The sequence below is a fragment of the Eptesicus fuscus genome, chromosome 12 (genome assembly GCF_027574615.1).
Source record: "Eptesicus fuscus isolate TK198812 chromosome 12, DD_ASM_mEF_20220401, whole genome shotgun sequence".
NCBI classification, from domain to species: domain Eukaryota; kingdom Metazoa; phylum Chordata; class Mammalia; order Chiroptera; family Vespertilionidae; genus Eptesicus; species Eptesicus fuscus.
In genome coordinates this window covers 41358477-41488811 of record NC_072484.1, presented here as the reverse complement: position 1 = coordinate 41488811, position 130335 = coordinate 41358477, and the positions used below count along the sequence as shown (strand labels likewise).

The 130335-nt window shown below is 43.9% G+C and overlaps 1 protein-coding gene across 1 annotated transcript; it reads right to left on the bottom strand.

The window, feature by feature from the left end:
* Positions 1 to 17167: 17167 nt before the first annotated feature.
* Positions 17168 to 116111, bottom strand: ZNF532 (zinc finger protein 532). The gene is made up of 11 exons (XM_054723919.1): positions 115976 to 116111; positions 114340 to 114421; positions 114135 to 114244; positions 67045 to 69401; positions 56409 to 56590; positions 52009 to 52185; positions 46914 to 47076; positions 43188 to 43469; positions 22362 to 22474; positions 20728 to 20875; positions 17168 to 19141 (listed from the first exon to the last, which is right to left on the bottom strand). Exons 4-11 carry the CDS (start codon positions 69382 to 69384, stop codon positions 18650 to 18652), a joined length of 3897 nt encoding a protein of 1298 aa, XP_054579894.1. The 5' UTR covers positions 69385 to 69401; positions 114135 to 114244; positions 114340 to 114421; positions 115976 to 116111; the 3' UTR covers positions 17168 to 18649.
* Positions 116112 to 130335: the final 14224 nt, after the last annotated feature.

Genomic DNA, 130335 nt, shown 5'->3' with positions numbered 1-130335 from the left:
AACGTCCATGGAATATATACATACTGGTTTCTAAGTAAGTAAGGCTGTGGCGGCACTACACATGAATTAAGCACACTAGGAAAGAGGGAAAGTTGGCTGACTTCTTTGGGGATGGTTTTTCCATAACAGAGTAAGTCCAGGTGAATTTACGGAACGTCAGATGCACCCATATTTAAATAAAAATGTGCTCCAAGGCTTCATGCAGCTGATTATTTGGAGAGCAGCCCCCAGTGTGGGCGTTCGCCCCAGAGTATCCCTCTCCCGTATTAAAAGTTAACCCTCCTACAATTTTTAATAATACTGCCAACTTGTCGTTTCATCCTAGGAGGACACGATAGATTAAGTAAAGATTTTACAAATAAATCAAGCCAATAATTAGAATGCCTGTCCCAATAAAACAAATACCAATTATAAGGAAAGGTTTCTGGGGTGCTTCTGAACATATAACTTGCATGATTGTGTAGGCCTGACCTTTTGCTCTGATAGCAAAACCATTCATCTGCTTTGAAAACAGGATGCGACATTTGTACACACTGGTTAAATCCTGAAGCAACCATCACAGCTCTCAGGGGGACAAATGGAGCTGGGTGACAATCTCCCTATGTCCAATGGTTGACCATTGTAAGACCATTTTATGGTATTAATAGCCGAGACCTTGGATTGCTTACCATTTTATACTGCTGTTATTAGCCAATCAGTAATGTATCTTCTTTTAGCGTTGTGACATGCATAAAGTCTATCTTTGTATTTAATAGGAGGCCACGCTTTTACTAGTCCCTGCCCCCCTCCCTCCCCAGCCCAGCAGTAAAAAAATAACATGCTTAGAAGATAGTGAGCCATGTGACTTCAGTCAACGGATTTAGTGATAAGGTCCTAGAAGTCCCAGCCTATCTGCTAGGATGACCTCAAATTCCTGTGTTGCACTCTGTTTCTGGGACAGGATTATGGGTAATGGGAAGTCCACCCTCCCTCATGTTCCGAACACTGATGGTAAGTCAGGAGTTAATGCTCAGGAGTATTGGCTGGGACTTGACCTTGGATTTCCCACGAAGGTCCTCCAGAGGCCTTGCCTCACATAATACGGTAGGAGGAACATCTGAAGGCCTATGTGGTCTGTGAACAACTGCCTCTTATCATGTCCCACACTCAGAGCATGCAAGCAACTTTCTGCCACTGTTTAAAATTTAGTTTTAATGTTTTGAAAAACATCTTAATAGGTGTTTTGGTTTTTTTACTTAAGCAGACTAATTGGCGGAGTTGTGATGGGTTCCATAGCGTGAGGTTCATTTGTCCTTCAAGAGCATGCGTGCCGTCCCCACGCTCACCTGCAGGATGTGAAGCTTGCAGTACTGACCCTGGAAGCTCCCGGACGGGGCGTGGGTGGAGAGACACTCACTGTAAGATCCCAGTCTATCCACGTTCCCATTGAGAACATTGCTCCCGAGTTTCCCGACGGAGTCATACACTGAATTTCAAAGCAAAAGAAGTGGGCAAAGTTAGCTTCCTTGTGTCACTTTCAAGTGAGTTTATAGGCACTCGGTTCCACCATTTAAATCTATCTAAGTTAAATGCCCAAAACAAGAGACAGGTATATTCAGATGCCACTCCCTGAGCCTGCATTTTGCACCCACGGTCCCTCTCATGGTTGAGGGAGAACAATGGTGCATGCTCTCATGTTGTTCGATGTGTCTCCTCTCATTTGTAGGTGTTGTTCTGCGTAAGTGTATTTTTAACTTCCAGAAATAACTTTGTGCTTCAGATTTCCGGCTTCTACATCTGTCACTCAATGCTACATAGTGCCAAACCCTATGCATAGTACTATGTTTTTTTTCTTCTACATGCATACCTATGATAAAGTTAAATTAGGTACAGCAAGAGATTGAGAACAATAACTCATAATAAAATAGGACAGTTATAACAATATACTGCAATCAAAGCTAAGTGAATGTGGCTTCTCCCTCAAAACATCTCATTGTATACTGTACTCACCTTTTCACTTGAAGGAAGCACTTTACAGCTTCTCTTTTGGCAAATCCGAATTGCCAGCACCATTCCTCTTGTGCTTTGAGTCCATTATTAAGTAAAATAAGGGTGACTTGAACTCAAGCACTGAGATCCCACAACAGCTTATCTGGTAACCTGGTGAACCTACTAAGTGACTAACAGGAGGGAGTGTCTACAGTGTGGAGATGCTGGACAAAGGGATGGATTACGGCCAGGTGGGATGCAGCAGGACCACTCGAGATCTCATCACATTACTCAGAATGGCCCAAAATGGAAAAACCTATGAACTATTTATTTCTGGAGTTTTCCATTTAATATTTTCTAACCAAGGTTGAGCACAGGTAACTGAGACCACAGAAAGCAAAACTGAGGAAAAGGAGAGATTACTGCCATAAACAACAAACCATTGGAGGACAGCCATCTCCCTCCTTTACTCAGGGTCAGTGCTGCTTTCTACAGGCATGCCTCAGAGATGCTGCAACTTGGTTCTCGATCACCGCAGTAAAGCGAGTATCACAATAAAGCGAGTCGTAATCTTTTTGCTGGTGGAAGGTCTTGCCTGCAATTTGTAAAAGTCACAACATCTGTGAGGCACAATAAAGCTAAGTGCAATAAAACCAGGTAGGCCTGTATGGGACTGAGTAGTTTCAACAGAGGTTGTACAGCCCACAAAACCGAAAGTATTTACTATCTGGTCCTTTGAGGAAAACTTTGCGGACCTCTAGAGCTGTGATTCTCTATCCTGGGCAGACATTAGGATCATCTGGGGCATATTTTAAAACTTCTAATGCAGTGGTCGGCAAACTCATTAGTCAACAGGGCCAAATATCAACAGTACAACGATTGAAATTTGTTTTGAGAGCCAAATTTTTTAAACTTAAACTTCTTCTAACGCCACTTCTTCAAAATAGACTCGTCCAGGCCGTGGTATTTTGTGGAAGAGCCACACTCAAGGGGCCAAAGAGCCGCATATGGCTCACGAGCCGCAGTTTGCCGACCACGGTTCTAATGCCCAGGCCCCACGTTCACAAAGGGTGACTTAATTGGTCAGGGTGGGGCTTGGGCATGAATTGCTTTTTCGGAATTTCCCAGGTGATCCCCTGTGCAGCCAGGCTTGGTCGCTGTAATCTTTAGGATTAATTCCAGACTCCTGAGCATGGTTTCAAAGGCCCTTCGTGACCAGACTTGTTTCTCCAGTCTCATCCTCCTACCCCCGTTTCCTCTGCTGTTGTACAGGATGCACCAGGCCCGCACTTGCCTCTCCTTCTGCCTGGAATGTCCCTCCTTCCCACCTGCCTGGAAAATGCTGAGTCATTCTTTAAGTGTTGGCTGAAGGGTACTCCCTCTCCCCCACCCCAGGAAAGATTCCAGACTCTTGCTTAGTGGATCACACCAAAAGGCACATTACCATTTACCTGTCTGTCTCTCATGTGAGAGAGAGGCCGTGTCTTCATTAATGGAGACAAAAGAGGAGCTCAATAAACATTTGCTGAATTGAAATAAACTTTGAAAAAAATTTAGTTCAATACCCCAAATCCAAGTCCACCAATGTATTTTGAGGACTTCCCCATGTCAAGAAAAACAGCAATTTTGAAAGCTGGTTGTAGTTATTATAAATAGACTAAATAGCCCTAGCCAGTTTGGCTCAATGGATAGAGTGTCGGCTTGCGGACTAAAAGGTCCCAGGTTCTATTCTGGCCAAGGGCACATGCCCGGGTTGCGGGCTCAGTCCCCCACAGTATGGGGTGTGCAGGAGGCAGCCAATTGATGATTCTATCTCATCATTGATGTTTCTATCTCTCTATCTCTCTCCCTTCCTCTCTCTCTCTCCCTTCCTCTCTGAAATTATTTAGTGTTCCTCTCTGAAATTATTTAGTCTATTTTATATAAAATAGACTAAATAATTTCCAAATTCCCTTCTCCATCACTATCTGAGTATCCCGAATTCTGTAGCCTTCAGTTCATGGCTGTGGAACTATAAGAGTTGAAGGAGACAGAAACAAGAGAGGTGTCAATACTGAACTTGTCTTCACCATTAGGTAAACACCTGAAGGATGAATACGAATACAGAGGAATAGTCCATTCCTCACTTTAGAAGGTTAAATTCTAGTTTTCTTTCCAGTTGGTGTTTTGCTCTGTGAACTGGTTTTCTTGGATTGGATTTATTATTTTCTAGCTGTGGTTATTTTGTATGCTATGCAACTTTTCAATTGCATTAGCTTCCTTTCTGGTTATAAATGCAAATGGACAGGTTGCCCTTTTCCTGCCTTCTCCTTAATTAGTTTCTGTCTAGGACCTGAGATGCCTGGCCATGGGCACCATCCAAATCAAAATCCATTGTGATCGTCATGGGAGGGAGGAACAGAATAAACTAATGATCAGTCCCACCTGCTACTTCACATCAGATGGCAGTTGGTCCAAGTTTTCATTATGAAAAGATTAAAAAGAACTCATTTCAATTCTGCTGGGCTAATTGGCAGACAAATTTTCTTTCTCACATGATGGCAATGATATATGGGTATTAAAATGCAGAGTTGATTAATTTCTGGGTTTAAGTGGAGGAAAGCAAGACCTCAACCAATGGTCTTAAAATATGGATGCACCTCTACCATGATGTTGAAGGTGGCAGAAGCTTCTAGAATGCTAAGTCACAAACAGAACCTGAAAGCAATGATTATCTTCAGCATTAACAGCAAATATGTATTAAGCATCTATCAGATCACTGTGTTATATTGGAGAATTTTTAAAATGAGAGCTGAATAGTCCTTGCCCTGTAGCTGACAATACAGGGCATATGCAAAAAATGCTAACCATCTGTTGCCAGAGATCTCCTTGTTGGTAAGAAAATGATCTGAATGTGCTAGCAATTTGATTTCCAACTTCCTGAAGCAGGCTCTTTGCAAAAAAACCTGGAATTCCCCCTTGTGTCTGGTCAACTATTAATCTTGGACTTGCACAACAAGTATAACGTGTGTATTGGTTTCCTGTGACTGCTGTAACAAATGTCCACAAACTGGGCGGCTTCAAACCACAGAAATGTATTTTCTCATGGGTTTAGAGGCTGGAAGTCCAAAATCATCATCACCGAAATCAAGGTGTCACCAGGACTGCACTCCTGCAGGCTCCAGGGGAGAATCTGTTCTCTGCCCTTTCCCGCTTCTGGTAGCCGCCGGCATCCTTGGCTCACGGCCACATCACCTTGTCCTATGTGTGTGTGTGTGTGTGTGTGTGTGTGTGTGTATGTGTGTGTGTGAAATCTCCCTCGGCCTCCCTCTTCCAAGGATCTATGTGATTGCACTTAAGGGCCTACCTGAATAATCCAAGACAATCTCCCCATCTCAAATTCTTTAGCTTAAGTACATCTGTGAAGCTTCTGTTTCCATATAAGGCAACATTCGCAGGTCCCAGGAGTTAGAATGTGGTTATCTTGGGAGGGCCATGTTTCATAAATCCAGCTAGCCCAGAAATGTCAGTGGAGCTGCTGTGTCTCCCTTTCTCTAGAACGGGGTTCGCTGGGTGCCAGCCACTTTTCTGTGCCCAGCTCCAGCACCGGAGAGGAGGCTGGCCTTGAGTGAGACGCCCTCCAGACTGACAGCTGGACAGAAAAAGAGGCAACTTCCGAGAATGCAAATCAAGTAGCCGGTCCTCCACTGATGACCAGAGGAGAACAAAGGCCAGCCGAGTGAGTGACCCCCTGTGACCGCCTCCTCTCACAGGACCAGGCTTCCGGGACAGAAGACAAGACGCACAGGAGGCAGGAAATAATCATTCCAGGAGACAAACGAGGAGCCCAGGGGAGCAAGTGATCAGAGTAGGAAGCTCAGCAGCCCAGCCTCCAAAGGGACCTGAGGGACCTGGTACGGGACCAGGGAGAAGGGACCTGAATTGTTAAGAAAGTTTTACAGCAAAAGTAGCTGCTTGGGGAAGATTTCAAGGATGTTAGCAGATGAGAGGAAACAGGAAATGAAGAACCCTGCAGGCTGCTGGGAACCAGAGGTCTCCTCCCCCGCCCCCCCCCCCCCCATCCCTAAGGAATAAAGGGCAGGAAAATGCAGAAATCATGTGAAACCACAGAGGCCTCAGGATGATGAACACAGTTTTCATTCCACATAAACAGCCGCCCGTGCGAGGCCGCTGCCGCAGACAGCGCTCCGAGTGGGTCTGGTTGGGCCGTAAGAGATGGCCAGGGGTGGATCTGGTCCGTCTTAGGAAAAATGAGTTCCAGGACCTGAGAGTGATTTGCTTTTGTCTTCATCTCAGATCACAAATGCATGCTGTTTATTCCAGCGGGTGTGTCCGAGAGGCCACAGTTCTCTGAGTTTGTTTCCTAGGGCTGTCTTAACAAATTTTCACAAACTGGTGGCTGAAAACAACAGAAATCTGTTGTCCCACAGCCCTGGAGACCAGAAGTCTGAAATCAGGATGGTTCCTCCTGGAGGTTCGAAAGGAGAAGCTTCCATGCCCCTCTCCTAACTTCCAGTGGTGGCTGGCAATGCTTGGCTTTCCCTGGCTTACAGACACATCACTGCAATCTCTGCCTCTCATAGAGGGCATCCTTGTGTGTCTCTATTGCCCTCTTATAAGAATACCAGCCATTGGATTGGGGCTACTCCTTAATCCAGTAGGAACTTCTCTTAATTTGACTACTAATATGTCTACAAAGACCCTGTTTCCAAAAAAGGTCACATCAGCAAGTCCTCTGTGTGTGTGTGTCAAATCTCTCTCTGCCTCCCTCTTCCAAAGATCTATGTGACTGCACTGAGGGCCCACCTGGGTAATCCAGGGGTTAGGGTTTCACCGTGTCTATCTAGAGGACAACCTACCACCCTCTCCAAGTGGCTATTCTAAAATGCTACTAGTTAGCTTGAGGCATGGTGGGAGAGGCTCTGGGCCATGGCGAGAAGCTGTGAGCTCGGGGAAGGTGTGACAAGTTTATGGAGAGATGGGATCCCTGGATGGCCGAAGTCAGAGGACATTGGCTCGAGTCCTCTCTGCAAGACCACACGTCTCTGCCTGAATTCCATCCACCCTCTCTCTACACCTCACTCCTCAGAGCCCCGCCCACTATCAGAGATCCCGCTGCTTATCACCTCTACTAGTATGCTTTGCATTGGGATGGAGTTTTAAAACATTATGCAACATTTAACATATTAAAAAGGCATAAGAAAAAATAATGAAACACCTATGTTCCCATCACCCAGCTTAAAAAATAAAACTTGACCCATCGTTTGAAATCTGATGGGTCCCCTGTGGCCTCCCCACCCTAGGCACCCTCCACTCTGAGGCAGCCCCTAGCTGAATGTGGAGATTCCGTTCTCAGGCATTCCTTTCCATCAGCACCCTATGGGTGTCTCCCTGAGCAATGGAGCACCGTCATTTCTAAAAACTTACATATTGTATATATTCTTCCACAACGTTTTCGTTGGTGTTATTTCTGTGTATTCCCTCATTGATACATGTTGCTCTGCCTCATTCCTTTTGCTGCTGTTTTTTTTTTTTTTTTCACCCTTGTTTCTCTTGTTACTTATTTTAGGCAGAGATGGAAAGTATAGGCTTGGGAACAGATGACCTGGACTCAAATCCTCTCTCTGCCATTTACTTCAAGCAAAATACATCTCTGTGGCTCCATTTTCTCATTTATAAAATGTGGATGATAAAAACACACTCCCCATAGTGGGGGTGGGGTACTACATGAGACAACTCCTGCCCCGGGAGCGGTGCCTGCCATGAAAAAGTACTCTCTAAATACCGACTCCTTATTTTTCCATCCACGTCCCTCAGTGCAAAGAAAACCACACTGAGAACGAAGACCACAGCAACTTGCTGGGCTCAGAAGCCTCAGGCAAAATGTCCAGTGTTTTCTGGTGCGTTAGAATGAAAACCAGTTAAAACAACCCGCGTTAGCAGTATTTGTCACGTATTAAATTAAGCGATTGTCATCTGTCCCATTTATGTAAGGCATTCAATTCTTCCTTGGACCATTCATCTTGGGGAACTTTTCTTAACTAAACAAATAAAGACTTTTAATTTTCAGGCTTCTACAGCTGGAACATCGTTGGTGCATGGCTAGAGGGACTTTTAGGGCAAATAAAGCGTTAACAAATAAAACTGGGACTAATAATGGCAAGATGTGCCCCCACCTCATCACTGGGAATCCGAGGCGGTCATTGTCCCTTCTGGATTTTGCTGGCTAGCTTATTAGGCCCAGGTTTGTCAGAATCTTCCCTGTCAATATCACCGAGTGTCGCAGCAAAACATCAGTTCCAGCATGGGACTTGAAAATAGCTATGGGATTAGGAGGATTTATCTTTTCCCACCAGCTCATTAAATATCAGGACACCTAATCAACTGTAGGATGGCATTTGTTTCGAACCATGCGCTATTTTGAATTACCCAATAGGAAGCCCAAACTTTGTTTATCTGTATGATGTGTATTATGCTACTGAATGTTTTCCAATACAAAATCAATGTGGTCGAAATGGAAATGGAAATCGCTATGATCGGTTTTCTGGCTTTGGAAAGAGTGAATTTCTACATTTTTCCTTTTTGGTGGTTTCCATCAGCATCAACAATTAATCCTTCCCCCACAGAGGTTACCTCACTGAAAGCGAATCTGATTTCCTGCCCCCTTCTGGCAGGAAGGTTACATGTCCCTTTAGTTGGGAGAATAATTTTGGGAAAACTACAAAAATAAATAAATACGGCAGCCTGACATCCATCCATATCCCATGCAAAGAGGTCTGGCGACCGTCAAACTTTTTCCAGCCTGAGCCAGTCCATTCACTAACACACCCTCAGAACTGACTATGGAACATATAACAGGCAAGACTGGTTCCCTGAATCATGAAGGAATCCATTCTCCAAAGTGGATGAAATGTCTAGAAAAAGAAACGACGCAAGCTATCTTACACGCCAGAGGAACGTTATCAACTTCAATAACAACAAACAGCATCATACAATATACAGACCATTTTCATCTTAGTCAGGGGTTGGTCTTCAGGAGACTCCTGGCTAGAATTGATACCACTATCCCTATTGCCTTCTGCAAGAAAAATTCCTCCCCCCGCCTCGATTCCTGGTGCAATTTGTAAACCGAGGCTCGTCTTGTCTTCCCCATTGGGTTCTGTGCTTGAAATTCTCGAGAATTTTTCTAGGATGCCCAGCACTAACCTTAGATTGCCCTGTGTTCACCTACCCGACGGGCCAGGGAAACCCACTTACTTCTTAGAGCGTATTCTTTGGGCTCCACTGAATTCAGATCAGAAAGGAATTCATCAGTGTCTCGCCTGCACTTGAGAGAAATGTTCCTTGCAGGAAAGACAAAGGGTAATTGAAACTGAAAAGAAAACAGAAAAAATAGTAACGTTGGGGCCATCATTGTCCCTTAACCTGTCAGGATAAAGCTCCCCGCTTAGACAAAGAGCCTTATATTTATGAAACACTGGTCTATAACTTGTTGGGGGAGGCGGGGAGGGAATGTGACATTGCTCGGTCCTTAACACGCAGCGACAAGCTGTGTCTCCTCAGCCACCTGCAAAGCGGCCGAGATGAGCAAACCATGGAAACCGATTTATACACAACTCGCTATTGTTGAGGAAAGCGGTGCTGTGGCTGTGGGGCCGCTGACCACCTGGCTCCCTTCGTTATGCAGATTAACATGGGTGAGGCTAGATTTTCTCTAGTTGGCCCTTCTTGCGTATACCTCTGGTTTAAAAAATATATCGAGGATGTTAAGCGGCAATATTTGGTTTTCTCCGGAAATGATCATGAATCCAACCTAAGAAACATTCGGATAAGTGACCAGCGAAGAAGGGCTTCTCCGTGACCATCTGGGTTTTTCACGCATCTGTTCATGTGTTTGCGGACTTGAGAGCCCCACGGTGCGGGAGGGATGACCTCCCCCACGGGAAGAGCCGCACTGCAGTGGGACCAATACTCAGGCGTGTCATCTCCTGGGGCTTAGGACGCACATCCCGGGAAGGAAATGCGGCTGACAGAGGTCCACAGTGATGGTGCTCAGCTACTTTCAGAAAACATAGAATGTGTGGGTCTGGATTTCTCAGGGTGTAAATATTGTCTTTCCAGAAAGGCTTTCTTTAAATAGCAACCTCCCTGACGACAGTGGAAATATGACACAAACCTTGTTTACACTGTGGGAACAAGTCCGCACCTGGGGGTGGCTGGGACCCGGCTGGACTTCCTGCGGTCCTGGCTTCCCAGGGGCCATAGCATCCCAGCCCCCGGCCCTTTGTTTGAGTCCACTGGGGCTGCTGAACAGGATACCGCAGACCGGGTACCTGATAAACAACAGACATGTATTGCTCGCCCTTCTGGAGCCTCCAAGTCCAAGATCAAGGTGCCGTCGTGTTCTGGTGAGGACCCTGGGTGATCAATCAGAAAAACCTCTAAAACCTGGATTCGTTTCCAAGCCAGTTGTTGATATAGTGTAGTCATTGAAAATATGAAATTGCTTTCAGATAGAATTCAGTGTTAAATATTCCATCTTTTGTCACCTGGGGGAGGGGAGGATATACAATGAGCAGAACACAAAGCCACGCTTTAATCTTTAGTAATAAAAACCACCTAAATGGTTTTAAAATACCACCTAAATAAAAAGAAAAAAAAGATAATCTTACTTTTGGGAAACTAAATAGCTCAAGACCCTTCTGTTTTTCCCAACTCCTAAGAAATAAAATTATGATTAATCAAGGTTTAAGGAGACACATTTGTTTTATGAAGACATTTTAAGCACCTGTTTCATGAAAGGAAATTCACTGGGCATAAAAATAGGATAGGAAGCCCAGTTGGCATGGCTCAGTGTTTGAGCATCGACTATATATGAACCAGGAGGTAGGTCATGGTTCAATTCCTGGTCAGGGCACATGCCTGGGTTTTGGGCTCGATCCCCAGTGCAGGGCGTGCAGGAGGCAGACAATCAATGATTCTCTCTCGTCATTGATTTTTCTCTCTCTCTCTCCCTCTCCCTTTCTCTCTAAAATCTATAATATATATATATATATATATATATTATATATATATATATATATATATATATATATATATACAGAAAAAAAACCTCCCTCACATCATTTCCTGTGGCAGCAGCAAGCAGCTCCCGATGTTGTTACTAATGCCACAGTCATGTGAGTCAAGTCACTAGCTCTACAGAAAAGGAAAAAGCATTAGGCATCTCATGGTTTGGCATGAATTTGTGAAAGCAAGGATTTGTCTTTGCTGACAAGAACAAGGATTAACCCACTAGCTGGGGAAATGGCAGAGAATGAAAAACGCCTCTTGCGATGAGAGGAAAGGGCGACCGCAGATTAAAAAGCAGGCAGAATCTATGGACCAGCTCAGGACCTTTATCCAGAGGATGGCAGACCATTCTCAAATAAGCAAATGTCAGGAGTGATAAGTGCCAGGAAGGAAAATCATGCGGCATAAGGAGATGGAGGGTGGCGAGCTGGGTGTGTGCTGTTGGTGGGGCGGGCACATTCCAGCAAGGTGACCAGAAAGGCTGTCTCTGAGCAGGTGACTTCTGAGCCAACCGGAAATTAGTGGAAAAAGTCCATGTGAGAATAACAATGTAGGGAAGAGCATTCCAGGCAGAGGGAACAGCCAGGTCCAGGTCCTGGGAAGGGAATGTGCAGAGTGAATGAAAGGAACAATCAGGAAGAAGTGGGAGAAGATGAGGCTGGTGAGGTGACAGGATGCAGGGAATGAAAGGTCTGCTGGGGTGGTTATTGATAGGCACACACTTCCGCTTCCTGATAAGTCTCTTCTACAGGAACTGACATTGCCACGCTGCTGGGACAGAGTTTCAGAGGGAAGGAGGCGTCTAAGCTCTGAATGTCCCACCATGAGGCCGCAGTCCCCGGGTCTACGAAAATTCAGCGGTTCCTTGAAAGCAGGCAGTGGGCAGAGAGGCTGAGGGAGGCCCACATTCCTTCCTCCCACATCTTGGTCCTTTCCTTTTCCTTACCAGCAAGTACAGCTCACAAGGTAACTCTCCGTAACCACTGCGCCCATTGCCACCTGCCACCAGAAGGAATCCATTGAAACTGCCTGCCTCTTTGCATCGCCTGCTGGAGAGCGCAAGCAGGAGCATTGTTCCGGCCATATCTTGACCATCCTATGTCTGAGGTTAGGATGCCAGGGGTCAGGGACAGTGACCTTCTGGCTTCCAGAGCAAAAGACAAGGTCCATTTCTTTAGTTTAATCCTCACCCAAGGATACGTTTCATATTGATTTTTTTGAGAGAGAGGGAAAGGAAGAGAAAAAGAAAAACATCAATGTGAGAGAGAAACATCGATGGGTTGCCTCCCATATGCTTCCTGACTGGGAATGGACTCACAAGCTTGGTACATGACCTGACTGGGAATCGAACCCACAGCCTTTCAGTGTGTGGGGACAATCCTCCAAATAACTGAGCCACCCGGCCAGAGTAAGGTCCATTTCTTGCCAAGAGTCATACAATGGCAGAATCTCCAACACTGGAAGGGGATCATATACTGAGCTGACAAAATCAAGAAAAGGTCCATTACCCCTGCTACTTAGAGACATCTACCCTTCCCAAGAGAGGGCAGGTCCCTTTGACACATGCAGCTCTGCTTCTCCTTAGTCTTGTCAACATCACACCATCCTCTCCAACCGGCTGACCTATGCCTTCCTTGTTCTTTGTCATCAAACAAATGACGTGTATTCTCCAGAAATAACCAACCCAATTAAACTTGACTGGACCTGAAGGTCAGAAAATTACCCTCGGGCTAAACTCACCCCTTCTGGAACTGAGTTGGGGGTGTGACACAGTGGATTCTGATCATGGAGCTCCCCTAGATAAAAATACAGTCCTGCAAAGTGTCGTGCTTGAAGCAGACTTGCCACGATGGTGTAACTCACTGCCGTCACTAGCAGGGAAGCTCCAGGACAGCAGCATGCAATAAAACAGCCCCGCAAATGAAATAATCAGTTCCTTTAATGCTACGAAACACTATAAATAGTGCTGCTTGGAGTCAGAGCTAACCTCATAGATTGAATTTAGAAACCAGCAAAGAATGTGCTCTTCTGTTTCCTTAAGTAAAATATAGCCACTAGGGCAAGGGTATAATTCCAGGGTAAACCTGATGTGGTAACTAGAAAGAAAAGATTAAAATGGAACGCAGAGCGCCCTCTTCCAGCTCACAGCCTGCCTATAGGGGGGTAAAATGCATGTTGACTAGAAGACAGGCATAGAGCAGACACTTCTGAAAGCATGTGCTAGGCATCTGTGGTCACTGCGATGACTCCCACCGCATCCCTCTGTGCCCTGCTTGCTGACCTTACAGACTGGCCAGTGGGAGGTGCAGGCAGGAAATCTTTGCGTGTGACGGACAGCTTCCCTGTAATTTCCCTCCCAAACCCTCCCTGCTTCACTGGGTTTCTGGCTTATGAAGAGGCCCTGGTCCACGACACCAACTCTGACCCTGAGGGTGGCAATGGCTCCCCACCATGGCTAGTCCCCGGGGGTCTCAGCATCCTTTGGTCCCGACCATGGCTCTGTATATAGTCCCCTCCTGAATTTCTTTAAAATTAAACCTTTGCTAGTGTGTTGTTTGTGTCTTGCTAAGACCCTAATTCATACAGGATCTAATGGTGGGCACCCCCAGACCTACCTTTCCAACAAGGGCAGCAAATGTGAGTGAGCAAACTCCCGGAAAACTGTAGGCTAAGATGATGAAAGCTCCATCGTCCAATCAATTGAGCCTTTACTACGATGTTCACCAAAATCTATTGGGATAGTAGGGAGGGGAAGTGGATGTGGAAAGGGAATGTTGACTCGAATTCAGCCTCACACCCAAACCATGTGGACTGAGGTTCGGCTCTTCAGAATAAATTTGGGGTAATGGTGCTAGAGTAACATGTGGCTAGTGCAGAACAGTGGTAACTGGAAGAGAGGCTCTTTGCAGAAACATAAGTTTGCATTGTCATATCTCAAAAGTTTATGATGACCTCTGTTGGGTGTGAGATTTGTAATTTCAAAAAGAAACCCGAAGTAAACAAGAAGGTGCAAGTGTCCATTTAAGCCAAGAATGAATCATGCATGAGCAGGAGCCCAGTTCTTAAAGTCACTAAATCTAATTCTAAGGTGTAGCTACAATCTGGTACGCTTACAGCATCTGAAGGGTGTGTGTGTAAACAAGAGGCGCATATAGCATTCCACATTTGACACACCCCTCTATTTTCAAACCATATTTGGGATAGATGAGTGGTTCTTCTAAGTCATACTTTTTCACACTTTTTCCTCTTCTCCCCTTTTAAAAAGAGATCACAGCATGATGAATATATTACTAGGAAATAATAATATCTTAGTCTTGGCCAAAGTTTTCAACAGGAAATTTCTCTGTTGGTCAGTGATCTTAGGCTGCAGCTCACTAGCCCACTGACCCTGGAGAGAAGCGCCAGCCAGAGCTTCGGGTGGGACTTACTCCTTAGACTGGAGCAGGAGTGAGGAATTTGCAGGTAACGTTTCTGGGAGGAAGTGGTCCATGCCATGTAGTCTAGGTCTAGTTTCCTGTTTCTCATCAGAAGTCTTGATCACTTTGCTGGCCTTCTTTACTGCAGCACCATTACTTGATGACTGATAAAATCATACAACCACACATTCAAACAAAAAACATATCTTGTATGGATATCTAAAGTGCAAGCTTCACTATACCTAGCTCTAATTTTGACTTTCCCATATCTAAGTAGTAATGTAAACCTTTTAAAAAGTCTATTTAAGAAATCACCTAGGACCCTGGCCAGAGTGGCTCAGTTGGTTGAGCATCCTCTTGTGCACAGGAAGGTTGCCAGTTTGATTCCCTGGTCAAGGCACATAGCTGGGGCTGCGGGTTCAATCCCTGGCTAGGGCATGTACTGAAGACAACAGATAGATGTTTCTCTCCCTCCTTTTCTTTTAAGCATGTACTTGAGTGAGGATTTTTTAAAAATTACCTAGTTTTGGACTTCCAGGCGTATCCTCTTTGTTTCTGTCTCCCACAGCATGAAACTCTCTTGATGCTACTTCTGAAATGCCACCTACAACTGCAGCCCCTTGCCAAGGCTACTCCCACCCCTAGATTAAGCCTTCATGCCATGTGCTAGCACCCCTGCTACAATGATTTCAACTTGATTCCTGTCACGGTCATTGATGCTGTCCAAATATTTCCAGCTTTCTGTCTTCTGGGCACTTGGTAGGGTTGCACTTCCTGTCTTCCTTGTGATTTTGTGACTGGTTTGGGGCGAGTTGTGAAAAGTGACATGTGCCACTTTGGGGTCAAAGTATTTAACTGCCCTTTCCCTCTGTGACAGTGGGATAAGGGAACAAGCAGGTGTGAAACAATGTTTCCAATCAACCCACAAAGGACATGGAATGTGAACAAGAAATACATCTTGTTAAGATTTAGGGTTGTGCCCTGGCCAATTTTGCTCAGTGGATAGAGTGTCAGCCCAAGGACTCAAGGGTCCTGGGTTCGATTCTGGTCAAGAGCGTGTACCTTGGTTGCGGGAGGCAACCTATCAGTGTCTCTCTCTCACATCAATGTTTCTCTCTCTCTTCTCTCTCTCTCTTCCCCTCCCTTCAACTCTCTCTAGAAATCAATGGGAAAATATCCTCAAGTGAAGATTAACAACAAAAAAGATTTAGGGTTGCAACCGTAGCATAACCTAACTTATCCTGATACACGCTCTCCCGCCATCCTTCCTAAACAGTGTTACCGGTTAATCTGGTTATGTCACTCTCCTGTCCAAAGAACTCATCTGTATTGGAGTAAACTCCTTAGTCCAGTGGTCGGCAAACTCATTAGTCAACAGAGCCAAACATCAACAGTACAACGATTGAAATTTCTTTTGAGAGCCAAATTTTTTAAACTTAAATTTCTTCTAATGCCACTTCTTCAAAATAGACTCGCCCAGGCCGTGGTATTTTGTGGAAGAGCCACACTCAAGGGGCCGAAGAGCCGCATGTGGCTCGCAAGCTGCAGTTTGCCGACCACTGCCTTAGTCCATCACTGAAGGCTTTTTGCAACCTGTCCCGAGCCTACTCTGTCAGCCTCAGCAACCACAGCCCCACCAGAGGAAATGGCTTCCTAAGGATTCATGAAGCAAGCCCAGGTTTCTGCCTTTGGTCTGACTATATCCTGTTTCTCAAATGTCCACACCTAAAACCACACCCAGCATCTACAATTGGTGAAGAACAGGTAGAATTCACAAGTTCCAAGATTTCTGCTCAGTGTTCACCACCTTAAATGAAGAATTCATGTCTTTCATTGGAGCTAAGAATTTTCCATGATGTCCCTTCCCAATTCTGTTTCCCCTCTCTCTGGAACACTTATTAAACTTGTTAGATCTTCTCCTTGGGTTGTTCTTGACTTCTAATCTTTTTTATATATTTCATCTCATCTCTGTGCTGTATTCTCGGTAATGTCTTCATGACCTATCTTCCAGTCTTCATGACCTATCTTCCATTTTGGACCTCAGCACATTTTTAAAAACTTTCTTGGAGGGTCAACTAGGCATTTAATAGATGCTAATTTCATATTACCAAGCATTCCTAGGTATTTAAGAGTAGATCAACTTCCAGGTTATCTTATAAAAGCCACAGTGCCACAAACAAAAATTCTAGTAGCATGTTTTGCACATACTTTTTATTTGTTGAATAAATGAATATTTGCCAATATGTACATAAACACATAGAGCGAGACTAGATTTAGAGCAAGAATATGGGTTCTAATACGCAAAGCCACTTACCAGCTATGAGGGCTTAGGCAAAGAATTTAATCGGAACTCAGCTTCCTCAACCGTGAAAATCAGGCTAGTCAGACCTGTGCAGCCCACCACACAGGTTTATTGCAAGGTTCCAATGCAAAAACATATGAAAGTGCTATGAATACAACTCAGAGCAATACAAGTATAAATATAACAAGTAACAGCAATTGAATGTCAAGTTGAGGAATACTTAATCATGCCCTTGGGTTACATCGATGTCCTGATGGCATCAACAAGAAAGTGACAAACAGCTGATTGCTAATGAGAACGAATACGCCATTCTTCTGCAATATCCTGTAGCCTGTCCCTGAAATGAATCACTTCCTAAGCTTCAGGAAGATGTCACAGTCCCACCATCAATAACTCTCTCACAGAAGCACAAGGGCCAAATGTCCCACGTTTATTTACAGATGAAATGTGTTGAATACAGTTCTTCTGGATGTAGTGCATAACACTGGACAGCAGCAAGACCTTTCTGAGGAACCGAACATTTGACTACAGTATATCATGCAAGTATCTATATGTACACAAAAGAATTCCTTTTCCTAAAAAAAAAAAAAGTACAAAACATGTTTAGGGATAAATACAAGATATAAAAATGCCAAAGAAAACATAAAACGAAACAAAAAAAAATAGAACTCTCCCAGAGAACTGTGAATGGAAGGGACAGAAGAGGACTCCGCTGCGCTCCCAGCGAGCAGAGCCCCCCGCCCCAGGAAGTGTAGTTATTGAAGGGAGGGACTAAACCCGGGGCTCAGCGCTGATCTCGCGCAGCCAGTGGCCACGCGCAGGCTGCTGCACTGGTAAGTCGGTGGTTGGAGTTGTGCATCCCAACTCTAAGTACCAGAATGTTTGGCAGTAGCACCCAGAACAAAAAAACGCCAACTCTTTAGACAGCCAAGGGTTAGTCAACTAGGAATTTTGTCTTCCTGTCAAGAGCCAGAGAAATACTTGATATCTTTAGTTGTGTCTTTAGAATAGTTAATAAATTACGTGACAAAAACTTGACTATAGAAATCTATTGGTCTAACGACGTATTTGTAACTTTTACAGTAGTCCAGCCCTTTCGTAACTTTATCTCCTTGTGCTCTGGAAGCCAGCCTTGTGAATCTGACCAGAAAGTCACCAGCCCCCACTCTGACCTTGAGGATAGATACCCTTTCCCCCTGTAAGACGGAGATAAGGAAATCCTCCTGCGTTTGGGTGTCTGGCCTAAGTTTTTATTCACCTGCAAGGCTGCTGCTTTAAAGAGGTTGGCATGGCCCGGAAGATGCCATGCGCCGCTGGAGTGTGCTCCGTCTGAAGTGCACACTCACAGACTAGAGCAGGCACGTTGAGGATGGTGCTAAGACACTTAAAAGTCCCTAGGTGTTTTGAGACCAACGATCACCTACAATGTATGTAGTGAATTCTAAAAATTAAAAACACTAAAAAAGGCCTTATCTTAGCCTGTAATTAGTTAACCCTTTTAAATCCATAACATACAAAATGGTTTATTTGAATTCAGGAACTGCCCCTGTTACTAAGAACTCTGTTTTAAAGGAACAATACAAAAAGAAAAATTCTAACCGCCCCCCAAAAAAACCCAAACTCAAAACATTTTCTACTAAATACTGATACAAACATGTAACAAAGAGTATAAAAAGTTTTCCATTTAAATATATACAAACTCTTTTAAACTCAAATACTGCTTTAATACTTATCGAGGATATACACGACGAGGTGAAGAGGGGATGTTGAAAGAGAATATATTGCAACAGCCTAGACAGTACTGTTAACTATTATACTGCAAACTTTTTGTAACAAAAATGTCTTTTGTATTCCAATGTGGACAGGGATCCCCCTTCTGGAAGGTCTGTGGCTATTTCTCAGCCGAATTCACTCTTTTGGATTTAATGAAGGCCATGCCGTGTGTCCGCATGTGAGCGTTTAAGGCAGCTTCCGTTTCAAACGTTTTTGCACACACTTTGCACTTCCTGTCAGACACGGCGCCGTCGGCCGCCTCGTGCTCGGGGCTGGGCTGGCTCTGCTGGTTCTCCTCCCCGGCCCCGTTCTGCTGGGCCACGGGCTGCGGCTCCTTCAGCTTGTGCACGATGAACAGGTGCCTGGACAGCGACACGTGCGACGTGTAGCAGAGGCCGCACTCCCGGCACTGGTAGGAGGAGCCGTCGGACTTGTGCTGCGGGATGTGTTCGTGGAACTGGAGCAGGTTTTCGGTGGTGAAGCCGCACACGGCACACTTGTGGACCTTAAACACATTGATCTTGAGCTTCTTCAGTGGCTGAGTAATCGCTCCCCTGGGAGGCCTGAATTCTAAAACTGGTTCTTCCAACTTCCGCTTGGGGCTGGGAACCTTTGGGGAAAAAAAGACACAACTGAAAGCCGTTCTGCTGGATGGATGACAAGGGACCAGCTCCCTCGGACTCCGAGCTGCCGGGAAACGTGTACTGTGAGCTCCAGGATCGGGGTTTTGTCACGACTCCGGCCTTTCACCCGCTCCACAAATCTGAGTTCCCGTGTCACCAGGCAGCGCTCCAGCCCAGGGCCCAGCAGGGGACAAACAAGTCCCCGCCTTCATGGAAGGTGGCTCCAATGGAGCGTGACAAGCAGCAACCAAGGAGCCAATCTGCAGTGTCACACCCAGGAAAACAAAGCAGCGTGTGTGGAGGGTTGGGGGGGGGGGGGGGGGTTGGTTACATATGGTGTGACAGTGACATCTGGACAGAGGCCTGTTGCAGAAGGACATGAGCCATGGACCACATGGGGTAAAGGGTCAGACACGGGGAGCTGTGCAAAGCAAAGGCCAGAGGCAGGGCCTGTGCCTGGGCGACAGCAGAAAGGCCCGCAGGGCCGGAGCAGGGTGACCCGTGAGAGCAGAGATGAGGCCAGGGAGGCGCGCGCAGGGGCTGGGGGACGGAAGAAGCCCTGTGGCAGGGAAAAGCCAGGCATGCCTTTTCTGTGACGGAGATGGAGAGTCACTGGAAGCCCCAGTGGTCTAGTAATTGCTCTTTCCCGCCCCTCCCCCAACAGGTCATACCTTTCTCCTCCCTTTCCAGCTTTCTAGATCTGACCCACATCTAATCCCTCATTTCTCGATTTCCAAAAATCCAAACCAAAGGGACTCTCCCTCCTCCCAGCTGCATGGCCCGACTTTTCTGCCTTGTTCACAGGGCACCCCTGATACACCTTGACCTGCCCCTCCACCTCCATTCTCTAAAAAGGCAAAAGATTTATACTCTGAAGAGAAACACTCTTTAATTCCCCCTTCCTCTCCCCTCCGGACATCTCTTGAGGAAAAGGATTACAATCGATGCGACATTTGTCTGGCCTCGACCCAATGAGTAACTCCTTGAAAACACACACAGGCTTTACCCAGGTACGTTCCAGACATGGTGCCAAAGACAGCAGGATCCCTTAACCATCGGCTGAACTCTTGGTTACCCTAAGAGCTCTTGGCACCCACATGCCATGTACACAGGTTATTATAGATATTGCTGTCTAATCCAAGTTCACTATCCACTGATGTAAGAATAAGGCACGAAGTCGCCATTTTGTCTTCTTTCATTACAAAGAGAAGAGAAAAGGAACCACAAGTTTTATTAGGGCCCTATCACAACCACTGTGTTTCCAGCTTTATACCTCCCTTCTGGCTAAGAGGCAATTTCTGAGTCAGCATCAAATTTTAAAATTTATTTATGTAAGTAGATCCTTAAAGCTATTTCTGGCAGGACACAGAAGAAACTTAACAAAGGGTACCTTTTAGGAGCAAGAGGAAAGGTCAGCGTGGGTGTAGAGGAAGACTGCCTAGCATTTCATACCTTTATGCACAGTCAGAACTTTTTACATTGTGTAACTGTAGAAAGTTTTAAATGAAAAGAATGAATGAAAAAAGCAAGTCAACACAATTCTGTCGTAAAGAGAACATCTGCCATGTCTGACCTTGGTATCTTCTTTTATTTCTATTTCCTCCTCGTTGGTGGCTTCTGTCATTTCTTTCAAGTCGGGATCCTTAATCCCGTGCATGAGCTGGATGTGCTTCTCCAGCATCAGCCGCTTGGTGAAGGTCCGCCTGGAGTCTGGGCAGTGCCTGTGGAGCCGAAGACAAGGGGTAACCTGCTTGCTGAAAAGGAACTCACAGTGAGGGTCGCCGTCGCGGCTGAAAGGCCTTCACCACCAACAGCACACACAGAGAGGTCAAGGTGACCTGTGTGGACACCAATGCTCCAAAGTGAAGTAGCAACTTTGCTATAAATCGAAGTTCCCAATTTGTGTAAAAAAAATTGGGCAGCTTTTGTAAAAAGTTTTCTGACCATTTTTGCGTCCATATAGGATCAGTCTGATTTGGTGCAGACGGAGTATGTCTTTTCTAGACTTGGATTATGCCTGACAGACTTCCTTTTCCAGGCCTTCTTCCCAGTCCAGGCCTTCCTTCTAAATTCTGATTCTTTCAATACAATCTCAACAGCTCCTTTTTACAGAGGTTCTCATCTCTCCAAAATCACTCCCAGCTTCAATGTCACTGAAGGAGAGTCTACGTCCCCGTTTTCCTACCCAAGAAACGTTCCCTAATCACCAAGCCCCAGTGGCCCCACAGCCACCCTTCACGGTGTCCGGAGCCACGTGGTGCACACGAGCTACAGACGGGCTGTACAGCTTCCATGTGGTTTAGTTCTCTCTCTCTTTTATGAAAAGTGCCTTAAAGTAACCTTTTATAGCAACTCACTTTAGGCATGCTCTGTCTGAGTGTGGGATAAAGCTTTTTCACTAGTAATAACAAGTTCAGATCATCACACACTAAGGAGCTCATGACCATCTCGAGTGGTGTGACTATCCAGGGTATTGGCCACTCAGTCCCATGCTTTTGGTGTCTTGGCCAACAGCATGCCGAGACAGAGCTGCCCTGCCTGGGCAAGCGGTCAGCTAGGACTGACTCCAGGACCAGGACCAAGCCCATCAGGGCCTCTCTGAACTACTGAGTCGGTCAAACTGACTCCACCATGCAACTGCGACTCAATCACTTCTCCGAAATCCTCCCTGATGAAATGGACACCTGTGGGTTAACAGCCAAGAACACAGGAACCCACACAGGCTGTGCAAGCAACAGCTCCTTTCTAGTTTAACATTTTAAGTGTTACAGCCCAATCAAGAAACTGCATGTCGCCCTAGCCGGTTTGGCTCCGTGGATAGAGTGTCGGCCTGTGGACCAAAGGGTCCTGGGTTTGATTCTGGTCAAGGGCACGTACTTTGGTTGCAGGCTCCTCCCTGGCCCGGCAACCAGGGCCCATGCAGGAGGCAACCAATCGATGTGCTTCTCTCACATCGATGTTTCTCTCTGTCGTTCCCTCTCTTTCCCACTCTCCCTTAAAAAAAAAAAAAATCACTGGTAAAATATCCTGGAGTGAGGATTAAAAAAGAAGCTGCATGTCAAAACAACAGAATACAATTAAGAAATGAAATCCATACACTATGGAACAGAGAGGATGGGGATGGAAAACGAATGGTAACACATGAAAGAGCTCGGTGAGATCCGCTCAGCCCCTGCCTGTGCTCCCACATTAGAAACCAGAACTTACGAGCAGGTGTAAACCTTCCTGATGCCTTTGTGCTTGATGCGGTTGTGCCGGCACAGGCTGTGTGAGGAGCTGAAGGACTTGTCACACTGGCGGCACGGGTGCTTCTTCATTTGCTGTGTTAGGGAGAAGAGAGAGACAGCCATTCAGAGGACAGAAACAGAAAACACTTTATCATTAGGAACAGCTCCTTCCTGAGAGTGTAAGTTACATACTCATACCTGTTAGCAACATGGGCTGGGGTAGCCATGAAGAGGCTAATTTCTACAGAATGCAGCAATCTTTATTGTGAGAGTAAAAAATTATAAATATATTTCCCCAAAACACTTGTTTTTGATTGAACACTCACTTATTTAAGAGAAAACATTACATAAATGTTCTTTGCAAAAGAGATATAATAAATGTTATTTTTAAAGCAACTTAATTCTCCAGTAAATACCAAATCGAGTCATTATGTAATTCATTATCTCCAGAGAGAATATGTCACCTTATCCAATGTGTCATTTTAAATTAAACTTCTTAACTTTCTCCCACTTAATGATTAAGGAATCATCCCTTATATAAGGAAAGAGTTTTCCAGGAGGCCTTTTGTTTTAAATAATACCATTTGGTTCTATCAAGAACACAAATGTTTGAAACCACTTTATGGAGATTTGCCTGTTGGTATATGGAGAGAGAGGAGGGGGGAGAGAGGGGGAGAGAATTGAGGGGAAGACTGGACAGCGCAAGAGAAAGCTACCAAGAGTTATATAAAAATTTCAAAGTCAAAAGTTTCCCACTTTGGCTAAGACATAATTATGTTACCTCGACATATTCCCATGTGAAACCTATTAAGTAAAATTAGTGGCTTAACTTTACAACACATTTTTTGGGTGTGATAAGTATTGCAGTCTGCAATGAAACCAGGTATCACAAGTCAATCAGATCAAGAAAGAACTGTCAGCCTAGGAAATGGAACACAATTTGGCTCAACCCTCATTAAAAATAAGGCTGAAGTTATCCCTAAACCTCTCATGGGAGTATGTTCTCTTAAATAACATTACTATTTTGGGCAATAAAAAGAGATAAGCAAACAAGCAACTGATAAGTGATAAAGGAATGATAAATATGTCTTTAATAGTGCTTTTACACCACCTGACAAGCATGTCCTAGTGAAACCGGTAGGCAAAGCTAAGTGGCTGAGAGTTTTAAGCATCTACTCCCCCTGGAAGTAGCGGCCACCCCAGTGATCACACCTCTGAGGGAGTGGGGGAAGGGAAGGTAACGTAAAGGTTAACACAGAGCTTGGGACACAGAAATCCTCAATAAATGCTCTCTTATTAATAAAAGTAAAGTTACACATCCAAGTTCCATCTTAAACGAGTGGAAAATACTGTCTTTTAAATAAAGCAAACCAGTCTGGCAGGTGTTCAAAAGGGTCTTGGCCCAGACAAAGGCAAAGGAGGACATTTCTTCTCCTGCGGAGCTGAAAGCCGGCCCACTGCCTGTATTGTCTTCCTCAGCATGTAATCTCTGGGAAAGAGAGCGAACAAAGGCAACAGCAGCTGGTGCCTCTGAGGCACGCGGTCCCTTCTCCCAAAGGTATTCCTTCATAACCCTGTGGTCACACAAAGCAAACCACCCGTAAACCCGGTCTCTTAGATTTAGGGGGGCTGAGAACGAAGACGACGTTACATTGAGAATACAGCCGTAAGGGGAGAACCGTCCGTCATGAGCAGCTCCCCTGTGCTTCAATAGTCCTAAATATCTACTAATACATCTAATTCCCTTTGAACTTTGTACATAAGATGGGCACTATCACGATTACCTGGAAGAATCCAACACAAGACATACTTCTAAAAGCAAAGAAGCCTAAAGGATGAAGGCACTGGAATGAATGTTTCTAACCATACAAGGGGCAAGAGGCCTCAGAGGAACGAATATTTCATTTCCTTTTTAGATGAAGAGCTTAGATTCCATTTCTTGTTATGGTGTAGTTACATTAATAGCAAACCAAAATTTTAATAGAGAAATTTCAATAAAGAAATCCTCAGTGGGTAATAAATTAAATGAAGAGCAGTTTAGCTGAATCGGTAATTACTATTTTCAAAGAGATGACAAAATGTGAGATATTGTTCTTTTTCATCATGGTTATTTTAAAAATGCAGAAATGAACTGTGCAAGCCCCAAAACAATGGAGCAAGGTTTCAAAATCACTGGTGACAAGAAAATTACAAGTTTAAATGCCAGTTTCCAGATCAAATCTGCCACGTTCACAGTACCTAACTAAACAAATGACTTTCTTCTTCTTCTTCTTCTTGTAAATATTTTTATGGATTTCAGAGAGGAAGGGAAAGGGGAGAGAGAGATAGAAACATCAACGATGAGAGAGAATCATTGACTGGCCACCTCCTGCATGCCCCCCACTGGGGATCGAGCCAGAAACCCAGGCACGTGCCCTTGACTGGAATCAAACCTGGGACCTTTCAGTCCACAGACCTATACTCTATCCACTGAGCCAAACTGGTCAGGACAACAAATGCTTTTTTTCTTTGCTAAATGTATTTGCTAAATAAATGCTAATTTACTTAAAGGTGCTTTAACTTATTTTCCTAACGACATCTTCAACATTATAACAGTTCACACTGTTACTTTATGACACAGAAAGCAATTTTTATCAATCAAACAAAAGCGGGGGGAAAAACAGTATTAAGAAAGTGTAACGTTTATCATGGTTCTATTTTCAAAACTTTTAAGGTCATTTACTTCCTTTTGGCTCCAATGTAGGGTAAGCTGATATTAAGGGAACCATGGCCTTTTTATAGTTAACTAAAATCAGAAAATAGGCATGTTTTCCCATTCAATGATTAATTGTTTTGTTTTTACTTAGAACTCTCTGAAGAAATAGTGAACAAATATAATAAGCTGGCAGGGTCTGAACCTTTTTGTAAAACCTGACAGTAAGATATGGAACTCTTGGGTCCACTTCCTCCCTGTTTTCCAGTTGCTGACTCTTTTATCTTCACATTACTTTGGGAAAGAAAGCATTTGTTCCTCTTAGCAAATTCCTTTGCTCTGAATGCTCTAGCCTGGGCCTCACGGTCTGAACTCCGGGATTTAAAAGGCCCAGAAACCCATTGTTTTCTATGGCACTTGGTGGATGTGTCTGGGGTTGCCTTTGGCTCTGTCACAGTCGGTCATTCTCCGGGCTGAGAACTAGTCCCTTCTTGTCTCCTGGCTTGAAGGCCTCTCTGTGTGTAAGAAGTTAGGGGAGAAAAGTCCCACCGTCACAAATGCAATTGGCTAGCCATCCTCGTCCCCTCTTCCTGAGATTCCTGCCTCCTGAGGCTCTGCCTTGCCCCAACATGCAAAAAAGCCTCCTTACTGACCCTCATGCATCCAGAAACACCTAGAAATTCAAGATTAAGGGGAACAATTACTCCCAAACCATGCAGACACTCGTCAGCTCTACCCTCTTCTATGAAAAAGGAAAAATCAACTTCATAATTTAAATGTATCACAGCAGCAATCCCTCGGAATATAACTCCTAACTCTGGGCCCTTCGACCACCTGGAAATCCATTCTGCTGATAGACCCACACACGGTACAATCAATTCTGCGATAATGATGCAATGTACACATAACACATGTTATAAATCACTGCACTATGCAACATCAGTCATTAAAAACTACAGGGCTTCCATCCAAAATTAAGCTATGGGCATAATACTCAAAACCCCATCAGTGGCGTATTAATAAAATAGTAGCATTGTTTTATACATGTCAAATGACTGAGAAATCTACACTAATAAAAGAGTAAGATGCAAAATGACCGTACCTTCGTGGCGCCCACCAGCCAATCAGGAGTATGCAAATTAACCCAACAAAGATGGAGGGTTAATTTGCATATGCAGGCACCGCCTTGGCTGCTCTGGGCCTCTGGTCAGCGTGGGAAGGCGGAAAGGCGGCTCCGGGCCAGAGCCAAGGCAGTGCCAGCAGCCAGGGGAAGGAAGGCCCATTCTTGCACGAATCTTCGTGCATCGGGCCTCTAGTATATAGATCAGTGATGGCGAACCTATGACACGCGTGTCAGCACTGACACGCGTAGCCATTTCTGATGACATGCGGCCGCTGAGGCAGCCGCATGCCGAGTATGAAACATTTGCTGCTCCTGAGGATGAAACATCTGCGAAATAATGTTTTTTCCTCAAGTGACACACTACCTGAGTTATGCTCAGTTTTTTGGCAAAGTTTGACACACCAAGCTCAAAAGGTTGCCCATCACTGATATAGATACTGCAACATCAAAACGACACTTTGCCTTGAAAAAGACTTGCAGTTTGCTTGTGGAAGTGGGGTCCGAGGGCTGTGGCTTCTGAGTTTTGTGAAGTGGTGGAAGAAGGGTTATCTGAAATCGGAGGGAAGTTGTTACACCAGGTGTGGACCAGTGTGACTCAGCACAGGGAGAAGGGGTCGCAGGTGGTAGCCTGAGGTGGGGGGGGGGTTTGTATACTACTACACAACTCCAATCCAGTTTTCCATACTCACCTACTGTGTCTCAGGGATGAAGTCACATGTGAGCAAACTCAGACTTCAGGTTATGCTACAACTGTCCCCTGATGTATCAATTGCATTGGAACAGATTGTTTCCAGTACAAGAGTTATAACAGCACTGCCTACATATGCACAGTTATTCACTGCAGCACTGTGTACAAAGGAGAACAAATCTGGGTCCATCAAAGAAGACTTGGTCAAATACAGTCTATACCCTCATACAACAACATTTGTGCCATGTGGCAACAGTAAAGAATGGAAGATCTCAATGCAATGGTATGAAAATAACTGTAACATATATGATATTGAGAAAAGACGGAAATTTATGTTAACAAGCTAGAAATCGTAAAAATGAGAACACCTATATATATAAAAGCCTAACTGACCGTCCGACCCTTCCACCGGTAGCTATGACGCGCACTGACCACCAGGGGGGCAGACGCTCAATGCACAGGCATTAAAACATGGAACAGACTGATGAATCTCAGAGAGAAGTGGGGTGGGAGGAGTGCGGGAAGAGATTAACCAAAGATCTTACATGCATACTAGAGGCCCGGTGCATGGATTTGAGCACCAGTGGGGTCCCTCGGCCTGGCCTGCGGGGATCGGGCCAAAACCGGCAGTCCGACATCCTCCGAGGGGTCCCAGATTGCAAGAGGGCACAGGCCAGGCCAAGGGACCATGCACCGGGCCTCTAGTATAAATATATGATGATAGTTACATATAGAGAAACTTCAAGATGCACGAGAAACCTGGTGATTTTAGGTAGCAAGGGTAGGGATGAGGCTTTTCACTCTACTCCTTCATATTATTTGGATTTATGAAACATGTGAATATGGCACCCAGGAAAAAAATTTGGTTGCCTCAAAAATAATGTTGTCAGGTTTACTGCAATATAACCTACAAAATGTAAACTACACTCTTTTTAATGTATAGTTCTAGGAGTTTTGATAAATGGATACACTTGAGTAACTGCTGCCACTATCAAGATATAGAACAATTCCATCACCCCCAAATCCCCACGTGCCCTTTATAGTCAACCCCTCTTCTTATACCCAGCTCTTGGTAACTACTGATCTGTTTCTATCCTACACGTTTGCTTTCCCTCTCAAGTAGAACCATACAGCACAGCAGATAGGTTTTTGAGACTGGCTCCTTCCCTGGGCACAGTACATCTGTAATTCATCCACGCTGCTCAGTGTGCTGGCTGCCCGCTTCTTCTCACTGTGGAGCAGTCCTCCATCGTATGGACACTCTCAGTTTGTTTACCCATTTAAAGGTGAAGGACGTCGAGGCTGTTTCCAGTTTGGGAAAATTATGAATTAAAACTACCGCGAATATTCATGTACACGTTCTGGTGTGAACTCTTGATTTTATTTCTCTTGGGTAGACACTGAGGAATGGGATTACTGAGTCATGTGTTAAATTAAATAAGAAACTCTCACACTGTTTTCCAGATTGGCTGTGCTTTGCCTTTCCACCAGCAATGGATAAGGATGCCAACTGCTCCACAACCTTTCCAACAGTTGGTGTTGCCATTTTATTTTCTTGTAGCCATTGTAGAGGGTGGTCAATGGTATTTCATTGTGCTTTTAATGTGTATTTCTCGAATGACTAATAGTACTAAGGTTAAAAAAAAAATTCAATTAACAGATGAAACACCTATTAATATATCTCTTCCTCCAAAGAAAAGTCTTAAACTCTACAAGTTATTTGGAGGGGTTTATTTCAGGGTGAATTTCACTCCCCTGTAATTGCATTGAACATAGAAGCTGTGAGCCATCATTTTTGTATTCCTGGCCTTTAGCACACAGAAAACACTTGTGTGAATGAATGAATACAGAAAAGAATAACCGACTACACAATTATCTACTGGAATACTATGAGCAGGTTCTACAAAGTAATCAGAGACTAACAAATTTAGGATAAAGTGCTAGACACAGAGCAAGCAAGCACTGCTTAGATTTTGGAAAATGGGTGAGCCATGAGCATGTTCAAATACTGATAAGAAAAGCCTATATATATATATATATAAAAAAACAAGCAACATGAAGATATGGAGGACAAAGGCAAAAGATGAGTCAATGAGCAGGGAGGAATCCAGACAGAAGGAAGCACCAATCTTCCTGTGGCCGGAGATAAGGCGCTATGCACAGACAGGTGCAATGCTTGTTATGGTCAGTGGTGGGCAGGGGAGGAAGGGACCAGGAAATTGAAGGAATTCCTGCCAGGCAGCCTCCGTTTTCCAAGTGAAGAATATATGGTGCATCTAGACAATGCAGCTTGTTTCCTTTCTCTTATCTCTTCCAATTATAAATAACAAATGCTTATTGCAAAGTAAGAGTAAAGATTGCTTCTAATCTTACCAACTGAAGTCAATTTTTAGCTATATATCCTCCCCACTTATTTCTTTTCTGAACATGTTTATGTGTATTTATAATGAGTCTATATTATACATACTGATTTGTATCCTGATTCTTTTCACTTGGAAAATACACACAGCTACACGTTTTGATGTTTCTACGTTCTTCTCAATGCATGCATAGTACTCTATTGTATAAATGAGCCATAACTTAGATATTTTCTATTAATGATTTAAGTTGTTTCAGCTTTCCAGTAATTACAAATAAAAACTTCAGTAGTCAACCAATTGTTTCCTTTGTACAAATTTCTAAAAGTAGACTTTCTAGTTTAGAAATTATAAAAATGTTAAGGCTCTTTGAAGCTTCTTGCAAAACTGTCCTCAAAAAGGACACCACCAATGTAAGTCGGAGCTTGTTCACCAAGCGTCTGCAATACCAGATCACCAAAGTAATGGGTAAAATATCACATTGCACTCTGTTTTTTTCCTCAATGCCCCGTGATATGGACATCTGTCTATACATCCCTGAACCACTTGTATTTCTCCAGTGAACTGCCCAATCATATCCTCTCTGCAGTTTTCTATGGAGTGAGGGTGGGGAGGACGGCAGGTGAGGAAGTCAGACAGCAGACCGTATGGCCTTGTAAACCAAGGCGAAAGCTTTGGATCATCCACGGTGTGATGGGAGGACACTACAGGGTTAAGCAGAATACTACGACCAATATATTTTCAATGGGTCACTCTGGCTGCCAAGTGTGAGAGCAGAGACCCAGTACAGAGGCTGTCTGCCACCACCTGGGGCAGGCGTGCCGTGTCCTGGGTTTGGAACGTAAAGGTGATGGTAAGTGGTTGGATTTCATATCTACATCAAATGCAGAGAGCTAATAGCATTTGTGGAAGGGCTGGATGTGGGTGACAAAGGAGAGAAAAAGAGGAGTCAAGTCTCACTCCAAATTCTCTGGCCTGGGCACCTGGTACTAACTAGGAAAGTAGGGGAGAAGCAGGTTTAGGGAAGGAGCGAGATCAAAGGTTATGTCTGAGAGAGGCCCATTGGAGATCTTCTAAGTAGAGATGCTAAATGGGTGGTTAAATTCTAGTCTGAACTCAGGGGAGAGGTCCAGGCCAGAGAAATAAATCTGTGAGTCAGCAGGAGGTAAGTACTCATAGATGGATAGCTTTTACAGTCATGGGCCTGGGTGAGAACTTTCTGAGAATAAATGGACACATCAACATTCATAAGGCAAGAAAGAGAAGACTGAGCAAGACTGAGAAGTGCGGTCAATGAGGCAGGATAAGAACTAAGAGAAAAGTGTCCCAGAACCTAGCAAAGAAGACAACTGCTTCAGACAGGTCAGACACGATGGCTGAGAGAGCCAAGACCCCTGGGCTTGGTGACACGGAGTCACTGGGGAGCCCAAAAAGAGTAGGCTGTTTTGTGTGTTTTTTAATCCTTACCCGAGGATATGTTTATTGATTGTGAGAAAGGGGAAGGTAGCAGGGGAGAGAGACAGAGAGAGACTGATGTGAGAGAGAAACCTCAATGTGAGAGAAACATCAATCGGTTGCCTCCTGTACCGGCCCCGACTGGAGATTAAACCCGCAACCTACTTATGTGCCCTGACTGGGAATCGAACCCACAACCTTTCTGGTGCATGAGATGACATTCCAACCAACTGAGCCACCTGGGACTGGACAAAAGTGATTTTGGTGGAGTGATAAGAAATTCATAAAATGGAGAAGACATGGGGAGTCCCAGCAGGAAAGTGATTTCAGGGAGGTTTGTGGTAAAGGGAAGCAGAGAAAAGTGCGTTAGGAAGGTAACCTCATTTGGTTACAACAAGAGGTCCCATGGCCCTCTGTGATTTTGAGAAAGTCAGGGAAGAGCTGAAGATGCAGGAGAGAGGGCAGGAGTGTGGCTGCGATGTCCTCCCGTGGTCCACAAGGGGGTTGAGTGGAGCCCACAGACCATGGGCTGTCCTCCTGGAGGGACAGTCACCCTTCGCAAGGGAGAGGGCAGCAGATGTGCAAGTGGATGTTCATTGTGCCGAATCTCCTCAGGTGTTACGCAGAATTCAAACTTCTTGACTTTCGAGACTGTCCACAATCTACTCCTCAACCCATCACTTTGACTATGTCTCCTAGGACTTCAAACACGTTCCACTTGAAGCCTCTCAAATTCACATCTCAAGACAACGACACCTCCCTCCCCTGCCCTTCCGAGAGAGCCTCCCTCCCCGGAGGCTCATTCAGACCCTTTCCACTCTTTCCACCCTCGGGCCAGCTCACCTCTCAGCTCCTTCCTGACCTCTCCAGCCACCATCCTCTCCTTCTCTTGCTCACATCCCACACAATCCCACAGCCAACCATTAGAAACACACAACCCATCATGTCCTTTCTCAGCCTAAAACCCAGCCATTGTTCCCTGGTAGCTCAGGGAGTGGGGCCTTTGGACTAGCTACTTACCACTCCATCCACCCTTGACACCCTCCCGAGGGCATCGCCCTCCAAAACTACCGGCTGGCAGTCACCCAGCCTGTCATTTTGGTTAGTGCCACATCCACACTCTTCTTGCCGCTCTGTGCATGGGGCAAATTCCCTTGTGCATCCTCCAATACCTCTGGGTAGTATCTCTTCAGTGAAGCCTTCCCTGCACCTCCCAAACCCTGCCATCTCCCACGAAACAGGGATGCTCAAATCCCAGCAACCGAGTACGCTTAGCCTACATCCAATTCTTCTCTTCCACGTAGCACACATAATTTTCATTTTTAACTTTACTCTATCCTCCTCCGACCTCTTTCCAGGCTGAACTATATTCTGTTTCTCACTATTTACAGGGCCTCTGCAAGAACTGAGCCGAAATCAGAACTGAAGGCACCTTTCACTTAGTATTTAATTATACACACCTTACGATGCCTCCGAGACTCTGGCTTTACACCCAAACTCCTACTAGTTTTAGCTTTTAAATTTTTTATGCTTTTTTTTCTACCCGTTTGTAATCACTTTCAAGGCAAGAATTATATTTTATTTGTACTCCACAGCAAACCGATAAATATTTATAGACTAAAAGAAAGGTACATACAAAAGAACAAACATGGTTAAAAGTTAAACATTCCCAAAGTATGAATGAATGGACTGTTCTAAGAGTATCATAATTGCACATTATTCCTGTAATATTCAAGCAACTGACAGATGAAAGAAAGTATAGACTGATAACATGAACATGTTAAAAAAGCAATAGTCTGTCTCAGCTTTCCTACAGGATAAAAATGAGCTGAGTGCCTATAAATTATAACTTAACAAAGTTATTTTTTTAAAAAGAAATTCACTGAAGAAATAGGCAACATCATTAGCATAGCTATTCAATAGATAAAAGGTATAATCTTCATTCTGAGAATTCTTGAAACTCTCACCAGGATAAATTTAAAAAGAAATGTTTCACAGGTGTTTCACTTTCTGTCTATTTTTTTTAAATAAATCTTTATTGTTCAGATTATTACAACTGTTCCTCCTTTTTCCCCCTATAACTCCCCTCCACCCGGTTACAACCCCACCCTCTGCCCTTACCCGCCCCCCCACTGCCGTCATCCATAGGTGTACAATTTTTGTCCAGTCTCTTCCCGCACCCCCCCCCGCACCCCTTCCCTCCCACTGAGAATTGTCAGTCCACTCCCTTTCTATGCCCCTGATTCTATTATATTCACCAGTTTTTTCTGTTCATCAGATTTTTTATTCACTGTTGATAGATATGTATTTGTTGTTCATCATTTTTATCTTTACCTTTTTCTTCTTCTTTCTCTTCTTAAGAATACCCTTCAGCATTTCATATAATACTGGTTTGGCTGTGATGAACTCCTTTAGCTTGTTCTTATCTGTGAAGCTCTTTATCTGACCTTCAATTCTAAATGATAGCTTTGCTGGGTAGAGTAATCTTGGTTGTAGGTTCTTGCTATTCATCACTTTGAATATTTCTTGCCACTCCCTTCTGGCCTGCATAGTTTCTGTTGAGAAATCAGCGGACAATCTTATGAGTACTCCCTTGTAGGTAACTAACTGTTTTTCTCTTGCTGCTTTTAATATTCTCTCTTTGTCTTTTGCCCTTGGCATTTTATTTTATTTTTTTTATTTTATTTTTTATTTTATTTTATTTTTTTTTGGCATTTTAATTATGATGTGTCTTGGTGTGGTCCTCTTTGGATTCCTTTTGTTTGGGATTCTCTGCGCTTCCTGGACTTGTAAGTCTATTTCTTTCACCAGGTGGGGGAAGTTTTCGGTCATTATTTCTTCAAATAGGTTTTCAGCGTCTTGCTCTCTCTCTTCTTCTGGCACACCCATAATTCGGATGTTGGTACACTTGAAGTTGTCCAAGAGGCTCCTTATACTATCTTCATATTTTTGGATTCTTTTTTTTTGCTTTTCTGGTTGGGTGTTTTTTGCTTCTTTGTATTTCAAGTCTTTGACTTGATTCTTGCGATCCTCTAGTCTGCTGTTGGATCTCTATATATTATTCTTTATTTCAGTCAGTGTATGCTTAATTTCTAGTTGGTCCTTTTTCATATCCTCGAGGGTCTCACTAAATTTATCAGCCTTTTCTAGAAAATTCTTGAAAAACCTTATAACCGTGGTTTTGAACTCTATATCCAGTCGTTTGCTTTCCTCAATTTCTGTCATTTGTGACATGTTTCTTTGTCTCTGCATTTTGGCTGCTTCCCTGAGTTGACAGAGTGGCTTTGTGTGCTAGGTGTCCTATAGGGCCCAGTGGCTCAGCCTCCCCAGTTACCTGAGGTGAACACTCTTGGTGCACCCCTTTGTGGGCTGTGTGCACAGTCTTGTTGTAGTTAAGCTTTGATTGTTGCTGGTATCATTGGGAGGAATTGACCTCCAGGCCAATTGGCTGTGAGGATCAGTTGTGTCTACAATGGGAGAACTTCTGTGCTGGAGACACCCTTACGAGGCAAGACTTGCTTCAGTGGGGCTTTGGTGCTCACTGAGTGTGTCCTTTATGGATCTGAGGAGTTGTAATCTGGATGGTCCTACTCTGATCCCTGGGTACACTGGCACTTGGATCTCCAAGGAGGTGCTAATTTAGCCTCTGCATGAGGCCACCCAGCAGGAGCTACAGAGAGATCTGCAGATTCATCTTCTTTGTTTGGGGTATGGAGGTGCCCAGATGAGGCCCAGCTGTGAAGCAATGCAAGCTGCTGTGGGGCCTTGGGCCTTCTTTTGGATGTTCTGGGTCTCACTGACTCAGCTGTAGTTTGTTAGGTAAGTTTAGAATTCAAAGGACCAGGCCATTCATATGCAAAAGCCTCTGCGCTCAGCTTGGATGGGGGCGGAGTCTCAGGGCAGAGTACACAGCAATGGCTTCGTGGGGTGGGATCTCAGGGCAGGGCAAATAGCAATTGCTTCCTGTCAGCCCTGCCCTAAGAGGCCCCTGGGTCTCAGTGTCCCGCAGTAATCGTTGCATGCACCTCTGAGAGAAAGCCGCCCTCGAGTTCCACCCGCTGACAGACAGTCCAGTTTCTCCCCGTATGAGTCTGGGTCCCCAGAGTCTCGCCCAGAACTGGAGTTCAGAGCAGTCGGGAGCTTTTGTCTCCCTCTGGCTTGAAAAAGCCAGCCACGTACTCAGTTGCCAGCCCTCTCAGCACGCTTGCCTCCGTACCTCTGCCTTCCGCAGCTCCTGTGAGTCTCAGTGTGCTTTTCTCTTCCCTTCTAGTTGTAGATTTCCACTAAGCCAGCCTTCCTGTGGTTCTGATGTCCATTTTGTCTTTTAGTTCTAGTTTTGAAATTGTTGTGCAAGGCAGCAGTTCAGGTATTTACCTATGCCGCCATCTTGGTTTCTCCCCTGCAGTTTCTGTCTATTCTTATTAGATCTGGAATAGTCAGTGTGTGCCCTCAAAACTGGAAAGCTTCCACTCCCTTTATGTAAATATTCCCTACAGTTATAGATAGTAAATCTTAAGAAATAGAGCTGCTCACCTAAACCACCTATGCTCTCTTAGAAAATGATCTTTTGCACACAGGCAGGTAGCCTTCCCCTGAAGTCTGGAATACTGTGTACATAAATTTGGAAGTTCTTACTGAGAGAACTTAATACCTAGGACACTAGTGAGATTTTTCCAGTTCCTGTCTCACTACATCCACGAATATATAAGTAAATGGGTATTTAGACGAGCTCAGAATAGGAAACTCAACTTACACACATGTGAAAGCACCAAGAAAAATAATTTCTGAGTACTAAATGATCCAAGTTCCTACAAATTAGAACTGAGGGTTTGGGGGAAATATTTAAACACAGAGAATAAATTTAGTCCAGTTGTTGGCAGACTTTTTTCTGTAAAGGGCCAGATTGTAAATATTTTAGGCTTTGCAGACCATAAAGTCCCTGCTGCAACTACTCCCTCCACCTTGTAGTTCAAAAGCAGCCGAAAACAAGGATGTGTAAATGAATGGGCGTGGCCTTGTTTCAACAAATTATTTACAAAAACATCAATGACTTAGCTGGGCTGTCAACTATAGTTCAGACCATTCTCTCACATTCTTTAGAAAACAGACACGTATGTAATACCTTAATCAAGAAAGAAATTAAAAAACAAAAAACAGAGGCAAGTCTCCATCCTTCAAAACCAAATCTAAGCAAAGGAGGTAATCAAGCTAGGTAAAAACAAGTCCTAACTCTAAACCGGGAGAATGGTTTCCTTCTCATAGGACATGCTCAGAACATGCCCTGAGGACCACCTGTCGCTGTCCGTGCTATTTGGTGAGACACAGAACTATAATCAGTGACTATAATGAAAGGCCAAACCGGGACAGAAAGGTGTCCTCCACGGTCGTTGTGCTCCGGCAACGGGAGGGAAAAAGGCAAGTGCGGAAAGAAAGCCCGGCTTCCTAACGAAGCTGCCAGGATCCTGGCAGTGACTCTCAGAAATGCCTGCCAGGGTGTCAAGGAGGGACCCCTGGAAGGAATACACGGAATGTTTTTTCTTCTCATGTGATTTTTAATATGACCCTTGTGCCTTTAATTAAAAAGCAATCTAAAGAAAATGAAGTCATTGGGAAGGATTTTTTCCTACAATCCCTATTTTATAAAATGGAAAATACTGCTACAGAATAAAAAATTAAAATATACCGTCTGAAGACCTAAGTAGACTCTTTGTAGTATAGTTCCACAAATCAAGACAAAAGAACTAGTCGGTCCTTTCAAAGATAATCACAGTTTGATCAGATGATCTATAAGGAATCTTATAACTTTAAAAAATAAGCAAGCACAAATATAAAAAAGCTAAGCTTAAAACTGACTGATGACAGTCCTGCGTGACGTACTGATGTCCCAGCTGTCTAAATAAAACGTGTTAATTAATGACCTGAAGGTGCGAAGCACGTGATACCACGAGAGTTACCAGGGAGCCGGCCCGGCCCGGCCTGCTCCACCGGGGGAGAATCCCTCAGACGACTCTGGCAGGGCTCCTCTTGTCTTGGTATTGATCACAGTTTTGCAATTGCTTGGCTTCGAGTGGATATGAAGAAACGAGGCTCTTTCTTCCTGACAACCTTCCAACTCCTTATTTGCAGACCAGCGCAGTACCCAGCGAGCATTCACGTGGCCCAACCCAGGCTCCGCTCCTCTCCTGCCAAACAGGAGTTTGTTCCCACTCGTAACTTGGGGTGGCGGCTGGAGAACCCACACCCGACCCTAAGACGGAGGGGAGGCCTCTGGGTTCTGAGGCAGCCTTTGGCGCAGGATTCAATTCTGAAAAAGGCCTGCAGTCTTTCAGGGTCTGAGGTTTTCCCATCTGTGAGCTGAGCGGGAACTCGAAACCTCGGGTGCCTTCCAGTGTTGTCGACATTACGATTCCTTATTAAGTCAGCCTCGGCCAGAATGGCCTTAATCCTTTCACATCCCCACTTGTGGCATGTAAAATTATTGTTTGGTTTTGGGGGGCTTTGAGGTAATACTAACTTACAGACACAATCATGTGCTAAATTCTTAAAATCTAAAAACCTGATCTGCCAGTTGGATTTAGAACATATTTTCCTAAAGAAATTATAAATTAATGTTGCATTCTTGGGCAAGTACATAAAAGCCTACCCATGCAATAACAGAACCACGAAATTGACCGATATTCTAAAACCTGATGAGATTTCAGCACCCAATGAATGAAGAAACCTAATCCCATGCAAACCTGGGTTCTTTGAGTCATGAAAGAAGCTACTTTCCTCCTCCTCCCTCTGCCCCCAGTGGATCTACACTCCACCTGTCAGGGAGGCCACACCAGGAGGGAGCCTGGGCACAGCCAGGGAATGAGGCTTGACAGGTAACAAGGGGAGAAGCTTAGGGGCATCGGTCTGGGTCTGGGGCAAAAAACAGGGAGAGGCCAAGATTCTGCCAGAAGGCAAGCTTCCGGTTCTTAGCAGCATGAAGAGTCAGCAAAATGCAACCTCCAACATATGGGAGGTGGAGGAGGAGAGGGGGAGGAGGAGCTAGACCCATGGCAGCCACGGGACAGAGGAAGCAGAGAGGAGGAAAACTGTGACAGTGACAGCAAGGGAAGTCAGTCGCTGGCTGTAGGCGATGTTTTTAATAAGAATATTCTTAAGCCAGCAAGTCTGGGTACATTCACCCAAAGCAGACAGAGGCGGCAGCCAAGTCTCCTATTTCTCCTGTCTGGCTATGGCACCAGACCAGCATCAGGGGAGTCTCTACCTCCTGAGGCCGAGGTCCATGTGAGAGATAAACAGAAAGGGCCCCAGGGGAAGAGTCTTCGGCCATCTCCAAACTACCAGCAGCCCTGGCGGGCGACGCACTCACAGCAAAAGCCTGCGTGTCTGTAAACACGTTCCTCACTGCCTCCGGCTCTAGCCAGTGACTGCTCACTCACCTGGTGAGGCCTGACTGCAGAGAGCCACAGGAGCCTACTCCAAGCGCAAGACACACCTGGCATCTGTAGCGCCAGCACGTTAACTGATCTTCTAATACCTGTTTAACCAGTCTGTGCTGACCCAGTCCCTTTGGGCGGCCATTCAGCAGCAAGGTAAAAGTGAACTGTGATCTTTGGTTACAAAAAGGGGTGAGCCTAACTGGCCACAGTGTCCATCCGAAAAAGCCTGGCTCACCAGCACTGAGGTGAATTCACTCCGCAGTACTGACTGAGAACACCTGGAGTCAGGCGGGAGCCTCGCTCTCGAGTGTTCCCCCAGACTTCTCTGAAAGTCCTGCAGGAAGAGCCTCTGTGTCCCAGGGAGCCCACTCCAGCAACAGCCAGCCCCAAACACGGCCCAGGCAGCGGCTAAGCCGCCTGAGCCTCTCCACAGCATCCATGACTGCGCAGGGAGACTGGCGGTAAATTAGCAACAGCAAAGCGCTATTAACTACAACTGCAACTCTCCAGTAAGGCGGCAGGTCCCAAGTGAAGAATATCAGGCTGTTACACTCAGCATCCTTCCAAAACTACAAACACACATTCGTTCATTTGATGACAGCATAAACAATTTTAACCAAGACTGACCATAACCTTAATCCAGGGGTCCTCAAACTACGGCCCGCAGGCCACATGCGGCCCGCCGAGGACATTTATCCGGCCCGCCGGGTGTTTTTGCCGCCGCTGCCTGTCCTGCTTAGCAGCCGATTAGCAGTGTGCATAGGAATTTGTTCATAGTTGTTGTTTTTTAAACTATAGTCCGGCCCTCCAACGGTCTGAGGGACAGTGAACTGGCCCCCTGTTTAAAAAGTTTGAGGACCCCTGCCTTAATCAATCAAAGTGACGATAGATGGAAAGTCATACTAGTATTTGCTAACTGTTCCAAATCCATACTGAAAGATTCAATGAGACTAAAATTAAGCAATTTTTGAAATACCAAGCTTTTCTGCTCTGCAAAGAGCAGACTATTCAGTAGAGCGTTTGAGGAGTCTGGATTGAATCCACGTCTGCCGTTTACAAGCTGCAGAACCTGGGGTAATAAATTACTGAACCTTTCCTAAACTTCCTTTCCTTGTCTTCAAAATGGGATTAGGCACAGTATGTACCTCATGAGCCTGTGTGATGGATAGATGAGATAATAAACAGTGCATGCCACGTGGTAAGCCTTCAATCACTGTTTACCAACATGTTGTCATCATCACCTTCAGATTTAGCACAAGGCACCAAAACCATCCATCGGTATACCTTCCCAGTTCACTGGCTCAGAACATTCACGTACTGTCACAACAGAGATATTTCTCTGGGTGACCCAGTAAAACCAGATCTTTCCAACAACTTCCAGCCTGGTGAAGCAAACACCTGGGCTCTCCGGAGGCACTGAGCCAAATACACTTCAAATCCCTTACTGTGTGTAGCATGTTTCATACTTCTCGCTCATCTTAAACCCAGAAGGACTGGCTGGAAGCTGCTTATCACCTCACACGCAGTTCCCTAGATCCCATACCTACAGCACAGGACACTGTGCGCTCACTAAAGCATGTAGGACTCCCATTTTAAAAAGAAGAGGAAATTACGCTGCATGTCTTCCAAATCAGCACCCATGCTTGACACACTAATTCGGGAGATTATGTCTAGGCTTACTCTGTGCTAGGGAGAAGCTCCCAGAGACTTTATGGTGAGAACTGAAGAGAGGAAGAAAGCCTCAAGTGTCTAGTGGGAGAGGCCCCCTGCATAGAGCTGCAAGCACATATTACTGGTAGGCAGCACACGCTGCCATGGAAAATGCAGGAAGAGGCCTGATTCAGTCTGAGGGAAACAAGAAAGGCTTTCTTGATGTAGAGGCTGAGACCTGAAGGGTTTAGATAAGTTAGCCGCCTGAGAGGTGAAGAGATATGACTAGAGAAAGAGTAGATCAGAAGGCAGCCAGGAAGCCACTGGACCACTCTGCGGGCAACAGGGACATAACATTTTACACAATCAGAACTGCACTTTAAAAACCTCTTTCTGGATACAGTGAGGACAATAATCCAGGCAAGAACAAAGATAAATGAGTGAGGATGGGGAGAGGGCTGGAGAGAAGGAAGGAACCACCAACGTCAGGTTGGATACCAAGCTCTGACTGCGGAAGCTTGGGGGCCAGGGTATAGGTTCCTTGTTGAGCAGGCCTCAGGCTTCTGTGAATGATCCAAGAAGCTGAAACACTTGATAAGCGGTCAGATTCCAGAGAATGGAATGCAGGTAAGAAAACACAGCTGGAGACAGAGACTTGGAAGTTATCTGCACATTTACATGAGAAGTGAAGTCATGAGAGTAACTGAAATTCCCCAGAGAGAGGGTTAAATGTTTCCAGGACAGAAACCATGAAAAACCCAGGAGAGTGTAGTGTTCAACACTTAGGGTAGAACATGCTTTTGGGAAGAACTGCCAGTTGTGTGAAATAGTGCAGTGGAGTCAGTAGAGGTCAAGTCCAAAATATGTCCCCTGGACTCAACAATGAGGTCATAGGTGAAGTGAGCTTGTTGACAAAGGTGAAGCTGAAACCCAAAGGTGGTCCGATCAGGGGGAAGTGGAGTGGGAAAGTGCTTGCTTGGCTGTTGGAGAGGAGGAGGAAAGACAAAGTGCAGAAGATTTGAAGTTTGGGGTTTGAATGCAAGGGAGGTGACGCAAGCATTCTGACAGGAGGGAAGAAGAAAGCATGGGAAGAGATACAAGCATGTCTGAAGGCAGGTGTGTGGAAGTGGAGGTTCCAGTCTGGCTCAGCGTGGCAGAACTCACAGGCTAGATTCTAACTCATGTTTATCCAACCTTCTTTTCAGTTCACCAGCTTATAGAGACACTGCCTTCCCTCCCCCACCTCCCTTTGGTTCTTTCAGGAGGCTCTGTGAACCAAATGTGAAACTGTAATCTAATCTGATGTGCCTTAATCCAAAAGGCAGGGTCCCAACTTCTTCAAAGCTAATCCTAAAATCCTACTAAGCCAAACATTTCCTCTGTGATGAATGGCTGCACAGCATGTGGCGCACACGTCCGGGTCAGGGCGGGCGCCATGCTGCCATCCAAAGCAAAGAGTTGAAGTAAGTGTTACATTTCATCTTATAGTCTAGATCCAGTAATTGTCATACGTGTAAGATAAAGACAGTTAAAACTACCTAATACTTACAACCCAAGTTATGAGATGCTCTGGCCTATTTAGAGAGCCTGAAGTTGAGATGATGAAATAAACAATGGGCTACTAATGCCATATATATTCCATAAGCAACACGTTTTTATATGAAGAGATACTGAATTAAGTACAGTTCGACCAAATGTAATGAAAACATTTTTATGCTATTTATGATCACTGTGGTTGATGTAGTAAAACGGTAGCTTCGTGAGTAGTTCTAATAAATGATTTCAACAAATGAGATTACAAAGCAATGCTTAAAGCGCTTAATGTAACAGGGATCTTTATATTCTAATTACAAACCAATTCCTAGGCACTCTTTACACAGGTTCCCCAAGGTCAACTATGTGGTTTTATTGGTTTAAGTTAAAGCAGTAAAATGGTTTCTTTCTTTACAGTGTAATGTCTCTGAAGCCAGTAATCAATCTTAGAATCACCAGTGGGACAAGCTGGTACTATGTGCCTCTGAATATAAAGAATACAGCACCTGTGACGTATTCCTATCTAAAAATTCGACCTGAATCTAATTAAATTTCTAGAAATTATGGGATAAAGAGAAACAAGTTAAACAGTATCAAAAGGAAGCCATTACCCAAATCCAGAAACTCGGGTGACATATACGCAATTTTTTTAACAACTCAACAGCACATTAAAAAATAAAATATGCCGAAACCGGTTTGGCTCAGTGGATAGAGTGTCGGTCTGCGGACTGGAGGGTCCCGGGTTCGATTCCGGTCAAGGGCATGTACATTGGTTGCGGGCACATCCCCTGGTGGGGGGTGTGCAGGAGGCAGCTGGTCGATGTCTCTCTCTCATCGATGTTTCTAGCTCTCTATCCCTCTCCCTTCCTCTCTGTGAAAAATAAATAAAATATATTAAAAAATATAAATAAAATAAAATAAAATAGCCGAGACCGGTTTGGCTCAGTGGATAGAGTGTCGGTCTGCGGACTGGAGGGTCCCGGGTTCGATTCCGGTCAAGGGCATGTGCATTGGTTGCGGGCACATCCCCCGGTGGGGGGTGTGCAGGAGGCAGCTGGTCGATGTCTCTCTCTCGTCGATGTTTCTAGCTCTCTATCCCTCTCCCTTCCTCTCTGTGAAAAATCAATAAAATATATAAAAATAATAATAAAATAAAATAAAATTGCTATAGAATAAGAGACATTTAAGTTATACAACAGCTAATGTAAAGCAGACTCTCTCTGGATCCTGACCAGAACAAACCAACTTTGAGAAGGTCATAATAATATTAAAAAATAATCTTGTTAGTTCAAGTCTAACAATGAGCATTTAAAATTTTTTTTTACTTCTTGGAAATGTATACTTATTATTTTAAAAAGAGAAAGAATATACATATTGCAACTCAGATTTATCAGTGATTTTGAGTTCCAGAGCTTCTCCTAGATACTTTACGGATGAGATCCCTCTTCCCACTACCAAACTCAGGAAATAATCACGTAAGTCATAAAATGCTACTAGCAGTTTTCAAAATATCCATTTCCTTCCCTCCTGTTTTCTTCCGTATTTGTCATGGGGCTAAAAGGTAAACTCACACATTTTTAACTTTGGTTCACCTTTGTTCTCAGTTTCCTCACCAATGTGGTAGATAGCTCACTGCCAGCCTTGGCGGGTAAAAGTAATGGAAATTATTAGCAAAATCCAGAACAAGATTGGAAGGGCTCAAATATGTCCCTTTTATAGATAAAGAAACTGAGGCTGAGAGACACGGAGTGATTTTTGAGGTCACCCTACTACTTACTGACAGGCAAGCCAAGAACCCAAGTCCTGGAGGTCTGTCGGTGGGCGCGCTTCCTTACACCAAGGGGGCTGGGGTGGGGGTGGGGCTTTCACGCGTACCTTCCCGTGCTCCTTCCTCACGTGGGAAATGTAAAGATCTCTTTGCGTGAATAGGCGGTCACACTCCCAACACGTCCACCCGGGGCTGGCCACTTTCTTGGGTTCCATTGATTTCTTCACAGGAGACGGGGATTTCTTTTCCAATTTCTCTTTCCCGTTCATGGATCTGACGTCCTCCTTGATTTGATTTGCTGAATTTTGAGTTGCGGGCTTAATGCTCAAAGGCAAGTTTATACCCAAGTTTGGAGGCCCTTCAATACTTTTCAACGTTCCATGCATAGACTATGTCACAAAAAGAGAAGAAATATCTATCACAAATCACACCACTAAAAGAGCGCATGTGGGTTATCTCAATGCATAGGATGTTTACATGTGATTTACATTCACTCAGAAATAAATATTCATATATCAAGAAGAAAACCTAAGCAGAATATATGCTCTAAAAAGATAAAGAAGTAGTATTTGTATGTCAACAAAATATGCATTTCTAGTTCAAAACTATTTTTGAAAAGTTATTTGCTTATGCCGTTCTAAAACTCTTTAAAGGACTTCGGTACTGAATCCAGATTATTCCTGACACTCCCAGTCAGCACAGGGGGTCTTCCCTACAACAGAGCACCTCTGGGAAAGAATGTTCCACTTTCACATACTGGTAGGTGTTCGAGACCCTCAGTTAACCAACTTTAACAAATACCTAAGACCCATATGCTAACAGCAAACCCTTCTCCTCCCTTTCATATTCTTGGAACACTTGGAACAGTTGAGGGGTTTGCTGGAGTTTGGGGGGTAATTCTAATCTCCGTGCACCCTGTCTAAATCCATCCTTTCTTGCTGATAGCAGACTTGTGAACTAACTATACACAGTAGATACTCAAAAAGCCTTTTTAAACTGCTTAGCTATTTATCCTCATTATCCTCAACAGCTATCTTCAGTTAAATGTTCAGGATTTCAAGTTCTACTGGGGTAAAACGAGTGTGTTTGATTCTGAAGACTGGCTCACGTTGCTTTTTGTTTTGTTTGTGTTCTAGAAGCATGGAGTAAAAACAAACAAAGGAAGCGCACCAGCCCATGCCTCCCCGTAGTTTCTCTTTGCCTGGAGCCTCTCCTTCCAGCAGTATCCAGGCTGTGGCCAGCCTCCAAGTTCTCAGCCTACAGAAAGGCATGACGGGGCGCCGTCCCCTGAGGCCTCAGTGCAGGGCTCCGGCTTACGTTCTCAGGCCGGGTCTTCCCTAAACAGAGCCAAGAAGTAGCCAGCCTTCCTCAGTTCTGCTCACCCCAGAAGGGAAGGGGTTCTATAACTTTCTCCTGAGCAGAGGTTACAGGTCCACCCTGTCACAGGGGCCTGCGCTGCATGTCCCACGTTCCTTGGCAAAGAGAAACCTGGGGTGAGACGGGATGTCTGGGCTCCCTAACACTGTGCTTTGCTTCCTTTCCACCATGCAGGGCAGAGGCTTCCGGCTTTTTACAAAACAGAAGCCCTATTTTAACAGTTAACCATTTAACCCCCCAAAAACGAAATCCAAGACCTAATAAGCTTTCCCTACATTTCTAGGCAAATGCATTTTTACTGAGAAGTTAAAGAAAGTATTAAAGTATTCCTTTATAAAATAACCTTATGGTGCTATAGAAATTACAGAAAAGCAGCAAAAATTTCTGCTGTTAACAACAAGAGAGCAATGGAATGTGTGCTAGAGAATTGCTAACTTACACATTCTATTTTTACATGGTAAGTGAAAATCAGATTATTTATTGAAAACAAAATTTTTAGTAACAGAAATACGACTTAATTCTTTCAGAGTTGATTTTTCCTTAGCTCCAGTCACAATAAATAACATGAATTACTGTAACTTCAAAGTTTACTTTGAATGTAAATGCCAACATGGAATAAACCTGCATTTCACTGGAACTAAGAAGTGACAAGCACTGGGTGAGACTGGGCAGCTAGAGACCTGCCTTGAAACGCATGTGGGGAAACTCTGCTCCTGTGCTACTCCTCCCCATTTCTTCCTCATGACAGACTGACCAGCACGGGCATTAGGCAATGAAAATAAATTCACAAGAGCTAGGTACATATCTTAAAAGTAACAAAAACAGGCTGCCCCTAAAGCTTGATTTTCATTCTCACCCATCCCAAACACACCGAGGCGGGGCAGTATTTAAAATGTATAGAACATACTTGAAATAAGACCATTAAGTGAGTGTTCACTCCCACTATTTTCGTATCATGTCCTGTAAAGGTTCGGATGAATAAAAACAATGCTTTCCTCCTGTGGCCACAGATTCTACCACTTCTCTTCAGCCTCCATTTCTCAGGACCCTGTATTCCTCCCAAGTTCACTATTCACACAAGGAGAGACCCTAGCCACCAAGTCGATGACCCACTTCCAGATGTAAAGGTGAGTTCCAGAAAGCAAATACCTTAAAAGCCTTTTAAGGAGTAACTTTCCTTTGCGTCCCCTCCCCCATATAATATATTAAAATATTTGGGTCTAATCCCAATGTCCCTACATTTTTTTTTAGCAATTTTTAGTTTTTCCTGATCATTCATTATGCACTGTCAAGACAGTTTTATAATTTTAGCAAAAACTTTTTAAATATCTTAAGAGGAGTGCACTGTACTTCAAGTGAGAATGATGAAACACACCGCCCAGCCCATGCGCTTTATTGGCCCTAAGAATGTCACACCACCACAACCTTCGCCTGGCCTCTAGTGCGCAAACTCATGAAGACATGAAGTCCTGTGCAGTAGGCACTATGCTCATGAGCTCACATACACGCAACACGGGAAATTTCAAGGCTTAATTGTCCATTCATTTAACTAAGATGAGACTAAACTAATTCAGACTTGATTTGCTCTTTCAATAAATGGACCTTTTTTTGTAATGTATTAAAACAGAGAAAAACTAAGGAGAAAGAGATTGAATTCATGATAATATTGAATCTGTTGTTTCTCTTTATTTTAAAAAAAGTTAAAATCACTTTAATCTTTGAGAGCGAATGGATATTCTCTCCCAATCACATAGGAATAAACTTATTTTACCTACCAGTGGACAGCTAAGAGGCTAGGACTAAGCTCAGGCCTTCATGAGCTTAAAAGGCTGTAAAGAGATTTAAGTGTCCCCTTTGGGGGTTAGAGTTAGTCGTCCAAGTTGGACATTTATTCATTTCATTAACTGAACACCACCAGGTGCTAGGCACTGTGCTGTATCCTGGACATTTCATAGTCGATTTACATGCAACCTTGATAGAAGGGGGAAAAAGCCTAAAGATGCAGGAGCATCAATTATAATGCAAATTTAGTCACTTAATTTCAAGGGAAAACCTTCATTTTTCCAAATACACCAATATTTATACATATCAGACAATTTGTCAGAGTCCCTTTCTATTTCTAAATCCTCTACAACACCAAGTTTCCTAAAAAAGTGAACTTCACAGTCATCATTTTCACCTGTAGAAAAAGAGAACCCTATCACTTTATTATGATTTTAAAATCAGTGCATGCATTTGTTACTTTGTGTTGATCTTTCATGGTCTGCAGATCAGGACTTGGGAATAAAAGCACCCTTCAGTGGAGTGAACACGTACATTGCTCATTACCATCGACCCGCATCCATCCCTTCCCTCGACAGCCCACATGCCTTATCGTAATCTGCTGCTCACCCTTGACTTATGACCAATGGATGGGTCTGGGATTCATTTAAAAGACACGAGAGAGACGCACACACCTTGATATGGTCCATCATGAGTTGCTTCTGTGCATATAAAAGAGAACAGTCTGGACACTTGAAAACAGACACCTTCTGGTTTTCGATGTGTTGGTCAAAGTGGCGATACAACAGGGTTTGCAGGGTAAATACGGTGTCGCACATGGAACACTTATATATTATTCTAAAACAGAGAAGTGCATGGACACGTCAGTCAGCCCCCACCGCTCAAACCAAAGGAACTTTCATCTCATCTCAAGACTTCCGGAGGCAGCAGCAATGAGAACACATAAACACGGTAAGAACAAAACAGTTTAGCGTTGAAATAAACTTTTGAAGGCAACTGACATCACTCAAGTGCAGGTCAATCTTAGTATTTTGGGCAAGGACTTAGGCACATTTGCTTAGAAGTCTAAATGAATGACCATTTACGACTTACAGATCTACAATGGACAGGTTCTCATAAGGTCTCCACTTGGCAGTTAGTTAACACTGAGCAAAATCACCATTGATGCTTTTTTTTTAAAAGATCAGACAAGGAATGCGACTCAACGGTGGTGCCCTAACCTGAAAAAGATTTTGAGGAATGCAGTAAGTAGGCCCACTCCCGTAACAGCCCCATAACAGCTCAAGCTGTCACTTGTGCCAAATTTTCACTTGGACTTAGTAGCAATTTTACACTTGAATGTCAACATTCTGTTCTTAACAAAGAAAGCCCCACAGAAAAGGAAATCCACACTGCAACACCCGAGTGCGTACTGGGCTTTAACTGGCTTAAAATACTCACTGTCCACTGCAAACGATTTCCGTACCTCATGTTACTACCAAGCAGCCTCCTTAAGTTAGTTATGCACCTTTAACCTTCAGGACATAATACATTCTATCCAATGACACCTCCCACAGAGGCTCGGGCAAGAGCTGTCCAGAGCAGTGACTGTTCCTAGACTCCCGGCCACACCTTCGCCTCCAGTGAATTTGACGGGTCCCTTGTGAACACCCCTGCCCACAGTAGGTCGCCCACTGTTCCAGGTCACCCTGGTCCTTAGGGGAGGCCCTGGAAGACCTCTGTCTCCTTTGAAGAAGGATGAGAATAGGCGCAAAATCCTAGGGAGCAGCTTAGGAAAATGGCAGAGAAACAGTGACTGGAGATGAAAGAGATGAAAAGGGAACGCTGAGGTTTCACTTGGTATTTCAGCAGGAAAGCCAAAGAAAGGAATGCCTCTTTCCTCTCAGGGGCTATTCAACACAGCACTTCTCACGTACCCTCCACCCTCACTCTGCAAGTCTTTGTCCAAAAATTACAGATTTAACTTTTTTCTTCCCCCCATTAAATCTATAAATTTAATTGGAGTGAGTGACATGTTTTTACAAGGTCTTGACATGTTAGTTTGGCACAGAGCACAAGAACCCTTGATTGGGATGGGGGCAGTTTTTAAGGTCAGACACGGCTTCACCAGACTGCTCCAAGGTGGTACACTAATGTGTCATCATTAACTTCACCAGACGTGACAAAAATGATCATTTCCTCACTGTCTGAACAGCTTGGAGTTTTAAACAGTCCAGTAAATAAGAGCAACTGTGTACAAATGTTCAAATTATGTTGCAGACATATACCAACGACATGGAAAGATTTTCATGAAAATTAAAATAACAGGTAACAAGACAGTATTTATGATGTGGTTACACTTTTTAAGGGGATGTAGAAAAAGAACAGAAGGCATATATCTACCATCATCTCTGCTAGATGGCAATACCCGTATTCCTTTTATTGTTCTGCTTATCTGTATTTCCTGGTGCTTCTGTAATTAGCATACAGCAATAAGGGAAAAAATAGCCTGAAGAAAAGAAGTAAGATTACTAGGTAGGCTAAGAATTTTCTCAGGATTCTATTCTTACTCTTAGAAATAACTACTTCATGACAAATGGCAGAGCTCATTTTATACATGCTCCATTCCTTTGGAGTCTGGGTTTGTTTGGTTTCATTTGTTGCCTTTTACTTAATAGCAAAGAAAGTGAAAACAGCAGAGAGTCATTTACTTGGGCTTTTTTCAGGGGAACAGGTTGTTAACGTATTATCAGAATTCTGCCCCACAAACTGCTCTAAACATAAAGGAGAAATGTGACACCAACTGCACTAGACGATGCGGTAATGACATCAGCATGACAAGGCCAGGCAGGCACCGCGGGTCCCCAGCGTGACGCAGAGAAGATTCCAGCCCAGGGTGCACTTCCCGAGTGCATGAGCAGCTGTTCCAGATGGAAGAACGCTGATGAGACAGGACGATTAAATGCAACATGGGGTCCTGGGTAAAAGACACTGTCTCAACCAGTGGAGAAGTTTTCATGGGCTCTGTGAACTGGTTGGGAACGTAATCGACACTGACTCCTGACTGGGAGGCAGAGGCGGGAAACACTCCCATCTTTATGTCATGATGCCCAAGATTCCTACACAGGAAACAGACAGACACAGAGAAGGAGCGAAATGAATGAAATGGAGATGCTGACAACTGGGGAATCTGGGGGAAGGGGGTGCAGGGGTTCTCCAAAGTGTTCTTCCAGCTTCTCCCTGTAGGACAGAAACTATTACGCAATGAAAAACTGATGCTAATGAACCTCCCGGGAACCTCAGACACACACAGGGACAGAATATGAAGATGGAGCAAACACAATGGAACAACCACAGGAGTCTGCCCGGCAGTGGAGGGAAGGCAGTCACAATGGGGAGACCTGTGCTCACAGACCATCTAAACGGGTGCAGTACGGTGAGGCGATAGTGAGGTGGTGGGTTCTCAGGGATGTGGGAATGGCAAACCTGAAAGTGTGCTTAAGTCCTGGACGTCATAAGGCTCAGTGAATGGCAGAGGAACCAGACTATAACCAAGGAGGGGAGAAACTGGTGGGGTGGGGAGGGAGGAAGGAAAGAAGAAATAGAAAGTTAAAACCAAATGCCCACACCCAGGTCCACTGGTAGCAACCAAAACTCTCCAGAAAAGAGTGCTGCCCTTGAAATGGGTGTGAAAACAAATGAATAAAAGTTCTAAGCTCTGAAATCCCTGCCACAAGCCTCCTCCATCACAGACTGAACTCAACTGGGTGCCCTGCACTGTCCTAGCACCACACGCTGCCCTGGGAAGTCACACTGCAGCCGCGTCACAGGACACTGAGGCACGGCTAGAGCATCTGCTCAGTGCCCCGTGAATCCCAGGGCCATGGTTCTAACTCCTCTTTGGCCCACTCCAAAGTCCTCTACCCTGCCACTACTGTGGTTCTGCACGTGTTTTCTTCATTAGGAACTTGTTCAAAAACTCTCTATTCTTATACAATTCTAAACTCTGGCGTTCTCGTTTACCCACTTACATACATTTGGAGCTGGCAAATAAAAGGACGGCCCAAAGCAGCAAAAGAAACTGCTGTCTATAAGATGTCAAGGAAAACACAAAAGCAAACAGACACAAACTGGATCACCATAAAATCCAGTAATGGACACTGAAAATGATCTCAAATTACCCAGAAAAGATGAAACAGTGTTCAAAGTTTCCTTGTATACGGCAAGGAGCATGCCTCACCTTACACTGAGAGCAAGGAACAGAGCACTGGACAGCACCTGGCACACAGTAACACCACAGAAACGCTTGTTATAAATCTGGTGATGTGCCTGTCCAGGTGGCTTGGTTGGTTGAGCATCGTCCTATGCACCAGAAGGTTTCGGGTTCAATTCCCAGTCAGGGCACATGCCTAGGTTGTGGGATCGATCCCAATTAGGGCTCAGCTGATCAATGTTTCTCTCACATCTCTTCCCCCCACTCCCACCCTCAAGTGAAATCTACAGCTAAGTAGATTTCATATACATTTCAGCAATGAATTGGTTTAATTTGAATAAAAAAACAAATCTAAAACTTTATTCACTGGAGGGAATGACTACATTACTGTCCAGAAATCTTGCTATCATGAACACTGAAAACTAACTAAAAGTCACTAATGTCCGTCTTCAGAATCAACACACCAAGTTGTATATGGATCCCCTGACTTATAATCTGTCTCATTTTGAGAATCTAAAAAGATTAGAGTGAAGGTCTTATTAGAATAAAATTCCATATTATCAGTTTTTAATAAACATAGTCACTTCTATAGTTTTAGTCAATAACATTTCCCCAAAACTAAAATTACAATAAAAGCCAAATATATATAGTATGGCATATCAACATACTTTCTCCCTAAATCTTCCTTGATTATGGAGTTATGGGCAAATACATAACAACAGATGTGAGGCTGCCAATCTAGCTCCACATAATCATCAAATTCCACACTGCCATAATAATACAGGGGGCAGGGAACCGTGGGAAGGAACTAATGCTACAGAGCCCCCTGCCCCTCACTCCAGATGTGGGGGCCATGTGCTAGATAGGCATTTTGAACCTAACTTCATTTTATCCTCCCTCAAATGCTGGGACATAAGCATTCCCCTCCCTTAACAGGGAAAAAATGGAGTCTGAGACGAGGGTAAGTGATGGTTCAAGTTCACACAGCTGGTGGGTGGGGGTGGGATTCTGACTCTGGTGCCCACACTCCCTCTTCACTCCGAAGCCACCTCTATTGCGGGCAGGCAGCCCACAATTGTCTGCTGAAGCACCACTTCATTACGAAAGACACACAAAAAGCAAAAATTGGTAACACCAAAAGCGAGATTAAGGCAAACATGAAATTTACTAATCAAGGACATACACGGGCGATGAAGTTAAATTCCATAACCACTGTCTTAAGTTGACTTCGTCTTATTAATGTTCCTATGAGAAGTGTATACTGTAAGAAACTATGAAAACATCGAAGGATGACAGTTTTTCATAGTTTTCCTAGAACGTGTTAAAATTATCTAAGAAAAAAGAATTGATATTCAATTATTTAACTAAAAACTGATGACAAGAGCATAAATATAATAAGGGACATTTTGGACAAAGATGTCACCTGGAAAGAACTGAAAGATTTAGGGAGCTATGAGCATCAGAATCTGCCTGGTGGCATCGCTTTCCTTATCTTAAGTTGTATTCCATGGAACTCCTACCTCCTCTAAAGCACTAATAAAGTAGTGGAGTACAAGTCAAAAGGCAGTGTGACTTACTTTGGCTCTCCTATCTTGATGCCAGGATGTTGTGTGTAGGCATGGGAATGTGTGCTGGGGGCAGACTTAAACGCCATTGGACAAATAGAACACTTGTAGAAGACTTCACAGTGAGAACCTTGGATGTGAGACTTCAGTGCGGCCACATCAGAGTACACAACATTGCAATGTACACATCTGTTAGAAAAATAAACACAGAGTCATTAGCACGAGACCATTACACGGGTGTAACTTAACTGGGTAAAAAGTGATTAAAATGAACACATTTTAACACCCCTTTAAGTTCCTAATAGCTTTCTGGAAGTAGGCTTTGTTTTTTCTAATGATAGAACGTCAAATTATTTTTATGTACGGAAGAAGGAAGATCATGAAGAAGAAAAGTAAAACTCAAAAGGTCTATTTTTTTTTAACATCTTTAAAGTTTCTAGAATTGGATGTCCAGACTCCAGACTGTGGTGAGACCAATGGATCATGGGGGCCATGATCAAGGTCAGGAACACAGCAAGCCTGTCTTGATTCCTGACTTTGGAGGAGGCTCCTACATGCTGGATTATGACATGAGGACCCTGAGGTTCCTCCCCACCCCCTTTACCCAATGGCATATCCAGTGGAAGAAATCTTCCCTATCTAATCTTATGTGTCATCGTGGAGGGGCACAGAGGAACACGTGAGCGCTGGGTCCAAGGCCAAGGCCACTGTTCCTGGTCCACACTGCTGTGGTTAATGTTTCCGCAGGTTAGAGGGCCCATTAGGTAGCGAAGGTCAACCACCTAGTTTGTCTCCTAAAAAATAAATTTAAGTCCACTCCAATTTAAGAAAAGACATGAACGATAAACTTCCAAAAAACCAACATCTCTAAATCGTCTCTTTAGCTAACCTCTTTACTTGTTGAATTTCTAATAATTCAATTAGCTTTTTCCTCATTTGGATCACTCCTACAGAAACACACTGTAAAATGTAGAGATATATTTCTCCCCAACCTCATCTTTAACACTCAAGGACTTCCAGCAACACTGAGTGTGTGTGACCATTTGATGACCTGGTTGTCCTTCTCTATTGACATCAACTATGTGAATGGGAAAGCCAACCTGAGGAATGAAGACTGCAGACAGGGCCTGCCTTCTAGGAGGCAGAGCTTAGTGGCGGCTCTATTAATCTAAGGTACTTCTATTCTTAGATCCCCCTTTTGAATTCCTGGAGATACTCCCAAAGCCTCAGGGGAATGGCATGCTCTGAATGACTAGTGTTCTATAAAGCGTGCCATGTTAAGCTTTGCAAGCATTTTATAAAAACCATTATTAATGCATTAGCATTTTAAATGGCTTAAAGCATATTGTTCAGCAGCAAATACAGTAACAACACTAAATAACAACAGGAGAATAATTAAGGAAAGCTCCCCCATCTTGTCTACTTTTATTTTAGGCAATAAAGCCACCCAAGCCAAGCATACTGAAATTATTCTGTGTTAACCTGAACTTGTGTTGTCTTGAACAGGTTATTATTGATCCTCTCTGGGCTGGTTTCTCATTTGTAAAATGAGATCTTTTTTTTTTTAGTCCTTCCCAACCCCAGAAGCCTGTGAACCCCATGGAAGAGAAAGGTGACATAAAACAAAACCAGATGGGTTTCTAATGAAACAGAAGCATCCTCTACACCATGAGTCACAGACAAAAGGTTTGTCCCATAAGGGTAGAAGGGTGGTATTCAAAGGGCAAAAAAATAAGGAAGGGCCTAAAGGAACAAAGAGCTCATTCTCTGAAGTTGCCTGGAGTGAAAGAGTAAATCCTCAAGAAAATAAGCAGGATATTAAAGAATCTACAGCTGATAAAGGAGGTGGCTAAGGCTTGGTCCAAATAGCATCATGGAGGCCAAAGGAAAACCCTCTTCAATGGAAGGAAAGAAAGAAGAGAGAGAGCTGCAAAATATCTGCCTAGAGTGGGAGAAAGGTTCAGGGTAGCAAGAGGAATGTAAGTAAGACAAACAAGTCAGAATCTGAAGAGGCCACACAGTATACTAATGCTACTAAAAATCAGTCTGTTGATATTTAAGTCCTTTCTGTTCTGGGTATCAATCAAGTTTCTCTTAATGTTTTTATTTTAAAAATGTTTTCAGTATAGAATCCAATAAAATTCCCCTTTCTAGATTCAGATCCAATGGATCGAGAAGCAACGAAGTTCAGAGAAATACTTGACTTTTACCAAATCAACCATAAGCTAGAAGCGACCTCCCTCATTATGTAGGAGATGCAATGTGATCAAGAAGAAAGAAAATGAGGCATACTGAATCTGAAAGAGACAAAAGAAGACCTGGAGCCATGTTAGAGAGATACCTCTGCCAAAAGAAAACAAAACAAACAAAAAAACCTAGAAAGCCAAAAAGAAGAAAACATACAAGGCCAAGGGGCTGCTGAGCCCCAGTTCAATATTAGACTGGACCCTTATTTAAAACAGCAGGAAAAAAAAACTAAGATCAAGCCCAACCTGTGTGGCTTAGTAGTTGAGCGCCAACCCATGGACCAGGAGGTCACCGTTCGATTCCGGTCAGGGCATATGCCCAGGGTTGCAGGTTCAATCCCCAGTAAAGGGTGTGCAGGAGGCAGCCAATCAGTGATTCTCTCTCATCATTGATCCCTCTCTCCCTCTCCCTTCCTCTCTCTGAAATCAATAAAAACATTTTTTTAATTAAAAAACAGTGAGATCAAATTATTTTCTATCATCTAAAGAGGCAAACATGAACTAAACTTCAGAATACACAAATACATTATTTTTACAGCTACTCTAAGCCTCATGTCCAGGGAAAAAAATCTATACTAAACACAAAAAAATTTAGGTAAAATTCAAGACCCCAAATAGAAGCAACTCTGTGAATGTGGCAAAAGAGGGGGAAAACGAAAAGCAAGGGAGCTTCAGAGTCTCTGTTTTAATTAGGAAAGGTACCAGGAATAATTAAAGTTATAGATGTCTCACTTTCTTTATTCGTTCCAAACTAAGTTTACTTTCATTATGTTAGAAAAATAAAGCATCTGCAGAAAGTTTGGCATCTGTTAAAAGAAGAGCACTCAGAACATGTTGTCCATCACTATTTCACAAAGAATCCGGTACAGGGACCTTCTACACGTGGGGGAAGAACCACGGTATCATTGTGTACAGATTCTGGGGAAGCAAGGGCACCTTCCATGTGTAACTTTCTCCCTAAGCACTTAGCATGCAGTCTGATTTTCCTGTTTTACTCTGTAACATCCCAGTGGAGATGGAGGAAGCATCACACCAATTTTATAGACAGGGCACCAAAGAACAGAGATAACACACGAATTAACACATGATTAGCAGAAGTGGTACCCACGAACTCTGGTTTCTTAACTTCCAAACCCAAGGTTTTCTACTAGGGTAAACCCCAACTCATTAAATATTGTGCATCACAGGTCTGGAGGCAGGAGATTAAAATATGAAATAATGGTGCCATAACCAAAATTTAACTGAAATAAAACTATCAAATATACCACTGGACTTCATTTTTATAGATCATAACTGTATTACAACTAAAAAAAAAAAAGTCACTGTATATTAACAGTCTAACTTTAAAGACACTAGGCAACCAAACAGTTAAGTTTGAGACAAACACACAGTACAGTAATACCTCTATTAACAAAGACACTGTGTATCAACAACTGGTTTTCTTGGTGGGCCTTCACTGGGTCAAAATATAAAAGGCACAGGAATGCATTTCAGAAGGTCACAAAGTGGAGAACGAAGTTCAAGTACCTCATCAATCGATATTAACTAAACTAACATTAGATTCGTCATATGTTGCAAAAGACACATCTGAGCATCTTAGGGGGCAGTGAAAGGGGTTCTAGTCAAGATGTGTGAAGAGAGGAAGAAGCCTGGGCAGAGGTGATGGAGAAGAAGGACTCGAGAAGGTTACCTGGGGTGGAAGGCGCTTCCACAAGGAGCCACGTTAGGAGAGAACATACACCCAATCCATTTTCATGACAAAATAGAAGGAACCATCACACCCTTTCTGATTGAGAGAGGAAAGATTAAGAGGTACAGACATGCATGGTATTGTTACAGGAGTTAAAATGCAAAGGAAGACAACAAAAGTATGCTGGAAAGGGCACAGAAAGAAAAGGCTCGAACAGTCGATCAAAGGCAAACCCTGCTACATGCACACTTTTGCCCGGAAGGCTCCATTCACCCTCAGGTGTGTGTGGGCCAGAGGGCCAAGCCCACATTCAAGGATTCAAACAGACCACAAACGAGGAGCTCGGTTCCCAGAGGATCTGTTAATCGAGGTATCACTGCATGACCCTGAACACAATATGCACAGACCACTCCAAATGCTGTGCGGTTAGTAAGTGAACAAGCTTTACTTGCGCGTTAAGTCGACGGAATACTGACCGAAAACCAACTCTCCGCGTGTAGTGCAGACAGTTCTTGGTGACGTGGGTCTGGAAGTGCACCGACCTGCAGATGGCCCCGCACTCGGGGCAGGTGTAGGGAGATTTGTGCTGATGGATTCTCTGGTGGGATGCATAGCTGCACTGGTTGGGAAGCAGCATCTGGCAGATAGTGCAAGTCTTCTAAACAAACCAAAGGGGGAGACAGGGTTGGTCCTACGAAGTACTTTCTAGCACGCAAAGAAGCTTGGTTAGACCTCAAAATCTCTACACAGCGGTCATTTCAAATACGACGATAACTGATTCTAAGCCCAAGGAAAAAGCAAAACTGGAAGTCACATGTTCAATGAAAAACTCCTTACCCTGTAAAGTAAAAATAACATTTACTAAGTAGTCAGGCTCATCCCAAAGTCTGAAGAGAAGGTCAGCTTTAGGTAGAGTTCCAATTTTGTTACCTTTGCATTTTGTTAAGTGTAAAGAAGAGGTAGCAGAGAGGTGTTCTTGCAAATTATGTAAGCAAATCAACATGAATGTGTAAATTCAAGTTTATGGGCATCTATCTTGACAATAGTCACAGTTCTCACAACTCAAAAAATGTTCTTTAAAATAATAAAAATGAATTAGAGTCTAATCCAGATTAGATATATACATTTTAAGTCACCTCAGTTGTTTGCAATCTGTAAGACAGGGATGCAAAAGAATGGCCACAGCAATTAGTTGTGTTTTTGTTTTTTTGGGGTTTGTTTGTTTTTTTGCACATTGATCTTTAAATGGATGAACTGGACATTATATGACTTATAAGTAAAACCAGTGAAGTCAAGTTCAGAAACATAAGTTTAGTTATTAAATTGAAACTTTAGATAGAGCTTAAAATCTAATCACATGTAAAATGAAACTGAGACTGAAATCCTCTTTGGAAAGGCTCTGCATCATTAAGTAACCAGGGAAAACTGAAACACGATTTTTCATCCCTTAGAGGTAAGCACTAAACATGGCATATTTTTAAAACTTAAAGTAAATATAAACTGAGGGCTTACTACTTCCATTCCAAAAATAAACCTAACATAGCACAAGATAAAATGTGTTTGAATACTATTTGGATCTTCATGCAACGAGTGTCTACTATCTTCTAAAATGTACAATTTGCATTCAAGTCTGTTTTCTTAAAAGCCTCAAAATATAGACTCTAGCTAAGATTTAAAATGATCTTTTAACTGACAAAAGAATTACAACATTTTTTAAAGAATTTTTATTCTTTTAAGCTTTTGAATCAAGCCCAAAAATTAATGTTTAAACTTCTGAGCAACTCAGACTAAGAAAAAAAATCAGAAACTCTCTTGAAAATTCTTTGTTTTTCTCCTGAAAGAACTAAAATACAAATTTTATCCCACAAAGTGTTTATTATAATCACAGAGTAAGAACATTACAGGCAGCTTTGACGAGGTCAGCATCAGTAAAAAATACCATTGCTTTTCTAATAACAATATGCCAAAGGTTAAAACAAGCTACGCCGAAGAAAACCAATCAACAGATTTGGTAATTATTAGATCCTGTTGACATTTACCTTATCACAGGTACTCATTTGTTTCTCTGAACTAAAATTTTCTACTTTCACCACAATCATTAATCTCAGGCAGTGAATTATAATGTCTGAATTTCCACAGCACCTTAGAATGTCTTGCACTTACTTAGGAATAAAATCAACATATTCTATACTAAAGTCAAATCATATTTCATTTATATAGATAGATACTAACTCCATTCTACCGTAAGTCAAATGAACTACACACTTTAAATACATTTAAATACAACATATCTCATTTAGTTATCATAATAATCTATGAAGTAGACATTATTATGTCATTTTACAGATGAGGAAATGGGGTTTGGAGAAATTAAGAAACTGCCACGGCCCCACAGTTAGTAAGAACCAGGATGTGACTGGACGCTGACTACTTCCAAGGCCTGTGACGGAGTGCTCGTGAGGGGGTGTCATGGGTGTTACAAGGAATGAACAAACACAAATACACAGGAGAAACACTATTAGCAAATACCCCTGAATACCAACAGTGACCATTATGTTAGCATTATAGGTGCTCACCTCCCTCCAAGCTTCTCATTTATCAAATGCATTGTGGTTAAACTATTTTTATAATAGGGGAAAACAGCAATAAAAAGAAAAATCTACAAAGGAGACAAAGTATGTGTTCCGTAAAAACTGAAAAGTCTTTCATATTATCCCTCATCAAGATATGTATATCCTTCACAATACACATAAAATTCACAATGAATAGTTTAAGTGCTCTTCCCTATTTGACATTTATATGTTTATAAAACATATATAACTATATAAAAAGTTATGAATGTGTTGGTGAAAAAGCTTTGTTTCTAGAAAATTAACAATAAAATATCAAAATTATTCAATTCAAAATAGGTTTTGTAAGTTATTAAGTGCTCTTTACAACAGAAACCTGTGACTACAAACACTGAAAAATGTTTAGAGTTTTGGGGTCACCCAAACACCACCACGTCAACCCCAACTTATCTCACACCAGTTCTTCCTGTCAGACCATGTGCAGGGTGGTCCCCCCGCCACCTTGGGGCTCTGTGAGAGCTGGGTCCAGCTATTACCCCAGCACCACTGCAGCCACTGACCAGCTACAGGAATGTGCACGATCCACATCCACCGGGCGAGGCTCCCCACCCTCTTTAGATGCAGAAGTACCAGGAGAAAGTGGGAGCCAGTGTGGACTACAGCCTCAAACCAAGAAGCTTTCATATTCTGCCATGACTGAAAAGGGAGCACCGGCCACTGGGAATTGCACTAAATGAGGACCTCAGGTTCAGTGTGCACAGACAGATGTGTATACATCCGTGCACACACACTGTATTTTCTCCCACATCCCTGCTGCCACTCCTCACCTCCATTCCGCTCTGAGAAAATGCATACTGCTTGGGTTGTACACATTTCTCCTAGATGCTTGGTGTGACATCCATAGCTTTAAAGTCACTAAGTAAGCACAGTTCACCTAACTGAACGTCCTTGGATTTTAGTCACCGTGCCTGTTTAGATAGTATTGTTATCCCTGCTCCTGAGAGAGTGGTGATGCAAAGGCATGTGTCCCATTAGCTTCTCTGGGATCCTTTGCATTCATGGCCTTGACCCCCTTCTCTGGATTTGGGGGACGTGTTAGGGCAGAGGAGCAGGCCAGGATTTCTGTGGTCTAAAAGAACATGACTTTCTTCCTGTTTTTAATTTAAACAAAGAAACTACAATATATCTTAAAACTCTAACTCCCTACAAGTTGAGGCCATTTACAAGAGGACAAAGCAATGTAATGTGACAATACCTGTCTTTTGAATAGAAAAGAGTAAAAGTACTTAAAAGGTGTCAAGTGTCTTCTGACATTTTATTTACATCATCTACAAATGGATGAATGTTTTCAGAATTTAAGCTAATTTCTATTCTGGGGCAGGCTCATCTGCTCAGAAAACTGCTCCTTTTTCAGGAAAGATAGTACTTTTCAAGTGAGGAAACACTACAAGCTACAGGAAAACAAAGCTGAAAAGTAATCACGATCTACACTTGACAACTACTCGCATTGCGCCTTCTCTGCCCATCCTGGCACCGAAATCGATGGCTGCCTGTCTCGTGGGCTGTGGGGCAGGGCACCCTAAGGCCCTATTAAGGTTCAGGGATGTCCAAGTAACAAGGAAACAATTCTGTGTTTCCATTCATATTTTGTGGAGAAAACAGGTACAAGGGGAAAGGTGATAAAGGCTAGAGATACATGAGTTAGTACAGCATGTATTTATGCGTAAATTCCAGAGACCAAAGGCGAGAGACAGCCGGAGACATTGCATCTAAAGGTCAAAACAGCCAGCTTCACAGCCAGCTCAGATGCGAAGTAAGCTGTTTTGCCTCTTTAACAGCAGCTCTATAATCTTCTGTCTACAGCATAATTACCAAAAAACAGTAATAAGAATGAAGCACACTCGTTTGTTTTCTGGTTTTCACATTCACACATCTTCACAATGAGAACCCAGAGAGAGCATTTCATTTCCAATCTCACTTCAACGGAAATAAGAATTACAGCAGGAATGACTATATGCCTTTGTTCCCAGAGCTAGTTTGGTTGTGATGTTTTTTTCCTCAAATTATTCTGCTACAGTAAAAATCCCTAGTAAGATGCATGGGCACAGTAGAGTGGGCACATTTTCAGAAAACAATATGGTCAACGCACAGAATCCATTCAGATGATAATCAGTGGAGAACAGAGTTAAGTGAAAGGTTGATAACACTGAACTATAAACTGAGACAGGCCTCGCCTGACTAAAATTAAAATGAAGCATTTCAGAGCAGGGCCAAAATCTCAAAGTCCTGAGCCTTCAGCTAATAATGGTATTTGGGGTGGGTGAGGAAACCCAGGCAGGCACCAGTTCCCGGAAGCTGCCTAAGCAGAGTACTTCCAGAAACGAGAACTGGCTGGGCTGCTCAAGATAATTTAATGTACTTGGTATATTGTATTAATGATGCCCAGAAAGTTCCTGAACTAAACTGAATCCCTGAGAGTGAGGACCAGGACAGGTAAGTCACCTTCATCTGCACTCTTGCACCTGGTCTGAATGTAACCCATGAGACAATTCTCAAACGATTCCGATGGTCCCACACTGTAAAATGGTGTGTCTGTATCACAGGTTATCAGCATGACCCAGGGAAGGAACAACGAACCAGCAATACAGAAGTCTCGCCTTGAGTCCCAACTATGCCACGCATTGGGCATTTGTGTCTTCAATTGCAAAACACAAGGGCTGACCAAAGGACCTGTAACATCCAATTCTATGGCTGATGCAGACTCTACAAGAAAACTGATTTTGCCAATTTTTTAGAGGTCACTGAGTGCATTGCCAGTCTGTACTTGGCTAAATTTAGCCCTGGTTTCAGAGAGGTGAAGTGATGACATTCTAATACATCTAAATATTAATTATTAAAACTAAAGTTGTCAGCTCTTCAATACTTCAGGGAGCGGAGGAAAGCTTCTCTTGCCCCTTCACCCACACCTCTATTCAATGTGTCCCAAAGCAGGGGTCAGTAATCACATAGGTCGGCATACAACCCCCAACCAGGGCAGATCAACTGATGTTCAAAGTCCGGTCGGTGCCCGTGTGCTCCGTTTCTTGGCACTGCTTGGTCTGGTGCGGCTGGGAAAGGAAGTGATCCCCCCCTTGTCCGGCCACCTCGTCCTCTCCTTCAGCTGCCTGCTCCCGTGAGAGAGAGACAGATGCAGGCAGGACAGCTAACCCGGCCGTAAGCACGCACGAAGCATTGCCCCATGTCATGTACCAGAGTGTGACAGAATTCCACGACTTGGACTCGAACTCCAGCTAAACCATATATTCCAATCCTACTCTTAGCATAGACCTGCCCCTGAGGGCTTCTGAGCACAGGGCCAGGTAGTAACAGAGTGGCACTGACCCTCTAAGGCAATCATTGCTTTCACAGAACATCTCAGCTGCTGGCAAGTCAGAATTCAGCAAGTGCCATCAAAGCCTTACTCTATCCCACTACGTACTGGCAAAGTCCCACCAGGCTAACCACGCAGGTACGAAAGATGGTGAAGGAGATCTGGCATGTACAGCCACAGCTGGGGCAACCAGAGAGATCCTTTGCTAGGTTCAAACACGTACCCTTAGAAAACTCAGAAAAGGATCTGATCAAACCATAAACAGGAGTCCAAATATACTTGAGTAGAAAATGAAAGATACAAAGTGAAGGAAGATGGTGACTGCACTAAACCAAGAAAAGGTTGTTCTCTAGAGGAAGGTTGAAGTCTCCGAGGTAGGACCCCACAGATGTCAACAGGGGGAAAAGAGCTTGACCTCAATCCTTTTACAGATGGGGCTAAGGAAAAGGGGATGTGCACTGAGCAGAGGAAATGTCTGAGAGTCAGAAGAGAGACTCAGGGAGTCAGATGGAATGCTGTCCTCCATTGTTTAGTTCCCAAAACAACTGAGCATCACTGGCTGAAGCCTTGGGCAGAGTCCAATGATGTAATTCCGAATCTCTCCTTGAAAACAGCAGCTACTTTCAGACATTTAAACGACAGAGTGGAACTTTCACTTCCAGGAAAAGAGATGGGAAGTCCCTTTCCTTATTCCTTCCACTAAGCACAACTAAAACTCCCGGGCATTGTGTATAAAGCAAACATAAGCCTCTGAAAGGCTGGGAGATGGGCAAGCTGGCCAGGGAACCAAGGAATGACACAGTGTAGACTTATAATTACAAAATAATAAAAGAAATCAAAAAAGATCTAAGTAAATAAAGAAATATTCTATGTTCATGGACTGAAAGACTCAATGTAAGTAAAGATATCAATTCTCCACAAAACTGATATATAGATTTAATTTAATTCCTATCAAAATCCCAACTAGATCTTTTATACATATTGACAAGACTATTCTAAACTTTATTTATATGGAAAGGCAAATAAACTGGAATAGTTAAAATTTCTGAGAAAACAGAATAAAGCTAGAGGAATCAGTCTATTGGATTTCAGGACATTTTACAGTTATAATTTATATGATGATATTGGTGAAGAGATGGACACATAAATCGATGGTACAGAATAGATAACCCAGAAATACCTACACTAATATGTCCAACTGAAATCTGACAAATGTGCTAAAGAATTCAATGGAGAACAGACAGCCTTCTGGACAAATGGTATTGGAGGAAGAGGACATGCATAGGCAAAAATAAATAAACAAACAAGCCTCAACCCAAGTCTTCTACCTTATTCAAAAATTAACCCCAAATGGATCACAGGCTTAAATGTAAAGCCTAAAACTGTAGGGAAAAAAAAACATAGGAGAAAAATTTCAGGATCTAGAACAAAGAGCTCTTATAGTTGAACAAAAGCACAAGCTATGAAAGAAAAAATTGATAAATTGGACTTCAACAAAATGAAAAACTTCTGCTCTACCAAAGACCTTGTAAAAGATTTTTTTTAAAAGCAAGTCACAGACTGGGAGAAAAGACTTGCAACCACGTATCCAAAAAAAAAGACTAGTGTCTAGAATATATCAAAAATTCTTAAAACTCAACAGTGGGGGGAAATATCTAATCAGAAAAGGGCAAAAGACATGAAGAGACATGTCACCAAAAGGATATACAGATGGCAAATAAACGTACGAAAAGATGTTCAAAAGTATCAGCTATTCGGGAACCGCACACTAAAACCACAATGAGCTATTACTACACACCTATCGGATGGAGAAAATAGAAAAACACCACCAAATGCTGACAAAGATGCAGAGAAACCGGACCACTCAGACACTGCTCGTGGAATATAAAATGGTGCAGCCACTCTGAAAAAGAGTTTTTGTGGTTTTTTTTTAAATATAAATATGCAATTAACATATAAACCCAACCATTGCACACCTGAGCATTTATCAAAGCGAAATGAAAACCTATGTCCACACAAAAGCCTGTACACAAATGTTTATAGCAGCTCTATTCATATTAGCCCCAAACTGGAAAAAATGCAGCCACCATCCATTCTTCAATGACTGAATGGTTAAAACCCCTGTGGTACAACCACATGATGGAATACTACTCAGCAATAACAACTGCAACAACTGGATGAATCTCCAGGGAATGATGCCTAGTGAAGTCAATTTCAAAAGGTTATAAATGGCCTGGCTCCATTTATACAGCATTTCTGAAGTGAAAAAATTAGAAACGGAGAATAGATTAGTAGTTGCTATGGCTTAAGAAGGGGTGGGGTGGCTCTAAAAAGATGAGAGATCCTTGTGGTTATGGAAATACTCTATATTGACTGCATCAATGTCAACATCCTGGTTATGATATTACTAGAGGCCTGGTGCACGAAATTCATGCAGTGGTGGTGGAGGGGTTCCCCTCAGCCTGGCCTGTGCCCTCTCGCAGTCCGGGACCCCTCGCTCCTTTCCACCCACCTACTCGCTGCTTCTTACCACTCAGCTCGCTGCTCCTTAGCACTGCTGCGGAGGCGAGAGAGGCTCCAGCCACTGTGCTCGCCAGCCGTGAGCCCGGTCTGGCTGAGCAGCACTCCCCCTGTGGGAGCGCACTGACCACCAGGGGACAGCTCCTGCACTGAGCGTCTGCCCCCTGGTGGTCAGTGTGCATCATAGCGACCGGTTGTTCTGAGAGTTCCACCGTAATGGTTGCTTAGGCTTTTATTATATAGAAGATTCTGTATTTTGTTACCACTGGGGGAAAGTGGATAAAAAAGTATACAGGATCTCTCTGTATTATTTCTTACATGATTCTAAAATATTCAAAATAAAAGGTTTCATTTTAAAAATGGAATGATTTGAGAAGACCTGGAACATAAGCACAGGACACTTCAGCATTATCAGGTAAATCATCAGGGTAATTCTAAGGAGATGTTGGGCAGGAGGGAGAGAGAGGGGGATATCCCTGCTGCCAGTCAAGTAACACACCTTTCTCTAGACCCAGTTAAGTCAAAAGGCAATGAGCGAGGGCTGGTGGACCTGTTGGTCTCGCTGAGGCCCCGAGGTCACACACTTGAACCTTCAGAATCAACAGAGGCAGCAGGGCCGGTTCAGGAATCCGTGTGGATGATTCTCAAACCAAATCCCCTGTGCAAACACCTAAGGAACCCTGCCCGGGAGAAACCTTGGGCAACTGCAGGCACAGTATCTAAACTGCCCTGGGGTCCCATTCAAGAAAGGACGGCAGGGGTGTGAGCCATGGAGGGCTGTTACAAATGTGAGGTACTCTACTCTTTCTCAATTCACCTGTGAGCTACGGAAAAGGTGAAGGTCAAAGGAGAAACGGATGTAAGTTTAAATCCACGAATGTTAGGGACAACAGAAGAAAGAAGGCGCTCAGGAAGACTGGTACTTGAGATGTCATTAGTTCAACCTCTAAATTTTGTAAGAAGTCATAGCAACGGTTCGCTGCTGGATGGCGTCAGCACTTTTAAGTCGTATTCTCAGAGAAGAAACTGTTTATATAAGTGGATTGTTTCCCCCATTTGAATTTAAGTTCACAAATTATGAACTGGCCAATGGTCATGTGAATGGCAAACTGGAGAAGATGAGATGAAGATTTTCTCTCTTCTTTCTTCTCTTCTTCCTGTCTTCAGCCCCACCTCCCACTGCCACAACAGGAGACACAGATGGGCAAGGACCACTGTAGCTTTGCTAACTTTGAGGCTAGTCCAGCAAGAGCCACAAGATCCCACCAACATCCTGGACTGTGGGAGAGACTTTGGGTGGGGAAAAGGCAACAGGACAAACAGAGCTAAAGACATGAGTTTGTGTTTGTTTCCTGCTTCCTTTTAAGATGGAAAGAAATATTACCCCGTTGATGAAGTGGGGACAAGATAAGAGGGTGCCCATACAGAGCCCACGCATTCTCACTAGGACAAACTAAAGAACATCAACCACTGTCTTCTTGAACTTGGTGGACACGTGACTCTTTTGGGTGTTTTACTATTAGAGCCAATGAGACATTTAACATTCAATGCTCTAAGAATGTTCTCAAAACTCTTTATCACTTCCATTTCCACTAAACTGAAAACCCAAGAGAAAAAAATTATTGAGGTATGTTTGATCTTCTATTCTCCAAATTCAAAATACTGCAAAGAACTCAATTTAGTCATAGCCCTTAGGAAACTATCATGGGGATATTGGAGGCAAATAAATGAAAATTCGGTTTGCCGTTTCGACTTCATAAACAGAAGTTTGAGTCAGAGTATATTAGCACAAACAGTGCCCCCTTCCAATTCTAGTATGGACAATAAATCACATGATCTCTCTATGCTCGAATGTTTCATTCAACATGTCCAGTTACTTCCAAATGATAGGTATCACGTATTTGTAAAACACATTTATCTAAGAGCCAAAAACTGTCTATGGATAGAAGCAACGATTAGGGATAATAAGTTGGCTGATGTCCACTGTGAAATGTATTTCACCAACATCAACCTGTACTTCGCTAAAACAAAACAACAAAAAAGCTGCAAGGTATCCTATTTAATGGTGATGGGTTTCCCACTCGTAGCTTAAATTGGCTATAGTAAAAAATATTACTGAATATACTTCAGGACCAAGCAGGCAAACCATAAAATGGGTACCAATTAGGTATGTTTAACTACAAAAGACGGTAATTCTAAGTAACAACAGGAATTTTTAAAATACCAATATTGTCACTAATAATTAAGGAACATTGGTGATGCAGCCTGACTTAAACCCTTAATTCAATGGGATGATACTGTAATTAGCTAGATCTCAGACTCCCTACATATATTCCAATGATCCAACAATTAAGAACTCTGTTACTGACCCTAAATCTTAGGTGCCATAACTCAACTAGTACATAGAGTTTCTATCTGTTTAGGAGAATCAACTTCCCCGAAAACATATTAAAGTAACGTTCACGTTTCAACATTGTTCTGTTCTATGAAAACAATGCTTCCTCTCTCGTCTATGTGCATACATACATCCACACGCATCCACACACCCCCTTCCATTTAACTGAGCTCCTCCCCCAAAATCAAGGGCATTGTATAGAACACTCATGTCTACAGATTCATCACTGAAACACCAAAATGTAAATGATACTCTACTTGTCCACTCGTTTCTGCAGCCTGCTGGAAATGCGTAGCCAGCGACGTCTCGTCCTGGAACACTTCGTTGCACTCCAAACATTTCAGACTATGCCTGCAGAGCTTGGACGGGTCTTCGTCTAGAGGCATAGCTGGAATGACGGGCGTGCTTGAAGGAGCTGATATGACGGTCCCAGTTATACCAGACTGGATTTTTGTTACAGTGTGTGTGCCAGCCCCCACAGAGCTTGGCAGAGCGGAAGATGAAGCAGAAGTATTGCTTGTTGGAGAAACAATCATTTGATCTGCTGGGACGGGCTTTAGAATCAAGTGGGAGCACTGCATGACCACCCCCTTCTCCTTATGCCCGCGGGCATGGGAGAGGAGGCTGCACTTGTTGTAGAAAACGAGGTTCTTTGTACAGTGGTTACATGTCACCTCGATGCGCACACTGCGTCTGTCGTAGTGCTGGGTCAGACTCTTTTCCAGAGCGAAGGAGTCGCCACACTCCAAGCACTTGTACCCGCGCGTCGGCAACGTGATGCCTGCGTTAGCAGGGGGACTGAGGTTGGGGATGTAAACTGGAACGGGGTTGACACTGCTCAGCACCTTGTTGAAAGCTTCCACCACAGAGCTCTGCAAGGAGGACACCACCTGGACTCGAGAAACCTTTTTGGGTGGTTGCGAGACAGCTGCATTGATTATTGCCTGCTTTATTTGCTGCTGAGGTTTGGTTAGCACTTGGCGGAGCTCAGAGGTGGCCTGTGCGCCCTGAGGCAGAAGGTTAAGGTTGGCGAGGTGCACAGTCTTTGGCACGAGTTTGGCATTGGCCAGGCTGGATGCCGGCACCACAACGGTTTGCTGCTGGATGGCATTAGCAGCTTTAATGATGGCGCTGCTGGCGCTCTGAACAGAGGCAGCAGATATGACTGTGGCTTTGACCGTCGTATTGTTAGCGAGCTTCAAATTAATGACTTGAGATCCTGCTGTCTTCACAGCAGACACTGGGAGGAAGGCAGTTGCCACGGGCTTAATAGTGACCTGCTTGGGGGTCAGCTCTGCAGGGGCAATTGCGTTGGTGACAAGGGCAGACTGCAGAGGCGCTCTGGGGGGAGAGGCAAGGACGGCAGCTGCAGTTGGGGATGACAGAAGCGACGTCACAGAAGCCATCACAGGCCCTGTATGCTCAGGCTTTTTTCCAGAGTCGAGATCCACTTCTGGCAATACCCTCGTCACTGTTCTCTTTATTTCCCCAGATGACGTCTTAATGGTTTTGATGCGGACTTTGGGAATTGCTGGTGTTGATCCTGCAGGGGACGATGGCGATCCCTTGCTACTGTTTTCACTTGAAATGCTCCTGGGGCTATCCGGCTGCTTCAGGGACACCTTCTTCGTCCCATCGATGAGACTCTGGGACTCAGGAGACTTTTCAATGGCTCTAGGACTATCATTGACTTCTTTTGGTAACGGAGAGGGCTCCCGTGAATTGGTCACTGGCTCTTTACTGGCGCCTGAAGCAGCCTTTTTAGCACTAAGAGCGGCGATGGCAGCTATGCAGGAAGAAAGCTTGGAGGATGGCTTTGACCTTGACGGAACCACGCCGCCAAGGGTGGTGTCGTTCTTCTCGGAGCTCAGCTTCCCGTCATGGACCCTATTTTCAAGCACCTTTTCAGAGTTTTCCTTCAATTTATCCTCCACTTTTCTGACTTTAAAAGGTTCATAAACACTCAGATTTATAGAATTTGTTTCTGTTTCTCTCTTGACAACTTTGTTTTTGTCTGCATTGCCTGACGCAGAGATTCCAGTTTTGCTTAAGTTTTCCCCTCCAAGCGCCTTCAGTTTATCATAGTCCTGTTGGGAAACAGACCCCGTCAACACATTCGATCTAAAACTCGAATGCAAGTCCTCTTTATCAGGGGGGTCATCCACCTCTATCTTCTCATCATCGTCAAACTCTTCAGCACTAGAGATAGGGCTAAACTGGCTGAAAGCGGAGTCTTTTAGAGTCACCTCTGAGGTAGGCACATCTCCTTTCAAGGACTTTGACCCATCTTTACTGTAGCCGTCCAGAGAGGACGCTGTGAGGAACCCATTGTGTAGGCCATTGCCCGTGGGGTGGCCATCTTTCTCTGAGCCCTCGGAGGAATCAATGTTCCGAACGTTCTTAACAATAACACTGACACCCACGTCAGAAGAGGATGGCGTGTGGGAGTCGTCCTCTCCATGAGCGTTCTGCTTGATGTGGCTCTCCTGGTCATCGTGTCCAGATTCTATAGCTGCTTTAGGATCAACCATATCTGGGATGTCAAATGCTGCCAGGAGGTCATCAAAGTCTGGGGTCTTCATATCCCCCATGGTCATGAATTTGATCAGATGTTCTGTTAAACAAACAGAATAATTCCATCAGCAACTGGCATTTCATAATGAGGAGAAAAATACCCTCCAGGAGTTACACTAACACAGTGATGATTACCAAGAAGAGCAAGTCAGTAACTGCACAATTATTATAATTACAGAAAATTCTGGGTCAAAGTGAACACATATTCAGAGGATATATACATAAAGCCTTGATAATTGTAGCTTCAAAGGAATTCCTCCAAAATGCCGCACACCGCATGATCAGTGTGGCACCACTCTGAATAAAACTGATCAAAGCTGTTACCTTAAGAAAAGCAGGTTTTGGTGTAACAACCAGAAAATTTATCATTTACCACTGGATTCATCGCATTCTTCACAAAAAGCTACTTCAAACATATTTTGATCTTGACAGCATTTACTTCCACTGGCAAAATAATCACTATTATAGTCACCACCAGATTTGGGATATCAAATTAAAAGAAATGTATTACAATAAAAAACAATGACAGACAGCCATTTACCCACAGAAGAAACAAGCATCCCAGCTACTGCTAGTCAAGTTCCACCTGGGACTTTTACAAAACTCCTCGGGCGCTGATTCCATCTGTTTTTATTTAATCCTAGTTTTCTCTATTCTGTTAGGAAAAAACACCATCTTGGCAGAAAAGCCCAGCATCCCTTCCTTGTCCCTCCCTAGCTCAGGGGTTTTAATGGTTGAGGTGACACATAACTGTTTTCTAATTACCACCTATCGGACACAGTTGTGCAAGCGGCTGTGGCAGCTGAGAAAGACCCCGCGGTGAAATGACGCTCAGTGCAGACCTGAGGACTGCAGAGCTGGGAGGGCAGGCCCTCTCTTTTACCCAGAGCGGGATATGAGTGCATAACATTCTGCACCCATTTGTGTCCACAAAGCCTTGGTGGTAGGACAACTTTAGGAAAATGGACAATCACAGCTGTTACTAAAGATGAAGGATATATAAATACATGAAATGCCGAGGATATCTAAAGGGTGCCCTTTACCCCACTGCAGAGAATGCGTGATTGTGGGGTTCAGATAAAACTTCCGCTGTAAGAGAGATCTTCGTCCTCCCGAGCCCTGCACCTCATGCTCCTTTCTGATATGTACTACAATGTGTGCACTTGTCTCTTACCTACGGGACTGTCAGCACCTGCCACACCGCAAATGCAGATAACTAACCCACCACAAGTCAGGGGCCAGAACACTAGATTTATAACCGATCAGGTCTGGACCCTAAGAAGTGAGGGGATCTTTGGGCAGGTTCCTTCCTTCTATAGTGGTGGGAGGGAGGCCAGCATCTAGGAAGAGAAGGAAAGAAGGAAAGGGAAGAGGGGAATGAAAAATAGGAAAGGGAAGAACAGGAGGCAACAATCAAGGTCAGAAGACAAGAGGGTTACAGCTGATTTTTGGCAACTTTCAATGGAAAAATTAGCCTAATTGATTCTTCAATTTTTCTGTTATTCCTCCTTTAAATCACTAAGAAGTGGTCTTCCACATTTTTAATGAAGAACTTAATAATTTACTTTCTTGTACATCATGTAAAAGATCTTTCATCCCTAAGAAAAGTGATGACACAAAGGTCAAGGTTGAATTTTCATTCAGGTGACAACATACATACCAATGAGAACTCCATAAATTCATCATCAGCTGCTAAGACACCCTCAGCATACTCACTCCCTCCGGTACATGTCCAAACACTTCTAAGAATTTAGTTGGGAGAAACTACTGATGAAGATGAAATAAACACTCACGTAACGAGCTGGAGAAAAACATCACCTTCCACTCAGTTAATGGAGACCTAAAGAAGCCCCACGCACTTTTCTCTAGAATACTTGCTCCGCTTAGAGCAGTGATGGGCAACCTTTTGAGCTTGGTGTGTCAAACTTCGCCAAAAAACTGAGCATAACTCGGGTAGTGTGTCACTTTGAGGAAAAAACATTGTTTCACAAATCTTTCATCCTCAGCATGCGGCCGCCTCAGTGGCCGCGTGTCATCAGAAATGGCTACGCGTGTCAGTGCTGACACGCATGTCATAGGTTCACCATCACTGGCTTAGAGAAAACACTCTTCTCTCAGGCGGTGGCTACGGGACCACACGGGGAATAACGTATCCCCAGCAAACACTTCAGCCAAGAAAAAGGTGTGGAGGAAATAAGACAACACTTCTAAACTCCTATCGATGTGAAAATATCTGTAAGAAATTATACCCAGTGCGAAAGTTTGTGATGATTTTCTTTTAAAATGAAGTTGAAATTTAAACTGCAAAATATAGGGAATGAAGAAACTATCAGTCAGATAATAAGTCTACGTAAGAGTCCACCCATTTAGGAATAATCCATTAATGTCACCACTTTTATTTATAAGCATCACATTGCAATTTCTAAATGGAATACAATAAAACCACTGTCAGCAAAGCATCCCTGTGGTCTATCTTTCCCAACCACGGTGATCCAAGTTGTAGATCAGTTTTCAGAGAACTCTGCTTTCATAGAATCATGACCCATGCCCAACCCCAGCACCACTTAGCCACAGCTTGGACCAAGCTCTGGAAGTCACAGTTGTGGTTGGGTCCTCCAAGTGCCGCCATCCTTTCTTTACAGCTACCCTGGATGTATGTCATTTGCCCTCTCATCGTTCATTCCAGAGGGCCATCAGTTCAGGAGCAAAAGGAACATAAGAGACAATTCAAATACTTATAGGTAGTAGGCCCAAGACACAACCATAAGAAATGATAAAATGTCACCACATCAAACTTTGGATGATTGGCAGTTCAGATCAGGAGTGCAATACTTGGAAGATCAATGCACGATTCTTAGTATCTCCTTCTCCTGTTTACATGATGTGGACCTGCCTGACCTGTCTGTGCTCAGGTGCCCCAGAACAGGTAGAAAACCTTTTATCAGTGGTAGGATGTTGCTCACCATGCTGCCTGTATCTTTTCCTATCTGCCCAAGTAAAGCAGAGTTAAGGTTTGGGAAGCCCCAGCCTGCAAACCCCCCCAAGGGGCTGAGAAGACATTCCTGATTCAGGAGCAACTCTTTTCTCTGTAGTAATCCAGCTACCCTGCTGTCTCGATCTCCGGTATTACTTTATTCTTTCTCTTGAGGGAAAATGGTGAACCCAAGGGTAGAGCAATGAGACATCCTTAGAGGTAATAGGGAATTAGCTGTGGTTTAAAAAACTAAACCTCCTACTCCACCTGATGGAATCCTGACTGCCACGTGAAAGTGCACAATGGGCATAAAATACTGAGTGGGGGCATCGGCAGCGCGTCACACTGAAACCCACAATCACACCATGCAAGCGGAGTTGCCTCTCAGGGCTGTAAAATTAATGTAATAAATACTGCTCTCTGTCACTTCACACTTCTTTTTTGGTTTATAGAAATGTTTTTCATACCCACATCGTCCTATTACCCATTACCTTCCCACATTCGGGAAGGCGAGAGCAAATTTTCCACTTGGGAGAAAAAATAATTTTAACTCCCACTTCATTTCTCAGTTATATGAAGTACAAAGAGAAATGTTTATGTTTGCAAATTCTTTTAATTCCCCCCCCCAATTCCTAAGAAATAGATTCCTTTACTTCAAAGCATTACTAAAATAAATCTTAGTTGTCTCTTAAAAGATAACATAACAAGACCTCAAAATTTGAGCTTCTCTTTGGCCTCAAAAGCTTGATTTTCAAACAGAATTAGCTTTAGTCATTTTAACAATGTCTTTCATTTCATTTATATGCTGTAAAATATATCTTCTTTCAAAGGCACTTCGTCTTCTAATGTAAGGCTAAACCCCATTTCAATAACCTGTAATTCACTAATAGATTTGTGTTCAATGTAGAATGTCCTGTTACCCAAAGACATTGAAAATACCTGGGGGAAAAGGCTAGGCCTGTTTACTGAAAAGGAAATTGAAAGACCTCAAGTGCATCATGTGATCTCTTTATTCCCTCCTATGACACAGACAAAGTATTTCCTTTCCTATCAAATCCTCTTAAAATTACAGAAAGCTGTTTCATCTTTGTTGGCAAAAGTCAAAAGTTATCAAGTCAAAAGAAAGCCTCAAGAAAAACATATTCACCCCTTACTCATACTTACGCTTTGCAATAAAAAAGGGGGGGAAGACTGTTCATAGAGCTGTTTCCCAAATTCCAACTGGAGAATGACAGCGTGAAAGGCTCAGGCATTGCTTAACCATGGCCGCTAACTTCAATAATCCCAAAGAGACATGCCCAAACCCAGCCAAGGTTCTGCCTCCAAAATGAATATGCAAGTCATTCTGAGCAGTGAAAACACATCAGCTTCCCTATTTAAATGGAGAAGCTAACATTTTCTTTACCAAACGTCAATAAATTTTAAATCATAACAATCCTAAAGAAAAACAAATCAAAGTCTATTTGCCATCATGACAACACTAGAGGCCCGATGCAAGAAATCCGTGTACTTGTGGGGAAGCAGGGGGGCGGGTATCCCTCAGTTCGGACTGCCCTTTTGCAGTCGAGAGGCGTCAGTCGGACATCCTTAACGCAGAGCTTCTGGCTGAGCAGCACTCCCCCTGTGGGAGCACACTTACCACCAGGGGGCAGCTCCTGCATTGAGCATCTGCCCCCTGGTGGTCAGTGCGCATCATAGTGACTGGTTGTTCCTCTGTTCAGTCAATTTGTATATTAGCCTTTTATTATATAGGACTAGAGGCCCAGTGCATGATTGAATCATGCACGTGTAGGGTCCCCTACACTCTTTCCCTTTCGATCACGGGGAGCTGGGTGCCTGTCCGCTGGTGCACCAGGCGCCAGAGGCTTCTGAAAGGCCTGGTGCCTGAGTGGACAGGCACCCAGCTCCCACGCTTTTGCTTTTGATCGCTGGTGCACCAGGCCTTTCAGAAGCCTCTGGAGTGGCAGAGGCTTCTGAAAGGCCTGCTGCCTGAGCGGACAGGCACTCAGCTCCCCCGCTTTTGATGGTCCGCGCCGCTGGACGTCAGCTCGCTGCCCCAGAGGCCCCTTCTGTGCCGCAGCACAGCCATGGCGCAGACGCTGAGCTCGTGCCGCTGCTGGCAACGCAGCTCAGCGTCCCGCCGGCCCAATCAGCTACCCTGGCCACCCCGAGTCCCACCCCCCCCCGTGCCTCCTGGCCAATCATGGGCATGGCGAAGGTATGGTCAATTTGCATATTTGTCTATTATTAGGTAGGATTATACACACTCTCCATAAAATAACAGTAATAATACTATTATTCTTTTTGGCGTCTATATCACTTTTTTTTGCACAGTATCTGGACATTGAAGCCCTCAACAGATTAATGATTTAATTCATGTTTCTATCCTTATCTTTACTTCACATATAAAATGTTTTTATGACGTTAATATTATGCAATGTTTACCATTTATTTTGTTCCTCACTAAAAATGAGTCCAGCACCCCACTTTTTAAATTGTCTTCGAGGGACTGGTTTCTCCTGACCTTCCACATTCAAATTCTCGTTGTTCCCACTACACTAGTACGCAGGCCTTTGAGCTTCCTCCATCACCAATCTTTTCATCTTTTGCACTTTCAGGGCTCTCTATCATTACCTCTCTTCAACCACAAAAAAGAAGGAACAGAAGGGAGGGGAGGAGAGGAATCACATCTCTTTTTCCCAGGTGATCTTTTGCTTCTACCCCACTTCAATCTGAACTGCTGATGAGTCCCTCCAATTGCATTCCAAATACCAAGCAGGTTCAGCGACACAGGCCTGCCTCATGCTTCAGTTTTCCTAAACCACCAGGGAACACACATCAGTTTTGAGGTGTGTGTGTGTGTGTGTGTGTGTGTGTGTGTGTGTTTTGTTTTGTTTTAAAGAATCTGATCAGCTACTGAAAAAGGTGTTAAGAACCTCTGCCTTGCTTCTCTCTAGGAAAGTGGGTGGGAGGTGAGGAGACTGGGTCCCAAAACTGGTGGATACTTGGGTTTCAAAATAATACATAATAATACAAACACATACATATACATACATGAATGGCTAAGTGTGCATAGTTTTGAGGAATAATAAGCAATAATAAACGCAATTACGGAAGGAATATCAGAATTACATGTCATTTGAAGGCCCCTACCAAGTGACAAATGCCAAAGAAAGTGCTCATTTTATCTTTTGTCCTCCACACCAATCAGACGTTGAATAAATCTTGACAATCAGGGAGCACTCTGTAGGTCTTCGAAGAACTGTGTGACACATCACATCATCTTCCAGCCCCGTGGGTGGGGACCTGATTACACTGCCCCCAAGGGCAGAAGAACATTTTCTAACCAGCATACTCGTGCGTGGTAACACACCATCTGTGAAGACAGCTCATACACAGATGAAATGAACAGAATATGCATTTTGTTAATTCTGTATCCGTTAACAAGAAGTTAGTCAAGATGGTCTGGCAGCTCAGTTGTTTAGAGCATCATTCCTATGTGCCAGGGTTTCAAGTTCGACCCCCATTCAGGGCACATACATGAGTCAACTGATGAATGCATAAACAAGTGGAACAACAGATAGATGTTTCTCTCTCTCCCTTTCTCTCTAAAAAGCAATAAATAAAATTAAAAAAGAAAAAAGAAAATAGTAAATACAATTGCTGTGAGCCAGAATAGACATCTACTTGTTTAGTAAATAGACATTCACTAAATTCTGATGGCAGGCAGCACCTATCATATACAGATACTTCAGCAAGGTCAGGCATGTTCTTCCTCAGCTAATATCTAGTATTCCTGACTGGAATAGAACTGATGTGAAAGTTCAAGCTGCTTCTGGAAATATAAACTCAAGTCACGGAAGCAGGGCACAACCTTGGGAAACACAGGAATAAAACCAGCCCAGCCCTTCCCTGTGGTTGTTCACTCTTACCTCAAAACCTCCCCTGCCCTCCTCTGTCCATCATTCCCCTGAGGAAACCAGGCCATCTACAAGCAAATGATCCCTACACACCCCTCAGCCTTATCAGCTCAACCTGCAATTCCTGGCTTCTCATCCCCCACTCCCACCCCACCCCCAGCTCCAAGCACTCATAGGTCAAAACAAAAGCTCAGCCATAAAGAGGGCCTTCGCTTTGTCCCCTGGATTCTGCAGCTGCCAAGACAACCTCCGGAGAAGGCTGTGCAAATCCCTGCTCCGTATTCCCTGCGAGTCCTCAGTGCCACTTAAGATCCACAGTCCTCTTCTCCTTAGTATTAACTCCACCCTGCCAGGAGACACAGGCTGTTTCTAATCTTTTCCTCTTACCTCCTGCACACCTTGGCCTTTTTCTTCCTGCAGTCAACCTCCAAGATAACAGGCCTCAAGCAGGCCCTCTCTCCACACCCTTCCTTCCTACAGATCTCGTCGGGTCCTGCAGTTGGCCTGTCCAAGCTGATTCTCCTCCATGAGCTTATCACCCTCCTCCTGTGCCTTTGTCAGTCCTATCAACTCTACCTGCTGGCATGAAGAGACCTCCCTCAACCTTCACCTCGTGACTCTATCTTGGTGCTGTCTCACCAACATGCTGCCTTCGCAGTCAAGTTCTCAATCCCTGGGACAAATCCTGCCCCTCCCAGCTCCTTCCTGGCCCCTTGCAATCCACTCTCCAATCCAGGCTGTAAGGAGGAATTTGGGGGAGTGATGGAATTGTTCTGTATCGCAATTGTGGGGGTGGGTACACACTTGTTTGCATTTATCAAAACCCAGAGGATTTTACTGCATGTAAACTGGAGGGGGTGGGGGGGAGCAACCAAAAATGAGGGAAGGCCCAAAATGAAAGACTAACTGGAACGAAGAACCTAACTACTTTATAAGTGAACGACATAACCACGCTGAAGAGAGTAGGGGAGAAAAGAACTAACCAAAGCCACTTTGGAAAACAAAATTCTGACTGGATGCTGTGAGGCTACAGGGAACAAGTCAAGTTTGTAATCTAATTAGCATTATTATACTAATGATTTTTTTTTTTTCAGTTCTGGTGTGTTATAACTATGCAGGCAGCTAGGGAAAACTGGGTAAAAAGAACATGGAAACTTTCATTTTTGCAACTTTTCTAAGAGTGAAAATTATTTCAAAATAAAGTTAGATGCAATTTAATAGTGTAAAGTTACTAAATGAAATACAGCAAGTATCAGGACACTCCCCAAAGGGGCCGTTCCCCTGCTTTGTCCCCTGTGCCTATGCTGTTACCTGTGACCTTTTCTCTCTGCATTTCATTCTCCAGCCGCCCGTCCTTCCTCCCGTGCACTCCGCAGCACTGCCACGAGCTGGCTTCTCCCTGACTCACTGGCTGTGCCCCTCTCCCTGGGGGGCTCCCTTTAAACCGTCAGCTACCTTTGCTCCAAGGCAACCTCAGCAGCTCCCCTGGTCACAACAATCACATATATTCATGGAACTCACTTATTTCTACATTCAGCCCCAATGCTACCTTAAGAGCCACCTTTATCCAGTTGCTGGCTCTATATTCTGCTTGGTTCTCCCAACCTTCTGTCAAACTTACACCAAAGTCCTTATGTTCCCTCCCAACCTGTTCCTCCTCTAGTCCCAGCTGTGTGACGTCAGCGACACAACCTTCTTTAGGAAAAAACTGGAAACCTCAGGCAGCATTTCACATACTGCAAGGCAGAGACAGGGTTCTGAAGGACCCACTCAGCTTCCCACTAACACAAGACAGAAACACACAGTAAATGCTGGATCGTTCTCCGCTGAGCAGACTGCTCTCAGGCAGGGCAGCCTTTACTGTGCAAACAAATATTATAAATCTCTGGCAAGAGGAAAGCAATAGTTCCCAAATTCTGAGTTAACCACAGGTCATTTTTTTCTGATACATGAACAGAAACTCCAAAATGATTTCCTCAAAGGCGCCACCAATTGTTGCCACCGTTATACATTAGTTACTTTAAATGTATCATGCTCCCCGCTCCCATTTAAATATTTATTGCCTGACATCTAAGGCGGCAAAATGACGGCCCATTATATACAAATTTCTGCGTTACTGATTACAAAGTTTAAACTGTCTTCCATATGACTTGCTCACTAGTCGTCAAAGAAATTCTTGTCCAGTGAATCACGAATGAATGCATGGAAGGAGATGATGAACTTCCTATTTATTTATTTCTGCAGCTCTATGGAATAATCTACTGACCTACACTCTTGTTACTTAACTAATAAGCAAGCACATACACAACCATCCATACAGTGCCCGAAAATGAATGAGTTTCTGTGGACAAACTCTGTTGGAGAGAATGAGCTTTTCATGTCCCAGCTACAGGACCGCTAACAATGGTGGAGGGCACAAGTCCTTCCCGTGCTGTTCCAGTCCAGCACTGACATCCCTCCTCCCTCTGGCTTCTTTGTGTGAAAAAATGAGGATTAACAGCATACACCGAACCCCAGAGATACACGGAGGGAAGGCTGAAACTTAGATATTCAGAGGGAGCTTTGTCATAATTCAATATACCACACAAAAAGCACAGAAAGCATAAAATTCAAAAAAGGAGTGGCCAGTGGTCAGAGAATTTCAATGAAGGTTCTCACTCTTTCCATCCCACAAACAGCCAGGAGACCTACCTGGCCAAGCAGGCGGGCCGTGTTCTGGAGAACAGAGTGTGATCATTAACCTTCCTTATCACAGAGCATCTGGATTTCAGCAAGAGAAGGAAAGAAGCTAAGGGGGCAGCACTCTCAAGTGGGAGGCTGGTACTGAGGGGCCAAGGTGGGAGGCCAGGGCTCACCTTGTCCATCACAGAACTCATGGGCTGAGATGTGAGCCCTGGTCACAATCAGAATGAGAGGCTGAGACACAAACGACCCACCAGGTCAGAACCAGAGAGGTGGACAGAAGAGCTGCTCAGATCAGAGGCGCAATGGCACCATCCTCACCTGAGCCCACCTGACCTCTGCCACCCAACGAAAACAAAACTGAAAATTTACAGACACAGCACTTCGGCGGGTGCCCCACTTCCCACAAAGAGCAGCAGCAGCCACTGTGGCTGAGAGTCCCATCTGAAAGGACTCAGCGTCCCTGTGCCCTGCTTAAGGCGGAGCTCTCTCGGTCCTAGCCGGGCTGGAAGTCAGAGAAGGGGACCCCCGAGAGTCTTGCTTCCTCCAAATCCTCAGAACCCTTGCAAGTAAGTTTTCCCTAAGGGGGTCCCGAAAACCATATCAAATTCTAAGTTTTTAGTCTTCAAGTTAATTTTTTTAAAATCAATCAATAATTAATGTGATGTGAGGAACAAAAAAGAAAATATATGCCTCTATCTGTTTTGAGACATGGAGTGAAGAGGGGTGTATTCATCTCAGCTTACAGTTTACTAACACTTAACAGTAAGAAAGTGGTTCTCAAATAGGGTTTCCCATAAAAGACAAATATGGGGGGAGCAAAGGGGGTCAGATATGTGGTAATGGAAGACGTGACTTTGGGTAGTAAACACACAATGCAATATAAAGATGCCATATCAGAATTATATACTTGAAACCTTTATCATTTTATTAAGCAACTAGAGGCCCGGTGCACGAAATTCGTGCACAGGGGTGGTGTCCCTCAGCCCAGCCTGCACCCTCTCCAATCTGGGACCCCTTGAGGGATGTCTGACTGCCCATTTAGGCCCGACCCCAGTGGGATCGGGCCTAAACGGGTGGTCAGACATCCCTCTCACAATCCAGGACTGCTGGCTCCCAACTGCTCACCTGCCGGCCTTCCTGATTGCCCCTAAGCGCTTCTACCTGCCAGCCTGATCACCCCCTAACCACTCCCCTGACAGCCTGATTGATGCCTAACTGCTCCCCGGCCAGCCCAATTGCCCCTAACTGCCCTCCCCTGCCGGCCTGAACACCCCTAACTGCCCTCCCCTGCCAGTCTGGTCGCCCCTAACTGTCCTCCCCAGCAGGCCTGGTCCCCCCCCAACTGCCCTCCCCTGATGGCCTGGTCCCCCCCAACTGCCTTCCCATGCTGGCCTGGTCTCCCCCAACTGGTCTCCTCTGCTGGCCCGGTCACCCCTAACTGCCCTCCCTGCTGGCCTGATCACCCACAACTGCCCTCCCCTGCAGACCTGGTCCCCCCACCCCCCAACTGCCCTACCCTGCAGGCCTGGTCCCCCCCAACTGTCCTCCACTGCAGGCCTGGTCACACACAACTGCCCTCCCCTGCCGGCCTGGTCCCTCCCCAGCTGCCCTCCCCTGCTGGCCTGGCCCCTCCCCTAACTGCCCTCCCCTGCTGACCTGGTCTCCCCCAACTGCCCTCCTCTGCTGGTCACCCCTAACTACCCACAACTGCCCTCCCCTGCAGGCCATCTTGTGGTGGCCATCTTGTGTCTTGGAGTGATGGTCAATTTGCATATTACTTTTATTAGATAGGATGTTGCCCCAATAAATTTAACCTTTTGCACTCGGATGTCGAGTGTGACTCGACACGGTTAGCATTAAATCCCGAGTAGAAGAAAAAAGCAAGCGAGTGCAAAGGGTTAATTTTAAAAACAGACAGATATAGAGATAGCACATTCCAAAGATGTGAATTTTATATTGTCCCTGTTGCCCACACTTTAATTAATCTCCTTCATGTAACCGCCTCATGGCTGTTGGCAGGCTCTACGAACTCAGCTGGGCCGTAAACAGTGAAAGAGAAACTCAAATCTCTAGTTCCCTGTCCATGTGAGTTCATCGGCTTATTTTGCCTTGAAACCAAATGCTCAAAACTTAGTAAGTTTTTCATTATCTCCCTGCGGTTCATGAATCTGTAAAATTCTTGGAAAACTGTAATAGAAGATAGAAATCACAGACCAAAATATCATTGAACCAAACTCAATCTAAACTGATGCCCAGGTTCCTATGTAGTGTCAACAATAGAACTCAAACCACATTAAAAAAAAAGATCAGCTTCACTCCCCATCTAAGGAATAATAACTTTGTATTGATCTAGACTTCTAAAACTCTGACAGCTCACCCTAGCTGGTTTGGCTCAGTGGATAGAGTATCAGCCTGCGGACTGAAGGGTTCCGGATTCGATTCTAGCCAAGGGCACATACCGGTTGCAGCTTGTTCCGGGCTCTGGTCAGGGTACATGTGGGAGGCAACCAATCAATGTGTCTCTCTACATTGATATTTCTCTCTGTCTCTCTCCCTCCTTTCCACTCTCTCTAAAGATAAATGGGGAAAAATATATCATTGAGGATTAACAACAAAAATCTATAATAATAAAAGCGTAATACACAAATCGACTGAATGACCGAACGCAGAACCGTCCGGACAACCTTCTGGATGACCATGCTATGACACACACTGGTGCCAGGCCAGCCAAGGCGGGTGTGATGCGATTGGTTGGGGGGAGGGGGGGGGGGGGGAGGGCGCCATCGCCCCACGATCGCCCCACAGAAGGAGGCCCAGGCTACCCGGCCAGCGACACTGTGGCGGGTGTGCGGGACCAGCCAGCGATTGCCCCACAGAGGGAGGCCCAGGCCAGCCATGCGATCACACTCCACACCTGTTGCCCACAGAGGGAGGCGACCGGTGGAGGGGGAGAGGGGGGGCAGAGGTGGAGGCAAGGCCAGCTGCCAGCAGCTGGAGGAAGGAAAGCCCCAATAGGCCCTGATTGCTGGCCAGGCCTAGGGACCCTACCCAAGGGGTCCCGGATTGCAAGAGGGATCAGGGGTCCTGGAGAAATGACAATTCTAGGATTGGGCAGAAAATGCACAAAATGAGCCTGGAGCACCTGTGGTGCCAGAAAGTAAGCAAGAGCTCCAAAACAAACAAACAAAACAAGCAACATAGCGAGGGGCAGGTCCAAGGGGTCAACTGAAAGAGCTCCCAATGGCCAACGCTGGTATAACTGAGCAACAAATGAAGCAGTATTAGATTATAACCCAAAGTATAAAACAAACATGAGTCCATACTGATGGAAATGATTGAATGGGGAAAAGCAGACAGTTCAGCGCAGGCGAATTCTAAATATTTCTGTAAATGCCCCGCCCTTTTGGAGGTGAATGAATGCCCACTCCTTAGTGACTTTCTTCCAAATAGGACAGTCAGAGAAAGGGGAGAGGTTAGAGTAACTTTACAGTGGAGACAAACACTCCCTCAACGAAGTGACCAAGGTAAGCACCAACAGTGGTAAGTCATACGGATGGAAGGTTCCCTTGACGTGATGTTAGGAAGCATTATCCCAGCCTAACCACCAGAAAGACATCAGACAAATCCCAATGGAGGGACATCCACAAAAATACCTGACCGGGTACCATCATGAAAAACGAGGGAAGCCTGAGAAGCTGTCACAGCCAAGAGCAGCCTCAGGAGACATGAGGACTCGATGTCATGTGATGTCCTTGATGAGATTCTGAGACAGAAAAAGGACATGAAGTGGAAACAGAAAATCTAAAAAAATGTGGACTTTGGATCTTATAAAAAGTGAGTAAGACAGAAATGATGAATAGCTAAGAGGGTGGGGAGAGTTAAAATGCAAAGAGCTGACAGGAGCAGAAGATGGGAACTGCAACCGTTCTGCTTCCAAAGAACGTTGGTGAAGGGCACTACCAACAAGAAATACTTCCTAAGTTTTCAGTAACAGCTCTGGATATGTGGAAATTGGGTTCCCGTTTTATCCTCTTACCAGTGAGCTGCTTCAAGGTCAGCCACTGAGTAATGCAAACAACTTAGCAACTTTTAAACCGAGGTTTATTAGAAACAGAATTTCCAGAAGTTTGCATTCTCCACGCTTTCTGGACACAAAATGACTCAAGGGATCTTTAGCAATGACAGCCAGACCCAGTCTGTAGCCAGACATGATAAATGATTATTTTGTTTCTCTTTTTGCCCGATGATGGGCAATATGACAACTCGATCACTGACAGTTTAATTTATAAAACAACAGCCTATAAAAACAAGGTCCCTCCTAAAGATTTGGTTGTATGGGCATGTGGAAGGAAATTAATCGTTTATCCCTCTTGCCATCAGGTGCCTTATAACAAGGCCAGACTTTTCTCCCACAATAGCAATGTAACTGGGTTGTGCCATTTGAAACATGAGCAGTCATAAATGGAAACTACTGCTTTCTTGTATAATTTCCCAATCATATACTACAATCCACATATATCACAAAACCAATGTAACTTATGGCCCCCACACAGGAAAGCAGAGCAAGGTACATTTTTTTTTAATTTATTGATTTGAGAAAGAAACATCGATTTGTTGCTACTCTTATTTATGCATTCATCGGTTGATTTTTGTTTGTACCCTGACCAGGGATCTAACCTGCAACCTTGGCATATCAGGACGATGTGCTAACAAACTGAGCTACCCAGCCAAGCGTGAGATATACGTTTAATTTTTTTTATTGTAATAAAATACACATACCATAAAACTTGCCATCTTAACTATATACAATTAATTTTTAAAATATGTTTTTATTGATTTCAGAGAGAGAAGTAGAGAAACATCGATATGAGAGAGAAACATCAATCAGCTGCCTCCTGCAAGTGCCAGGACCGGGAATCGAGCTAGCAACCTTTGGGTACATGAGATGATGCTCAACCAACTGAGCCACACCAGCCGGGGCTGTAATTAATTTTTATACGAAGAGTATACAAAATAATAACAGCAAAAATGCTACCTAATATTACTAATTGAAGACATGATGAGGAATAAAAAACAACTAATTGAGCTGTCCAATTGTAACCTGCAAATTTCTTTAAAAACCTCTAAAAGGCCATTTCTATATACACACATTATCTAATATTAAGACTTCAGAGTTCTGATATTGATATTGACTAAACACCCACACTTCATATAACAATCACTTGCTTCAGAGATTCAACTCAAATTTTGTTTTTTCCTGAAATATTTAGTTAAAGTGCCTGGGGGATATTTATTGCCAGATATCCTACAATCGTTTAAAACATCTGCAACTGAACTCACCATCTACTTCCCTCTTTCCAGACAGCTATTCCCAGTCACTTAAACTAACAATTTCACCTCCAACTCTTCCCTTTCACCGAGGCCTGCCCATTTTCCTTGGCAATGTAGTCTGAATCCATCCTCTTTTAATCCCCATCCCTCCTCTAGTTTTGGACCGTCTCATCCTCCATCTAGACAAATATTAACACCCCGGCTTTCTTCATCCTGTCAGCCAGAACTGCCAGATCAGTCTTTCTAAAGCTCTATTTTAATCACATCTATTTTAATCACATCTATTAAAAATCCTCAAATCGCCCCAGCTGGTTTGGGTCAGTGGATAGAGCGTCAGCCTGCAGACTGAAGTTCAATTCTGGTCAAGGGCACATACCCGGGTTGTGGTCTCGATCCCCAATAGGGGGTGCAGAAGGCAGCCAATCAATGATACTCTCTCATCACTGATGTTTCTCTCTCTCTCCCTCTCCCTTCCTCTCTGAAATCAATAAATATATATTTCAAGAAAAATCTCAAATCACCCTAGCCAGTTTAGCTCAGTGGATAGAGCATCGGCCTGCCGACTCAAGGGTCCTGGGTTCAATTCCGGTCAAGGGCACGTGCCTAGGTTGCAGGCTCCTCTCCGGCCTGGGCCCTGGTCGGGAGCATGCAGGAGGCAACCAATCAATGTGTTTCTCTCACATTGATATTTCTCTCTGTCTTTCCCTCTCTTTTCCACTCTCTCTCTTAAAAAAATAAAAAAATCTGCCGAAACCGGTTTGGCTCAGTGGATAGAGCGTCAGCCTGCGGACTGAAAGGTCCCAGGTTCCATTCCGGTCAAGGGTATGTACCTTGGTTACGGGCACATCTCCAGTGGGGGGTGTGCAGGAGGCAACTGGTCGAAGTTTCTCTCTCATCAATGTTTCTAGCCCTCTGTCCCTCTCCCTTCCTCTCTGTAAAAAATCAATAAAATATATAAAAAAGAAAAAATTAAAAAAATTTAAAAATCCTCAAATCACCTTGCAAATTAAGTCCAAACTCCTTGGCCTAATTCCAAGGACCCCACTCAGTCAGAGCCCAGCCAGCCACTATTTTGCCTCAGTCTCCCTTTTGTGGGTACACCTTTCCTTGTGGGCCACACTATTTCTTGACCCAGGATGCAACACACACACACACATATCCCTATCGACCAAGTATGAAGAACCCATTTCTCAGGTTTTTCTGAAGGAAGAACCTCCATTTCCTCATCTTTAAAATGGGAACTAAAAAGTAAATTAAATAAAAGAGAACTAATAATAATAGCCGTATCATAGGGTATTGTATAAGTGAAAACAAATTATATGGAAAGCACCAAACATATAGGCATTAAAATATTTTCTTCCTCTGTTTATTTGTTAAAATAATAAAACAAAGTAGAAAAAAAAGGAAAATGGAATAAATGTTTCTGAAACAAGAAAGTGAAGTAGGTCAGCCTGGACAGGTAGCTCAGTTGTTTGGAGTGTCATCTGAATGGACCAAGGTTGCAGGTTTGATCCCCAGTCAGGTCACATGCAGGAGTCAACCAATGAATGCATAAATAAATGGAACAAGTCAATGTTTCTCTTTCTCTCTCTCTCTCTTCTTCTCCCTCTATAATCAATAAATTAAAAAAAAAAATTTTAAGTGAAGTAGGTCACCAGATTGGAGGAAGGCATGGAGGGATGGGTGAAAAAGGTGAAGGGATTAAGAAGTACAAACTGCTGAAACCGGTTTGGCTCAGTGGATAGAGTGTCGGCCTGCGGACTGAAGGGTCCCAGGTTCGATTCCGGTCAGGGTCATGTACCTTGGCTGCGGGCACATCCCCAGTGGGGGGTGTGCAGGAGGCAGCTGATCGATGTTTCTCTCTCATCGATGTTTCTAGCTCTCTGTCCCTCTCCCTTCCTCTCTGTGGAAGATCAATAGAATATATTTTTTAAAAAAAAAAAGAAGAAGTACAAACTGTCAGGTATAAAAAGTCACGGGCATATAAAGTGCAGCATAGAAAATATAGTCAACTAGAGGCCCGGTGCATGAAATTCCTGCACTGGGGCGGGGGTAGGGGGGCCTTTCAGCCTGGCCTGCGCCCTCTCACAGTCCGGGAGCCCTCAGGGGATGTCCAACTGACGGCTTAGGCCCATTCCCTGCCAATCGGACACAATCGGACATTCTTTGCGCTGCCGCGGAGGCAGGAGAGGCTCCTGCCACCGCCACTGAGCCCACCAGCCGTGAGCCTGGCTTCTGGCTGAGTGGCACTCCCCCTGTGGAAGTGCACTGACCACCAGGGGGCAGCTCCTGTGTTGAGTGTCTGCCCCCTGGTGGTCAGTGCACATCATAGCGACTGGTCATTCTGCAGTTCAGTCAATTTGCATATTAGCCTTTTATTATATAGGATAATATTGTAATAACTAAATATGGTACCAGGTGGGTACTAGACTTACTGGATGATCACTTTGTAAGATGTATAAATATCTAATCACATTGTACACCTGAAATTAGTATGATATTGCATGTGAACTGTAATTGAAAAATAATTTTTAAAAATAAAGTGAATTTAACAACAATAAAAAGAAAGTGAAATAGTTTGAGGTGGTGATGATGGTTTGATGAAGGAAGAGGAGCATTCTTGGGTTCCACCCAGAGCGATGGCACTAGTTTCTTATTACACTTCATTTCATTTCAAAATGAATGGCCTTTGTCCTAATGTGGATGTGCCCCCAGGCTACTCTGGGGATCAGCCATTGGCAGGGTCGCCTGGAGTTCACACATGGAAGGAATGCAATTTCCTCTTAAATGGCAGTAAAATTTCAACTCACAAAGCAAAATACTTCCAATGTCTTTCTGTCCCATGACCCTTTTCTTAATTTCGAAACGGTCTTCCCAGTCAAGCATAACCAAGGCTGGCTGTGATCCCCACTGCTCCTTGCCTAACCCTGGCCCAGCCCCCGCCTCTAGAGCATGCTCACTGCTGACTGGCAGCTGCTCAGACCAGGCCCCACAAATGCTGACTGCACGAGCAGCCACAAGTCCTAAACCAACATTCTAGGAGAAGCTACAGAAAAACAGCAATGGACAGACTGGGCTTGGAGAAAAGTCAAAGCAAAAGTGGGCTATGCAGTTCTTGTCCTGTTATAGAGGCATCTACCCCTCGCCAGCTAGTTCTCTGCAAAGTTGACTAGCTGCCCTTCCTGCTGGGAAAAAGGGAGGCAGCCTTGGAGGTGGGAGAGGGGAAGACCACAGCCAGGCAGCTGCGAAAGTAGGAGCCACACCGAAATCCCAGAGGTCCAGAATGGGGGACAGGGCTCCCAGCAGCAGCCCCAAGAATGGTTAGCACTCAGTTCAGGACTATCCCAACGACCTTGCTAATGTGTGACTCCACTCCCACGGGTGTAATCATAATCATTTATAACAGGTGCTGTTGTTTGTCTTCTCTCCCGAACTGGTTCAGTCAGACCCCAAAAATCCATTTTCTAAAACTGCCCACAGAAATGCCCTCCAAAGAGCATGAGAGCTATGAAAATGCAGAGCTATGAAGTCACTGAAAGCAACAACTACTTTCATACAGCACCACAGTACGCAGCCTCCACTTCAACCCCCGAGACACTTGGGGGCTGGATTCAAAGGCAGACCTTCCAGCTCCCAAGTCAACCACCAAATACTCTTCAAGCACTTGAAAATTGCTAGAAGCCAAGAGGACATGATGGCCACTGATCTGGGCTTGGCAATTCCCAGCTCCAAAAGGTCAGAAGTTCAAGTCAGGCAGAGATATTAAACAAGGCAGAGAGGGGAGAGGGAGACAGAGGGGGGGGGGAGGGGACAGGAGAGGGAGGGGGGAGAGAACAGAGGAGGAAAATTCCCATGTCTGTCAGCGGGTCCTTCAGTCAGACCTCAGAATGCATTAGTAGCGAACAGGCACAATGTTGTTGGTATTTTACTATTTTGTACATGGCAAAAATTCCCCATGAAAGAATGTTGACTGAATTCATGAGCTTCTTTCCCTTCCCTTCTGAAATTCTATAAAGATGACATTAAAAGTATTTTTAAAAAGATAAAAATAGGCAAATATGTAAGACAGACTGGTGGTTACTCAGGGCTGGACGGGGGTGGGGGGAAGGACTGGAGAGTGATAGCTAAAAGGCACAGGGCTTCTTTTTGAGGTAATAACAAGGTCCTAAAATGGCCTGGAGATGGTTGCCCTCTAAATAGACTAAAACCACAGAATGTTAAGTCATAAAGGGGCAAATTGTACAGTATGTGACTGCATTCTCAATAAAGCTGTTGCCAAAAATTACCATATGCCCAAAAGGCAGTGAGAAAAGAGTCAAGGAAGAGGACGGTGGAGTGGCCGCTGAGCCAGCAGAGTCAAGGAGTGAGTTAGGCCTGGCCAGTGTGGCTAAGTGGTTGAGCATGGACCTATGAACCAGGAGATCACAATTTGATTCCCAGTCAGGGCTCCATCGCCAGTTGTATGTGTGTCGGCGGGGGGTGTGGGGGGGGTTGACAGGAGGCAGCCAATCAGTGATTCTCTCATCATTGATGTTTCTATCTCTCTACCTCTCCCTTTTTCTCTGAAATCAATAAAAACATATATTTAAAAAAGAAAAAAAGAAATGAGTTAGGTCCCAAGGTCCTGCTTGAGACAGCTGTGGTGATGGATGTTAGTCAGGCCTGGAAGGAGCCCTTGTGTGACCTCTGACCCTCTGCAACCTGGGTCAGCTAGGGACGAGCAGCAGTGAGGTATAAGCAGAAAGTCTGGCCTTCAGTTTCCTCCACCTCTAAGGCCACAAGCCAAGTTTATTCCCCAGGCAAAATGGCCAAGTCTCCCACGAAAAGCTCCAGGGAAAAAATTCCAGATGCTGACTTGTGGGGTCCTGAATTGAAGAGTGCAGCTCCACAAATAATCAGAGAAGCCCCCCAAAAGCCAGGTCTCACCTGTGCGGGCAGAGCTTCCAACCAGCTTTTCACAGTCTCATCCTTAAAGATCGCCAGACCTGTGTGAAAGCCTCCAGCAGGAAGAGACCAAAATAAACCACAATAAACAAACAGAAAGAGGACAGAGCTGCCACAGACAGGGAGAATATACATATAATAGTATCCGCAGAGAAAAAAAAGAGGAAGTTATGACGAAGAAGAACCCAAAGAACAAGAAGGAAGTTAGAGAATAATATTAAAATCTAAAATAAAACAGGTTAAAAAAAAAGAAATAAGGAAATCAGGATATATCTGGAAATTAGAACAGAGATCCAGATAATAGGAGAGAAAAGGAATAAGAATTACTAATTCAATCTAGTTGGTCCTACATCTGACTAATAAGAGTTTCAGAAAGAGAAAATGCAGAGAGGATATTATAAAGAAAAAATACAGGACTATCTCCCAAGACCAGTCAAGGAGCCAAGTCTGGGATTGAAAGGGCCCTCACAGGGCTGCCAGATAAAACACAGGACGTCCAGTTCAATTTGAATTTCAGATAAACAACAATTAATCTCTTAGTGTAAGTATGTTCCATTGTTTATCTGGGCATCTTGCATTTTTTGTTTGCTAAATCTGGCAACCCTCAACCTCTGATGGCCCAGCACAAGCAAATGAAGTAAGTCCATATCGTAGCAAAATTACAGAACACCAAAAAATTACACATGAGCCAAGGTGCAGGGCTTGCCCAGACACTGTTGTGAGAGCTCTGCCTGAGTTAACGTCTTAATCCTCACCTCGGCCCAGGGGGCACCAAGTACCTTTGCCTCCAGACAGAAGAGCCTCTGCCCTGGGCCCGCCGGGGCTGTAGACAACCCACTTATCTAACAGACAAAAACAGACTTGTTTCTTCTTTCCACTCTCACAGAACAGTTCTGTTAATGTGTGTTATTTTGGAAAGGGGGCTGCGTGAATGGAGATTATGGGAAAGAGAAGGGGAAGGGAAATAGATGGTGTGTGTGTGTGTGTGCGTGTGCGTGTGCGCGTGTGCGTGTGTGCGTGTGTGCGTGTGGGTGTGTTTGCGCGCACGCAGATCGGACTCTGCCCCAGGTTCCAAGGCTCTCTGACGGCCCCCGGCACAGATGGTACAGGTTTGGGGAGGTGCTTACAATGCCTGGAAATCCTGTCAGAAAAGTCAGGTGTGGGAGAGTTCAAGATTATCCTGGATGAAGAAACCAGCCCTCCCTCCAGGCTTTCTCAGTCTGCAGTTGGGTCCACTGGAACCAGGCTCTGATCCCACCTGGGCTGGACTCACTCAGCCACAGGGTTGGTCCAAAGATGAGGGTGTCTTCAGAGTCTGGTTCTTGAGGGAGACGCCTGAGGAGTAAGCTTGGGTGGGGATGAGGCCAGGCCATGGATACTGCCTGATTTAAACCTTTTAAATATTTAGGCATATGGTATATACCTTTTAAATATTTAAATGTATCTTTTAAATATTTCATTATGCCTTTTAAATATTTAGCCATCTGGTCTCCCTTTGTACTCTTGCCCCTACAACATTAAGAGCAGGCCTGGGGCCATTACTGTTATTATTATTCCTGTTTTATATATTAGGCAGAGAAAATGTACGTATGTTGCTCAAGGACATATGGCCAGGAAATGGTAGAGGATGGAACAGAACCCAGACCTTCTGCCTCCATAGTCCCAGCTCACAACCTCTATCAGAACAGATAGTCGGGAGGTAACAACTCAAATAAAGAAGTCCAAATTTAGCAGAGTAAGTGTATTATTTAGAAATTAAAAAGTCAATTAACAGAAGAGTTCATTTCAAAGGGTTGAAATGAATTGCCTTCAGGGAAGAGGACTGAAAAATACTGTTTGATTTTTTAAAAATCTATGTACATGTATTTGACAAAAAAATTAAAATTGTTAAAAAGAGATAAGTAACCATCTTAACTACGTATCTATTCCTCAAAGTAAACAACTTAAAAATCACTCTGCTCCTCAAGTCTCATTTACCCAAAATCAAATAAAAGATACTCATGGGTTTTCCTAATGCAAATGCAAAGCTGTCACAGTAAGAAAATGGTTCTCTGACTGAAACCCTTAGGGTGTTACTGCATTAGTGTGGTCCAAAACAGTGAAATACAGCAAATGCCTTTATTTGTCACAAAATGTCATATAATTGAAAACCCAGGAAGTCATTTTTTATTGCAAAATCAGGTTTCATGAATATGCAGAAGAACTTTTAAATGTATTTTTCTTTTTTAAGGTCTCTCTTACCCAACCTCAATGCATTTAGAAGATCCTTACTCAGTGAGAGTTAAAAGTAAAAGGAAGGGAAAACAGAGTGGAGAAGAAAACCTTTCAGAATTCAACTACTTTTACATTATCTATCTATATTAAGTATACAGATTATGAAATTATTTAATTCAGAAACAGCTGAACTGTTTCATCAAACTTAGCAAATCTAAGAGCATATATAATGAAATATTAATAACAAGTCCCCTATGACTAGGCCCAATATCAAAGAGAAATCCCAACCCAGAATTTTCTGTGTCTCTGTTCAAACCCTGGGGGGGAGAAACAGAAAAAGGCTTACAACCTCAGACCTGACCCCCAAACAAAGCCATGGCCTTTGAAGAACATAGCCTGTGCAGCCTTTTATGTCTCTAGCTAAGCAGGCTGCCCATTTTAAAAGGTAAGGTCACACAGGCTGGGACCCTGTCTCCCAGCTTGTTCTTTTGCTGGCTGATCTTCATATGCTCAACTCCTCAGCCTAGTCTATCTTCCTATTCAAAGCTTCCTGAAGACAAGTCTCTACTTGATTAATCCCAACCGGCTTCAATCCGTCCAATGTATTGGTCTTTTCAACAGTTATGTATATCGTGTGTTGCTTTATTTATATAATGCCTCTAAAGAAGGACTTGAAGTAGCTCACAGTAAGAGCTACATTCATAAGGACCAAAATGTGTGCAGAAAGGGAGGAAAATAAAGGTATCCACACACAGATGCTCATGGCTAAAAATGTTCCAAGTGTATGCTAACCCCACTTCCCCACCTTCCCATCCCAGATGGGAGCCACATCACATAAAAACTGCTGCACTTGCCCTAACCGGTTTGGCTCAGTGGATAGAGCGTCAGCCTGTGGACTGAAGGGTCCCAGGTTGATTCCCATCAAGGGCATGTACCTTGGTTGCAGGCATATCCCCAGTAGGGGGTGTGCAGGAGGCAGCTGATCGATGTTTCTCTCTCATCAATGTTTCTAACTCTCTATTCCTCTCCCTTCCTCACTGTAAAAAATCAAAATATATTAAAAAAAAAAAAAAAACACTGCTGCACTTTCCACTTAATATGAGGGGCCTAGAATTGGCAAGTTCATTGAAAGTAGAATAGAGATTACTAAGGACTAGGGAAAGGGGAAGGAAGGGTTATTGTTTAAATGGTTCAGAGTTTTTGTTGGGGCTGTTGAAAACATTTTATTGAGGGTGATGTCTTTATGACTCTGTATCAGATACCTATGAATGGTTGATTTGAAAACTATTAGGTTGTGTATGTTTTACCACAATTTAAAAAAAAAGCCATAATGAAGAAAGAAGACAAGTTACAATGAATTTTAAAATGTGGATTTCAGCCCTGAACAGTTTTCTCAGTGGTTAGTGTTGGCCCACGGACTGAAAGGTCGTGGGTTCAATTCCCACCGAGGGCACCTAACTCAGTTGCAGGTTCCCCAACCCTCACAGGGGCTTGTTCGGGAGGCAATCAACTGATGTGTCACTCTCATCTCTCTCTCTCTCTCTCTCTCTCTCTCTCTCTCTCTCTCTCTCTCTCTCTCTCTCTCTCCCTCCCTCCCTTCCTCCCTCCCTCCCTCCCTCCCTCCCTCCTTCCCTCCTTCCCTCCCTCCCTCCATTCTTCCTCCTACTCTCTAGAAATCAATAGGAAAAATATCCTTGGGTGAGGATTTAAAAAAAAAATGTGGATTTCAGAAATATATTCTAATGTCTGGTACTCTTTTGCAACATCTTTAGGGAACTGGGTTGATAAATATCAGCAGAGTGTTACTAACCTTTAAGAACCAGAGTCTGAGGGGTGGAGAGCCTTGGTTTTAGGCACTTATTCATTTCTGATTTAAATACTCCCACCATGATACATTTCCAGCTACTAAAACAATGTCACGGTGGAGTTGAGAGGAGCATGCAATGAGCTGGTGAGTTGGTATGAAGCAGCTCCAACACTCTCCTCATCTCTGTACCCCAAAATATGTCCATTAGTAGAGATAAGGAGAGAAGGAAGATTCTAGGGACAAATGGTTCAAGTTTTAACTGGTTTCCTTACCAAAAGACTTCCCTAATCTTTATCCTCACCCCTTTTAAGTTCTTTAATATAATGATGTGCACTTTGAAACACAAAGCGTTGGAGTACCTAATATTTACCAAATATACTTGCCCTCCAGACCTCGTTTTCTCCTAAGAGCACCTCAGAGGTGCTGTGTGCCTTCTGGGAAATACCACCTTCAGGAAATGAGTCTATTTCATGTGCAGCCAATGAGGACACAACACCACAGCAGCAGAGATGGTCGGGGCATCCAGGAGATGCACACTCCCCTGCAGAGACCACCATGCCAGTCGGTTAGGCAATCCGACTGGGGCAATCCAATTTGGGTTGAACTTTAGTGACAGTTAACACAGAAAGCCCAATTAGAGCCTCTGTTCTTTGGCCCATTGCCACAGGGATATGGGGGAAGAAGGGAAAAGTTCAGGCACAATTTCTTTGGGCCTTTCCTTTGGGATAGTAACTTTTCTCCAAGTCCCACAATGCACTTCTTATGATTCCAACTGCCCCCAAAACCTTAATGTACATTAACTTCTAAAATATGCCAGGCAGTGCACAATATGAGCCTAGGTAAAACTGCCAAAATACCTAGAAAAAATTGATGTTACTTCTATTCATAAAACACCAAGGAATACCCAGATGGAGTGGCTCAGTGGTTGAGCATTGACCTATGAACCAGGAGGTCATGGTTCGATCCTGGTCAGGGCACATGCCCAGATTGTGGGCTTGATCCCCAGCGTGGTAAGTGCAGGAAGTAGCCAATCAATAATTCTCTCTCATCATTGAATTTTTATTTCTCCCTCTCTCTTCCTCTCTGAAAAAAAAAACAACAAAAATGCCAAGAAGTGCCTGACAATTGAGAAAGACTTCATGTGTGATGGAAGTGGTTAAATGGAGGATCAAAACTGCAGAAAAGGCAAATGATTAATTCACTTCTTAGGGAAGAATAAGAAGGTCAATCATCTTAAAGCCTTGCAAGTTAATGCCCAAACTAGCCATGGTTTGTTAGATGTGATAGTAAGAATATTGTTTTCACTTGTTTTATTACTTAAACCCTTCCTAAATAGAGGAAAGGCTTTCTATGATGAAAATAACATATTTATACTTCTTTGCAACAGTGCTGAGAATGATCAGGCAAATGATGGACAGTAAGAACAAGAAAACAACAGCAATCTACAAAGGTACTGGCTAGACAAAGATGAGCTATGGAGAGTCTCTTCCTTCCCTAAGGGGTCAGAATCCAAACAGGAGGAAACAAATCTATCTCACTATCAAAGACAGTAACAGGACAAGGAAAAAGCCACAATCAACCCAGGGAACATTCTGGGGCCTTTCCAGAAGGATCAGGGTATTCTGGCAGTTAGGTAAAAATGTGCCACCATTCTACCCCATGCAATCACTGCTTACACACATGAGAGTCGTAAGCCACACCCTTTAAAGATAAACAAAATGTTAAAACCAACCATTCCACAGGTAAACTAGGCCTCCAAGCAGTTCTAGTACATGAAATAACAAAAATGTATACAGCTTCCCAGATATCTCATTTCTGAAAGCTAACCATTAACTTATTTCTCAGAATAAAATCAGTAACTCACAGAAACTTGTAATTATTCTTTTTCTTTTCTTTGAAGCACAAATAAGAAATTGCTGATTTGATAACCTGGAATAACCAACTTGCTCTCAGTTTATTGACAAGCATTTCTGAAGACTTTCTATGTGCTGAACACTGCAGAAATGGTAGGTCCCATCATTTCACCCAACAGTACCAGAATCTTGAGTTCTTTTTGTTGAGTACTGCTTCAGTAATGGCGTCCAGCCTCCTCTGTCTACTTCTTGCCCCATTCTAGGACCTTCCAGCCAATATAACCAAAATCTCTATGTGAGCATTGCTACTCCAGTCAGAATCACTCTTAACTTGAATGTCCAGGTAGCATCTTTAAAAGGAGCTTTATTTAGCCAACAGGCTACCCATGTATTCAAAATACTTTTAAGACATTTTTATTATGAGTAGTACATGCTTTTTTGCTAATACTCTAAACCCCAGAAGTATAAGCAATAGAAAGTAAGTCTTCAGAAGGCCCACTCATCAGAGATAAGCTCTGCGAACATTTGGGATATAGACTCCTAATGAGTACGTAATCATAAATACACATACTGTGTATAATTTTAACAATGTATCACAGACATCATCCTATGTCTATGCATGTTTCCATCATGTCACAGACATATGTCCATGTTAATTCAACATATATATTTGTTCAAGAGTACCCTTTCAAATATAGATTTTTATATTTTCTAAAGAAATTTTGCCAAAGCAAGAAACCAGAGAACTTTCCTTCCTTTGAGAATTCTTAAAAAAATAAGAACACTTCAAAAAATAACCTTTAAGGCATACAATGTTGAATTTCACGCATTTGCTTTAAAATTCTGAAGATGTATTTTTAACTCATGTGATAAAATGAAAGATGAGGGAAACGGGGACATTAAAATCATTTACTTGTGCTCTTAAATATAACCTTTATGTTTAACATGTCTCAAAGAATAACTTCTGTCTTTCCACCCATCAAGAGAGAACACAGACTTACCCATATGTCTTATATTCCAGTACTCTTTTTCTTTAATTTCTACTAAGGCATCTTAGCCTTAAGGAAATCTTATCTAAACAATAAATTACTTCTCCCAACTCAAGGCAAGTGTGAACCCAAAAGTTCAAGAAGGCAAACTGATTTCGGCTGGCACTTAATATCATATCATGCTAAGATGAAAAAAGAAATAGGTATGGTCAACAAGAAAAAAGGACTGGTCAGAAAGAATGAGGTAGCTAGTCAACTTTGTAAGGTGGCTTTAGTCAAACTTGTTATAAACAAACTAGAGGCCCGGTGCACAAAAATTCGTGCATGGGAGGGGGAGTCCCCTCAGCCCAGCCTGCACCCTCTCCAATCTGGGACCCCTCAGGGGATGTCCGACTGCCAGTTTAGGCCCGATCCCTAAACTGACAGTTGGACATCCCTCTCACAATCTGGGACTACTGGCTCCTAACTGTTCACCTGCCTGCCTGCCTGATCGCCCCTAACTGCTCCCTTGCCAGCCTGATCACCCCTAACTGCCTTTGCCTGCTGCCTGATCACCCCCAACTGCCCCCCCCCACCGGCCTAGTCGCCCCTAACTGCCCACCCCCTGCCAGCCTGGTTGCCCCTTACTGCCCCTCCTGCCGGCCTGGTCACTCCCAACTGCCCCCCTCTACCGGCCTCGTCGCCCCTCACTGCCCCCCGCAAGCCTGGTTGCCCCCAACTGCCCCCCCCCCTGCCAGCCTGGTCGTCCCCAACTGCCCCCCCCTACTGGCCTGGTCATGCCCAACTGCCCCTCCTGCCAGTCTGATTGCCCCTAACTGCCCCCCCCCTGCCAGCCTGGTTGCCCCCAACTGCTCCCTGCCCCACCCCTGCCAGCCTGGTCACCCCACGCAGCTTACTGTTCAGTCATTTGATCATCCCTCACTAACCCCCCTGCCGGCCTCGTTGCCCCATGCAGCCTGCTTTTCAGTTGTCTGTCCTGTTGTTTCCATCGTGACAGCACCTGGCTTTTTATATATTAGGATTCTCATTTTAAGTAAGTCTTAAAATATGCAAAATCATAGGCCAAAATCAAGTATGAGAAAACTCTTTAACCCCATTTATAAAGCATAATCTGTTTTATCTGAATTTTAAATGTTCTTAAGTTCAAGGGTCCCAGGACCCTCTCTAAAGGAAGGAGCCCTATATCTACCAGAAGGGACAGGTCCCGGGAAAGAGGACGAGAGGAGGAAGAGGAAACAGAGAGGAGAGGGAGGAAACAGAACACGCAAAGAGACATTCACATTTAAAACAGTCGGTAAGAATAGAGGTAGTACCTGGCATGCCATTCACATCATACTTCCTATTACATTTAAAATTTTTCAAAATAGAGGGAGAATGAATTCCTATAACAGTGCCATTCAGAATCATGGGGATTTTAGCAAACAGATACTAGGTACAGTTAAAGGTCAAAAAAGTAACCAGAAGTCATTAAAGAGGTAATGGCCACCCTTTCATGTAAAAGAGCAGGGAGGAAACTGGAGCTGAAGGCACAGCAACTGCCCTTTGGGTAGAAGGAAAGCAAATGCTTAGATAAGCCCAGATCATAATAGGTTAAGTATAGATTACTTTATTTAGGGTTTAGGATTTCTTAAGCACCTGCTCCACATCTGAAAAATGTCCTTTTGAGTAGAATGTACAAGTTAATCTGAGTGCTGTTTTCTTAATAACTGGATTTTAATTAAAAATTCAAAGATATAGCCCGGCAGGTGTTGCTAAGTGGTTGTTTACTTATGAACCAGGAGATCACGGTTGGTTCCATCAGGGCACATGTGCAGGTTGTGTACTCGATCCCAGTAGGGGGCGTGCAGGAGGCAGCTGATCAATGATTCTCTCTCACCATTGATGTTACTCTCTCTCTCCCTCTCTCCCTTCTTCTCTGAAATCAATAAAAGTATTTTTTTTAAAATTAAAAAGATATATATGAAGAGGCAAGTAAAAGTAATAGGAAGAAAAAGTAAAGGATATAACATCAATATATAGTACATGGCTCAAGAACGACAACCTGATGAAGTTAAGGTTCACCCTGAAGAAGTTGTCCTCTTTCTGGCGACAGCCACCTGGAAACAGGGAGCCCAGCAGTCTAGTCACCTCTAGCTAGCTAACTTCGGGGCTTGTGACTCAGTGTTATGTAAATGGTGGGGAGGAATGAAACATCAATGAGAAAATGTGGTCCACAAATGGTTGACAAGGGGGGGAAGGGGAAAAGAGAAGGAAAAGTGTGAATCAAATACATTCTTATTTTTAAAATGAAAATATTTTATTTAGCAAACACATGATGCTGAGCCATGACAGGGGCCATTTGAAGTGGTTCTTTACATTCACATGGAGTGGACTAATTTAGTTTGACTTCCTTTTGTAGTTTGCTAAAATCACAAGCAAGTTCCAAAAATGCCCAATTTCCACTACCAACCAAGAGTTTTATCCTGAATCTGCTTGTACAAAATTAAACATCCCATAAAGTCTGTGTTTTATCATTCAAGTGACTAAATTCCCTTAAAATATACTGGGTTTTCATAACTTAGGTCAGAGCATAATTCCAAAAGTTCTCTGGGCCGAGGCACTGATTTCCGGGAGTATAGGACAACCACAAAAGGCAACGAGAATATAGAATAGAAGGGCAGTAAGAGCCCATTTTTGAAAACAAAGCACTAACCTAACAAAAAGCCCATTCGTGGAGGACTACTTTACTCCCAAAGCCCTGCTCAAAGGAAAACCAATTTGCATGCAGTTTCTACTCCTCTGCCCTGTGGGACTCTGGGGTGAGGCAGCCTTCACAAAGCTGGCCGCCTCAGTCACTTCCTCAGGAAGTGGGACTGACCACAGCTTCCCCGGGCTCAGTGTGGCTCCAGCATTGAAAGGGACTTGGATTTGGAAGAGGACACTTTTGCTAGTCCCGAAGGACACAGACCCTCCTGCTTGCTCCGGCTTGGGGGTTCTGCTTTGCTTTGTGATTTTCTGGGCAAGCCCAGATGGAAGGTGACAGGTCCCTCACTGCTGCAGCAGACCAGTGTCTTTATCCTCTCCTCTCCCGCCAGACCCCCTCACCCCACCTTGACATGCTTGCTGGATCATCCTGTGACTAAACTTGCATCAAACACACCCAAATTAAGCATCTCCAGTCATTCCACATGACCACTGTTTTCTTTTTCTTGCTCCAGTGGCGAAAATAGAACCGTGCTGACTACTTACCACGAGCACTAGGTTCTTGGAACAGTGGGATATCTACTTACTGAATATACAAAGCTTCCCAAAATACATGCCCCCTGTTTTTCTTTAGAAAGCAGAATGTAAACTTGCAGGGCAGGACTGCCCTCAGGTTAACATGTCAAAAGGTGGCTCTGCTAAAAAAAAATCAAGCACAGAAGTTAACTAAGCACCGAACCATTGCACACAGACCTGAACAGCTGGCGGGGTTCTTCCTGCCCAGTGCCTCCGCGGCCTCCGCGTGCCTGAACAACTGTATTATGGAATAAGCCCTCTAACCCAGTTATCTGGCTGTGCTCTCCCTAGGAGTGTCCTTCATTTCACCTCCAGGAATGCCTTTGGGAAGCAGGAAATCTCCCTGGGTTAACCATCTCTGCAGATAACTGGTTTGGGACAGTAAAAAGCTGCTCCGGGCAGGGCTTGTCCAGGCCCCCACTGAGTTTGGGAGCCAATGAAACAAAATCTTCAGCTAAGGAGATGACTGCAGAAGTCTGTCTCCCCAAAAGCACCCCCCACAACTAAAAAACTCTTCAAGTCCAGAAGAAAAAAAACCTGCTCTTTCCTTAGTTACACCAAAGAAAAGAGGGCAAGGGTCCTATTTGCCTTATTTTAGGGCACAGGGGCAATATTTTCAAGCAAAAAAACAACAACAAAACCTTCCACAGTGAGGGGCATCTGTATAAAAATAACCCTGGGAAATACATAAATGTACACCAACAGGGAAATTAATAGATCAATTCTGCTACATTCCTTTTCTTAATTGTGGTAAAATACACATGATATAAAATTTACCATCTTAACCATGTGTAAGTATACAGTTCCACTGTGTTTAAGTACACTTAATGTTTACACTACATCTTTTTACAGAGTACTATGCAGTCATTAAAAGTAAGATAGAGCTATTATAGTTGCTGATGTTGAACAATCAAGATACACCATTTGGGGGGATCAGGTCATAAAGATATATACATTAAAAAAATTTTAAATAAGCAATTGCATTTGTATATGTTTACATACAGATACATAAAATATATGTGTGAAATTCATGGAAAGGCTTAGGGTGCACATCATTTTGACAAGGGAATGATGTCTTTCAAAATTCATCCACCAAAGTGTAGGTGTGCGTTTTCAAAATCTGGTATCTACAGGGACGTAGTTGGAAGTTAAAATTTCCTCTGAACTTAGGGATAGTCAAAACCATCAATCTTGGCAAATTCCATCAAAGGTACTATTGTACCAGCTCTGTCTCCCAACAGATAGGCATTCTTTTAACTAAAAGACCCTGGTGCCGGAATTTACTAATTCGTCAATGAGAAATTCTGAAAGGGTCTGGGCTGAACCTGTCACCATTAATAAACTTCAGGAAAATTCATTACAGCCTCTGCTTGAACTGGGTTATTCAAATAGTTTCACGATGAGAAAGCAAGGGAAAAAAAGTCTAAATTCCTTCCCTGTTGGATATAAACTGCCTCTTTTTTTTTTTTTTTTTTTTTTAATGAAGCATGTTTGGTGAATTCCAATATTTCAAAACTAAGAAATCACTCACTTATCCATTTAAGTACTAAAAACAAAAGGCTTCCCGGTTTAGGAGGAAAACTCATAAAGGATTTAGAAGCATTCCTTTGGAATTTTATAAATGCCACATTTTGTAGTAGCATCTCTACAATTATAGCTTGAAGCAAATATAGATTTTCTAAACTAGAAGTGATATTTTGAGTACAAAAATGGGGGGCTTCAAAGTAACTTTCCTTGGTCACCTGCTGAAGCCCTCTAAATTTTTACGCATAAATCCTAAATCCTACACAGGGTTTTTGTCCCTGAAATGCTCTAATCAAACCAGCAGCTCTACTTTTGGCTGTGTTCTTTCTGACTTTACCCGTAATTTTTCTCTGTTTTAAATACTAAATTTAAAATATTTGTAAACTTTTTTTAAAATATATTTTTATTGATTTCAGAGAGGGAGGGGGGGAGAGGGAGAGAGAAACATCAATGAGAGAATCATCGATTGGCTGCCTCCTGCACACCCCTACTAGGGATCAAGCCTGCAATCCAGGCACGTGCCCTGACCGGGAATCGAATCTGAGACCCTGCAGTCCACAGGTCAACGCTCTATCCACTAAGCCAAACCGGCCAGGGCTGCAAACCTTTTTGAGACTTCCAGGACTAGAAGCATGGAAGGGAAAACGAGTAGCTGAAGCTCTTCTTCACTTCTCTGGGGTTTTACAGTTCAAAGACACTTGCATCCCTGGGAGGTCTTTCTTGAGGAATTTCACTCCGCAAAGTTTGGAAGTATTGTTCTTGCCCCAAGACTTTAAGACCGGGGTTCTCATCTGGGGGGATTCTGCCCCTCCACCACACTGATCATTAGCAATGTCCAGAGACATGTTTGGTTATCACAACTTGGCAGGGGTGAGGGGTGCTACTAGCATCTGGTGAGTTAGTGAGTGGGGGCCAGGGATGCTGCTAAACCTCCTACAATACATAGAACATCCCACAACAAAGAATTATCCAGCCCCAAATGTCAGTGGTGCTAAGGTTGAAAACCCTGTTCTAAGGGAACAGACTTTCCCCTTATCACCCTGCCTTCCTCCCACCAAGACCTAATCCTCCTAAAATCATGATAAACCTGCTCCCCTCGTCGTCCGCACCAGAGCCTTCTAGCATGGAGGTGGTGGCAAGTCATTGGTGCAGCTCACCACCCCTACCCCTGCCCTCTCCCTCCAACTGAGGTTGGGTGTGGACAAATGGACTCCCCACATAGTTATTACAACTCTTCTTATATTGCCAAATGAGGCCATCGCCTAATCATTAAGCAATTCTTGCCAGATACCTATTTTACTTAAAGGTGGGATCATGAAATGTGGTACTTTCATCTATATGTTATGACTGAAATCATCCCCCAAAGTTATCATGTTAACAGCATGCCTACTGACTGTTGACTTAAAATAAATTTATTTAAAAGTTCTCTTCCTAGAGTAGACAGAAAACAGAAAAAAAAACAAAAAAAAAACAGAGAAATAGAACTAATGACATAATTTTGTCAATCGCTATGTTCTACTCAAAGGCCCTCTCTAGAGTTTCATTCATTTCACCTGAGACAACCATCAGTTTGGAACAATGTTCACCCTGGAATGCTCCTCCTGTTACTAAACTTCCCACCAACAGCAGGGCAGAAGGAATTGATTCTAAGGAATACAGTAAGTCTAGGAATTTGGGAAATGCTGGGTAAATACATACACACACATTCACAGCCTTCTTTTCTCCAGGCTTCTCTGAACTTCCAACGTGCATCTTCATTACGGGGATACAGGCTGAGCACTACCCAAGCTTATTTGAGGCTGGAAGCTTTCGGGGTGAGACATCTTTGGGAGACACTTGAAACAGGTTTAAGAAAGTACTCTCCTTGAGAGGTGGTGTTATAAAATCAAGTGCCTTCTGGAGTAGAGAGTGAGGGAGAAGCTTCCTGCCCATATTTCTGAACAACGCTAACTCCATGTTTCTCCTGGAAGTTCCTCTCCAGGGGCACCTCTGCATCAGCTCAAGGGAATACACCTCCACATATGGAGGAAGAGCAATAAACAGGTATTTCTAAAGGGGCTCTGCCTTCAATAAAACTGAGCACAGCCCTAACCGGTTTGGCTCAGTGGATAGAGCGTCGGCCTGCGGACTCAAGGGTCCCAGGTTCGATTCCGGTCAAGGGCATGTACCTTGGTTGCAGGCACATCCCCAATAGGAGGTGTGCAGGAGGCAGCTGATCGATGTTTCTCTCTCATCGATGTTTCTAACTCTCTATCCCCCTCCCTTCCTCTCTGTAAAAAATCAATAAAATATATATTTTTAAAAACTGAGCACAAAAGCCCTGTTGGGCTGGTCCAGTGAGTACTGTCAAAAGGAAACTGTCTGGCCCTAACCGGTTTGGCTCAGTGGATAGAGCGTCAGCCTGAGGACTGAAGGGTCCCAGATTCGATTCCGGTCAAGGGCATGTACCTTGGTTGCAGGCACATCCCCAGTCAGGGGTGTGGAGGAGGCAGCTGATCGATGTTTCTCTCTCATCGATGTTTCTAACTCTCTATCCCTTTCCCTTCCTCTCTGTAAAAAAATCAATAAAATATATTTTTTTTTTTAAAAGAAAACTGTGTTGTAAAATGCACATGCACACATACAAATGGTGAAGGAAGGAAAATTGGGAAAGGGAACAAGGTAACAACGTTTACCTATTTTCAGTAGCCATGGCCACAGCAGTGTCAGGGAACAAGCAAGACATCCCTCCTGGATCATGCCAACAGGGGGAATCATTGGTTGACCCAGCAGCAGTGGCTATGAACCTCGAAGACATTTGAGCCTCTGCCCATTAGCTGTAAAAATGGTACCTGTAAAACCACAGTGCACTGCAGTGACTAACGAATGGGCTTTTGGAGTAAGACAAACTGAACCCGAGTCCTGGCTCTTTCCTTTAAACGTTACATGGTTCCAAGCAAGTTACTTAACTTCTTTAAGCTGGTTTTCTCCAGTAAAAAAGAAAATCAAATCTACCTCATGGAGTTATAGTGAGGATTAAATAAAACCACCTAGGTAGGTACTTACCAAAGTACCTGGAATACAGTAAGTACTTATTAATGTGAGTTATTATAGTATCAAGGACAGCAATAGGGTCCTAGCATAGAGAGAACCTAGAAGAAATCAAGCCACAACACTGATGCTCCTAAATAGGTGATGATAACAAGACAGGTGCCATCAGAAATTCCCAGCAACCACATGGGGTATGACAGCGTCCTTCGCTGAAGTGCCTCTTGGAGAAAGGCAGCCCCGCGAGGTCTTCTAAGATGCGGAACAAATTTGTCCTAGCCTCTACGAATGTGAAATTAGAGCACCATGTAACCAAAGAACCTACAGCTAAATTTGAAACTCCAACAGAGGTCAACAATATCCTAATGCTCAAGATTAGAGGAACAGAGTTTTTTTTTAATTTTATGAGTCATCTACATCAAAACCACTAAAGCATAATTATTATTACTCAACTGCTAAACTATGTGTTTAATCTTTCCCAAAATTAACATTGGCCAGATAGACCAGACTTGCATTTTTGCCAGAAGGATTATATACCTATTAAGAGCCTCCTCAAACTACACACACACACACACACACACACACACACACACACACACACACACACACACCACATACCCCTAACCTACGAGAGGCCTCAAATACGCATCTACGCACCCATAAGACCCTGAACATTATGCATTAACTATTCCACTGGCTGTTCTGCCAAATTTCCTACCTCCAGTGTCTCAGTCTAATGCATTACTCAATCAGCATTTGCTATGCATTAATGGGAGAAATATTGAAAGCTACACACTGTTTTTGTGCTTTTGAGTAAATGGAAAAGAGAGAAAAGATCCAATTTCTACACTCAAAAGAGCTCATTCAGCCCTGGCCAGTGTGGCTCAGTTGGTTGGAGCATCATCTCGTGCACTGAAGAGTCATGGATTTGATTCCCTGTCAGGGCCCTTACAAAAAGCAACTGATCAATGTTTCTCTCTTACATCAATGTTTCTCTCTCTTTCTTTCTCCCCCCCCCCCCACCCCCTCTAAAATCAATAAAGACAAGTGAAGATTTTTTTTTTTTTAAGTAGACTTTTGTTTTTAAAGAGTTCATATACTTTGGCTACTATACTGAGGTACAGACTTCAGGGTCAGAAAGACCCAGGTATGAATGCCAACCCCCACACTGACTGGCAACCTAGCCTTGGCATATTTGTTCATCTCTCAGAGCCTCTAATTCCTCAGGCATAAAATGGGTTAAGACTTTCACTTGTCAGGTTCGCTGTGAGTCCTAACTATCCAGAAATCAAAAGTGGCTTGGAATAGACAGTTTCCTTAGCTGCACGTTCCAGGGTGGCCAAGTCACCCTTTAGCTAATCTTGCTCGAGACTCTTGTTTTTCAACATTTCCTGGCTCAAAATCTCTGTCCTAGCCAGAAAACTATGCTCAGCGTCTTCTGCACATTTTCTTCTTGTGCCAAGTGTTAAACTTCTCCATCATTTCCCTCCTTGGATCATCTCTCTTTTTGTCAAGCTCCGTCCCTCTTCTTTTTCACAATCCTACCCAAAATTTATTTTTATCAAAATCTCTACTTAAGAGTCAATCTTTCCTTTTTTGTATTCTTCCCCCCACCTCTACCCTTAGAATCCAAGTAAGCATATTAGAAAACAGTATAAAAATTAAGAACACAAATTCAATTCACTTGTGGGCAAGTTATTTCTTGACAAGAGTGAATTAAGGCAAAGCTACAGACCACACTCCTGAGACAGTGGAGCATCTAGAAATTCTGTATTCTAGGCCAGTGGTCAGCAAACTCATTAGTCAACAGAGCCAAATATCAACAGTACAACGATTGAAATTTCTTTTGAGAGCCAAATTTTTTAAACTTAAACTTCTTCTAACACCACTTCTTCAAAATAGATTCACCCAGGCCGTGGTATTTTGTGGAAGAGCCACACTCAAGGGGCCAAAGAGCCGCATGTGGCTCGCGAGCCGCAGTTTGCCGACCACGGTTCTAGGCTATAAACAGAAGAGATGAAAGACAGGACAAACCAAGGAAAATCCACTTACCACTAAAAAAACAACAGTGGTCAACAACGTCTTTTTCATATATAAACAAGAGCATGTTCCATAAGAAGGCAGACCCTATCATTGCCTCCAGCTTGTTTAAACTTAGCTAATAAACGCATGCAAATCATTTCTCATTGCCTTTACTCATTCACTCAATGGCTGTGAGGATGTCTGAACAAAGGCAGCTACCAGAGTTTGCTCTTACAACTGACATCCTCCAGAAAGCATCCCATTATAAAATGAGGAATGCCTTGACATTAGATAGCTAATTGCACTTGTCTGTATGACTCCTATTGTACTGACCCCTCAGGGGGTGTCTCACAAGCCCACTGAAAACTGTCACCCACTTAGGGTTATCGGTAACCCTGCCCTCCCAAGCCACAAGCTGAATTAGACCAGGACCAATGAGATTTTTGGTCCTGAATAATACTGTAATCACTATGTATGGTGCCAGTTGGGGACTGGAAATATCAGGGGGAACACTTTGTAAAGTATATGGTTGTCTAACCACTATGCTGTACATCCAAAACATAATACAAAGTAATGTTGACGGCAAACTGTAATTTTTAAAAATGTTTTTAAATAAAAATAAATAAAATTTATTATGTATGAGAAATAAATAAATAAATAGATGAGGACATGGCAATATACGGCCACATGCACAAGAAAGGGAACATAGTTCCACCAAGGCAGAGACACAGACAACCTAGGACCTGCGGCCCTGGAAGGAGCACAGGTAAGCTGAGTGAGTGCAAGAGGACATCGGAGTTCCTAGCTTTCAGTCCTCGTGGCATTCCAGCATGCCATCAATCTAAAAAGTCTATTAATGAGATTATTTTACATTGTTTTTTTGTGTAAGTCTTCAAAACTTGGCGTGTGTATCTCAATTAGGCCTGACCACATGGCAAGTGCCCCCTCGCCCTATGTGGCTGGTGCCTATCATACTGCACGGAGCAGTTCTAGACACAAAGTAATTCCTCCTAGATCCCTTGGATGCCTTCTGCACTCAATCTTCCATCACCACCAAATCCCAATGAGCAGATAATGAGTATCTGGTCACTGTCGAGCAAACATGGGAAGCAAAGTGCCAGGGGAAAGGGACAGATCAAAGGCATTGGCAAACCTGCCATACTTTCACCATCAGGTTGTTTTTTAAAATTCTGATCAACATAAATTACACCAACAGACAGACAATGTTGACCATAGCCACTCACTGGGCTGAATTTTTCAAAAAGCTAAGAACACTGAAGTACAAGATTTATAACTACAAAACTCATGCAAGATTTCCACCTACAAATGAAAGTATAGTCAAGTAGGAACAAGTACGTAACCTCCTGCCCACATTTCGCCCACTTTTAACCAGATACAGGGCAGCTGTAAGTGAAGACCTACAGACAACGCAAGAGACACTCACTGTATGTGTTTCTATGGTGCCAAAAAAATAAATAAATCCACTTATAAATGAGATCAAAGGAAGGCCAGAAGAAACAACACACTCCTAGACTGAAAAAAAAAAAAAAAAATGTTGAGCAAAAGCCCTTTCCCAAAAACAGGAGGCTGCAAAAGACAGACTAGCCAAGGTTTTAAAGGTTTACTACCTACCACACACTCTGTTTAACACTTTATATGCATTTAATCCTATTGACCCTCCAGAAAAGTATGGCTTATTGAAGTAACTCATTCTAGGTCCCATAGCTAGTCAGTGGGCAGAATTCAGATTTCTGTTTCATTTGAGGGCTAGGCAGAGGCAACTGAAAATCTCCATGGCCTTACCCCCCAGATTTAACCACAACACCAGGCATAATCAGTTCTCAAGCTACAAACCTCAACTACCTCTGGCATTCTTACTATGTTAAATCAGCAAGTATAATAGGCCAGCTTATCAATGAGTGAGGCTTCATTTGAATAACTCAGTTTCAGGTTCACATGATATAAGGAGTATAAATGAGCTAGCTGACTTATATACCATTGAAATACATATAATAAATTTTGGAAGGCAGAGAGAAAGTAATGACGCAACAGCCTTAGACTGGAAGCCCAGAGTGCTGGATTCTAATTCTAAACCTGCTTCCCCCTCACCCCAATATGGGCTCAATCACTGTAAGTATTTGAATTTTCTAACGCAGTAAGTTGTTCTGCAATCTAATTCTTACCATTCAGATCCCTAGGAAGAATTTGTTCCTCATAGAAGAAAACGACCAACATCAACACCCATTACTAGGTTCTTGAGTGGGCCTTTGGGAAGCAGGAGTTTATGTTCTAAAAGGAAAACATTCAAGACCTACAACACCTTGATTTTATCTTTAGGCTTCCATAAATCCTTCAAGATGCCTGGAATCTCTAATTATGTAAAGTTGTAATAATATTTGACTGAAAACAAAACAATACAAAGCCTGCATTTCAGACACTAAACACCACCGACTATAGGCTACTTATGTGGGACAGTTAAAAAGACCAGAGTTTGCCTAAAAATTACTTATTTCAGTCTCCAGGTTTAGATTAAGCAGAATTTGCTCGCACACCTCATTCTTACAACAGAATTTGGAACTTTCCATCTGTAGACGATGGTTCAAAGAACTCTCTAACCAGTGTTTGTTTATTGTTGGAACAAAAGATTTTTCTCAACATCACTTTCAATTTACTTTTTCTCATCCCTTTCAAAGACGAAACAAAACAAAAACACCTCTTTGTTCCTTCTCCCGTTCAACTTGTATCCTTACCCTAGTACCAGTAAAAATGTCTGTCTTTTCAACATGCTATTTCTAGCACCGTCTCTGGTGTAGACACAGATTCTCTCTCCATGATGACTCAAGTCAGGGAAATCTGGCTAATGATAAGGGCTCTTACTGGGACTCAACCGTCTCCATTACACATTCTCACCTCTACCATCTGCCACTCTAACCTGCACATCAGTGCTGCTGAGCACTTACCTGAGCCCTCTCTCCAACTCCCCCCTCTTGTCTCCATACCCCGAAACAACTCTCATGATTTCCCCATGTCCACCTATGCTCCCCCAGGCAGAACAGCCTGGTTGGTAAGTGAGGAGCAGGCTTCCAAATTCTGCCTCTACTACCATTTATGAGCTGGCAGACCCTGGCCAGGATCTCTGTCTGTTTCCCCACCTGCACCATGGGGATAATAATACGTAGCTAATCTCATGGTTTCAGTATAAATGACGTAACATATAGAAAGGCCCACGATGGTGGACTGCAGTGTCTGCAGGTATGAACTACTAAAATTTTCTACCTGTCTGGCAATGTTTGGCCCTCCAACTTCCTGAAGCATGTATCTTAAGTTCTTCAGCCACCCTCTTACTTCACTTATGGTTTTACTGTATAAACCATTAAACCCAACCCTTTTCCACCTTTTAAGAATTATTTCTGGTCGATGCTAAATCCTCCCAATCTAGACCTCCAGCCCAAACAGATCTGGGAGACAAAAGTCACTCCCACAGGCAACCCAAACTTGAACTCACCGTATCAACCCCCTCCTCCTCCACCTTCCAAATCTATTCTGCCTTCTAATTCAGGATCTCAGAGACATAAACAACCAGCGGCAAGTAATCTCCGAGAGCCTTCATCCACCTCTTCCGCCATCCCCCATACCTCATCCCCCATATCTCATCGGGAACCACCATAGGCCTGCCTGCCCCCGAGGCAGTCACCACCTACCACTCCATCCCCACTGCAACACCCTGGATCACGCCCTGGGGCTTTTCTCTTGGATTCTGCTTGCATTGGTCCCAACATTTGACCTCCCTGCCTCCCGCCTGAACAGCCTCCATTCCATCCTCCCGGGGACTACCCCAGGACTCAAATGGACTATACAGAATGACCTTCAGAAGTCTGGCCTTGACTGCCTAAGCTTCCTCTATTCTCCCACACCGCACTCCCCCAAACCACTGTCAACACCAAGTTCCCTCAGTGGCCTTGACACATTGTTCCACCAGACTCTCATCCTTACCCCAAGTCTTTGCCTGCCTTACATATTCTTACTGGTCTTTCATGGTTCAGCTCAGAAGCTACCTCTTCAAAGGCTTCTCTCTGGACACATGGCATTGGGTGGCCCATTCACATTCTTGTCAGCATCTGTGGGCTACGTCCCACTTATTTTTCTCTGAATTCCTTTCCCTTTGGTACTCCCAGTGCCTAGCACAACATGAGGCACTTAGTAAACAGTCAGTACGTATCTGTTAAGTAGGTGAAATAATCCCCAATTTAACATCACTCCCCACTTCTCAGGGCTCTCCCCCCTCTACATCACCTTAACTTGATCTATTTGTTCTTCCCGATCCTGAACACTACTTTATCCTCTAAAAAAAAAGAATCTGCCTCCAAAAACTACCTATTTCATTGCTTTGATATTGCTTAAGTATTTTTTACTTCCTTAAATGGCATAAAAGCTGAATAATAACTTCAAATGTTAAAAAAGCACCAATATTTTGGCAGTCAATAAATCAGACAAATTATAATTAAGTTGTTTGCACAACTAAGATGTCAACAAAGATCTTTGGTACCACTTTGCAAAAGTTTGATTCTATTATTGTTTGGTGTCTTACTGAACCTGAAGACAAATGCAAAAATTAAACTGCCAAATGTTTCTGAAGAGATTAAAAATAACTGCTGTAGGAAACAAAGGAGATTTTACCACTTGCAGTTTTTTGTTTCCACTTTTGGCTAATTCCGATTAGTTCTGGGTTATAAAGCATGTCATCCTGTTAGTGAGTGGTCTATTATCTCGGTCATCTCTCATGTGTCTTCAGATAATGTTCGCTACAATCTCCTACTTGAGAAGTCTTAACTGCAGCTGACTAGACCTTTTTGTGTGTGTGAGCTGTGACGAGCTGAATTTATTTTCATTCAAACTTCTAATTCTCATGTACTTACCATATGACCCAGCCATCCCACTCTGAAGTATTTACCAAGGAGACATAAAAACTAATGTTCAAACTAAAACCTGTATGCAAATGTTTACAACTTTATTCACAATCACCAAAAACTGGGAAAAACCCTGATGTCCTTCAACCGGTGAATGGAGAAAAAGCTGAGGTACATCCATACAGTGGCCTACAACTTAGCAATAGAGAAGAACCAAGTATGGATACACACGGCAATATGGATGAATCTCAAATATTTGTATGACATTCTGGAAAAGATATAGACATGGGGACAGAACAAACCAGTAGCTGCCAGGGGATGAGTCTGACTGCAAAGGGACATCAGGACAGTTTTGGGGCCAACGGAACTATTACTTATTAATAGGTAGTGGTGGCAGATACACAGTGCTATACGCTAGTCAAACCCAGAGAACTGTACACCACCAATAAACTTTACTACATGTAAATTTAAAAATTTTCATTATTTTGACTTGGTTAAAGATCCTCCCCTAACTCTGATTAACACAAAGGTGTGGCTTTCCTTAACCTTGAGCGTAGCAGCTATTATTGTTTTTGTTATGGAATTGTATGGATTAGGAAGAGATACTGAGGGAATGAGGAGGGAGTAACCCCAGGTCTTTTCCAGGTATTTCCAGTTTCCCTTGCATTGGCAACGTCTGCTCCAGATGCACACAGCCAGATGGGAGTTCTACCAAGGACACAGGGAAGGTTATTCGAAACCAACAGAAGACAGACTATACCCCACAGCAATGCCCAAGAAAGCATTTCCAGGGGGAAAATAAAGAGGTTGGGAGACTAGAAATCCTAAAATTCGGACCCATCCTGGTCAAAGGGCTAAGCAGAAAATCCCATTCCCGTGCTGGCTGGCTCCTTCCTAGACCTTCCTTTAAAATGGAGTCAAGGCAGGTGGGGGCAGGGAACCTCTTTGTGACAAAACAGGGTAAAAGGAGATAGCAGAGCCCTCCAGAACCAGGAGGCCGAGTTCTAAAAGCCCTGGATCCAAGGTTCTTTCACATGGAAAAAATGATTCTAAGGAGGCAAATGACAAAAACAAGCAAAGGGTTCAACGGCCAGTGACACTTTCTTTCCAGTGTACCCTCTCCAGCCAAACCCACACATTCCTCCTGCCGAGGAGATGGCCGCCTTGGGGACTGCTGCAGGCAACCCCCACCAGGCTCGGGGCTGCGGGCTCCAGGTGTGGCTGCCTCCAAGGCGACAGGGACAGCAACACACAGGCCCAGCCCGCGTATGGGTGCCACCCTGTTCCCTCCTCGCTCTTCCAGGAAAGCTAATGCTAATGCTGTTGCTGTTCTCCACACTCACACTCACATTCCCAAGCCCTGAAAACTCTGATCCTCTCCCCCGGGGACCTGGGCTGCCACATTGTTAGAGCTCAGCAGGAGACCGCCACCTGAGACAGACCTCCATCCAAGATGAGCTTCCCCGATTGCTGCTGCCCTGGAGAACCAGCTCTCCAACCTCACACTGCATTTGCAGCTGGAAAGACCGGCCTAAATGCAAAACAAATGCTATTTTTCAGGAGCCTTCTGGGGGAGGGGGAGGAACAAAGCTAAAAACCACAGAGAGAGTAAACCAGAACATTCTGTGACATACAATGCTTTACAAAAAGGGCTTTCAAACATATGACCAAGAAAGACTCCTTACCAGGGGGGGTTAGCTGTCAAAGTGACGTAAAAATCACTGGCTTTCTCAAGACAGGAGTGAAGGACTACATTATAAAACAGTTTATTGTAGCAAGCCAATTAAGGTTTATCATATTAGCCATCTGAGTTTTAGTTGGCACCAAAAAAGCAGGAGCAGCACATCGTGCAACATGGACCAGGATCCTGCTTTGCAAGCAGATTTCTGCCCACATTCAGACACAGCACCTCTGGCAGTCCAAACCGTTGCAGAATTGAAAACCAATTTCAGCACAGTGATTTGTCAAGAATTTTGTTCCATCACGTAAGCTATTTACTGGTCTATCAGTCCGAGATTACATTTCTCTCTATTAAATACCACACAAAGTACTCTGAGCTGACCATACACTCCCTTTTCCCTTTGCCCGTTTTCTCACACACTGGAAGCTCTGCAACCGCACGGAATATTTCTGAACAATAAAAACCCTGGCATACTTGACACCCTCCAGGGCAGATATTCTGCCCACCAACTGCCAGCACACAACCCATTCTAAGATCCTCAGCATTTCTGAAAAGACTCAGTTCTGCTGACCACGAAGAGGAACAAAATACCCTCTTCCAAGTAGAGGAGACATTTATTTTCAATCACGTCTTGTATGGGCTCCCCTTGACTGCCCTGTTACCAAACCAGAAGACAGAACCAGTTCTATCTGTTGATGACATCATACTGGATGTGATTCTGGAGCTGCTGGTTTCCTGTTTGGGGAAGTAGAAGTTCTTTTCATAAGGAACCCCCAAGGCAAAATGTTTAGTGTTCCCCTGGAAGCTCTCACTGCCTTTGTTCTTCCCTTGCCTACATTCGTTCCTGCTGTCTTCTCTCTTCTGCAAAAACTGTGATTCTGGAGGGTGCACAAAAATGCCAGCTCAAATCTAACCTCCATCTCTTAAGGCATTAGACATTTTCCGCCATCCACTGCTGTAAAGCTTTGAGTTAACAGGCATCTTTTCACAGATGAAGCCAGACTACCCGCTTTCCTCCTGGTATAGCATTAGGATTCCACATTAAAATGTATGCCACAAATAATCCAATGGCAAACTCACCGTCAACAGCCCCCAAAATCAATAAAAGTCATTCCACCACTTGACTCCGAGTGAAAAACCTTTCAGGTTAACAGAGAGCAAGGTAAAAAAAAAAAAAAAAAAAGGTGATGAATGAACAAAAGGCAAATCTACCTTCAGACTTCTCAAATCCCAAAAAGGTGGCGAAGCTGCCTCGATTTGGCGAAGTCCTTCTTTTTTTGTAATCACCTTTTGTAATCATCGGGAAAATACTACATGTGTGCTGCTTTAGTCTTATGCAAAACAGTGCATTCTCTACAAGGCCCTGCCGCCTACCATCCTCTAAACTTGCTTCTTTCCAGGCCTGAATCTTCTAAATGATTAGACACAGGCGACTTAATGAGGTCATTCTGATTTTGCCTGGATAGGAATACCATCATAAAGTCACTCTAACCCCATTAAACGTGGATAACATTAAGAGTAATTCTTCTCCACTTAGAGCCCAATATTATTTCCAGAGTACCAATCTACTGTCAGTCTGTGTCTGAATGGATCTTCAAATAAATACTTAAATTCATGCTCAAAATATCATCTCTCACCTTGTGAACCTTGACCTTTGGGAAAGACTTTGGAACAGTGTTCAGTTACTGTCACACAGTGGCATTCTCTGCAAAGATGAAAGGGTTAAAAGCAGCCACAGTCAACAGGCCTACAAGGGGGGAAAAAAAAAAAAAAAGACAGCATGTATGCCTTACAGCATCACTGGAAAGCATTTATGCTCATTTTCTAGAACAATACTGTTACCTTTTGGCCTTCATAATAGTCAGAAGTATCCCCAACACCCTTTAGTAGCTTCTAAAAGGAAAAGCACAAAACAGAACATACCCTGCAAGAGAAAAAAAAGCATGCAAAGTAGCAATCTCCAGCAACAAACAAACTACCATTACAAATCCATCAGTTCATTCTGGTTTGGTTTTGTTAAAAACGAGAGAGAGAGAGAGAGAGAGAGAGAGAGAGAGAGAGAGGTATAAACCAAGTGTCCCCACCCTAGCAAGTCACATTTTTTTTTCTTTAATAAGGGTCATAAATCTCAGCTCCTTGTCCATCCCTTAAGCAAAAGAAAAAGGCAGGAAAAGCCCAAGTAATCTCAGACCTTGCAAACCTGCACATTTTCCCCATCTTCTCTACACAGGCTCTTTCAGGACTCCATTAGCCACATACCAGTGCTGTGTGGTGTCTAAGTGTGCATTCACATACTGTGTTGGGATGGTACCTTCCTGCAAGCGCCTCTGCTTTTGGCTGCCATGAAGGGAGGAAGCTGCTATCCCACTGTAGGAGCTCAGTGACTGCATTGTGTTCAGGAGCTGATCTGCCTCAAACCAGTCTCAGCCGGTTCTGGTCACCCTACATAAAAAAGCTATGGCAACCCTCGCTGAGTTGCCAACAAGTCCCTGAAAATCATCAGCACGGGGGGCTCTCGCAGGGGGTTGCTCTTCCCTTTTAGGTCTTCCTGAGGAGGGGGAAGGTCATCGTGTGTCCCCCACCACCACACAAGCACCCAGTCTTTGGAAATGCCCACCTCACGAGCACCCCAGAGCCCCTCAGGGCCCATCCCCCAACCCCCTCCACCCGAAAGCCCACCGCAGACCCTGTGGCCCCCTCCTTCGCCTTCCCCCACTTACCTCCCACAACCTGGCTCAGATCTTTGTGTACCTGTGTGTCAGTGTGTGTTCTCTGTGTTGGTGGCTGACAAAGAGCCCCCAAGAAAGCAATCTATGTGTGTCTGCTCACACTGGACGCGTTGGCTGCGGGAGCCGGCCTCGGCCTCCTGGCTGAGTGGTGCTGGCTTGTTGACCAGGCTCCTCGCTGCCTGTCACCCCCACCCCACCCAGCCCCCTCCTCCCGTGCCTCTCTCTCTCCCAGCCCTGTCACCACCGCCAGCAGCCCCCCCAGTCTCCTCCTCCTCCAACCTTCTCTTCTTTCAGGCACCTGGGGGGAGAAGTCCAAATCCCTTCACCTCGGGGCAGAAGACTCAAGATGCCTGGGGTGGGGGTAAGGGGGACACGAAGGGGCAGTGGGAGAGAGGGGCACAGAGGCCTCGGAAAACCCTGTGCACAGCCGGCGCTGGAGGGAGGAGGCGAGCTCCTGGCTCACGTGGCCCCCCTCTCGGAACCTGTGGGGCCTAGCAAAACCGGCTGGTCCTCGGCCCCCCAAGAAAGCTGGCCGAGCGCGAAGGCCAGCGTCCCCAAGGCCAGGGTGGGACAGGCCACTGCAGTCAAGCCAAAGGGCCTGAGCCTCACGCGCTCACCCCTAGCCGCGGGGTGCACGAGGGGCCGCGCCCCCGCCTCGCCCCGGAGCCCACCCGCGCCCCTTCCTCCGCGGCCCTGCGCCCCTCGCTCGCCGGCCGCTGGGGGCCCCCGCCCCCCGGGCGCACACCCACCCCTTCCCGGGTTGGCCTTCGCAGCGGTCAAGCCCGGGCGCCTGGGCCGCAGCTCGGATGACCTTTGTTCAGCGCGGCGCCGCCGGCTGCTGCTGCTGCTGGGGCTGCGGCTGCTGTCGTCGTAGCGGCGGCGGCGGCTCCATGTTACGGGCGTGTCATCTGCATTCCCGCTGCCGGGGTCTGTGTGTGCGTGCGAGGTGGAGCGGCCTCGCGCCGCAGCCGCAGCCGCCGCCGCCTCCCGGCTCCGGCTCCCGGCCGCCCCGCCGCCGCCGCCGCCGCGGCCTCGCCGTGCGCCCGGCCCGGGCCCCGCGCCTCCCGGGCGCCGCGCTCTAGGCCGCGCGGTGGCGGCGGCGGGGCGGCCCGCCTGGCCGGGGCCTAGGGCTGGGGGTGCGGGCCCTGCGGCGGTGGCTCGGCCGGAGCGGCGAGCGAACAAAAGGGAGCGCGGGAGAGGGGGAGGGGGCGGCCGATGGGGGAAGGGAGGGCTGGGGAGCAGGAGCCGGAGCGCGAAGCCCGGCGGCCGGCGGACGCCCGGGTGCCGCCGCCGATGCGAGAGGAGCCCCGCGGACCTGCCAAGTCTCGCCCATCTGGGGCTGCTGGATTGCAGCTTCGCCCCGGAGAGCGGGGTGGTGGTGGTGGTGAGGGGATGGAGGGAGGGCTGCCTTTTTTTTTTTTTTTTTTTTTTTCAAACGACATGTCAGGCTCACCCAGTCCTTGCCATGGCCCCAAGCCGCAACTTACAGGAGTGGAAGGAAGCAAGGCCTCGCCAAAGCTGGTTGAGAAAGACCGTGAGCCTCTACCCAGGTTCTTGAAGCCAAGGTGGTGTTTGTTATCCTCGCAATGGTGGCAAACAAGTAAGAAGAGAGCACGCTATCTTCAGAGAGATTCCATGGGAAATGCTCCCTGGAAGGGGAAGAGGGGGCTCTCTTCGGTTTAGTGCGTGGCTTGGAGCCCTTTTCGCCTTAAACTGAGCCACAAAGGAATGGAAGACACCCCCTGGGGTGGAGAGAAAGCCCTGGTGTAAAAAAGACACGTTTTGCTTTTCAGAGAAAAAGCCACTGGGGCCAAATTGAAACATGGCATGTTCGGTTCATGTCTTTTTTTTTTTTTTTTTTAAATGGGGGAATGATATTGAGTAAACAAGAAGTAATAGCTAGGTCTTTAAATTCAAGAAGGGAGGTGGTGGACAAAGGTAACAAGCACATATTGTGCATACAGCAGGTGGTCATAGCCAAGTAACACAAAAGGATACATATGTATAAATAAACCCCGCCAAGCCCGCCAAGGTGTATGATCGTCAGCACAGCCGACAGACACAATATATTACCACCACATCAGGACTGCTATTTATCCAGCGCTGTGTCCTGGTTCCTACATGGTTCACACACCTGCACTCAGTGGGGTCTTTTAAAACGAGAGAGAAAAACCTATGCCAAGCTCATTGTGCATACCCTAGAAATAGTACAAAATAGAAGGATCTGAAAAAAAAAAAAAAATCAGCATAACCTCTTCAAAAGGCTCACTCCTGTTGCAGTGAAAACGCCCAGCATAGGAAGCATTTTTTGTGTGTGTGCTTTATTTTAAATTAGGCTAATTGCTTAATATTTGCAAAGTGCTGGGAAGTTGGTTTTTTAAATCTCAGTGTGCCTCTCCTTTGCATTAGCCGCCATTGAGGAAGCCATTGTTCGTTATGGGGACACGGTGTGATGTAAATTGAAGTAGCATTTTTGCTATTTAAGGCTTTTCATGTAAATGAACCAGATGATTGTCTCACCGAAGAGTTGTTGGTCTTTCGTTTCAAACAGCAAATTGTTTGGCGTTGCACATAAATTGGGGCGCATATTTCCGCGTGTTTAGAAAGACCTCTGTAATCTGCAAATTTTGCCAGCCACGGCCTCACATTTATCACTGTTACAAGATGATGAAATTGAATCTCATCTTCTTTCAGCCTGAAAACGGTGCCAGTACTCTGTGGGTTGAGTTTCAACTTTACCTGGGCTTGATTTCATTTGAAAGGAGGCCTTCTTTCTTCTCCTAAAAGTGGGCCCTTATTAATATGCATGTGAAGAAAACATTATATGCATTGAATAGTATCCAAAGACTTGCTTATCGGAAATCTTGATAACGCTACACATAGTACAATATGTGGAATTTCATAATGTGCATACCAGAGTAAATCCTAGGTTTCCTAGATTTGAAATCTTTGTTTACTTCAAATGCAGTCTTGCCCCTCCCCCATTCCCTTCCCTTAAAGAGTTGAAAGCACAGCACAGCAGTGTTTGAATGGTCAGAATCGCACTAAAGTCTGAATTGCTTATCAGAAAGTGTCCTGGGTGTAGAACTGCCTCCTGGCTTCATAATGCCAAATATTTTTGGAGCAGGCCTTTGTGCAAAGCCCAGTGTTTTGGTCAAGCCTCGGCTGGAGGAAATTAGTTTGAAAGCACAATTCATCATTTGCAAAAATGGCAATAGATAACATTGCATCTGCTTTAAAATATATATATATATAAACAACCCAAGGTAAAAGATAATTTCTTGCAAATTATCTCAGTTCTATTTTTACAAAAAGGGTTTCAGAGAAACCTCTCTGCCAGGTAGACCAATAGTTAAAAACAAAGCACCCATCTTAGTCCATTTGATGAAATAAGTCCATGTCACCGGAAAAACAAATTTTAGTGTAAGGTGTGTGTGGTGTTTTGTTGTTTTTTTTTAAATAACACTAACAACCCTCTTCCCAAAAAAATCAGTACAAATGTTCCTTCTATTATTCTAATATGTAAGGCTATCTTGGGCACCACTTCGCTCTGGGCAACAATAGAAGAAGTAATTTGACTACAAAAATGAAATAAGCTATTATTTGAGTGCTGTAGATAAGAAAAGACAGAACAAAGAAATCATATTATTCTTACACCAAATAGAAACTAAAGGAATCCCAAACCCTTTCGGATTCGGTTGTTGCTGTTTTTATTGCTAATGCTCAGTGTCAGAGTTTTTCCTCCAACCAGTGTATTGCAAAATCACAGCTTTTTTTTAATCCTTGTGTGGTTTGAAGCCAGCTTTGCAGGCATATATAGTTATCAGTCTACACATTCTCCCTCCCTCCCATCCCCCACCAAATTCCACTATGAAATTGGGAAATTCCTTTGTTAGGCAGAGCACACAAAGGTGTGTTCCTTGAGGGAAAGGAGCAGAAAAACAAAAAGAAAAGCCTTTTCTCTATCTCACCATCAAAAGTCCTTGCAGACCCTCCTCACCCTCCAGCCCTGTGACTTGAGCTACACATTTTTTAGCTCAAAACTAAGCTAGGCCTACGCATTTATAGAGTTTAATATGTTCAATTGTTTGGCATGTTTTTAAAGGAATTATTATACTGTGCGACACTAGAATGATAATTTAAAGATCTCTAGCTGAATAGCCAGCAAAAAAAAAAAGGGGGGGGGGGGAATGAATCTTTTATATTTAACATCAAAATAGTAGTAGAAGCAGTATTTTTTTTTTGTATTTTCTAAAAACATACCCTTGAAAGAAATAATAACCAGATTTGAATGATTATTTGCCTAACAAATAAACTGAGGGGAGGTCTGGGGAAGGATTTCCCTTATCCTTTGTTAGTTGATTTCACCCAGATATTGGAAGGGGTGGGGGTTGTGATCTGTTAAAAAAAAAAATTAAGAGTTTATTTGAACAAAAATCTATGCTAATCGGGCGTTGCCAAGAAGTGGTTAGGAGCGCTCCACCTACAAGAAGCCAAGGAATGAATGACGTAGAGAAGGTGCAGAAACAAAGGAAAGTCCTTATTTGATTGGCTACAGCGGAATTCTAGTTGGCTGTTTGTGATTGGCTGTCCTTAGTTGTTTTGATTTTCTAATCTTGAGGTGAGAAGGCTAAAAGGCTAATTCCAATGTAACCCTGATGTTTGAGGGGCTAGCAATCTGAATCTGTGCCTGAAACCTAATGTACATTCTTATAACCTATAATTAAGTCACTGCCTCTTTCCCACAATCTGGTCTTGCAGAACCTGTTACCGAAATGCTCACATTTTACAGAGGCCATAAACCAGGAACAAATACACAAGCCCCGGAGGGGGTTATCAGTGCTGGCGCCAGGCCAGGCCCTTAGATATGACCCCCATCCCAACCCACGGGGCTTTTTGCAAAGCCCATGAAAGGTCCGGAAGTCCCCATCCATATTTGGGGGCCAAAGAAACCAAAAGGGGATAAAAGAAGGGCTTCCACCATATTGGTTTGCTCAGACTCTGGAGGCAACTCCTCTCAGGCCACCGGTGTAATAAAGCTGTGTAACTCCATTTCTCTAAGTGTTGCTTGGGTTTCTTCAGTGTTCTACAACAGAGGTATTTACAGACTTAGATTTGGGTTTGTTTGTGGAGGTCACCACAGTATCAGAGCCACCTCAGTCGAATGACCTCCTTGTTTCATTAATTTAGCTATTTAACGTTGGGCCTATCTCGATGATATCCTAAGTCCTGGCTATGGGATAGATCCACAATTCTTTGTCTGCTACTGTCTCTTTAAGCCTAAGTGCTGGAAAGGCAGCCTTGCCCAATGAAGGAGAAATGGTAGGGACCGAGGGAAGCCATGGCTAGGTAGTTCGGCTGATTAGAGCAACGTCCGGATACACCAAGGTTTTGGGTTCAATCCCCAGTCAGGGCACGTACAAGAAGCAACCAATGAATGCATAAATAAGTAGAACAACAAATCAATGCTTCTCTTTCCCTTCCTCTCTCTCTCTCTCTCTCTCTCTCTCTCTCTCTCTCTCTCTCTCTCAAATAAAATATGTTTAAGAATACATTGTTTTATGAACTCTAGAAAGTCAGACAAGAGCCAGAAAGCGTGGGCCTTGGGGGAGTCAGCAAAGGATTCTTTAGGAACTGTGGTTCAAAGGACAAGGTCTGTTGAGAAATGTGTAAGGTTCCTTAACCCTCTGTGACTTTCACACTGTCTCTGGGCTTCTTTGAAAGGAACTGGTATTTGGGCTTGTTTCCTACGCTTCCAAGACCTAGAGAAGGGGAAGAGAAAGCTAGAAATGTATCTGAGAAAAGGAAAGACAACCAGGCTTAATCTTTCAAGGAGGAACAGGGAACACACAGGAAATGGGACTCAGTTCCACCTGAGAATGAATCTCATTGGGGCCCTGCAGGACAGAGGTGACCTGGGCACTGTGTACATGAATCTTCATCTTTGCATCTGCCCCTAAAACCCACCATCTGCACCAGTTAGCACAATGCTTTGCACATCTCATAGTTGAAATTAACTAGATACTTGTGAACTAAGGAATGGGTAATAAGTCTACAGGCCCCTAAAATAAAGCATGTCCTAAAGTAAACGAAAGATCTTTTGCCACTGTAGTAGATACTGTAGTGCTTTGTCTAGAACCTCTCTTCAGGGTGTACACCCCCAAGCCCTAGTTGCTGAGAATATTAGCTGCTGACTGCTCACAGCTGAGCCCCTCCCTGCAGACTGCCTTGGCTACCGTCTTGTGTCAGTTCCTGGGAACTGTCTTGTCCAAGTTTACACCCCTTCCCAGGGAGCAGGCACAAATAATGTAGAGATACAAAGGCTAGGCACTTTTGCCTTAATTTGGGCCCATTCGGAATGGACACCCAAGCTCCAGAGTTCCTAGTAAATCAGCTGAGGCCTCAGTGTCCATAGGATTGTGAGTCAACTTTTCCTTCTGCCTAATTCTGCCTCTCTCACAGGTGGATTTCCAGAGTCTATATCCAGGAAACTCAGCCCCAGGCATCCACCAAGCGAAAACCATGACCCATTGACACCACTGTCTAGTGGCATTTACTCCCTCATATCTACTCCATCGGCATGTCTGTAGATTCTACCTCCCAAGTATCTGTTGATTGGAATTCCTTCTCTCCATGTCCATCACCCTGACTCAACCTCTGGCCTATCATCTCAGTTTGGAACTGGTCACTAACTGATCTCCAGGCCTCCAACCTGGTCAACTTCTAATACATCCTCCACACTGAAGACTCTAGGAAACTTTCTAAAGATATCCTCTTGTCAGCCCTCTGCTCAAACCTTTTCATAGCTCTCTATTGTTCTTAGAAAAAGTCCAGACTCAGTAAAAGTGACTTAGAAGGCTCTCCATAATTCAACCCATTTGCCTGTCCACATCTCTTACTTCTCCCTCTTCACATCCTGTTGGGGAGCATACGAGACTTGGTTGGAAAATTTGTAAGGAGGGCATTCTGGTGAATGGGAAGTGTGTGGAAGGCCGCCAGGCCTGTTTATTGGAATTCTGACTTAGGGGAGATTTAAGGGAGTGTTGAAGGCGGAGCCCCTAATTATTCCTTGACCTTTCCAAACAAGTCTGTGCATGTGCAGACCCCCGGGTGTTTACTGGAATCTTTATGCTTAATCCCTGGATGCCCTTGCCTAGAGGACAATGTAAACACATGTGTCCTCCCATGATTACTCACCCTACTGATTGTATCTAAAGATAAAAATTCCAATAAAAGCCTAACGAGGCAGGCAATTGAGGCTGCCTGGTCACTTTGGCCAGGCTGTCCCTTAGCCTCTCTTTCACAGCAAACGTTGTGTAGGAGTAATCCATTCATCAATCGCTCAGGGTCTGCTGGCCAGCTCCAGCAACATTCCAAGATCCAGTCTTGTTGAACTTTTTTTTCTTTGAATGAGACCAGATTGCTCTCACTGTCAGGTCTTCACAGTGCTGTTTCCTCTTTCTGGAAGACTCTCCCCACCCTTCTCCAATCCCCTTCATCTAACTCCCATTTATCACTAGGTCTAAATTTATGTCACTCACTTGGAGAAGTCTTCCCTGACCTGCTGCATATGGGTGCCCCTGACGTGTCCCTAAGTTGCTCTTTCCATGTGACATTTAAGGTTGCTTTGGCTCACTCCCCATGAAACACAAAGCCTGTGAGGTCAAGGACAATAAAGGACTTTGGCTCAATGAAGTCTCCCCAACACCACCACATACAGACATACTTGAAAATTAGGTGTTCGTGCCCTAGCCAGTTTGGCTCAGTGGATAGAGCATCGGCCTGTGAACTGAAAGGTACCAGGTTTGATTCCGGTCAAGGGCACATGCCTGGGTTCTGGGCTCGATCCCCAGTGGGGGACTTGCAGGAGGCAGCCAATCCATTATTCTCTCTCATCATGGATGTTTCTATCTCTCTCTCCCTCTTCCTTCCTCTCTGAAATAAATGGAAATGTATTTTTTAAAAAAAGAAAAGAAAATTAGGTGTTCAGAACATCAAAATTTATTAAATGCCTATAGGTTTTTCTTTCAATTATGTTTAGAGATGAGATTATGAAATACTTTATAATTTTTGCTAAACTTAATGATATATTTAATGCCAAAAGACCAAAATCCACATAGCACTGGGGAAACATTGGTTATTTCTAGAAAGGTAGAAAACACAAATAGAAGCAAACAAATGTTAAAATATGAAAATAACCAGAAAATATGACTGCAAAATAAAATACATTCATTTGTCAGCAAACAGTTGGAAGATGCTTAGAAAATATTGCCGTAGATTTGAAGAAACATGTATCAGAATAAATTACACAGTGTGGGAGGATTGCTCTACTGTTGAAAGAAAAGTATAGCTATTTCTAACATGCTATTGCTTAGAGTATATGCTTGATCCTGTTCCAATGATGACATACCTGAAAAAAACTTATTTTTTACGAACCACTAAATAAAATGTGTAGCAGAGAATTTATACATTCTTAACAGTAAATGGTTTCTTTAATCAAAATAATATATTTTTTAAAATATATTTTTATTGATTTCAGAGAGGAAGGGAGAGGGAGAGAGAGAGAGAAAACATCCATGATGAGAGAGAATCAAGGATTGGCTGCCTCCTGCACGCCCCACACTGGGGATCAAGCCTGCAACCTGGGCATGTGACCTGCCTGGGAATTGAACTGTGACCTCCTGGTCGATAGGGCCATACTCAACCACTGAGCCAGACTGACTGGGCTAATATAGATTTTTTTAAAGTATTTTTTTATTGATTTCAGAGAGGAAGGGAGAGGGAGAAAGGGAGAGATGGAAACATCAATGATGAGAGAGAATCATTGATTGGCTGCCTACTGCATCCCCCCCCCCACCCCCCACCCCCGAAGATCAAGCCCGGAACCTGGGCACGTGCCCTGATCGGGAATCAAACCTTGACCTCTTGATTCATAGGTCGATGCTCAACCACTGAGCCATGCTGGTTGGGCTAGGTTTTCCTTTTTTTTTTTTTTTTTTTTTTTTTAACTGTGTAACAATAATAACTAAAGAAGCAGCTTTTATACGAGAATTTAAAATTCTGCTATTAAATAACAAAAATTCCAACACAAAAAAAATAAATAAATCCTCAATGAATCATTCACAAATAAGCCACTGCAGTCAAGAAACTGAAGCCAGGAGTTCATAGATTGCTACCGATCATCAGTGAGGTTCATTTTATTTTTAGGGGCAGGCGGTGCAAGAAGGACTTCACAAGAGTCCCTTTAAGAGAACTCTTGGCTGCACTTTGAAAGCGGAGGCAGAACTATCACAATCTTTTGTGTCACACAGTGGTTTGCTGGCTATGTTAAGGCAAAGAACTTAACGTTATTCATTGCCTTTTAAAAAGAGTAGTTTCAAACTTGCTGACCTTTTCTTTTGGCAAATGCTGTTTATAATATGCTATCTGGCAGATATTTTGTTAGAACAAAAATGTGTAGCGTGTCTTTTTGAGGTAAAGATAATATTTAACCACAAAAAAAGAGATTGCTTTTAGGAAGAAAGTCAGGCTATGGAGAGAGCAATTTAGAAACAGATGTTGTGGGGCAGGCTGAGGGGATCAATGTGGGGAAAGAAGGGGGTATATGTAATACTTTCAACAATAAAGATTTTTTTAAAAAGAGAAACAGATGTTGGGAAATCACTTATGATTTGGTGCTAAAAACAAAGTGTGAATATTACCTTTGATAATTACCAGATATGTACACTTAAAATATCATAAACAGAATTTTCTAAACTGTTACCAAAAAATCCCATATGAAGCTTTTCAGTGTATTTGAACCTATTTGTTTAACCTGTATAAATCCAATCTAATTTACATTGCAGGAACAATTGACTGACATTGGTAAATTGAGATTCTTCACCCAAATATCAAGTCAACCTTTTGCATAGTTGGTAGGTGGGATTGGAAAATTAGCATTATTAAGTGAGTAGTGAAAATAACCCATCTCTTCCAATGGTCCATAACTTTAGGAAGCATCTTTTCCCACTATGTCAGCATTTAAAACAACCAAGATTGAAAAAACTCAATTTAGAACAAGATCTTCAAATCACTTTATCACAATGTTATATCAAGATTTCCCTCCCAAAACATGCATGTTGAATATTAAGAATTTAAATGAGAGCATAATACTTTATACTGCTAATAAAGAAAATTAAATTTCAATGACATTTCTTAATGTCATCATAATCTCAACTATCTTTGACATCTATTTTTGTATGTAATTTGTACTGTACATGAGATCTTAGAATAGTCCTCCCTGCACTTAATTTATAAGTGAATATATAGATGTGATTGATCAAGAGTCCAAAAGCCACTGAGTTTGAAAAATTTCCTAGGGTGGGCGAGTTCAACTTTGGCTGGACACAGTGGAAACTGATATTCCTTTGTTTCACTGCACGGATGGTCTATTTTGGGGGAAATAAAATGAATAAATCCACTCCAAGTATCGGGTCAATAATCATCATCACACCCTTTTTGAGCTTCCGCCTCAGCCTCTCACCAAACGTAAACACTGACCGGACTGCATCATGTACAGTGAGCTGGAGCCCCTGGGTCCTCCCTTCCCAGCAGCACCTCTTCTCGGACCTTATTCCACCTTGTCCATCCCAGACCGTCACACATAGGCTTAAGTCAACTCACCTGGAGCACATGGGAAATTCAGAACATAAATCACACCATGACCAGTTGAGCTACCTCAGGCAGTAGGCACACTACTTACTCAGCAGCTGGGCAAAGAGAGCATCAAATAAGTCCCTCTAGGTGCTACCCACCTGTCTAGATTCTTTTACCTAGTCCATCCTACTCTTAGCTCTAAACACAAATTAAGTCAAGAGAAATCAAGACCCTTTTTCTTGGGGTACAAAATAAACCCTCTGGCCCCTTTTAGGCTGCTGCCTCCCTTTAAAGGTTTTCCCTATTTTGAGAATTCCGCATGAGGCTCCTCACACCAGCCCCTCCTTGAAGTTCTCTCTTCCCTTAACTTCCAGGACACCTTCCCCCTTTCCATAAAGACCATTCCTTCTCAGTCTTTCTTCTCAGAGGATATTTCTGCATCCCTGTGTGAAATAGGGATTTTCTCAATGTTCTATCTTTGACCCTCTTTTCTAAATCTCCACTTCTTGGGAAAACACATTCAACTCTCAGGGCTTCAAGTATCTCTTTATTATAGACTCCGAGATCTGTGTTCCTGGCCCTGGTATCTCCCCTAACTCCAGATGCCAATGAATTGCCAAATGACTGACCACTAGTTTCCACTCAAGTGGTCCAAAAACATACCTCCTCCTGTTCCATCCTCCACTGCAGACGTTGTCACACCATGGCACCACACTCCCTTCTCAAACCCTAGTCATACCACACTCCTCCTTCCACACCCAAGAGGAAACAGCTGCCAGTTCGTTCTACAGCCTTTTCAGCAAGCTTGCCCTCTGTTCCTGCCCACGTTGATGTCTTGGTTTTAGCTGTAATCTCCCACCTGTTCCCTTAAAGAGACTTCTTAACTAATTACTAACTACCTATCAACCAATTTCTCCTCACTAAACAGCCCTTGAGCAACAGATGAGAACATTAAATGCACATAAACTATGCTATTTCTTTCCTCTATAAGAAAAAGGCCCTCTTGCCCTAGCCAGTTTGGCTCAGTGGATAGAGTATCAGCCTGTGGACCCAAGGGTCACAGGTTCCATTCCAGTCAGGGGCATGTACCTCAGTTGCAGGTCCCCACCCCTCCTTCAGGCCCTGGTCAGGGCATGTGTAGGAGGCACCCAATCAATATGTTTCTCTCACATCGATATTTCTCTCTATCATCTCTCTTCCACTCTCTCTGAAAATCAATGGAAAAATATCCTTGGGTAAGGATTAAAAAACAAACAAAAAACAAAACAAAACAAAAAAAGAAAGAAAAAAGGCCCTCTTTTCAAAAGCTGCCTCCCCAAACATGGCCATCATGATTTTTGATAAGGCAATGCTGTGTTTAAAATTTACCAGGGCCAGGAGGAAGAATACCACCTCCCTAGCCGGTTTGGCTCAGTGGATAGAGTGTCCGCCCGCAGACTGAAGGGTCCCACGTTCAATTCCAGTCAAGGGCATGTATATTGGTTGCAGGCTCGATCCCAGGCCCTGGTCAGGGCATGCAGAAGGCAACCAATCGAGTGTCTCTCTCACATCAATGTTTCCTGTCTCCATCTCTCCCCATTCCCTTCCACTCTCTCTAAAAAATCAATGGAAAAATTTCCTCAGGTGAGGATTAACAAAAAACAAAAAAACACCACCTCAAAAAACTTGGGCAGTGTCTCAGAGGGAGGATGGTAAGGTCGGAATTTATTGGAACCCCAATCTGCATGGCTCAGTCTAGGAGGTCAATGTTCAATTCCTGGTCAGGGCACATGCCTGGGTTGTGGGCTCGATCCCCAGTGTGGGGTGCCCAATTGGGGTGCAGGAGGCAACCAATCAATGATTCTCTCTCATCGTTGATGTTTCTATCTCTCTCTCCCTCTCCCTTCCTCTCTGAAATCAATAAAATATATATTTAAAAAAATAATTTATTGGGAATTGGAAGCTTGGTTTCAGGTAAAATTGGCTGGAAGATGTAAGAACCTAGGATTGGTGGACAAAGCCAGCTGAGGACGTTGAGGTGAGGGATTTAAAGAATCCTAGAGCACTAACTATTGTGTTTTTTAATTGAAGAGATACTGGGTTATTGGAGAAGTTCCTCTAACAACAAACAATCAAACCAATTTCTTGGGCACGTAGTTCTGGAAGAATAAAAAATGTTAATTAAGAAAACAGGATAGCCAAGTCATGTTAACTTAGATTCTAAGGTGTAGTTTTGGTTTTCTACGCCCACTGTGGGAGGACAGTAGCCAGTTTGGGGTCTCAATTTTGCCCCTTCAAGGCCTTGCTCATCTTTTATTTTTTTTAAATATGTTTTTATTTATTTCAGAGAGAGGAAGGGAGAGGGAGAGAGGAATAGAAACATCAATGATGAGAGAGAATCATTGATTGGCTGCTTTCTGCACACCCGCTACTGGGGATCAATCCTGAAACCCTGAACTGGGAATCAAACTGTGACCTCCTGATTCATGGGTTGATGCTCAACCACTGAGTCACACTAGCCGGGCAAGGCCTTACTCATTTGATTCCAGCCTCATCTTCCATCTCATCCATCCTGTCTAAGGTCACAGTGTCACATGACTGGAGAGGAAAAAGAGGACATACACAGAAGTAGCCCAAAGCCTTCATCTCTGGAACCCACTAAATAATAAAGCACTTGGATAAATAAGAAAAATATCAATAAAAATGTCTGATCCCTTTATCCTTAGCAAATCCTTAGAAAGTCTTGCCATAAAAGAGGAGGGAATTCTTGCCATCTGAAAAGCCAAGACCATTGCAGGTATCCGCCATGGTCACATGGGCAGGATCTGAGGGGCACACAGGGCAGATCTGGGAAAAAACCTGTTTTGATTTTTACTCTCTTAACTTGTTTATTTTGTGTTAAAACACTTCCATTGTTTCTGTGAGGAAACTTGTCACAGAAGAAAAAAGTTTCCTTTTTTATTACTGTCTTAGCTTAGATGTGAATATGTAAGCACTTAGAATTAAATAGCAAAAGCCCATGAACAAATATAAAGCCAGGGAAGGCCTCCCTTGCCTTAGAGCTGAGGGTCTCTAGGTCGCATTTGGAAAAACATTCTTATCGGGATCCAGGGCACTTTCTGACAATGGATGCCATGGCCATGAAGTGTACATGCATGTGTGGAAATAATAGGGCACTCACACATACCAAACTATTATGCTGGTAGGACGGGGTTTAAAGCAAGCCTTCCAACCTGCCTTCGGAGACCCCAGCAGTACTCTCTACACAGAGCAATGTACTAGCATAAGGCCCCAAAGGAGCCCTCAAAGCTTCTGGTATAGACCTTTGAGGCTGAAGTCCATTCTCATGTCCCATTCAACAATCCCCCATATTACTCTGCTTCCTTCCCATTCTTTGTTCTTTTTCACCCCTGACCACTTAGACTTTGATAAGCATATTGTAGAATTGGCATCTAATATGAGGGGGTATTAGAAATGTGGAATGACTCAGAGTTACACCAGCCCATTTCAGTGTTAAAGAATAAGAGACAACAGGCCAAACATGGAATCACTTGTGCTAAGTCCCACATCAGCTGAAAATCTACCCTAACTGTAGTTTCAGCCTCTCCCAGGAATGTGACCTTTAATCAGCCAATCTGGAATTACCTGATCAGCACTAGTGAAGTAATCTACATGATAGACACCCCCAACCCCACAGCCCCCCCCCCCCACCCCACCTCCCACAAAGAAAGGTGACCTTTCTTGAAACAATCCACTCTGTTGGAAACTTCCTTTTTCCGCCCCCTTTTGCCTATAAAAGCTTTCCATTTTGTACAGCTCCTTGGAGCTTCTTTCTGTTTGCTAGATGAGCTACTGTGCATTTCATGAATCATTGGATAAAGCCAATTTGATCTTTAAATTTATTCAGTTGAATTTTGTTTTTCAATATCAGTTATTAAAAGCTTGCTGGTGCAGAGACCAATTCTTGACACTGGAAGTGGACCTTAGGGCCTCTGTATTACTACTGTTTCTGCTCCCTTGGATGTCCTTTCCATAGTTACCTACCTGCCTGGTACCCGCCCTCACTTCATTCATGTCTCTTCTCAATTGTCACCTGTCAGAGCTTCCCTGACCACCTTCACTAAAATTGCACCCATCCATCCCTATCTAGTCCTTTACTCTGCTTCATTTGTCCCACTACATTATATTTAAGATTGCTAAATTAATGCATGCCAGCTTCAGAACCTACTTATAGTAAAAAATTATTTATTGTTCATCTGAAATTCAAATTTATCTGGGTGTCTTGTATTTTTTATTTGCTAAATCTGGCAACCGTGATTATGTGGTAGGCAATTAGACATGAGCAGAGCAAGGGCGATGGACCAGTTACAAAAGGTCACCACGGTGGAACATCCCAGACACCTGCGAATGAAAAAGAACTGGTGGAGCAGATATTGGAGGTATTCAAGAGCTTGCCTCTAAGACCCCCTCTCCACCCTAGAATGCCTCTGGTCAT

Bases quoted from the DNA above. Each gene is read 5' to 3' on its own strand.
- ZNF532 (XM_054723919.1), bottom strand. From the start codon at position 69,384: ATGACCATGGGGGATATGAAGACCCCAGACTTTGATGACCTCCTGGCA. The intron at 52,186-56,408 runs GTCAGTATTCCG...TTTTTCTAACAG, and splicing joins ACGCGGAGAGTTGGTTTTCG to ATGTGTACATTGCAATGTTG. The intron at 43,470-46,913 runs GTGTGTGCGTCT...TTTGTGACATAG, and splicing joins TCATGATGGACCATATCAAG to TCTATGCATGGAACGTTGAA.